The 144,179-nt window shown below is 44.6% G+C and overlaps 3 protein-coding genes across 6 annotated transcripts in view; all 3 read right to left on the reverse strand.

Moving 5' to 3' along the window:
• Positions 1–13,167: 13,167 nt before the first annotated feature.
• Positions 13,168–65,702, reverse strand: DPYSL2 (dihydropyrimidinase like 2). Of its 2 annotated transcripts, none has more exons than XM_039698321.1 (14): positions 65,334–65,702; positions 52,161–52,249; positions 50,738–50,922; positions 33,317–33,481; positions 32,472–32,533; positions 31,318–31,398; positions 30,380–30,448; positions 26,351–26,471; positions 23,104–23,260; positions 22,811–22,952; positions 22,451–22,621; positions 19,158–19,337; positions 16,982–17,147; positions 13,168–15,992 (listed from the first exon to the last, which is right to left on the reverse strand). In XM_039698321.1, the coding sequence occupies exons 1-14, from the start codon at positions 65,682–65,684 to the stop codon at positions 15,901–15,903; spliced, it is 2,031 nt and encodes a 676-aa protein (XP_039554255.1). In that variant the 5' UTR covers positions 65,685–65,702; the 3' UTR covers positions 13,168–15,900. The 2 variants fall into 2 exon arrangements, with proteins under 2 accessions (XP_039554255.1, XP_039554254.1); XM_039698320.1 differs by lacking the exon at positions 65,334–65,702 and adding an exon at positions 55,459–55,653.
• Positions 65,703–92,275: 26,573 nt separating this feature from the next.
• Positions 92,276–103,555, reverse strand: BNIP3L (BCL2 interacting protein 3 like). 2 transcript variants are annotated; one of them, XM_039698309.1, is made up of 7 exons: positions 103,361–103,555; positions 102,995–103,074; positions 98,878–99,064; positions 98,309–98,381; positions 96,934–97,037; positions 95,999–96,148; positions 92,276–95,527 (listed from the first exon to the last, which is right to left on the reverse strand). In XM_039698309.1, exons 3-7 carry the CDS (start codon positions 99,042–99,044, stop codon positions 95,479–95,481), a joined length of 543 nt encoding a protein of 180 aa, XP_039554243.1. In that variant the 5' UTR covers positions 99,045–99,064; positions 102,995–103,074; positions 103,361–103,555; the 3' UTR covers positions 92,276–95,478. The 2 variants fall into 2 exon arrangements, with proteins under 2 accessions (XP_039554243.1, XP_039554242.1); XM_039698308.1 differs by lacking the exon at positions 102,995–103,074 and having other exon boundaries at positions 103,361–103,549.
• Positions 103,556–108,819: 5,264 nt separating this feature from the next.
• The window catches only part of PPP2R2A (protein phosphatase 2 regulatory subunit Balpha), a 36,178-nt gene continuing 818 nt past the window's right edge, over positions 108,820–144,179 (reverse strand). Inside the window, exons 1-10 of one of the 2 annotated variants that reach the window (XM_039698328.1) lie at positions 143,112–143,221; positions 142,414–142,488; positions 116,839–116,936; positions 113,691–113,856; positions 113,115–113,227; positions 112,716–112,893; positions 111,940–112,104; positions 111,243–111,412; positions 110,649–110,740; positions 108,820–109,809 (exon numbers count right to left, since the gene is read on the reverse strand). In XM_039698328.1, the coding sequence (XP_039554262.1) occupies positions 109,530–109,809; positions 110,649–110,740; positions 111,243–111,412; positions 111,940–112,104; positions 112,716–112,893; positions 113,115–113,227; positions 113,691–113,856; positions 116,839–116,936; positions 142,414–142,488; positions 143,112–143,220 (1,446 nt within the window). In that variant the 5' untranslated portion in view covers position 143,221 and the 3' untranslated portion in view covers positions 108,820–109,529. Of the gene's footprint in view, positions 109,810–110,648; positions 110,741–111,242; positions 111,413–111,939; positions 112,105–112,715; positions 112,894–113,114; positions 113,228–113,690; positions 113,857–116,838; positions 116,937–142,413; positions 142,489–143,111; positions 143,222–144,179 lie in introns of those variants that run through there. The other variant, XM_039698330.1, reaches the window with a different exon arrangement.

Below are 144,179 nucleotides of genomic sequence, written 5' to 3' on the forward strand. Positions count from 1 at the left end.
CTTGGGAGATGCCAGAGCAGAGGCAGGGAGGGAGGCAGGTTTGGAGAGCTTCAGTCTCAGAAACATCAGCAGAAAACGCTCGAAATTAACTGAGGTGACCAAGGAAATGTTGAGACTGACACAGAAAATGAGCCCTTCCTGTGAAACTCTGATTACTGCAGTGAGTTAACAGTGTATCTTCTTCTCCCTGTTTTATATAACCAAGGTTCTGCAATTGTTTTGGGATTGATTTTGTTGATTCCAACAGAGGAAATTTTTTTGAGGGAGGGAAGATTAGCTTTGGAGAGACTTTTCAGTGGGGTTCAAGCTCAGTTGCTGTGAAGAGATAATGTGGACATGTGGAAATCAGGAAAGAAAAATGAAGCTGGGGTTGTTTTCCTGCTCTCTCTTCTAATTATTCTTAACCCAGCACTTCTTATGAAAGGGAATAACAGCCTGGTCTAAATTTAGAAGAGAGAACTCCTGGGTAAATGGGAAGGCTGGAATGATGCTAAGACAAAGGAATCAAGCTACAGGGGGGAAAAACATTAAAAAAACCCCCTAGAAATAATTTTTTAAAGATGACCAAAGTAAAAGGAATCTGCCTCTTTGGGATCTGTATTGGTGACGTGACTCAGCACCTTCCTGCAGGTTGAGACCAGCTCAGGACAAGCAGCAAACCACAGCAATAGGATTTCTATTCTCTTTGTAACCACTCAGATGTCTATAAAAAACAGAATATTTTTAAATTTTTGCTTCATTTTAGAAAAAGTCCATGTTTGAAAGGAAAATTAGAAATGAGAGGTGTTTTGTTTATTGGGGAGAGCAAAAGAGATTACCCAGAACCATGACAAATTCATCTTCATCTTGTCATTGTTTGACACTGGCCAAATGCCAGGCACCCATGAAAGTTGTTTGCTTACCTTCGTTTGACATAGTTGGCCGAGGAGAGGGGAAAAAAATTAACAACGGGCTCATGAGTTGAGATAAGGACTTCGACTCTAAGGGCAAAACAGGTCCAAATTTAAAGCTATAAGGTAAATTTATCGTTAACAGAGTAAGAGTAGAATAATCCTATTGATCCCATTGTTCCCATTGACACCATTGATACCATTGATCCCATCCTATCCCATTGATGACATTGATGCCATCCCATACCATCCACCCCATCCCACTGATCCCAATGTAAAATGAGCCTTTAAAACACTTCCCCCCCACACACCTCCCCAGCCCCTCCCTCTTTCCCACAGACAGTGCAGAGAGACAGGGCGTGGGAGTTTTGGTCAGTTCATCACTTGAGATCTTTTGTTTGCTCAGGGAGAGGAGTCTTGTCTCTGCTATGCTCTGGGATCCCTCCAGTGGGCAGTCTTCCCAAAACTGCTGTGGTGTGGGTCACTAGTCCATGGGGTGCAGTCCTCTAAGGATAGGCTGCTGCTCTAGTTTGAAAGCAAGGGTTCTCTTTCTCTATATGTGGAAGCAAGGGCCCTCTCTCCTATCTCTGGAAGCAGAGGCCCTCTCTCTCTATTTGGGTCTCCCACTTGATCACAGCTTTTTCTACTATCTATCTGCTCTAGTGTGAGCACTTTTCCCGTGGGCTGCAAGTGGTTCTTTGCATCCCCCATGGACTTCATTCATTACAGGGTGGCAGTTTGTTTCATTATAGTCCTCACCACAGCTTGCAGAGGAATCTCAGCTCTGACACTTGGAGCATCTCCTCCCCCTCTTTTTCTACTGACCTTGGGGCCACCACGTTGTTTTCCCTCACACTTCCTCCTCTTCTCCAACTGGAAGAAAAATTGCTGCTTGTAGGTACAAGTTCCACTAATGGAAAGATTCTTGCAAGATCTCACAGTGTTGAAAGTTTGATCTCCTCTAGGTTCTGCGCCAGGGAATTGCTCATCAGCCCTTCTGCTGCCGGCCAGGCAGCCCTGCTGCCATGGTGTGGGCAGTGGTGGCTGCCGTGGTGCTGGAGCTATTTAATGCCTCTCCTCATACAGGGCACCGGGAAGGAGAAGCTGCCCTGTTCTTCTGCCACCCTGCCCTTCTGCCCATGCCAGGCAAGGCTTGCTGCAGGCTGCACCGAGGTGGAGGTGGCCGTGGTGGTTCCAGGGATGGCCCTGGCAGCAGCACCTCACCAGCCCTGGAAAAAACTGCACGTGCGCTGTTTTGATTTTCCTCTGAACTATGTCATCACAGAGGCATTACCAACCTCTTCAATCAGCTAAGTAGCCTGTCCATCTTCAGAGTCATCAGAGACTGGTTCTGTTGGACATGATGGAAACTTCTAGCAGCTTCTCAGAAAAGCCGTTTATTTTGCCCTCTCCCCTGCCAAAAACCAGTCTGTGCCAAATCAACACAATCTCTAAAAGACTTTTAATGAAACTAGATGAATGTCTAAAGAATATGGCAGCTCAGGCTCAAAATCTTGGCCTGGTCTCAGAACAAATCGGGGAATTAACCAAAGAACCATAAATTATAAAAAACCACTAAACAGTTAGGAATCCAAACGTCTTTGACAGCTACAAAACTGGAAATATTTTTCTCCTTTTAAAGTGCACAAAGCACAGATCATTTTTTCAGACAGATATTTCATTATTTGAGGCTTTTTCTTCCAATGAGAAGAAGCATTTTGTTGCCACATGCTCCCTGCCGAGTAATAATTAGCATTGACTCCATGATTGCAGAAGGCTGATGAATTGCTTTATTATCTATCTCATACATATATTCTACTATATTTATTAAGAAGCTCGTAACACTTACAGACAGTCCAATACAGCTTTGGCTTAACTGGTCAATCAATCCAAACACCATCCAGTGTCCAATTAAGAAATCACCCACAAACAATCTCCATAACACACTCCATATGTGAACAACAACAGGTGCAGCAAGTGGAGATAAGAATAGTTTCTCATTCTTTTCTCTGAGCTTTTTCACAGCTTTCCCCAGGAAAATGCCTGGGAAGGTTGTCTGTTGCTCTCTGTGGCCAGAGCTGCTGCCACAGCATTTTGTATTTCTTTTTATCCTTAAACCACAGCTTATTCCAGAGAAAAGTGCAGCAATCAGCAGCAACAGGACTGGACATCGCCTGACAACTCATTACTGGTGCCTGATGAATTAAATGTCTTTGGAGAAGGAAGGCAACACAAGAAGGGAGCTTTCCTGGGAGTTCTCCCTGTGCCTTCAGCCTGACACTTCCATCCATGCTGCCTTCACTGAAGGTTGTCCATTCAAAATCCTGTCTATGCCATGTTATCTCAGTTCACTCTCATCTCCAAGCCAGAAAGGAAGAACTTCCCTTTTTCTCCCAGGGCTTTGGATTATTTTCTCCTTCCTTTGGATCTCAGGCTGGTTATTGTCACATTCTTCCCCCACGAGTGCTTGTCTCTGGGAATACTTTCACCCTGCACCAAGCCGGGGTAATTGATTTCCCTCCCAGAGTGCACACAGACCTGTGGCATATGCACTTCACCTGATTTCTAAACTCACGGACCAGGCCTGAAGGCAGGAGGTCTTTCTCAAAATAGGAGTTTCCCCTCTCCCATGATGGTGGAGAGCAAACTCCCGTTCCAAACTGGAATGTGTCCCAATATTATCTGCTCACATGTTCCTCAGCTTTTTCCCAAGCAATGGTGCCCAAGCAAAGTGGGTTTTGTGCAAGTTGTGGCAGCCCTAAAGACTGAAATAATCTCAACACAGAACTGAGGGTGCTCAGAGTAACCTGTGGTTTTTCCAGTTTTATGGAAAATAAAGGTTCTGGTGTGCTCAGTCGGAATGGTGTGTCCAGGATCATGTCCATCATTCCTTCTGCAGGTCTTTGGGGCTGGTGATGGGAGCTGGCAGGCAAACAGGGCTGGGGGTGGAATTTTCCCAGAGGAGGTCTGGCTGCTCCATGCCTGGAAGCGTCCAAGGCCAGGTTGGATGGACTTAGACTCTGGTCTAGTGAAGACTGTCCCTGTCCACGGCAGGGATGAGCTTTAAGGTCCTTTCCAACACAAACCATTCCATGTTCTGTGATCAGGAGTGGGGCTTTTCTTCTGGGATTTCAACCCTCAGGCTCCATCCTTTGCCACTGCAAGCAGGGAGCTGCATCCATGCCTAAAACCCAGCACAAGCCAACACATTCCACTAAATTATGTCCTAAAGCTGTCTTGCAGGCACTTGCATTTGGATGGGAGCATGAATGAGCTGTGCCAGCCCCATTACAGCACCAGGCTGACACAGCTCTTCAAAGAATATTTAAAACAAAAGTTGCAGGGGGTTGGATTATGTCCCCTCTGTTGCCATGGTTGGTTCATAACACGTTGGGTATTTAGAAAATAAATTTATTATAAATAAAATGGCCCATTGCATAGCCAAGTGAAGGTTACAGCAAAACCCAAAGCATATAAATGCCAGGGACTTTTTGCAGTTTATAAAACCTTGTTTCTAAGTTTATATAAAACATCTTGCTGGCTTTGCTTTGTGGTTTTTAAAGAACTCTAGGACCCAATCCAAAGAGCGCTGAAATGGATGAAAATCCTCTCATTGATATAGGTAGTTTGGGTGAGCATGTTTTCAGTCCAGGATGGATGCACAGGGAGATGTCTCCAGATGGGGATGAAGGATTCTTGCCCTCTGGTGGCTGTTGCAAAATCAAGTACCAAGAAAAACTGCTCTAGAGCTGGATTAGGAAAAAAACCCCACCAGCCAGCCTCAGTGTGCTGGGAAGGTGAGCCTGCAGTGATAGAGGGTTCCCCCGAAGCAAAAAGGGCAAGAAATTTTTCTTTTTTTTTTCCTACTTTTCCTCTTTGTTGTTCCCATATTCTGACCCATTCAGCTACACAAAGTGGGAGATTTTTCAGGGCTGCACTGATGAATCCTCTATTATTCACAAGCTCAGAAGACCCTGCTCAACACAACTCTGCAGCGCCACAAAAATGTTTAATAAGGACTGATTGCCTGGAGATCCCAAAAACTGCAAAAGGTCCGTGGAGGAGCTGGGCTCCTCCTGGGTTTGCTGGTCAGGGTGAAGAGAGCTTCTCTACTCCTTGATTTTTTTTAACTCTGGTGAAAGCCAGAGCAATTTGGCCATCAAAGACATGGTCTGTGTTGTCTAAATCACCACTAGGTTGTGAGAAGGGAGGTGAAAATGGATCTTATAATTTTCAGTCTCTTTTAAGCCTGTGATTTTTTAAAATTTCAAATTATTCATATTTATTTCTAATATTTATTTTATGCATTCTACAGTATATATAATATAGATACAATATATTTAAATGTAATATATTTAAATATATTTAGACTTAATCTATTTAACTATAATACATTTAAAAACAATATATATTTAGCTACAATATATATCACATAAAGTATTTTAAATAATTTAAAAATTAATAAATTTAAAGTTAATAAATTAAAATTTATCTTCTGTAAAAGATAACAAAAAACCTGAATTTTAACAATGGTTTTGTGAGGGACAGGTGGTATCTAGGGCAAGGCACTCTGTGTTTACCATTCCTATTGGTATTCCAGGTGCAAAATACTCATGGCAGGTGCTCTTCCTTAACCCAGACTTCCTGCTGGGAAAGGGGGACAGGGATTCCCATCCTAAATCGTTATTGTTAGGGTACCTGAGCCCAGCACCTTCTCATTCTCTTAGGAGCTGAACAGGAGCCTTGCAGCCCCTCTCCTTTCGAGGCTCTTGGCTCTTCAGCTCTGTTTTTGTCCCCTGGATTTTTCTTCCCCATCCCTCTCCACTTGAATTTCAGTCAGAGGCAACAGCTGCACAGAAGGTCTGTGGTAAACAGGCAAAAAGAAATTAAAGGAGGCTGATGATCTTGAAAAGAAAAAGTGCCTGTTTATTAAGTCCAAGAACAGCAGAGGACGAGGCCCCAAGGTAAGCTTAAGGGCTACGCAACAAGCCAGAAGTAACACTAATAATTTTTCTGCAAGAAGATATTTCTCTGGACCGAAGTACCCTAGAAAGACCTCCAAGTGCTCACCACCCGGGTTTTTAAAGTCTCTTAAAGGTGCAGGATTGGTGCACTTTCAATCCATGCGTTGATTGGTCCTTTTCCAGGTTGTTGGTTGGTCCATAAGATGGTGCATTTCTGGCCAATCATTCTGGAATTCTGAGGCTCCATTGGCTGGCTAGACTTCCAATCATAGTTCATATTAATGTTATCATCATATGAGGTAACCTTCTAGAACATTCCCTCACCAAGACTTCACCACCTCCCCCTCTAGTGGGAATACATTCATATTACAGTACATTCAACTCTACAACTCATTACTTCATAACTTATTACATTAATTAAGTATAACAATATATTACCGTAATTAGCAATTTAAAATAAAATTACATCATTAATAATTCATAAACTTGCCTACGAAAGCCAACTTTATTTATAACAGTCCCATTTCCAGAGGCATCGACATACAGTGGTGATGGAGATAATTTACCCAAATGCAGCATTATCATCATTCTCCATCAGAACCTGTCGTGCCATGGCAGTGGCCAGGCTGGGGCTGTAAATCCTAAAAAAAAGCCGGGCTGGGTGTCCTTAGGCAACTTTATGATGCTTGGATCTCCATTCACCTGTTTAGCCCAGAAATAAGTTTTGCACATTTAAAACTGGTTCTGAGAGTGAAGCGGGGGAGAGAAGAATCACATGGTTGGTTTTCAGAAACTGCACTCACTCCTCCACATTTCTGCTCCTGGACTGTGTTGTTTGCAGCACGGACAGAGCCCTCCTTTGCTTAGAGCTAGCTGAGGCAGAGAAGTTCCCTGGCCTGTGGTTTCTCTTTTAATTGGAGCTGCTTAAACCTGCTCTGGACTGAACACCCAGAGAGCCCTGACAGTTCACTCCTGTGGCCACCGGGCCAGGCTTGGGCCGTGGCATTTCCAGTGCCAGAGGGACTGATAGGAGACTGAGTGAGCTGAGCTACAGCCCACGGAGGGACTTTGTGAGTTTGTCATCTCTTCAGAGTGGCCAGAGGTTTTATTGTTTAATATTGTTCATTTTTTGTGCTGGTAAATGCTTTGCCTATTAAATAAACAGGGGTTTTAAATAAATAAACGTTAAAGGTTAAATAAACGTTTCTCCAAGGAAATATTTTCCCGATCCATGTGGGGGAGAGGCCACTTGAATCTGCTTTCTAGAGGAGCCCCTTCAAAGGTTTTTTCCTGAATTTGCCCTAAACCAGGCACTGGGGCCATAAATCCTCATCCAGGCTCACCTTTCTTTACACAGAACAATAAGTATCTGTTGGGGTCACATTTCTACTCTGCCAGTTCATCAGTTTTAGCCATGGCCATGTTTATACACAAGCAGAGGCCTCTCCAAGCCACACAGGGCCATGCCATTGGTTGCTTTGGCCGAGGCAGGGGTGGCCAAAATTTTAAGCTTTAATTTTTAAGGGGTGGCCAAATTTTTAAGCTTTACAAGAAGCCAAGTGTTCACACATGCACTGAGACCCACACAGCACCCACCATCTGAGTCCTGCTCTTCCTTTTGGGCTGGTCTGTTCCTCTTGAACCAACACTCTGTGACAAAGACAGTCCCTCTGTACTTCTGGTTGTCCCACAGTTATTTTGAGATGTCAGGAAGTAACTTTCCCCTCCATTGTCATGGTTTTGCTTGTCTTCAACCTTCTGTCCTTCTTAACAGCCTGAGTCAGAAACATCCTCTCCCTCCAGCATCTTCAAAAAAACCAATCCATCATTCAGGGGAGAAAAAGAACCTGGCCATAGGTTTCCTACACAGAGCATGGCTCAGGCCCATCATGGTTTGTGTTTTATTCCAGGTACAAAACCCAGCCAGTTAGTGGATTGAGAGGAATCTTGAGGGGATAGTCCAAGGGGAAGAGCTCTGGCATTAGTTTGGACATATCTCTGCAGCACTGGTTTGTGCCTGTTGTAAAACTTCCTTGCAGAGCGGCAGCCTTGTCCCTTCCTTGATTTCTACCCAAGATTCCCAGACAGCAGCACAGGCTGCAGAACCAGATGAGTAAAATTAAATTTGAACACAAAGGAGGGAGAACATAACCCTTGGAGTAATTTATGAGGCATGCTTACAGCTGTTCTTTATAGATCTCAGTGGGGGGTTCACACTGTCCTCCACCATCTGACATTATTTGGCATTTGAGTGGTACCTGAAAAAAATAAAATAAATATCCCAACCCCCAAAAAACCTTCTTCAAGACCCCATTTTTGAGTAATAATCCTGAAAACGCAGAATTTCTGTCAGCAAGTCCTCAGAAAGACTTCCTGCTCTGCTCCAAGAACTTATGGCTTGAAGGAAGAAGGGCTTGATTAAAACTCTCATTGCAGTAAATCAAGGGTAGCTCAGGGAAAAGAAGTCCCTTCCCTCCCCCTTCCAGAAAAACTTTGCTGCTGGCATTGATTGAGGATTTTTGCCGGAAAAACACAAGTGAATAAAGTTCTCACTGGGGTGCTGAGTCCTATTCATCACAAGCTGGAATATTTTTATTCACGTGCCTCCAATGTTATTTTGGGAGAGATTGATGAATTCAGGTGTTGTAAAAATAGTCTGTTGCAAACAAACAGATCCCTCCCTGGCACACTGGAGGGAGGAAGGATGTCACCTGCAGGGACACAACCTCGGGAACACTGGGAGGGTGAGGAGGGGCTGGGATGGAATTCCCAGAGAAGCTGTGGCTGCCCCTGGAAGTGTCCAGGGCTAGGTTGGATGGGGTTTGGAGCACCCTGGGATAGTGGAAGGTGTCCCTAATTAGAGGAAGGAGGTGGGAAAATTGGTGGTGATCCCTCCAAGCCTCCTGTGTTAGAGGGGCTCATCCCCTCCCCGTACCTGATTTGTGAGAGTTTTTTCACTCTGTTTCTTACACTATAAAATTCCCAGGAGATTTTGAATTGGCTGCTAAACCCTGGTCACATTCCCCATGGGGTCCCCCCTGCACCCAAGCAGTCAGGCTGCTCTGAGTTGTCAGAGGAAAAGACAAAATAAAACTGGATTAAAGCACACATGTGGGATATTATTTCATTACACCACTGGCCCAGAGCCTGGGAAAGCTTGATCCTACCGCCAGCCAGGCTTTAGGGAGGGCAGGGAATCAGAGAGGAGCAAACCACAGCAGTTTCTGGAGAGCTTTGGTCAATCCGTGGATAATTTTGGGCTTAGCCACACTGTGCCCCTGGGACCGTTTCCCTTAACCAAGGGGCAATGTGCAATGGCCTGGAAAGGGAGGACACATTACACCCAGTGATGTACCTGCCTTTTCAGGTATCACCCAAAACAAGCCATCCCTGGGAACTGCCAGGAATTCGGAGCTAGGAGCCTGAGTGCTGTCTAGAGCTGTGACAGTCACATGTCACTCAGTCCCAATCCAGCTCCCTGTTGCTGTTTGAGTTGGCACCTGGTCTGTCCTCCCTGTTTCAGAAACACCCAGGTGACATCCACCTCCTCTCTCTACCTCTCCCATTGTACATTTGTCTTTGTTCTGCAGGGAAAAAAAAAAAGAAAAAAGAAAAAAGAAAAAAGAAAACCACAGGAATATTTATAAACAAACCAGGACATTTTCCTACTTGCTTGATGTCATTAAGGGAGAGGGGTGCAGCTGATTTCACCTTTCTCAGACTGTTTTGTTAAAAAATCATGCAAAGAGTCTGTATAAAATCCTGTGGGGGTGGCTCTGATGGGGGCAATCACTTGCAAAACTTGCTGCGGAATTATGTGTGTAAATTTAAAAATGCTGTGAAAAATAGCATTTCCTATTATACTTACAGCCAGACTTGATGGGGGGGAGTGGGGAGCTGAGGGGAGGCGGGTGAAAGAAGTTGTTTCAGATGTGCATGAACCAGCATTTATCTAATCCAGGATAATGTGAAAATGTGAAATATGGCGGGTTTTGGTGTTGAAAAGCAACATATAAAAATGCCAAGGCCTCTGTGCTTTGGGAAGTAAGTGATGTGAACAGGAGGGAAAACGAGAGCCTCATGAAAGGAATAAAAACTCGATTTAAACACGGGTATCTGGTGCCCTCCTGTGGAAATGTGAGGAACAAATACCGGGTGGATTTAAAGAGCAGATCCTTCTCTGCTCTAGAGCCAGGCTGGGAGAGCTGGGGGTGTTTACCTGAAGAGGAGAAGGCTCCAGGGAGAGCTCAGAGCCCCTTCCAGTGCCTGAAGGGGCTCCAGGAGAGATGGAGAGAGACTTAGGGCAAGACATGGAGGGAAAGGATACAAAGAATGGCTTCCCAGAGGGCAGGGTTAGGTGGGATTTTAGGAAGAAGTTTTTCCCTGTGAGGATGGTGAGGGGCTAGGATGGATTTCCCAGAGAAGCTGTGGCTGCCCCTGGATCCCTGCAAGTGTCCAAGGCCAGGTTTAAGCAACCTGGGGTAGTGGTAGCTGTCCTTCCCCATGGCAGAGGGTGGGATTGGGTGAGTCTTGAGGTTCCTTCCAAACCAAACCAAATTCTTAGTTCTCTGATATTAGTTGTTCTCATCATTCCATGGAACACAGCCCCAGGAGGTGGGGGAAGGATGGCTCCAGACATGAGCCCCCAGGTTCCAACAGATCCCAGAGAACACACCCACACATCTCAGGGGTGTCTTCCTTTATTGTGAGAATGCAGAGCAAGAGCTGATGGTGAGAGATACAAAGCAGACCAGTTCAGATCAGAAGCAGAGAAAAATGAACCATGAAGATGATTAATCCGTGGAATAAATTACCAAGGGATTTCCTTCCATTTGAGGCTTCTCAAGTCAACACTGGAGGGCACTAGCCAAGTTTTAGTGGTTAATGGTCGAAAAAATGCTTATGGAAAGAACAACACATTCAAGCAGGTGGGTAAATCCACAGCCGGAGTGCCAGAGCTGGAAGTCACAGTTCACAGGAGTTAGCAGAGGGCACCTCCTCTGGCCTGAGTTATAGAAGAGAAAAAATAATTTCCTCTGATTGTTTACTTTATCTCTTTAATGAAGAGAACTTTGTCCCACCCCTTGCCATGGGCAAGGACACCTGCCCTTGCCCCAGGTTGCTCCAAGCCCTGTCCAGCCTGACCTTGGACACTTGCAGGGATGGGGCAACCACAGCTTTTCTAGGAATTCCATCCCAGCCCCTCACCACCCTCACAGGGAGGATTTGCTTCCCAATAGTCCATCTACCCTACCCTCTGGCAGTGGGAAGCCACTCCCCCTTGTCCTAGCACTCCAGGCCCTTGTCAAAAGTCCTTCTCCAGATCTTTTGAAAGTCTGGGGGGGTTCTTTGATGTAATAAATTGATGGATAAAGTTTATAACTTGCTCTCTGTCTGAGATAAGTGTCCTGTGAGGCTTTAACAAGAAGAGAACACATTCAGATGATTAATATCTCTATAACATTGAAATACCCTCCAATATATTAATATAACCGACAGGATGTATGTGTGTGTCACGTCACAGTAATCATAAGCCCTGTGCATGTTCCACATTTATTACATCCTAGATCATTCCCGAGATGATCCATATGCCTCGAGGGAGCTGGACCTTTACCTTTCCCCACGTCCTGCTGCCACCTGATGGCGCTGAGCAAAACGGATCCTAAAGCTTCTATAGTACAGTGACATTTATTGCTCTGCCACCAAGGGATAAATCAGGCTGCATTGTCTCCATCTCTGATAACTGACAGTTCCTGTTCCAGGTCAGAGTCACATTCATCACCTACGTTATTTCTTCTCCTTTGAGCCACAAAATACTCCACCGATGTTACGGTCAGATTAAATTAATTGGGCCTTACACAATGGGCCGACAGAGAACCAAATTAGCACCTATTAATGCGCTGTGGGCTGCCAGATCAGGAATTACTTGGATTAAGGGGCTGACCAAATACAGCTATTCCTGTGCTCCTGTGCAGCACCAAACCAGGGCTGCCCCACTGACCCGAATAGCCTCCTGAGCTTTCTCCCTGCCTCAGTCCCACAGCACACGTTGCATTTAGATCTGGCTGTTGGCACTTCTTCCTGACCTCAAAACCTTCTCTACACTACCAGGTCCAACAGCTTCCCTGAGTCCCTGACATTTATTTCCTCAGGAAGAGGTTTCTTCTGTTCCAATTCAGGTGCTGGAGGAAAAAATTAATGATAGAATAAAACCAAATGGATGCTCTGCAGGTGTGTGTTAACCAAGTATCAGAGCTCCAGGCTGAATGCACTTTCACTGGGATATTATGGTTGGGATTAGCTGATAAATCTTATACACAGCTACCCACCAACTCTGCTCCATGGGACCTGATTGCACAGATACTAATATTTATTATGCCAATAGCCAAATAACAGCATGTCACTGGTGCCAGAGCCAGGATCCTCATGTTAACCAGAGGTCTCTTTACCAGGGAATGACCATTGACCCCTTCAGAGAAGATAATAAGGAAAAACCACTCTGTGGGGTGCCAGGTTTAAAGTTGTGTGGAAGTTCAGTTCATTTCACAGAGCACCCCAGCATCTGGGTTTGTTCAGACGAGGAACAAGAGCTAAAACTCCTCACAAAGACAGTTGTGAACTTCAGCTGTGCTCAGATTTGGGGGAAGATCCCCCAGAGGGCTGAGTTGGTGGTTGTAGGAATGCAGCATCCAACATTCTGAGAGCTGACAGGGATGCTTGTCCCTGTGACATCCAACCACCACCACCCCAAGTTCCACTGGTGTTTTTCCTGTAAATTCCAACCATGACCAGCTGAAGTTCTTCTGGTGTTTTTCCTGTAAATCCCAAGCACCACCACCCCAAGTTACACTGGAGTTGTTCCCAGCTCCAACTCTCCCCACTCAGCTGCTGCCTGTGGCTCCTATTTACGACTGTGCTTTTTTCCCCATTCCTTGGGTGGCAGAGGGTCCAAGCAGATCCACACTGGGGGCTGAGAGCTATGCCAATACTTTTAGGGGCTTTTGCTCACATTCCATCAGTGATCCGTGCAATAAAGAGCCAGGATTTTTCAGGCAACTGTCTCTGCTTTGCCAAATGCTGTTTTAAACAAAGTGCCCTCAGTCACAGCTTGCTTTCTCCAGAGAAAATGACTCTGTGGCCCATCAATTCATCTTTACCATCACCACAGGAGTTCCTCTCCAGCTCTGCCCCTGCACATCTCCACATCAGCCCACCCCAGTCTGGTTTTCAGGGCTGTTTGTCCATGCTGAAGGCAACAGCCCAGAACGCAGTGACACACAACATGCAGCGCCTCAAGACACAGGTGCACCTACTGAAACAACAACATTTTGTCTTTATTAGGAGTTCCCATGGTAATATAACACAGAGTTCTTAAGGAATAAAACACAAGACTTGGGGTTGGGATTGGGGGGGGTGTTTTTGCCATTGAAACAATGGTCAAATATCAGTACTCCTCTTTGTCTACACACATGATCAGCTTTAGCACTTACAGCTCCTCCACTCATGGTTCACAATCACAAATCCAAGGGTTAAATCCAGCTAGTATTAAATCCTACTTTTTTCTTTTATTATTTTTAGAGCTTCAAGTCACTGCGGTTAATTAATTAATTCATTAAGTCGTCTTTTTTTTTTAGCATTTACATATGACATTCATTAAACAGACACAAAGCGGACGAGCTCTCACAGAAAAAACATGCTTACATAGCCTGCAAAAAACTTTTTTTTGTGATTTTTTTTCTTTCCTTTTCAAGAGCAAATTAAAATTTAACAAGTTATTATGAGTCAGTGAAGGAAAAAAAAAGGAAGACTTAAGTGAATACTGAAGAGCCGCAAGTGTTTCGTAGAATTGAAACGGATCTACAATTCTTTTTTTTTTCTCCCCAACTCGTTCAAATTGATTTTAACATACAGGTGACAAAGAAAAAGATTTAAAAATGAAAATAGCTGCAATATATATATTAAGTTCATGGATTACTTAACAAAAAAAGTGCAAACTCTTTATGCAAAACTAGAAGACCCAGGAGTTGAACCTAAATGCAAAATGTGTGGAGGAATATGGCAAAGTTTTTCTTAACTTTCGTGTTCAAAGGGGCCTAAAGAGTTTAGGTGCTGCAGCTGGGAGCTGTAGCTAAGTAGCTTCCAAAAACTTTGCAAATCCCAGCGTTGATACCTCATAACAACAAATTTGGTAGTCATTTCTTGAAAGCCTTCATATATATATATATATATATATATAGTTGGTTTTTTTTTTTTTCCCCTAAAAGAACCTGTAAACAGCATTTAAGAAAATACAGATATGGACAAACAAGGTTGATGGAGGTGGCAAAGCACAAAGAGAAGAGGGAGCAGAAGATGCAGCCAAGTCCCAGGGCAGGCAGACAGTGGAGGCAATGCTGTGGTAATAAAAGCTCTCTGCACTAAAACAAGTCCTTGGGACTGCTGAGCCCTCCAGCTATGCCTAAGTGGGGATCTCATGGCACAGGTTTATCCTCCAATGTCCCAAAACCAAGAAGCCTCCAGTCCCAGAGCTACCAGACCTTTAATCCCAGAGGGTGGTTAAACACCCAGACCCTGCTGGCTGCCCCAAAGCTGAGGCATTCCTTTAAGGACCACTGATGGTGTCTCAAATCCTAGGCATGTGAGGCAGGGTGGGGAACAGCCAGGCCCTCCCATGGGGATGTGCAGGACTTCTGCAGGGCTGGGTAGCTGTGACATTCGTACAAGAGATTCTCAGCTGCTGGGGACCAAGCCAGCTCCCAGTTACAGCAGCTGGGCCTGGAATGGAATTGCCACAGGTGCTCAGCACACACTCCCTGACTGCCCTTTGAGAGCTAAAGATAAGCCCTCAAAGCTTTAAATAACCTCTCTTTGATGGCCAGGGAGGGAGTTTCTGCTACAAAAACCTTTCAGGCAACGTGTTGCTCTTTGCCCACAGCTCTCTGCCTGTCCATATCCACCTGCAGGGACAGAAGAAAAACTAAGTGCTACAAACTCTTCCAGATACTCCATCCCAGCAGTTCATCCCAGATGGTGTCCAGCTCCTCTGTTTGCACCAGCTCAAGATCTGATGGACTGAAGAGCCTATGGACCTGCTCCATGCCCTTACTGCAGCTACGTGACAAGAAATGGCTGGAAAATGCAACTAAGGAACACCTGAAGTACCAGGGTGGCAGTGGCAGTAACACTGGTGGGAGTCTGTGACTTGGATGAGGTTTGGGAAGAACAGGGAGATTCCCAGCTCTCAGATAAGGCTTCGTAAACACAATGATACAAACATATTGAAAACACACGCACAAACATTAAAAAAAGTTTCCTCAAGGACCTAATTTGCAGCAAAATCCAGAAGAAAAAAGAAACCAAGGAAAAACCAATGGAACAGAACAGAAGTCCCCAAGGATTCTGGCTCACCCACTGGCTGGGGTGATGTTCTCTGCCATTGCTAGTGCTGGGTCCTGTTTCTCTCTCCTGGCAGCATCTAGTGACCTCAGCAGAGTGGAGAATGGCCATAGACAGGCTGGGATTCCTGTCCCTTCGTGATTACCTAGCTAATTCTGTTGGAACACAGAACCCTACAGAATATCCAGTTTAAAACCCTTGAACTACTCTTCTGCTTGACATTAAAAAAAAAAAAGCTTTTTTTATGCATTTATTTTTATTTCTTTCTTTTTTGTGTGTATGTGTGTGTGTCTTGAAGGCAGCTCCTGGGAAATTCACTTTATCCTTCCTTTACTAAAAGAAAGATGCTGAATAGGACAGAGACCACATATCTCAAATACCCTCTTTACATTTACTCTTTCATGTCAGAGGTGTCAAAACACGGTTTATTTCTTTAAATGTGTAAGGGGCTGGGGAGGGGGGGGGAAGTGCGAGGGGTTGGTGAAGATGAGGAAGGAACCTGAGGGGACTGAAAGAGGTGCTTTTACTTCAGCCCCTCCCCACACTGGGTGCCCGCAGTAACTGTCACAGGCTCTAAAAGAATCAAAAAGGGTCTCCAGGTGCCCCAGTCCCCCCAGGGTGTACCCGGTGGGCACAGGAGGGTTCGGTCCTTAGCCCAAGCTGGTGATGTTGGCACGGCCACCCGGCGGGGCCACAATGCGCTGGGTCGTGCGGCGTGGGATGTTGTCATCGATCTGTGCCCCTGCGGGAGAGAGAGGAGGAGTCACCAACTCTGCCAGTTTCAAATCCATGCGGGTGTGGCACTTTGATGCTGCCTTAATGGTTGGATTTGCTCTTAAGAGGGCTTTTCCAGCCTAAACCATTCTGTGATTCTGTCTTTGGAGGAAAAGCCTTCACTGGCCCACACTGCCTTAATTCTGCTGAAACCTGTTCTGCATTAATAATATCTCTGCCCTGAGCACCTCAAGCACCAGCCCTGCACAGGTAAGAGTTGGATGTATGATTATCCCTTAGCCAGCTTTCCTATCTCTTTCTATAGTCTCCCCTTCTTGCAACTGGAACATCAGCTGAGAAATCAAATCTTCCACATCCCAGATCCACAGCTGCTCTCAGCTGGCAAAGTTCTCTTGAAGTTTGTGTCATCTTAAAAAAAAAAGGTTTTTTTGCTACAGCCTCTTAAAACCAGAAAATTCCCATTTCTAAGCACAGTTGGAATGGTCTTAAGCTGAAGGAGGGCAGAGTTAGATGAGATATTGGGAAGAAATTCCTCCCTGGGGCTGGGGTGAAATTCACAGAGGAGCTGTGGCTGCTTCATCCCTGGGAGTGTCAAAGGCTAGGTTGGATGCAGCTTGGAGAAACCTGGGATAGTGGAAGATGTCCCTGCCCATGGCAGGGGGTGAGACTGAATGAGCTTTAAGGTCTCTTCCCACCCAAATTATTCCAGGATTCTATGATCTGCCCTCTCTAGACAGCCAGCCGAGGACTGAGCCCAGAACACATTGGAGTGCTCAGCATTCGTGTGACATCATAGGAAGAAGCAGGAATTTAGGACAGCTCCTGTACTACTCTTCTTCCTCCATAAAGGGAAAAGCTCCCAGCTAAAAGCCCCCCACAGCCTCTCTCATTCCATCCCTATTCCAGCAGAATGAACTCAGAGCATGGGAGCACAAACCAGCTGTGATTTCAGTGCAATAAATCACTCAGCAATAAATCATTCCCAAAATCACATACCAGACAAGCTGAACCCAGACTGGTGCAGGTTCCTCACGGGCGGTGCCTGCTGTTTGGCAGGAGAGGTCTTGGCTGAGGACGCTGGTGTGACCGTTTTGGGTGTCACCGACACCTCACAGACTGGGCCATCGTAGAGGCCTCGGGGCACCCCCCGCAGCTCAGCCAGCTGCAGGGAGAGAGGGCAACATGCCTTAAAACACAGCTACAACACAACCTTAAAACACAGCCACAACACAGCCCAACAGCTGCCCAGATGTGGCTCAGCCAGTGGCACACATTTCGGGATTGGTTGTTGGTAAGAGAATTTGAAAGCACACAGCATCTCCTTTGTACTGATCCCTGGGGAGCTGCTCTCTATCTATATTTACTTTGTATCTATATCTAGATTTTGTCTATATCTATTTTACATCTATATTATATCTATATCTATATCTATCTATATCTTTATATCTGTAACATATTTATATCTGGATGGATGTGTATTTCTATTTATGTATATCTGTATATGATGTGTATTTCTATTTAATACCTAGCTCTATATCTGTATTATACCAACATCTATATGATGTGTATTTCTATTTAATACCTAGCTCTATATCTGTATTATATCAATATCTATTTTATATCTCTATTATATCATATCTATATATCTATATGTTTCTATCTATATCTGTACTACATCTACATCTATTCCTATTTTATATCCATACCTATATAAATCTATCTATATAAAACATGTCTGTGTCTCTGTCCAACCCAAACAGTTTTGCAGCAAACAACTATTTTCCTACAACCTAAAACCAATGTTTGTGCAGCTCAACACCTTCCACGATGGAGAGCTGAGGTGCTCTGAGTCCACGAGCACCCCAAGGCCCCTTGGCAATATGCACTTGGCTGCTCTGCACTCCCAAAACCCCACTTTTGGATCATCCTTGCTGTGTGGTACTGTGAGTTGGGAACAGCATACATTCCTATTTTGGCTCTAGATTTTTGTGCAGGACAAGATGCCTACTAATTAGTATGTGACATGGAATGTGCTGTGGCTCCAGCCAGTCTGTCCCCTGCCCCAAAGGTGCTGTCATTTAATGATCCCAACCTACCTGCCACTGGATTAAAGGCTTCTGACAGGTCTCAAATGCACCTTATTACTCATTCCCAAAAAGCCAAGCAGTGCTGAGACCGGCAGGGCAGCCCAGAGGAGCCAGGCTGGCTTCAATGGCCAGCCCTGGAGCTGCAGATCGGGATAAATGCAATTATTCCAGTTGAGATGCTGCCCAATTGGATTTATAAGTCAGACATGTATTTCTGTGGGAGGACACAGCAGAAACCAGGGATCTGTTCTCCATGGGGCTAAATTATGCTAGGTTGCAATTTTGATAACTTGCAATGTCTTCAAAAGAAAATCAAAGAAAGATGATTTTCAAGGAGTGGGAGGATCACTTGCGGCCACCAGAACCAACACAGCTCAGGAGTTGTCCAGGAGAGGGCAACACTTCAAACAGCAAAATAATTTCTTCCTAGAAATTATTTCACCTATAACTAAACTCCTTCAATTCTCAGCAGCTGAGTTCAGTGCCATCTCCCGTGTCAGGCAAATTCAGGCATATCAAAAGACCTATTCAGTTTTGAATGGGTGCATTTTACAGAATCACTTTCCAACTATTTTAGCCTCTTAAAAATAGAACATTGTTCCTTTTAAGCAGTTTGTAGGCTGTGCCTGTGACTCACTAGTCACCAGACAAGAGCATCTGATCATATCTGCCAGAAGGGAAAGCAGCATAACATATCTGTAACAATAAATTAGAATCCTAAATTGCTGCTGAGAGCTTCGATATATAAATGCTAATGATAACTTCTCCTGGGACCTCTGTGACAGGAGAAACCTGGTCAGTTCTGGGTAGTTTGACTCATGGCCAAATTCAAGGGTTCCTGGACACATTTCCAGTTCGGCTGTCCTCAGACAGAGAAAAATTAAAACCTGCAGAAAACCCAAGCTCAACGCAAAGTATATGACTTGAGTGAACAGCAAAAATGAAAGAGGAACGAGACAAATGTGGCTCTCATCCAGGAAACAGCAGTGTGGCCTGAGCCAGGGGACAGCATCTGTTTTCCAGCCACTTTAACTCGGGGTTGTCAGAGGGAGAGAAAAAATGTGCAGCCAACCACTGACACTCACCCTGCTCCTGGCTTTGATGCGCTTGTAAACGAAGTCAGGGAAGGGTTTCCTGGGGATGTACCTCCCAGAGCCCTCAGTGACGTGGAGATTCCCATCCTCCAGCACAATCTTGCCCTGGCTGATCACCACCAGGGGAGATCCACGGCATTCCATGCCCTCGAAGATATTGTACTCCAGAGACTGCAATGAGCAAAAACAGCACATAAGGCAAACATACTCACTCAGCAGAGCCAGCTGGGCTTTAATTAGCAATCACCAGCCATGCTAATTGCCAAAATTTTAAGGGCAGATGGAAGCAAACTCAACAGTGTTTACCTGAGCTGTATTTGCCGTGATTTAATAAAGGCTACTCTTAATTATCAGTCTAAGTTTAGGGGTTTATTAATGCAACATTTCCATTGAAATAAGGTTTATAAAAAATTCCAGAATGGTTCGGGCTGTGAGGGACCTTGAAGTTCATCCCATTCCATCCCCTGCCATGGGTTGGGACACTTTCCACTAGATTCAGTTGCTCCAAGCCCTGTCCAACCTGGCCTTGGACACTTCCAGGGGTAGAGCAGCCACAGCTGCAGGAATATAAAAAACAGTCTCAAATGAGAGCCTCCCTGTTTAAATATATTTAGGCACCTATCTCTGTTGAGCTGGGGGCAGATTCAGGAGCCACAGAAAGCTTTATGTGAGTTTCCTACTAAAAAGAATAATTCTGAAAAATCTGTATTTCAAACCAGTGTTTCGGTTGATGGGTCAGGGACCAGGACAATCTTATTTTATTTTAATGGGATTACTCATCCTCAATTAACTGGATTGGAAACATCACACCATGGAAAAAAGGCATGTTTAAAAGAAATCACTGCAAATGTGAAACGTCCTGGAATGAGATGCACTGCAACCATGTAATTTGGGGACTGTTACTCTAGTGATCATCTCTGAGTCAAATGCAGGTCTTTTTTACTGAGTTAATGATGGAGTTTGCCCTTGAAGTGTGTTATAAGTATGGGCAGGCCTGAGTGCAGCTTTGCAATTAGCCAGACCAGTGGTTAAACTGAGTCTGAACCAGGTCCAGCCTGAAAAAAACTGGGGTGGTATAGAGGAGGAGGCTGGGTCAGGAGTTTATGGATTAGGCTGCTTCCAAGAACAACACCACCTCCCTCCCCAGCTCCTGATGTTTCCTTGCCAGAGAGTGGCAAGAGCAGTGCGAATTCTTGGAAAATATCTGTAAGTTGCTCGAACATTTCAAAAAGTAGCAATCGTCCAAGGCCACATAATCAGAGGGTGTCCCTGTGCCTGACTGTCAAGGGGCCTTTTGTTTTCTGCTTGGCCAAACCAGGATATTCGGACTCCAAGGGCATCACTTTATCAGTTTCTCCTCTAACACAAGGCATTGTGAGACCCAAAAAATTACAGAATTTCAGAATCATTAAGGTTGGAAAAGAGCTCCAAGGTCACTGAGTCTAAGCTGTGCCTGATTCCCACCTTGTCACTGGCCCAGAGCACTAAGTGCCATGTCCAGGCTGCCTTCCTTGGACACCTCCAGGGACAGGGACTCCAAACCTCCCTGGGCAGCCCCTTCCAATGTCTAATTACCCTTTCCATGGAGAAATTCCTCCTGATGTAGCTTCAGGTGTGACGCCAGGTACTACAACAGGCGAAGCAATGACAGGGGATGAGGTCAGAGATGTGTTTGTAAGCAAACAAGCTGTGATTGCTCAGCTTTTCAAACTCTTGGGAATGAGAGCCCTTCCTCCTCAATGCTCTTGGCACAGCTTAAGGGTGCAGCCTTTGGCCACAGCTGAGTGCTGTGGGTCTCTTACACACTTCTCTTACACACTTCAGGGTTTTGGGGGATCTGCAGCTCAGGGTCTCTTACACACTTCAGGGTTTTGGGGGATCTGCAGCTCTCAGCAGACAAAAGTACTTCTGAATGGAGCTGGTTCTCCTTTGCCTTCCCAGATCCATGGCAAAATCACAGAACCAATCCTGGCTGCACTTGGGCATATTCACAAAAGAGAATGTCTACGAGTTCTGTGTCGGGAAACTGAAAGAGCCCAGCTCATTTCCCAAAGACAACAGCCACTAAATAGAAATTACTTTCAAGCACTCCACCCAAACTACTTCCAGCTCTTTGAGCTATTCATAAGCGCAAGCCCAGGTTCAGACCATGAATTCTGGCACCTAAAAGCAGTGAGTCCCTGGGTTCCCTCTTCTTAAGTAATTTCTCTCCAGATTGGAAAAAGTCTGAAAGCACCTCTAAGGCGACTGAAGTGACCAGACTCCTGGAATTCCTCTGTCAGAAGCCTAAGCAGAGGCAATGAAGCAAAACCATCTGTGACCAATTCTAACAAAGAGTTAAGTCACAGGGAAGTGAACCAAACCTTTAAAAAAATTATGTTTCCTTGTGAATGTGCCCGGGGATCTAAGTGTGGAAGAAAATTTTGCTCCTTCAGCTCCAGAGTGAATGAAAGTATTCATAGGAAAAAAGAACAAGTAGGTTTTTTTTTCCAGGGAAAGATTCCATAGGTTCATGGTCAGCAGCAAAACAAGTTGTCAACAAATGCAAACAGTGGCTGCTTTCTCTGAGACAGGGCTTGAATGTCACAGGGAGACTCTAGCCAGGCCCCTGCACTGGCACCATTCTGCAGATTCCCACAGGCTGAGACAGCTTGATAACTGCAGGGGCCAGGTGTAAGGCATGGGATTCAGCAAAAGTGTCCCTAAGAGTGCCACCACGGCAGAAGCTGACAGCCACAAGCTGCAGAAGAGCTAAGGGGAAGGTCTGGGTGGTTTGGGTACTGCCCTTTGCCAACTAATTTGAGGGTGACCACCAGGAAAATCCTGACTCCACACACATGTGCCAGATCAGTGGGTGGTATAAATCCACTCAGACCCTGGATCTGGGCCAGATTTCCAGAAAAAGTGTCCATGAGCTGATAACATTTCAGTCAAAAGGGGCAGTTCCCATTCCCACCACTGGCAAGCCTGGATGTCATAAACAACGTGTTGTCCTAAGAGGCCTTTGCATAATTTAGAGGATTTAAAGCGCTTTCTGTGAGCTCAGATCTATGCACCCAACACTCAGGAAGAGCAGACCTGCTCCCTGCTCCAGAGGGAATCCATGTGATTTCAGATGGACTCCTCCTGCTCACACAAGTGAGCTCCAGAGTGAGACCAGAGAGGGCTTCAGGCACAGGGAAAATGAGCCCTAAGTTGTCACAAGCTCCCGTTGCTGACAGCATAGCCTGGCACTGAAGAAGAGAGGAGGAAAGGAAGCAGAGAATGATAGGAAACATCCTTACTATGTTGTGAGTCTTGGCAGAGATTGTCTTGACGCTGTCAGGATCCCAGATCACCAGGTCGGCATCAGAACCCACGGCGATGCGGCCCTTCCGCGGATACAGGTTGAAGATTTTGGCTGCGTTTGTGCTGGTCACAGCCACGAACTGGTTCTCATCCATCTTGCCAGTCACCTGGGGGGACACCACAGGAGTCACTGCATGAGCCAGCTAAGAGCTGACAGTGCAGCAGATTCCCAAGGATCTCCACAGGGGTAAAAACACCAAGTGGAAGGACCATGACAAGAAAGTAGCACATTCCTGCAGCTCCTTCTACTCTGAATGTCCAGCTGAAAACATAAACTCATGACAAGTGTGACCTACCACAGCCTTATCCCAGATGATGGACATCCTCTCCTCAGTGCCATTGGTTCCTTCAGGGATCAGGGTGAAGTTGTCCTTCCCAACAGCTTTCTGAGCAGTGTTGAAGGTGCAGTGGGCACTGCCAGTCACTTGGAGGTCACCACTGGAAGAAAAACAAAAGGTATTCAAGATATTTTACTGTCACAGGAATGCTACTGAAGGTAAAACAGATTTTTTCTTGCTGGCAGCAACATCCCTTATTTTATCACCCATTTCCTCATGGATGTTGTTTGAACACAGAAAGCTCTACTCACCAGGACAGTAGTGAGTTGAGAAAATCAGGAGTGGTCGGGTCAGGACTCAGTGGTGGGGATGTAACAAAAGCTGCTGCCTTTGCCCAGTTCTTGCTCCAGTAGTGGGATCCATCGGTGCCCAGGCTGGCTGTGATGGGCTCTCCATACACCACGGTGCCTGTGGGACAGGGACATACATAACTCTTCTGTGAACACCAAGGAATGTGCACATCCAGCCTGGTTCCTGGCAGAAAGCATCCTCCTGGGAAAGGACACGTGCTGCAGGGCTGCCTGGCACTTCCTCCAAAGCATTAAATAAAGATATTGCTACTGACCAGCGCTGAGAGCAGCAAAATGTGCACAATCCTTTACACAACTGCAGAGGTTGGCACCAATTAATTGTCCTTGAAATGGTTACTGTAAAGATTTGTTTTATTGTTTATATTCATTTTATTATTTATTTATCCTGAGCCAAGAACTTTATGGAAGAAGCTGAGAGCAACTGTAAGGGAGTGAGGAGATTCAGTCTGATCTAGAAGATATGTGCAAGAAAAGAATTTTTAAAATTTTTTATAAATTGTAGTATGAATTAAAGACCTTCTAACAAGGCCAGGTTTCTTGGAGTAGGGTCTGTGCACAGATCAGGTGGGAGAAAACTCCTTGCAGGAAAGTTTTTCTGCATACAAAGAAAACCCATCACAGGGGAAATATCAGAGTTCCTGGTTCACAAATGCAACGTAAAGGAACTCTGTGATCCCCCCAAGGCACACAGCAAATCTGTGGCAGAACTGGGAAATGGAACTGCATCTCCTGACTCTGTCCAGTGCGCTCACCACCAGTGCATCCTTCCTGCTCATTAACATTTTTGGAACCACATGAAGGAAGAGCAGATCCGTAAGGCCAGGATACTCTGCAAGCTGGAACGTACCAGCACCATCTGCACACCAAGCAGACGCTGCAACTTCAAAAGCAGCACGAGCTGGCAGTCATAGGAATCTGCTTACCAAATGCAACCTTGCCACAATCTGCTCAGTGCCCACCCACCTGCCTCCCCAAGCACTTCATCGGTTTGGATCTGCCTACCATGTGGGCAGCTGAGATGACAACCCTAAATACTTCAGTCAGGAAAGATGGGCAGAGGGGCAACCAGAGCTGGTCAGCAGGGTCTCACACCTCACCACGCAGAGTGAAAAGACAGAATATTTCTTTCACTATATTGCCAGAGCTACTGTTATGTCTCTGGGGTCTCAAGACAGCTGGGAAAGAGCCCACTAGCTGAGGCAGGATGATGATTAACCGGCTCCATGCTACTCCCAGGACCCTGCTGACACAGGAGGTCCAAGAGCAGACTTTGCTAGTTTCCAGGAGCAGATGAAGAAGCTTCCTGACATCACTGGCTACAAATAGGGTTCTGAAATCAAAACAAGGCCAAACACACGCTGTCTATTAATGGGAGGCCTCTTGTGGTCCAGCACATTGGGGATATTGTTCTGCAGGGAGTGATGTCTTTGGGTCCCAGATCTGCCAGCAACAGTCTGCAGGGAATCTCCTCCACACAAAAGCCACTGGGAACATCTGGCTTTAAATAACTTCTGTTCTTTGCCATTTAGCAAACCAATCCTTGGACTGATTGTTTTTGCCATGGATAGTCTTCAGTTACATTTTCTCTATTGTTTGGGAGGGTAAGACCAGTGCATGTGGCCCCTCTTGGTTACTGCACAGCATTTAACCTGAGTTATTTGAAAAACAGAACAGAGGATAGGGCACCATTTATACCCCAAATTCTCTTTATAAGGAGAAAATTCATATTGAATGAAAACTGTGTGTTTTGGCTCGCTCAGGAGGCTGAGTGAAGTGATCCCTCTGGATCATTCATCTGGGACAATCCCAGCACCTTTAACAGGCAGGGTAACATCCACGCAAGCCAAGCTGTGTTTTATGGCTTTCTGTCAGGATCCAGCTGTGTGCTCCCAAAGCCCAGTCCACTTGCAACTGGTGGTCTTAGGATACTGAGTGTAGCAAGAAGGTATTTCCATTGACGCTCCACCTTTGTGGAGCACATGCCTTCAATATTTTATCTAGAAAAGAGAGACTTCCCTGGCTCTCAGGATACAACTGCACTATGACATCAAGTCCCTTCCTGGGGGGGAATGCAGCATGCAGCCACATTACTCGGTCAATGCATCTTCCTTCAGGATGATTCTCTCTGATGGAGCTGGGAGTGAAAGATTTATTCCAAACAACTTGAGCAGCTTTCACAGACAGCCTTGAAAATCAGTCCTCCTCACCAATTCCTTTTACAGGAATCACGGGACCAAAATACTCCTGAGCTGATGCACAAACACCAGTCTGTTTGCTGGAAATCAGCTCCTCTCACATCAAACACCCAGATGGAAAGTGACGACATTTGTATACCCATCTAGGCTTATTTAGGCAGCAGAAAATTAAATCCAAGCCTTGTGAGGAAAGAAGGGGGTAAAACATCCCTCCTGGTTACTCACCCAACCTGAGCAGCTTTAAATAGAAGTGAAAGGTTCAGTCACAGGATAAAGCAGCAGACAGCCTCACTCAGCAGGCAATCCTGACTCCTTGAGGGCCAGGCAACAGGGGCAGGGCTTGGGGGAAGCTCCTGCATCCTTCAGAATAGTTCAGCTCCCTCACAAGCCTCAGTCAGAGAGGAGAGACACGAGCAGCAGCATCCACAGCAGGTCTGAGTCTTGCTTCTTGCAGCATCCCCAAGCAGAGTTATCAGAGGCTGTCACAATTCCCAAACCTAACCCAGCCTGCTGATTCCCATCCCTGCATGGATGTCAGGCTATGAGTTACACCATAAGGAAAGCATCTATTCCACAAGCAAGAAGCACAGCAGGCAGCTGGAACTGGTGGGCCTCTTTGGCTACTCCAGCTAAATACAACAGGGCTTGTGAGTCAAGAACTCTGCCAGGAATCACTGCTGACCCCAGAAGCATGGCAGAAAGCACCAAGGGAAAACCACAGCAGCTGGAAGGAGGACCCAGTTGCAATCTCCAGGGGAATCACTATATGGAGAGAGCATGGAATGACTCTGTGGTATCATGAAGGCACATGGCTTGGTGGGGGACGATGAGTGTGAATAGACAAGTTCAGGACTGAGCAGAACAAGCAGCTCCTGGCTGTGACCCAACCACTGAATCCTTGTGTATGGGAAAGTAAAAAGAAACTTTCCTGTAGGGATGAAGCTGATGTTGGCAGGAGCTGAAGTGCATGAGCTAAGGAGGAAATAACTTACCCTTTTTCCTGGCTTGAGCAATGACATCAGCAGCACTTTTGCTCATCACCTTGGTGATGTACAGGGGGCAGTTGGTCTGGTTGGCAATGGTTATTGCCCGGTTCACAGCCTCTGCCTCCACCTGAGGAACAGAGGCAGCAGCAGGTCAGGGATGCCCAACAGTACCCCACTCATCCTCAGAAGTCACAGACCCTGCTCTCCCAGAAAACAAGGAGTGACAAGGCATTTCCCACCTCTGAGCCTGAAAAGGCACAGCGTAATCACAGCAATCAAATGACATCAAGCTGCAGTCCCCTCTCATTAGCACTTTTTCTCCCAGGCTGCTTCAGAGCCTCTCTACCTGAACTAAAACAACACTCCAGGTGCTCAGGGTCAGAATGATTAAGCCCCTTCTTTAACCCAGACAAAAATAAGGAACTAAATGTTGACTCAACAGAACTGCTCCTGCTCCAGCCCACGCAGAAGGGAGATGCTGCACCACATACTCTGGTAAACCACGTTTGCAAACAAGCCTCCTAAATTGTACCCTCCACTACAATCTCTGGCTGGGGATCTGAGAAGAGTGTGAACCACCCCATAAATCAACTGCTTTTCCTTGTATGTGTACAGAGAATTAACCTCAGCCAAACTGAGGGTCACGTTGTAACTGCAGCCTCAGGATGGTGGGCATCACTCTGATTTTATGGATCACACGTCCTAATCAAAGGATCCAGATGACAGATTGAACAGCTGGGTGATGCTCACTGTGCCTGCTGCCAGCAACGCCACAGACATTTTCCAAGTGAACAACAGAGGAAACAAACCCAGAGCATCTGGAAATCCCACCAGATTTCCCAATGCAAGAGGCTCCCAGAACCCCTCCCATGGACTCGGGTTGCACTGGCACACACTCAACACTTGTGAAAATCTGCTCTGCAGTGTCTGATCACAGCCCAAGTGCCACAGATCACCATCACCTGTCCCAGAATACATTGCCCAGACAGGATGTGTCTTATTAGTGGAAGTGTCCAGGGCCAGGTCGGATGGGGCTTGGAGCATCCTGGAATAGTGGAAGGTGTCCTTGCCCATGGCAGGAGTGAGACTGAGTTGGCTTTGAGGTCCTTTCCGACTCAAACCACTCTGGGATTCTGTGATTGATGGCTCTAAACACTGCTTGGAGGAAAAGAACCACCAGCTTAGGGAACCATGGCCAGGATGATGTTCAAGTGTCCTGAACAGCTCTGCTCATGCCAGCAAAGCCACCACCTGCACCCATGCCCTGTTTGCAGCCAGAATGCTCCAGGAAAACAACAGCCAGGAGTTTTTACAGCAAACCAGCCCCCCAGAGTCAGCAGGGCACTCTCTGGGACCCAAAGGGTTACAGCCCCAGGCAGGGGATGCTCACGAGGGAGTATTTTCGACCGGATGCCCCAGGCATATGGCAAAGGCTGTGAGGGAGAGTTTTGTTCCAGGATGTTGGACCCGAAGTGTCACAGCCAGCAGCACTCACAAAGGATGAAAAGAAGATCCAAGAAAAGCCCAGTCGTCCCTTCTGAGAGACAAGGGGAGGACTCAGACAGGACAGAGCTTCCAGGCCATGGCCTCCCTTTGCAAACTCCCCACTAGAGTGGGTCTGTGCACGGCTCTGCCTCTGCAGCACTTGGGAACCACATTTCCACTCCGTGCCTCAGTTTCCCTGCAGGCAAAGCAGGGATAAAACAACACACACGCCCAGACTTTTGGGCAGAAGGCATTTGAGCAACTGTGAAGCAGCAGGAGAATATTTTCTGAACAAGGCTGCTGAATTCCTGCCTTGTGCCCAGATGCTATGGTGACAGGCATATAACAATAACCCAACAAGTAGTCCAAAGGGGAATGTTTGCAATTACCAGGATGCATTAGAAGCCCTAGCACAGCAGTTCTCTTGGGACATTTCCTGGAGCATTTCTACTGCTTGTGCTTCCAGCATTTTTGTGGCTGAAATAAAAACCAAAAAAATTATGGATTGCTCTGAAAAGTCATCACAGAATGAACTGAGCTGTGAGGGGGAGAGTTTTCCAGAAAGTGATGGGTGAGGCTGACTTGGGATGGTGCTGTCTTAATTCAGGCCCTGTTTTCTGGCTGGAATAACATGCTGAACACTGAGGTGAGCAAAGCGAAACCCCCGAGTCAGCAGTGAAATTTCAGCCTCAATTTGAGCCTCCTGCCAGCCTGGGAATTGAGATGTGTGCACTCCAAGACACAAGTGCATGTGGCCAGCTCCTGAATGCTTCACTCTGATGTATGCTACCTGAAATGAGTAGGAGTTCTGAGTTAATAAATGTTTTAGACTTGCTCAGCAACTCCTGCTGGTTTGCTGTAGATGGAGGTCTGAATGAAGGAGCTGTCCAGTCAGATGCCAACCATCCTTAGGACGGGCTTTGCATTCCCCAAAGGGCAGCAGGAAAAGCCAATTCTAGTGTCAAAAGCACCCCAGAGAGATACAACAAACATCCACTTCGCTGAAGTCAACAGGAATTAGGGATCTGCTGCCACCCCTGGAATCTGGCCTCTATCACCAGCCAGCCCAAGAGGAGCTGGATCTTTTTAAAAGCACAGAGTCACTCCCACGCTGCAGAAAGGGGGAGGAGGGAACCAGATGACATCGTTTCCTGCTCTGTTTCCTATGACTTTCAAGGCAGAGAATGTTGGACCAAATGCTTCCCAAGCCTGGGCAGGGCACAGCTGAGCTCAGCTGCACAGAGGCTGCCCCATGTGACATCAGGGAGAGGCTTCACTGAGCCTCATCTGCAGCAGCCACGTGTCCTCAGGCTGCCTTTTTCCTCCCTGCACCGAGGTAGAGCACAGTCCTGGACAGATTAATAATCCATCCACGCCTGGGAACCACACAACTCATACTTTAAAGTTCCTGCTCCATGAAGGATGAGCTCTTAAACAGCCAGACACAACTTGGCTGGTTTGATGTCCAGATCCTTTAAGGTAAGAGCAGCGTTTCTTTGAAAACAACACAAATGGAACTCACTGAAGTGTCACACCAGCATCTGTTCCCACTCCCCTGATGCAGGCCAAAAAATATGTTCAAAAACCACAAATTGGATAAGTGACTGGAAAGCTCAGTGCAAAGTGTTTGCTCACAATTTCAGGAAGCAAAACATTCCAGCTCTGGGAGCCATACACAGATTCTGTGTTCTGTGAGGATTCACTTACAAGTAGAGATTTTTTTTTTTTCCCCCAGGCAACAGAATGATTTATGTTCCTACTGAACTGCCTCTGGATGCTGCTTGTTGGAATCCAGGGGAGGAAATGGAGAGTGAGCATGAGGGGCATGTGTGGATGAGCTCACAGTCCCAGCTCCCAGCTGCCACATCTGGAAGGCAGAAAAGCCCCATAATCTTGAAGGAACAAAAAGAGCTGCTTGTACAGAACAGATGAACCCCACAAACCTGGAATGCCACGGTGAGGTGTCCGGCTTAGAGACAGTGAAACACTGTGAGTGAAGAATGCAATGGGAACCAACCTCAAAGGCAAAGTTTTAAGGCTCTTTAAAACTTCTGGGATTTATTTCAAAGACTTAGAGGGATTGGAGTGCTTGTCCCTGCAGAAATCCATGGAGAAATATGAAGGGTAACTATATTGAAGTGCTGTGCTAAGGCCTGAGCAGGACCTCCCCTCTCTGGTACATATTTTCTGTGCCGTCAGCAAACCACTTAATCCATTGCTGTAAAAACCACCACCCCATTGGTAAAATTTCATCAAAATATAAAATAGCACAGTAATGGAAGCTATGGAAGTACCAAAAACAATGTCAGGATTTAGGCATATATTAAAAAATTCTGCTAATTCACTGGAAGTCTGACAAAATAATGACCAAGAGGTAAGCCCAAGACACTACACCTAGAAAGGACAGTAGCAGAATTCCACCAACATAACCCCAAATGCAGAAAAATCCTGTTTCCAGCCATATTCATCCCAACATGAAGTACTTAATGGCAATGCAAAGATGTTACAAATTGGGGAGGGGGATAAATGCATAGGCAGGGGAGTTCTCACCTCTTCAGGTCTGCTCAACACATGCCCTTCAGGGCCTGTGATCCCCAGCTCCAGGATCCTTTGCTGCTCCTAAGGCAGAGAAGAAAAAAAAGAGCAGGGATGAGATTTAAAGCAAGAGGGAATTCTTCTTGCAGCACACACAGCTATTGGAAAGGGGTATAAGTGAGATCCTGAGCATCTGTGCTGCCTAAAAATCACATGGGGCTTTGCATAAGGGCCGTGCAAGAAAGTCCTGTCCAACTCCCCTTGCTGAGAATAGCCAGAGCTCACAAAACCTTGCTGATTTGTTCACAGGAGGTCAAGGAAACCTTTTATTTGGATTCACTCCACACTGGGTTCATAGCCCCTCGACTTTCAGCACTCATTTGCGTCTATAAAATCATCTTTAAGATGTGGCAAAATGGTAACTCATGGAAAAAATCATCCTGCAAGTGGGCTCAAGGACTGGGGTGGGCTCTTGCCCAGCCAAAGAACACAGAAATCCTCTGGGTGCTTGAGACACAGTGTACAAAGTGAGCTGGTGATAAGATTAAATTGAATACATTATTAACATTTCTCCCTTGCTGCTGTATCAAGGATAAACAGACCCCAAACATCAGCACCCCATGTACTGTACGAAGCTACATCTCTTCCCACTCCCCCTCTCCTTATTTCCTGCAGAACATTTTGTTGCACACAGTGACAGTCACACCCAGCTTTTCACTTTTGGGGAAAGAGGCAGAGATGCCCAATATCCACCCCAAACTGTAAGCTGCCACAAAAACCTATTCATTCAGCATCCAAGAGGTTAAACACTGCTGTACAGCCCCGCTCACACGCTTGATACAGCCATGCCATGCTCTCAAAAGCTTGGGTGGCTTCTCAGTTTGCAAAGGAGTCAGAATTTAAACCCTTCCCAGCATTTGAAGCCAATAACTCAGAGAACAAACAGGCCATACCTCAGCAATGATGTCACCGTTCTCAGCATGCACTTGGGCTGTGGCGCCAATGTCCCGGATCACACTTAGGACCTCGTAAATCTGGGGGACAGATAACACACATCACAACAGGAGCACACCTGTTGGGAAGGCCACGCCCCAGACCCCCACAGAAAACAGAATTTTGCAGAAGAGAAAAGAGAAACAGAAGCACTAAGCAATATAAGATGTGGTTTGCTGGAGAGATGCAAACCATTTTCATGCCTATCACCGAATCTCTCAATTCTACAGCTGGATGCTGCTGATGTGGCTAAGAGGAGTTCTCCAGTGGCAGCTTTGGAGTACGGGAGGAAGAAACAGCAACAACTCAAGCCCCACAGCTGGATGATTTTAAAGAACTTGCAGAGTTGTACCTGTTTGATGTCTCATTTACTGGTGCCTGGCATGAAAAACATCCCTTATATCTGAGTGGTGGGGGCACGTTCTCCATGGAAATCCAGTATCTGGAGGTAGGAGCAGTGTGATTTCCCACTCCAGCAACCAGTCTGAGAGGGCTCCAGTCCAGCAACCCCCAACTGGCGCCATCAATGTTCCCTCATCAAAATGTTTCCAGAGCCCTCAGAGATAACTCACACACCAACACTCCCAGGCATTCCTCTCCTTCCATACCTTCAGAAACATAAACTACCCCTCTGAACAGCTAAATGTGCCCAAATGTGCCCACCAGAACAGCAAACAGGAGGGCAATTAATTTCTTTCTAAGGTCCCAGTGATTCTACCACCAAAAAAACACCTCTGGACTAGGATCAGTTTTAGCTTCTAAACAGAATAATTATAATTAGCCCAGAGATCTCCCTGTTCTGCCCTGTGCAGAGGCATAAAGCAGCAATTCATAGAACTACTACTGCTTCTACCCCAAAGGAACTGGGAAAAAGCCTCTGACCTCTCAAAATGAGAGTTTTACCATTGCTTCCCTCAGCCAAGCCTTTCAGGGTTTGCTGTTGGTTGGGTTTTAATTAAAAAAATAATCTTCACACCAGAGCTATGGGTGCTGTTGGCAATCTTAGGTACTGTTACACACATAAAGATTGGAACCAGGAGAGAGTGTCAGATCCCAGGATACTGAATTTAAACACTAATTTGTTTCAAATTAAACACAAAGCCTTCCTTCCTACCTGAGAATCACTGAGCTGAAAGCGATCTTTGAAAGCCATGTACACCAAGAAGGAATTCACACCTGGGGGAAAGACAGCACACTGCAGGTAAAGCCATGGACTACAATCCCTAAATCAGCCCCCAGCAATAATTCCATGAATTCACTGTAGGAAGTTGAGTAACAAAATAAAAGCAAAAATGCATTTCACACAAAAGCAGAGACTGGGCCTGCATGGCTGATCGCCCTCACCCTCCAGGGAGAACAATGAGAAATCTGTGTCTGTGATGTGTCCAAACTGACCCTGACTGATCCTAAGCTGGCTTTTCCTCTCCAGCCTTTAGAACCAGTAACAGCTGTCACCCAGCACGTGTGGGAAGCTCCCATTACAGCATAAAATGCTGGGTTTTGAAACTACAAACAGGATGGAAAATTACTCCAGCCTGAGGATGAAATGCCAAAGAAATAAAGAGGGGGAAAACCTATGAGGTCTTTTTACTCAGCTCTTCACTTTTAGCATCCAGAGCTGGATTGGTCCTCCTGGGGCTCCTATTTCCCTTGTTTACAGCACTTTAATGGCTGCAAGTGTCATCAAGGGCACTGATGAACCCAAAGGACCTTCACGCAGGAGCTGCTCTGCATGGGAAAAGCAGGAGATTCACCTCTGGAAAATCAGTGCTGCTGCAACACCAGTGTGCCCCAACCCGCGAGCCCTCTGCAATCCCAGCTGCCCAAACCTTCTCAGGGAGCCAGAATGGTCCTAAAACAGCTTTATTGGGATATAAAAGTAAAATACTGCACGAGAGACAGCCTTAAATAATAGAGGATCCTGAAAAACAAGGAGAGACAAGGCTTCTCTGAGCTTACCATGATCTTTAACCAGAGCTTCCATCTCTTCCTGGACACCTTTATGCCACTCAGTGATATCCACGTGCAGGGAGTAGTCACAGCAGGATTTGCTGTCTGCCCACTCTCGCCACTGGTCGAACGCCGTCAGCAAACTGGTCCCAGGCTCAGGAACCACGTGGTCAACTGGGAATGACAACCAAAGCACCAGTAAATTGCTGGTGCAGAAGCTTTCCTGGGTGCCCAGGACAGCAAGCACAGCTGTGCAAAGGCTGCTGCAAAATCAAGGCATCCTCTTTCCCCTTAAAATATTTCTAAGTTTGCAATTTCTCAGTGGTTTTTAGAGAATGCAGCCACAGAAGTCGATTATGGAGCAGCAGCTGAAGAAAAATTAGTTGTTACTACAACCTGTTTACTACAACTGTTGGTGCTATATATCCCAACCAGGAGCACCTTCCAGAGCACTGGAGGAAGCAGGACCAACAGTTTGTGGTTGGAGAGATCTCTCTGACACTGAGAAGGTCCTGCTGCCTCTGGCACCTGCTCAGTTTGATCCTCACACCAAATCCAGCAGCAACTGGATTCACAGGCAGCTGCAGCTGCAGCACATCCTCAATGGGTGATGAAAGGGACCTGGATCTGAAGGTTCAGTGTTCCTGGTTTTTATTTGAGCACATGGAGTCTCTGAGATCTTCAAAAGACACAGTGAAATTAAAACAACAACAAAAAAAAAAGGCAAGTCAGCATCTCCAGTACAGAACTGAGAGAGTAGGAAAAGCCTGTAAGATTTCAGGGGTCACAAACTGGGAAGCACTGCTGGGGAGGAGGAGAGGGCCTGGCTTGATTCTAATACATTAAAACACACAGAAAAAAAAAAGTAGCTTCAATTATCAGCAGAGAAATCCCAGCACTATTTTTTTTTTATAAACTTTATGGTGATGATCAGGGTTGCTCTAAGTCACAGCTGGGATGACAGACAGAGCCCGTGGGTTCCACTCACCCTCAGGGCAGAACAAAGCTTTGCTTTACCCCCACACAGACACAGCAGCCAAGATTTACTGGTTTTGCACTGCCTGAAGAACCAGACTCACACTGGGAAAGGCAGCCCAGCTCTCTTGAGCAGCCATGAGCCTCAGTCACCGAAGCCAGCAGAGACCTGTCAGCTGCCTGAGCTGTGCACACACTGCAGAAAGCCAAGAGCTCACCCAGAACAACCATCCCTGCTGCAAAACTCTGCCCACCCTCTCCCGTTTGCAAAGGGAGACAGCTTAGAATATTTGCACTTTCCAAAAGGCTTTTCTCCTGGAAGCATCACACCAAGGCAAGGACATGATATGCACATCCTTACTGCCTTGGCTGCTGCAGCTTGGATCAGTTTGGCACTTCAGGAGTGGCTGGGGGTCTCTCTGTTCCCTCTGTCCCCGTCACAGAAATCCATGCTGAGTGAGAACTTGGAAATTTGCCTCCTATCTGGCACCACACCAAGGATGTGCTTTTCAGCACCATTGAGAAAAGCAGCCCAAATATAAGCAGACAATAAACTGACCTGTTTTTAAAAAATCATCCAATTTCTGTTCCATTATCTGCTCCACCCCAGTGGTCAGAAACCTTCCGCTAACTTCCAGCCTGAATTGTTTCTTGGCCAGTACAGAGCCCCTGTTGCTCTGTTAAAGTTAATCTTTAGATTAAGTAGAATGAGCAACAAGAAAAGTAACATTCCCTTTGCTTTTCCAACGGGATGTGGAGAAAGCCCAGGTTTACACAAGTGTCTAATTAAAAAGCAAAAAAAAAGTCCATTTAATCTCTAACATAGGAATAAATCCATCTCCACTTGAGACTAAAAGTGCCCTCAGAGCTCTGTCAGCCCCAAGATGATGGATGGCTTGTGGGCATTGGGAAATTGTGCCTGAAGGCACCAAGGGGTTAACACAGAGTCCTCAAAGCCCATCACTGAGCCCCTGGAAATGCTCTGGAGCATCCAGGAATGACTGTGTTGTCAGGGATCAGAGCTTTATTACCACCTCACTCCATGCACTGTCCAAGGACGACTAATGGGATTTTTTGGAGGCAGTGGAACCAGGGCTAAGGGAGCTCTATCAGCTCTCTGACAAAGCCAAACCACAGCTGGCTGCAATAAGAGTCAGGCATGGAAATGCTGGTGCAAGTGTGCAGGGAAGTCAGCTCCAGGGGTTGGCAGTATCTCCTGTGGCAGTTCCCCCGAGCTCCCTGCCAGCCAAATCATTCTCTAGCCCCTTCAAAACACAGCACACTTTTTCTCCACAGTAGCTCTGCCAAGTAACCACCAGCAAACAACTACTTCCCCACATCCACATGGAAGAACTCAGGAGGAAAGCAGCCTGAGAGTGCAAGGAAAGCAACAGCCTTTGCACCCTGGGACTGAACTGCTCTGAAGAGACTCAGGGAAAGGACCCAGCAAAGAGACAGTCATGGTGACAGGGACATCCCTGGAGAGGGACCCAAGAGCTGAGGTCCTGTACCTGACCCTGGGGCAGGATGGAAGCCATGCTGCCACAGCAGAGCAAGCAGGAGCAGTGGCTGCTGCACAAAAGGCATGGAGAAAGTGAATGGAATACCAAATCCTGGTCTGGAGGCAATTCAGACACAAATGGCAGTCTCCTTGATTCTTCCATCTTCTGTGCAATGGGAGGGACCAAACACGCTGCAAGATCATGGCCTACATCCCCCCACGCGAGGGCAGGGTTTTGGGGGAGGCCACAGAAGTAAAAATGAGCCTAGATCCAGGAAAGGAGAGTAGTCAAGGCTGACTCTTTATCTGCTCTTGAAAGGACTAAGCTCTGAAACTGCTTCTGCCTGCTGAGATAGCCAGGAAATGCAGCTCAGAGAAGCTTCTTCCAGCCCTCAGGCACAGCTCAAGAGGTCAGAGTGAAACAAAAAGCTTTTTCTTTCAGGTCCCTGTGCTCCAGAGCAGCACCAGAAGCTGATGGAGGCTCCATGCCACAATGTTCCCACAGCCCCAGGCTTCTAGGATGACCCCTGGGGATGATCTGTCCCAGGACCATGGACACAAGGGCTGACCTACCCCAGCTCACAGCAAATCTCCCTCCTGGAGAATTCCCAGGAGGCTTCCCATGGGAAAAGCAGTGCTGTCCTGACCCCACAGTCCTCCTTCTCCCTGGGAATCCCATCCCACTGCCCCATCTTTCCTTCCATCACCTCGGGAATGTTCAGTCCCTGGGTGGCCCCACACCTGCAGGGCACATTTAGGACAAACTGCTGTGACACAGACTGTTGTCACCCCTTTATTCCCTCCACCACCACAGCCTTGATCTGGTGTGCTTCCCAGCACAGATGTTTTCTTCCTGTTGTTGATTTTTTTTTTTTTTTGCTGTGCAAATGAATTCAGCTACTTGAGGTCTGAGAAGCAAGTTGCCAGCTCATTTTTAAAACTCAAAGCTTGTTCCAAAACCAGAAACCAAATGGAGAGGAAAAAAAAAGGAAAAGATAATGTAAGAATCACTTCATCGGTGCTGAACTCTTCAAAGAAGAAATTAAATAGCTTTGTGGGCCTTGTAGTGGCTCCCTGAATCTGAGTGAAATTCAGGCTAATCCTAATGTTTCTCTTTATTTAACACACTCTCAGCAAGGTACAGGGCAAAGCCAAGCTCGAGGTTACAATGGTTTCTCAGCTAAGAGCAGTAAACATTCTGTAGTTTATATTTTAACCTTTTGAGCTGCAGAACCCAAAATGCAGCAGCCCAGTGCTGAGAGCAAACAAGGCTGTTACACCAGCAAAGGAACTTCTTTAAAAAAATGAGAAAAACTTTTTTGTACATTACAAATATTCTAATTTTTTCCTTGATAAACACTGACATGATTCCAAAATCCCTGGACAGTCTGTCTTTCTCCCAGATAATCCAAGCTCTAACCTCCCTCTGAGGGCAGTGGGATTTGAGCACCTGTGGACACACATGCTCCAGCCCTAATCATCCAGACTTTTAATTACCCTTCCCATTCTACCTACCCTCTCTCTTCCAGGAAAGCCATACAGAGGTTTGGCTCTCCTGTCATTATACACAGGCTTACAGGGTGCATCTGCTCCTGCTTCCCAGTGCTCCAGCTCCCACCCACCACCAGCCAGGACTCTTCTCTTTCAGCTCAGGGTCCTCTGCTCCTCCTCCTCGGGCAGATTAATCGGCTCAGGATTCAAGGCAGACAATGAGCTGGAGTGAGACAACAACACTGAGTGATCCATGTGGCTCTTCTGCACCAAAGCTGGCACCCAGCCATGCTGGAATATTCTATCTCATGGGCCAAACTGGTTAGATGCTGGTGGGGAGGTGAAATGAAAGGGGTAGGCAAAAACTTAGGGGAATGGATGAAATGCTCCAAGGATGGGGAAAATAAAGCAGTGTTGTTTTAACATAAGCATGGGAAAATCTCCACAGGTCAGAACTGCTAGCAGCACTTTATATGGAGTGCTAGCATCACCCATTATTAACACATTCTTACTATGTATTAACATAAAACCTGTACTAAAATCAGATCCCAGCACAATCCCATACACACACAAGTAGTTTCGAAGTTCAGATCATTCCTACTGCTTTTTTGCACAAATCACAGAATGATAGAATACCCTGAGCTGGAAGGGACTCGCACAGATCAAGTCCAACAACTGATTCCAGAAAGGGCAGCCTAAAAGCTGAACCACAGTTAAGGCTGGCTTGAAACACCTCCTTGTCTTCATCCAGCTGCTCCCAGACTTTAAAACCACTTCCACAGCCCACTAAAAATGGTGCCAATCTCAGCTTTAAATGGTGGCTTTAGGAAATGTTGCTTCACTTCTTGGCTCCCTTTTCCAAACTCAGGGGCTTTCTGCTCCTGAAAAGCTTTCCTGGAGCAGGGTGGTACCTGCACCCTGAGCAAGAAGGAAGATGGGCAAGAGAGATCCAGCACAGAAGGCTGGGGAATTACTCAACAGCCTGCAGGATACTCTGAGACCAGAGCCAGAAAAATCCCATATGATCTCTTTCTGGCACTTGGAATCTCTCTCAAATTAAAAAAAAAAAATGCAGATGAAGAGCAATGCCTTTATATTTTTGACCCCTTGCTAAACTCCAGAGAAATTATTGCTTCAGGGAGAGAGCTGGATCCAGCTCTTTGCCTTGCCTTGAAAACAAAACCCTGCTTTTGGGATGGATGTGCTCATGGGTGGGGATTAATGGGTTTTATAGCTTCCTGGCATTGTGGCATGTGCATTTTTTTTCTTTTTTGCATCCTGCCTCAGTTGAGCAAGCCTTGGCTTGCAAACAACCCGTTCCTGGAGCTTCTATTAATAGCCCATGCTTCCACTGGAAAGGATTTTTTTCAACTGGTTTAATTAAGTGTCATCCAAAGCACGCATGAAATTTTCTGGGGCTTCAGCTCATGAATGCCTCTACCAGGAAGGAGAAAAACTCTTTGAAATGGACAATATAAACATGAATTAGGGTCAGATGTTACCAAAACTGTGTATGTAATAAAAACCATGTATTTAGGGTTCCAGTTGCTATTACAGACTGCAGTTTTGCACATTATTTCTTGCTTCTACCAGCATTCAGTGTGCCTATTGTTTAAGAGGGGTTTATAAGGTGAAAATCCTTAACATTTAAGCTTAACTGTTAGCAGGCAGATCTCCCCTACCCAAAACTTTAAATAGCAGCTTGATCACTATAAACACATCTGCCTTTTTAATACTACTTAATCCCCACAGCAACTGTGTGTGATGAAATCTGGTGAATTTATTGAGTTGTACATTCTGTCGGAAGCCTTTTTATTGAGAGGTTGTAATTAAATTCAGCCCTGGTAATTGCACAGGTCCCTACTTAGAAGTCTGGAGTTGTCAGGCTGTGGCTGCAGGAATATTCTCCTGGCACTGATGTGAAGTAGGAGTAATTCTGTGAAAGCAAGAGGAATAAAATCAATCTCTGTGAACTGAAAGTCAGGCCCTTGACTGACCCACAGATTATCCCATAATCACAGACCTTATTTCAACCAGAGGCTCCAAATTGTCAGCTGGTAAAATATCACAATTCCTTCTGCCTTTATACATCATGACCCTTTTATGTATCAAGGAATTGAGCTACCAAAAGCTGCCTCATGCAGTAACAAAGCTGTTTTCAGCAGCAAAAGTTCTGATTTAAGTATTAAACCCCAATTTCCAGCTCAGCAGCCTGGCACCCATCCAGAGACCACAGCCCTTCTCTGAGCTCAAAAATCCCAAATCAAGTGATCCAGAAGAGCCTCACATCTTTTTTTTCTGATTCCATCCCAATTCTTCCTCTAAACCACACTCTGGGTCATGGGTTTAGATCTGGGAAAAGGAAGGACAGTGACAAAATCACTTTGAAGGAAACTGCTCCATGGAGCTGATGCACCTCAGCTAAAGAGAAATCAAATGCAGGATTTTCCTCACATCCTGGATCCAGCAACCAGATTTTCAGCTGTGTATTTGTGGGGATTTATTCACACAGTATTTTATTCTTGTTCCCTCCCCCAAGAAAAGATACTGGAATAAAGAGATTATTCTGAAGAGTTACAGCCCTGCACAGAACAGCATTTATGGTGCTAATACAACCACCCAAGGACTTTTCTCCTGTACATGCCTGCCAAACTCATAGTAAAGGCAGCCTAAATGATATCACATGTTGTTTTCTGTCAGTTCAGATCCAGTTTATAAAATCTGATGCAGAGAAATCAGAAGCTGGACCAGGCTCAGAAGAATCAAGATACATCCGTGCTCCACTGATTACATTTTCAGACTGCAACATTCCCTTATTCCCTTACTGATGTCATACAGATATTTCACTTGCCCTTTTGGCTGATTACATCCAAAATACAATTAACAATTTGAGGCCAGCTGGACACAAACATTAAGAATTCACACAATAATTAATAACTCTCCCCAGCTGCTGGCATGGCAGCATATTAAGGTCAGATCAAAAAAAAAAAAGGCTCCATCTCTTCCCAGTACAGGTTTATTGTGCGTTTATTGTAGCTCAGAAGGTCACCATGGCAGAGAAGAAGGGGAACCAAGTTCAAAAGAGACATGTAAGTGGTTCCAAGATTTATTCTTTCTTTCAGGAATTACTCCACACTTGAAGGCCATGAAAAGAGCACACAGGACTTCAAAGGCTTCCATATGAACTGGTCTGTAAACCTTGAGGGACTGAGATGGAAAAAAACCCTCGGGTTGTAGCCATGACTTTCAAGCCAAGACAAAACACAAGAATTAATAACACATCCAAGAGGCAAGAGCTGATCAGAGGACAAAAGATCACGTGCCATGAGCCAGCTCAGTCCCTCTCAGGTCACTGGAGATGTGTCCTGCCCCTTAGGCTTTTTCCACTCGCTGGGAAGCTGGAACAGTTCTGGACTGGCATTGTTATCACCAAGATTTGGGTTCTCACCTTAATTTCATGGCCTGGGGTTATCTCAGGAGTGTTGGAGATGAAGAGGAACACGACTGCAGGATGCCAGGTTTTACAATGGAAATTTGTAGTGGTCCTGAGAGGGCTTTGTGTGTTTGGGATTAGAAAAGTTGTTTTCTTCCTCCCCAAACATAAACTAAATGTGAAGCGCTCTGATTCTATACAAGCACTTTTTATTAATAAGCTTGTGAGAGAAATGGGGAAAAGAAAAACCCTGTATTTGTCAAATAAACATCTCCCCTGCCTGGATGAGGACCAGACACTTCCTCTTCTCAAGACTGTCACAAGGTGACATCATGTTCTGAGGAGGAAGTTGTCACCCATCACCACCAAACCACGGCCACTTCTGCTACAATACTGGCGGTCCCCCTTCCCTGCATCCTGTTCCCACTCAAACCACTGGCAACTCTCACACACAACTGCAGGCAAGAAAGTGAGGGCTGAATCAGATCTAAATGTTCATGTGTTTATGAACCTAGAGAAAACCTGGTGGGAGGTGCAGCAGAACCTGGTTTCCACCAAAGGACAAGGATCAAGCAGCACATCCGCCCCTCACGCAGCCATTTCCTGACCACACCTGCCCATCTGCAGGTGTTCTTTCCACTCTGTGGCACTGATATTGCCTGTAAATTAGCTCTTGTGCTTGCTGAAATCATTAACCTGTGGGAGGTCCTAACTAGATTATCCCCAGTTTAAACAGAGACTCCTGTGGCATGCTCCCCAGCTGCTGAGCTTCCTCCTCCAGCTCCGAGCCAGCCCAGCCTGGCCTCACAAGCTGTCTGGTGTTTTCCTAGACCTGCAAAGAATCCAAGGTTTGGGGCACAATGCATCACTCCTGGGCAGCACCTGAGCTGCCCACACAAAGAGAGACACCCATACTGTGGCAAACTGGTCTGGGAAACTCCTACACACAAGATTTAACTTCTGTTTTTTCCATGCACCAAGTCTTTAGTGGTAACTGTTGCCTTCTACACAGTGGCTTAATTTCCTGTCTCAAATGTGGTATTAGAGGAAATTCTTTACTATAAGGGTGGGGAGGCCTGGGCACAGGCTGTCCAGAAAAGCTGTGGCCGCCCCATTCCTGTCCAAGGCCAGGCTGGACAGGGGTTGGAGCAACCTGGGATAGTGGGAGGTGTCTCTGCCCATGGCAGGAGGTGGGACTGGATGGACTTTAAAGTCCCTTCCAACCCAAGCTATTCTGGGATTCCATGAACAGCCGGAATTGCCCCTGGATCTGGGCAGGATGGCTCAGTGGGAGTTGCTCCATACAGCTGCCACCTTCCCCTTTATGAAAGTGTTTGCATTGCAGAAGGACTGACTGGTTCAGAGTCCTCAACTCCAGTCCTGGTTCCATGGCCTAATTCTACTTCTAAGAACGTGCTGCACACCTGCATTTTTCTCAGCTGCCCTACAAAGGCTTTCCAAAACTTTTTCCATTCACAATGAAAAGAGTCTCTGCCCATCAGGCTGAAAAGTCCTTTGTAGCCCATCAGTAGCCAAACTCTTCTCTAGGGACACTGATACTAATCCTCAGAAATCTTATCTCAAGTAAAGAAAAGCCTGCTGGAAAGTATCATTAACTGACAGCCACTCTGGAATGAGATTTTTTGAAGCAATATTGGAATACTTGAACAGAGAATCTTGTGACAGCCCCTGGCTGCTGAACCGGCCTTGCCTGGCTTTTCAAGGAGTCTGGAATCTTGCCAGGCCCATGAAGAGCCCCGGTTTGGAGGCACAAACCACTCAGGGTGTTGTAGTTCGGGAGCTTCCCCCCTTCCCTGCACCACCTCAGCGCTGTGCAATAATTTGGGAGGGTTCTCCAGGAACTCCTTCCCCAGCTCCTGGGAGGCTGTGCCAGAGAATTTCATTCATATGTAAAACACCACCATGGAGTCCCCCAGATCCCAAAATATCCACACTGTACATATGTAGTGCTTCTAGGGACAACAGCAATGTGGTGGAAACACACTCGGACAAGTGGCTGAAAGGGAAGCTTCCAAAAGCTGAGCCCTTTTTGGTGGGCTCTGAAAACCAAGCAAAGCATCTCCCAGTTAATATTTGTATGTGAAATCTACAAGTTCCTGCTTTTACCTACAATAGGAAGGCAAAAGCACTTTCCTCTGGATCTGCAGATGTCAAGTGGGAGGGACAGGGATTGTCTCCTTACTTCCAGTGCTGCCCATACCAGCTTCTCAGATAGCTCTTCATAAAAAATAATCACTTTTTACTTATGATATGAGGCTCTAGGTGAGCTTAATTAATTTGAATTAAAACCACAACCCCTCAGCAACAAAGCCACCTCCCATTACAGATAGCCAGCAACCAACATGGAGAAATGGAATGACATTCCCATTGTCACAGAGGAGGTCCCAACACCAACTGCATGGTACCAAGGGAAGAAAAGAGTTCTCCCAGAAGCCATAACTTGTAAATGTCCATCCCTGCATTCCTTGCAAATGCACAGGGCTTCCATGGGAGTGAGGGCTGTGAAAAGATGCAGGCACAGCCCCAAGCTGCTAACAACTGGCAGTTCCTGAGCACGATTAAAGTGTGCCAGACAGGAGGAGCTCATTTGTATTCCTCAAACAATTCTCCCTCTCACCAGAAAGATTAAAAAAAAATTCCAGTTTCTAAGAAACAGATGGGGTCTACAAACTCTAAAGGCAATGGGGCTGAAGGAAAGAGGGAAAAAAGGCTCCTCTGATCAAAGACATCAAATCCCACTCCACAGGCAGCACTCCAAATCCATCCCAAGTGGGGAATCCTGCAGTTGGTTACAGCCTTTACTTCTTTCAGGCTCCATTTGCTTCCCTCCCATGGCACACAGAGATAACGTCCAACATGGAGAGCTGAAAGGTCCTGCCTGACCAGGGCATTTTCTGCTGCGTCAAGCTCACAGGAAGGCAAAACATGCAAGGCGTTGAACACTGGTGGGGAGGCAAAAATTCCCTGCCCAGAAAAACAGGCCAAGAAAAGAGCTGGAGGCACCACTTCCTGCTGCTTCTTTGAAGACCTTGTCAAGACCTGAAGGTGATTAAGACACTTTATCCAGCAAGGTTTAACACACATGCTCTGAAAACCTATCACAAGCAGCAAATGATGTTACAAGAAGCGAGGTGGATAATTTAATTTTATTTTTTATGATTTTTTTTTCCATCCACAGCAGACCTGGAGGAGCCAACTTTTGCACCTGCCCCCATGAAAACATCATGTACATTTTCCATTGATGTAAGCACATCAGAGAGAACCACTGGCTCTTTACTTCTGTGTCATCTCTAAGGCCTGGAACTTGGGGATGAGAGCACTGAACAAAGAAAGCAAGAATTTGGGGATTTTTGGGACTTTTCACAAGGGCATGTAGTCATAGGACAAGGAAGGTGGCCTTAAGCAGAAGGAGGGCAGGTTTAAATGACATATTAGGAAAATTCTTTATTGTAAGGGTGGTGAGGCCCTGGCTCAGGTTCCCCATCTCTGGAAGTGTTTAAGGACAGGCTGCACAGGGCTTGGAACAACCTGGTAGTGGAAGGTACCATGCTCATGGCAGGGGGGTGGAACAAGATGATCTTTAAGGTCCCTTCCAACCCAAACCACTTTGTGATTCTCTAAGAAAAGCACTTCAAAGCAGCTCTTCAAGCAACAGAACTCTTCCCCACACATTGGGAAAGCAGCATCGTTGATCCCCAGCATTAAATGGAATAAGATGCATTAAGTGCTATTGCATCAACAGACAACACAGGTTAATTTCTCCTGAAATAAATCCCTCTTTTTGGATGCATGAAAAAATCTAGGTCAGTCACATCTGCACTGTCAGAACTGCTGCCACTCCAGCACTTCTGTGTTCAGAACTAAACCAAGCTCCAGCACACATGGAATTGATTCCATCCCCTCCTTCCTGCACAGGGAGGGGCTGGAGCAGAACGGGTCAAAACAGACAAAGGGACCCCTCACCTGCTCTTTAACAAAAATCAGTGCTACCAAGAGGCAGAAGGATGGGAGAGCAGGGAGAAGAATGAGAGAAGAGCAAGGGGCAGGATCCCCAGCAGCTCTGGGGAATGAAATGATGGTAAAATAGAGAAAAATATCCTGACTGACTCAAAAATAAGCCAGGCTAGACTGCAGAGGCTTCACAGGACTCCAGCCCAACACCAGGGCGAGTGATTTCATCTTTCAGCACTGAGGGGGGATGACAGCCCAGCTGAGTATGTGACACCAGTGTTAAACTCCTCACCACACCACACCACAGGTCTCCTGCATCACCCCAGGCACAGCCACGCAGCTCCTGAGTGCCTGTGTGCTCCTCACAGCACAGAGGTGGTAAACAATAGCTACAGCCCAAAGGGTCAAAAAATGCCCCCTCAGCACACACAGAAACACACAACACAGCTGAGGTCTGCACAGCTGTTTCCTCCTGTGCTCTCTGGCAAGGGACATCAAGGACTTGGCAGATGCCCATGAGCCCCCACTGGAATCCCCACCAGAACAATGGGGGATCCCATCCAGCACTGCTGGGATGCTGGGAGCAGAGCAAGCCCCAGACAGGCTGCACGATCTGCTGCAGGCAGAGCCTAATGGACTTAGAGGGGTTTAAAAGCTCGGCAAGGGAAGCTCACACCAGTGAACTGCCCAGCACTGCTTACAGCCCCACTTTCTCATTAAGGATTTTAAGCCTGCCCTGAATGAAAGGTACAAACACAGGAAGCAGCAGGAAGCTGGGAGCTGGTGAAGCAAAGAGATTTAGGGTGAATCAGGGCCAAGGCTGGTGTTGGGGGTGTAATAAGGACCAAGGGGAGCTGGAGAGAGGAGGGACAGGGCAGGAGGGACTCTGCACCTCTGTGTGGCAATGCCATGATTCCAGTCACAGAGAGCAAGGATTCCCACTCACAGAAATCCCCAGTAATGTGTGGACGTTTTCACTACGTTTCTAGAGAATCAAACATTTCTTTGGGGCAGAAGAACTGCTGCCAGAAAGAGAAATGAGTTCCAGAGCCAGGACAGCCCATCTGCAGGGCTGGTCCCAGCACACAGTTCCTCTTTCTTGTCTGGGTGCAAAGAGAAACAAAACTGGGGTTGGTGCCTGTGGAACAATGCAGTGCTGTGTACACACAGCCAGGGACCTGGGGAGACACTGCAGCTCTGGTCACTGCTCTTGGATGCAAAACACTTGGTTTTAAAATTCCAGCTTGGCCACAAGTCCCTGCCTGACCACTGCTGCCACCTCCTTCTGTCTCTGCTTCCCTCCTCTTACTCTCACCATTTGGACTCTAGACCAGCACAGGATTAACACTGATAATACAAAATAAATGCACCCAGTAAGGTAGAATAGGATTTCATCTCCACTGGTGGGTTTAAATACCACCCCAAACCCTCATCCTGTCTAAACCCCACTTTAAGCTGAGACCATCACAGTGTCTGATCTCCTTTGGGGCATTCTCTGTCACACTTAGATCAAAACCCAAGAGGTGAGAAATCATTCCTGACTAGAAACATCTCCTTCTAGGAAGGTGGTGATCTTCAGAATGACCTGGGAGACACGGTGTCACCTCGCTTTGAGTCTGATTGTGGCTGGGCAGCTCAAACCCCTGCCATGTGGCCCACAGGAGCTCTTTCATAGCAGCGTCAGGAATTAGGGAGCCAACAGCAGCCCATGTGAGGCTCCTCTTCATTTCCTGAACGTCCCAAGATACACAGGCTCCCCTCCCCAGCCTTCCCTCCCCATGTCATTAGGATAACTGCTGCTCGAGTTCAAAAGGCTGCTGGCTTCCAAGCCACCAGGCCAGAAAAAGCTATCATTTCTCTCACTGTAATTTCTCTCTATGATTATAACAGTGGTTGCCTGAGTCAAGAGAGGCAATGTCAGCAAGAGATTTCACCCAAGGACAGCAGATACCAGAGAAGAAGCAGAGTGTGGGAGGAGGGGCTCAAATGTGTGTGGGAGCTGGCCTGGATGGATGGAGCTCTCACTGGGACATTAAACAGGCTCAGGGATCAGAGAGCCAGTAAATATACAGAGCTTAACTTTTTCATCCCTTCTGCAGGGCTGGGAGCACAAGAGGCAATCGTGCCCCTGCTCAAATCAGGGGAAGTTTTTCCACTGCTTTTGATGGGGATTTCACCCATCACAGTTAATCAGCAACCAAACCATCAACAGGCTCCAAGAGGCCACCCTGCTCCTAGCAGGGATTCTTCCTCCTTCAGCAGCTCCAGAGACTGGGTTACATCCTGGGGTATTAACCTAGCTCAGGTTGGGAAAACAGGGGCTCAAAAATAGGTGTGCCTTGTGCAGAGCCAGGCATTGGGCTTTGGTGTTCCTTGGGGACCATCCCTTGCAATTCAGGATGGTTTGTGAGTCTATGAAAAATGCCATTTTTAGCTCATCAAAACTTTGTAAAGGGCAACTTCAGACAGAGTCCTTTTCCGAAATTCTGGAAGGACTGTTCTCTTTCCATGGAATACAGGGAAGTTTAGGGAAGCAACCAGAACAGGTTGGAGCATAACTAATACTCTTCTCTCCACCAAAATTCTCTGTCGAGCATTCTGGAATTCTCCTTTCAACTTAATGGCCAAAAAATGCATTCTGACATTTCAAAAGGGCGAGAATCCAAGTTCTTTTCCCAGAGCAATGTTATCCTAAAACCCAGAGGAGGGCTTTTCAGCTAACATACCCACACCAATATTTTTCTAAGGTGGGGACCAAGAAAAGAACTGTGCAAATTGTCACTGCAGAAAAACAAAGATATCACAATACGTCATTTCAGGCAAAACCAACTCTGTTTGTTCCTCTATTAGCAAAGTCAGCTGGAGCCTTGCCTTTGGCACTGCAGAGGGGAGAGACAGAAGGATCATAGCTGGAATTCCTGCTCAGATGGCCTCAGGGGAGCCAGCAGAAAAAGCAATCAGCCCTAACTCCTCGGTGGAGCAGCCTAGGGAGAGCTCAGGAAAGCAAGGGACAGAGAGACAAAGGGGCAGACTTGGATCCTCATCCCCAACCCCTTTTCCCTGATTGGCTGGGAAGTCCTGGACTGGAGCTCTATCTGCTTCCCACCTATGGATAAATGGTGCCACAAAAAACACACAATTGTTCCATTTGACACCAGGACCCATCTGATTCCCCCTCCCTGATGCTGCAGGGATGAACTTAGAGAGGAACAAGCAAATGAGGACAGAGCTTGGAAATAACAGGTTACATTCCCGTGCATTCCTTGGATGTGTCTGCCATGAGAATTAAAGGGGCAACATTGAATTTGATCTGAGCTGAAAATGAGGTTCACCAAAGCAGGTCCTCCAGATGAAGTCCTGGCACTGCAGATCAATGCCAAAACTCACCGAAGTCAGAATTTCACCCACAATTTTTACAAACCAATCATCAGTGGAAGCCTATCCAAGGTTCGTGGCTCAATTTCACTGAAAACTGCATGCAAAATAAATATTTCCCTAAAATGATTGTAAAGTAAGCAGCCTTAAAGTGCCCTCCAGCACAAAAATGTGAAATAAATTTAAGTATTAAGCTAAGGAAGCTGTTTGTGTGCCCAAAGTGAGGGTTATGCATAGAGCAGAAAAACAGAGTAAAGGTATTTGAAAATAAATCACACAAAGTTTGCTTAAAGCACTAAGGAGGAAATTGGTTGTTTTTTTCCACAAATCTCACATCCAAAAAGAGGTGTTTTTTCCTAAAAAAGACTGAAGGACAGAGACACAGCTGGATACAAGTCCATGGGAGGAGCAGATTCCCCTTCCAAAATCCCAGCATTTAAAACATACAATGAGATAAGAGTGTCATTTTCAGGCTGCAATTTGTGGTATTGTGAATCCAGTTCACTAAATATTGGCCTCTTAATCATAAGAGAAAAAAACATTGTCATCCACCACAACTCCCACCTGCTCTGGGGAAGCCCAAGGGCCACTCACCAAGAGAATGCTCACCACAGCTTCACTGTGGAAGATCTTTTTCCAAATGCTGTAATTTTGCTCAGAGAAACAGCTGAGCTGACACAGAGCAGAGGCTTCAAAGCTTTGAAGTCCACTTACTCTGGATCATTCATCCTGCTTTCCACTGCTCCAGTTGCTGATTCCCACCCATCAGGAACGCCTCTCCATCATCCTATTTAGTCCAATTAGTCTTTGCTGCAGTCTCAGGAAGATTTTTTTGTTGTTCAGAGCCGATTTTGTATTTTGGTGTCTTTATCTGAGATACTCAGGATGGTAAAGTTTAATCCCTAGCCTCCTCTAAATGGTTTGCTCATGGTCATAATCCAAATTATGCTTACTTCCACAGCTGTAAGAGGAGAAATTATAAAATGGGGTATTCTCCTCCCACCTTTCTAACTCAGAAAAGCGTTACATTAACATTAGTGAGGTATTCAGGTACTACAGCCGTAAAGGCAATAAATATTTACACACATAAAGGATTTCTGAAACAGAAGGCTCTGCAGAGGTAAAATTAGGCAGCCAAAGTAAAGGGCTACTCCATAAAAAAATTGCCAAACCAATTTCTACTTTCAAAAAGAGTCACTGAGGGGAACAGTGCTGCTGAAAGGTCACATGCAGATAACAGAGAATGTTATTTTGATCTAATTCAACTTAACAAGGAAGAACAAAATGGTAATTCAAGTGTGAACCAGGTACTCTTAACAAAGGAACACCCAATGAAACAAAGTCAATGAACTGAGGCCAAAAATAAAAAAACCATTTCAGTGCTATTAATTTAAATTGACATCAAGGATTTGAAGGAGAACTGGGTATTAGTGTGCACAAAGGGACCATCCACAGCCACATCCCCTGCGTGGGTGAGGTTATCTACAGACACAAACCTCACACTCTGAAGTGATAATGTTATGAACAATAATTTTCCAAGTTATTTTAAGATTATTTCTTTGAAACATCAGACTAAGACCTACTTCCAGCCTCCTGTCAGTCAATTCAAACCCACCCACCAGGCCAGGGATCAAGGACTGCTCACGATCACACTCTGGGAGGTGAAGGTGTTCCAGACCACGCAGAGCTTGGTTTGAACTGAGGAGAGTTAAACTGGCTCCTGGCTGTGCCTAAGATCTCTTTATACCCATGGACTGGACAATAGACACTAATACATGTTCTGAAACAGCTTCTTTTACTCCTCTGTACCTGAACTCCCCTCCTGTGGAATGGCAGCACCTGAGAGTACATGAAAGACTGTGAGATGCTCAGATTTTGGATCAATTCACACCTTAATCCCTCATTCCCACATGCAGCAACAGAGCCTGGGACACCATGGTAAATTTTTACACCTGATCAGCTGCCCTGCAACGGAGGGGTTTCTTTTTCCCTCTGGCTCAAAGAAAGTTACAAGGTTACAACTAGGACTTGTTTGTGGAGTTTTAAGATCCTGTGGCAAACAAAGCAGGGACAGGTAGCCTGGAAGTCATTCCTGAGGCATTTTAGAGGCAGAAGGGAACGTCAAAAGTATCTAATCCTGCTGCCAGCACAATAGTCAGTCTGCCTTTTTAATCTTGAGGTATTTTCACTTCACAATTCCTCTCCTCCTCCATTGGAGATGAGCCCAAGCAGAGCCACACTAACAAAAATCCTGGTGGCTAAAGCAGATCCTGAAATAAGTGGCCCAGTTTTCAAAGACACACTGAACACTGGCATCAGGCTTCTGGATGTGAGAAACACAATAGATATCTCTCCACAGACAGGGGACCAAGGCACAGGAATGTGGGGGATCTGCTCCTCACTCTGGAGCCAAAGGTCACAGAGACACTGGTTCCAGCAGGAGCAGACCCAAAAACCTGCTGAAGTCACACCACCAGCAAGGGCAGACAAATTAAATGAGTGACATCTGCAAGACAGGGAAATACTGGGGTCCTGCTTTTTCACTCCTATTCCCACAATCTTTTCCTGGCAACCTGGCCAGACATCACCCACTGGTTCAGAACAAGGTGACTCCCAAAGCTCCTGTTCTTATCTGGGAAAGAGAAAAGCCCAGCTTCGCTGGAAGAGGAAAGCAGGCACTTACTGATCATGGTGGTGCCCCCAGCCAGTGCAGCCTTGGTCCCTTGGAAGAAATCATCAGCAGATGTCATCCCCTGCTCTGGCATCTGGAACCGGGTGTGGACGTCGATCCCTCCAGGAATCACCATCCTGCCGTGGGCTTCAATAGTTTTCACTCCCCCTGGCACGATCAGGTTCTCCCCTATTTGCCTGGGGAAAGAGGTTTTGAGGAGCAGGTCAGGCACACCCAGGTGAGCAGCCTGTAAACAAACACCCCTGTGCTACTTAGCCTAGCTGCAGTTGACTTTTTCCATATAAAGCAGGGCACAGGATCAGCACACACAGAGCTGAGGGTGCTTCACTCTTCCTGTGGAAGCAGTTGCATAAAGGGGAGTTAAGTGTGCAATTCCTTCAGGACTTTGGGGCAACATTAAAGCAAGGAAAAGAAGGAGCCCCTCTGGAAGGGGCTGTGCAGGTCATGGATGATCACTGCACCCAACACAGCTTTCCTGGGGCTGGACTTTTTAAAGCAGCAGCTCAACACTTGATTCCAGCTCTCTTACAAGCAATTGGTTTGGGAACACTCAAAGAATTTTTGCTTCTTTATTTTCTACCTTCCTCTCACATGTAAGTATTACAGACTCCCTACACAAACATAAAGTGAAACAGATATTGGTTACCAAATTCCTGGTGAGACCCTCAGAGGTCTCTACAGTCCAGCTCTTCACAGACCTATTTTTAGCAGTGCAGTAGTGGATGCAATTAATTAGCTGGCTCTGGCTGGCTCCTTTAACTTTTAACCTTGATTTAAAAAGCACATGTGCTGGCTGTTTAGCCAGAACAGGAAAATTCCTTGTTTGTAACCTCTGGCTTGTCTGTTTTTTCCTAGGAGTAATTTTCCAAAGAAATCTGTAACACATTTAATGTGCCAGGAACACATGTTCCAGGCCTGAAAACACAGAAAGGGGCCTGAACCTCTTCCACTACAGGGTCCTTTTTTACTTGAAGGGGGCTTGGAGTGATCTCAGCATCACAGACCCAGAGAAGTCAGCACTGCAAGAGACTTCCAGAGGTCACCTAAGTCCAGCCTCCAAGTCTAAAAGAGAATTGTGTTAGGATGATGAACTCTGAATTCAAAATATCTGAAGTCATAACTCAGTGAAACTTTACAGCACAGATAACTTCAAACACATGTGTCATCTCAGCATGGGGCTGCTCTCATGGCTAAAATTAAGCACATGTAAGTACCTCCTTGGAGCCAGCAGGGTTTGGGCCCGGTTTATTTATTCAATACCCTGCTTTTAAAGCTCCTTCATTAAACAACAGGATAGATGTGGAAATATTCATTTTTCACTGTAATTTAATAGATCTCTCCAAAATTAAGCTATTCCAGCCAATCTGCAGTGCATTTCTGTACATACCAAATTCCACCATGAGGCTTCACTTACTTTATCAACCCATCCTCCATGTAAATGTCTGCATAGAAGGACTGGTCATCATTAACTATTTTGCCACCTTTGATCAAAAGACGATCGCTCTACAACAAAAGAAGCACAGCACAAGACACAATTATTCAATGGGAGAGCTGACAGTCTGCAGTGTCACTCCAGAGATGAAAGAGGAGGGAAGGCAACAACTTCTGCATTATTCACCAGCACACATCAAAACACGAGTCAACTGCTGCACTTTCAACTGGAAAGATAAAATACTTTATTTCATCTGCAAGGCCTTTCATCACTGATGATGCCAAAAAAAAAAAATCAGAATGAGGAAAGAGGTGGGTTCCAGTGATCTTATCTACTCTGGCAGCTTCAGTCCTATCTGAAGCCTGCCACCATCACCTGCAGCAGCAGGACTAAATCACATTTGGAAGGATGTGTTGAACCACATCTCTTATTTCTTTCAGCCTTGGTCGTACGCAAAATTTCCTATATGCACCCACACAGTGGAGTCACTGCTTGGCTCAGTGTGAGTCAACTGCTGTCAGGGAAATGGCCCAAAAGTCTGTTGCCAGGGGTTACACAACACAAACAAACTCCTTTGGTCCACTTCAGTGATGTTTTGATGCAGTGGATCCAGAGCACCACTGCAGAACCAGATGGAAATATACACATATTTAGCAAATTAGGGTTAAGGGAAGGATATGCAAAACAGTTATTAAAATTTCCTCAAATTAGAAGACAGTTTGGCAGGAACAGAAAGGTAATTATAAAAAGGCAGCTATCAGGCAGCGCGATTTTATCCCAGCCAGGGTTACAGCTTGCTTCTGCAAGATTTTAGGTCAAAAACAAATGTTGGCTTTTGTTTTGTTTTCTTCGTTTTTTGTTTTGGTTGGGTTTTTGGGGTTTTTTTGCAGTAGTCATAAACAAGAGTGAAACCCACTGCAGATGGGGAAGAGAGTTAAAAGTGGCTGCTACATCCCCTGGTTCCTTCATTCCCCACATCGCAGATGCATTTTTATAGCAGATGAATATTTAAAGCAAAGCACATACAGGGTGTGAATCTTTGGTTTAAACCACACCTTTGGCCCTCAGATCTGCGCTTGTACTTACTCCGATTCTTTTTTCCTTTCTCACAGAAACACCTTTGTAAGAGAACAAAGCAATACCAGCACAGCCAAAGGCTGGGGAAATCAAAAGCTGGACTTTTAACTCAGAGGTGCCATGGACTTATAGAAAAAGTATGTAAGAATTTATAGATAAATACATATAAAATAGTGACAGAGTGCTCAGGGCCCTGATTTTGAGGTGTCAGCTCCACTCATTGAACAGAAGGAACAATCAGGCATTTTCCCAAATTCCTCATAATAAAGCTGAAGAGTTGGAGCACCCAATTCTCAACTGACACAGCTCTTTTAGCACCAAAAGGGCTCCAAGAATTGTATCAGATACTGATTTATCTGATACTGATCCATCTTTTGTATCACTGCTTAACATCTAGGAGATGTTAAGCCCATCTCCCTCCTTTTCTGCTTCTCCTTCCTCCTCCTGCTGCAATGAAGAGTTCCCCTGGATAATGCTACTGATTTCAAATACAAAGAAACCCTCAAATTTTAAATTTAGGAGCTGCTGCAAATGCCAATAAGCCTGAGTGAAATAATGTAGGGTGTGAAAAACCCACTTGTCTTTCAATACCAGCCTCTCCAGCAAACTGTCTACATGTTTACCACTTCCAGAAATACTGCAGTGTTGATGCCCACCTCCACTGCAGGCTCCTCGTGCCATTAAAATGGGAGAGCCCTGCCATGGATGTCACCAACATCCCAAGTCTTCACACACTGGGCATCAATTAGGGAAGAAGAAGGGAAAAAAAATGTATGTAAAGTGGCCACAAAAACACAGCCTGGAGCATTTTAATGATGCTTCTGGCAGTAACCAGGGCTGTGCTGCTACTGGACTCTTGAGAGGGCTCTGAGATCAGGATGAAGCCTCCTGCTCATCTCAACCACCTTGGAGACAAAAGCACACGCAGCTCACATCCCTGCGAGGGCCTGCCACCAAATCTGTGTCTATTCAGCAGCAAAATCAGGGCAGCCACACATCCATTATCCTCCTTTTTCCAGTGTTAGCCTCGGTGGATAATCCCAGGTTCGCACAACAGCAGAAGCAGAATCTGATTTTTCCTACTCCTTTGCAGGAGGATTGGGTGCACAGAACATAAATCAGAGCATTCAGCCAGAAGAAAAATGCGTCATGCTACTCCTGGCCCGTGACAGGGATTCAGCAGGAACCTCCATCACCCTTTAAACAGAGGCAGCTTTTTTAACTCTTTACCATTGGACTCTTGGAGGGAAACTGACTCCCCTTTCCAGAGAAAAAATAATTTTAAAAAAGAAGGATGCACCATTTATCAATAACCATTATGCACATCCCCTGCCTCCCTTAAGCATTGCAATTGTACAATCCCGCGATTCCTGCCCAAACCCGACACGTCAAAGCCCCGTTTCAGAGCTCCTTTTCCTGCCCCCGAGGAGGAGGAAGGAGGACGGGGAAGGGTGTGTCCGTGGGGAAGGTGAGGAACCGCTGCCAAGGATGAAAAACTCCCGTGTCCAAAAAAACAAGCGGCTCCAGCAGCCCGTTAGTCGAGGATATCTTACGTAACCAAAAGTTGGTACCCTTGGATCTGCAATACCTGCCCTAAATCGGCTCCCACAACAAGGAGACCGAGGGAGGGGTTTATATAACGGCTCCTTCCCTGCTCCCCCAGGACCGCACCGAAACCTGCGCCTTGCCAGAAGCTTCCTGGCGAAGAAAAGGCTATCCTGGAAAATGCCCAGCGCCAGCCCGGCGGGGATTGGGGTCTCGAGCTGATGCCCTCGCCCGGAGCCGCCCTGCGCCGGGCTGGGGCGGGCGGGGATGGAGCCCCCGGGAAAGCAGCGAGCCCCTCCTCGGCACAGCCCCAGCGCTTGGAGAGCCCCTCCGGGCACGGCCCGAGGGCAGGGACCCCTCCCCGGGCACGGCCCGAGGGCAGGGACCCCTCCCCGGGCACGGCCCGAGGGCGCCGAGCGGGGTCCCCGATGTCCTCCCGGGGCCGGCGCTGCGCTGCCCGGGGCGATGCCGCCGAACCCGCCCCCGGCCGGGCTCAGCCCCGCCGGCCCCAGCCCCGCCGCGCTGCAGCGCAGGAAGCGCCGCATTATCCCTGATCCCATTATCCTGCCCCAGCCCCGCATCGCTCCGGCACACAAAGGGCTCCATCCCCGCGCACCCCTCCCCCTTCCCCGCCGCTATTCCCCTGCGCTCCACTCACCGTGATCCGCGGAATATTTTTCTTCCCCTGATAAGACATCTTGGGAAATCAGCCCCCGATGTATTTATTCAATAATGTTATATGTTTTTTAAAGAGAAGCGCGGCGGCTGCTACACCGCTATTGTCTCCCGCGCAGCAACTGCTCCGCAACCTCCCCTCCACCAGTGTGTAGATCAAGAGGAAAAAAAAAAAAAAAAAAAAAAAACAAAAAAAAAAACCCCTACACAAACAAACAAAAAAACACACCAAAAAAAACAGAACAAAAATTAATCCCCCGAGACCAAATCACTGCGATCCCAGGGAAGGGGAGCGGGGGAGGGGGGGGCGCGGCGCAAGAGGTGATCGGTGCTCTCCGCAATGGCAGGAACGGGAGAGGCAGCCAACCCTGCGCGTCTCCCTTTCTTCCCTGCGCCCGGAGCCCGGCCCAGCCCAGCCCGGCCCAGCCCAGCCAAGCCCGGCCCAGCCCAGCCCAGCCAAGCCCGGCCCAGCCCCGACCGGCGGCGGGGCGGCAACTGCGCATGCGGCCCCGCCGCTCCAGGGCCCGTCCGCCCGGCGCGCCGCGCCATTGGCTGAGCGCCCGCGGGGATGCAAATCAACGGCGGCCTCTGCCCAATGGGAGAGCGGGGGACGCGCCGGAATGCAAATGAGCGGTGGGAGGGGCTGCGCGGGAGCCGGGAAGCGGGCCGGGAAGGCGTCGGGATATCTCGGGATATATCGGGATATCTCGGGGTACACGGACCGGAATCCATCGGGACACGCCAGGCACCGCCCGCCCGGCCCCCGCTCCCACCGAAACGCTTCCTGGGGGCCCCGGGTTAGTGAAGCTGCAGCGCTGGGCGGGGCTCCGCGAAACGACTCCTTGGGGGACGCCAGCAGCCCGCTGTATTCCCCGCCGGGGCCGCGGCATCCCCCGGGGGAGCGGAACGACCCCACTGTTCCCGGGGGTGTCGACAGCGGCACGCCTCCCCCGCTGAGGCTGTACCCCATCCCGGGCGGAGCGGGAGCCATGCCCCGTTCCCGGGGCTGCCCCGCACGGACAGAGCCGAGGATGCCCGCTGGGGAACTCGCTGCTTTCCATCGTCTTTGTCCTACCCCACCCTTCCTGGCGCTCCCAGTTACCAAATGGTGGAGGGGGGGAATGAAGATTTGAAGCCACTCCCGACGCTTTGTTTTCCCAGTCTGCCTTCTCCCACACCTCGTCCAGAAAATCCAGCCCGGATCCAACCCCCCACAGACACCTGTGGTCACTAACCTGAAACCTTAGTGCCAGGGAAATGTGGGCTCAGAGCTACGCACCCGGGCGTGGGGGTCCTCTCCATGGTCCCTCGGGCCATTCCTTACTACTCCAGTGCTGCCAACTCCGTGTTCCATGTTTCAGTCACACTTGGAGTCAAATTTCTCAGTCCCTGAACTCCATAAGCTGGTACTTCAAGGAAAGAAATGCATTAAATGGCATAAATATCTCCTCATTGTTTGCAATGCACTTGTCCCAGTGCAGGGAATGGAGGTGGGATCCGTAGCCAAGCAGGTTCCTCTGACATCAGCTGTGCTGGGGTAAGGTACAACACAATTTTTGGAGAACTCAATGCCACAAATTCACTTCTGCTTGAAGATTATAAATAATAATTAATGATCAAAAACTTACCTTCTTCCCTCACCCATGATGAATTTCACATCACACAAACTGCATCTTTGCCTGCCACAAAATTGTGATCTCTACATACCCAAACACACCGTGCACAGCCAGTAAGAAATTAAACCTTTGGTCTAGGAGAGCAATAAATCATTATAAAGACAACAGCTGCTCAAACAGACTCCTGTCAGGATCTTTTGTGTTAATTTCTTCACAGGAAGCTCTAAGGAATATAGGGAAGCAGTTTTTCCTGGGTATAGGTAGGATATCATACAACACTTAAGGACCTGATATGACAATCAGTTAATATCCAATTAGCAACAAATGAAAAAGTGGCTCATTATGACAGTGACAAAATTATTAATTTGTCAGCCTGTAGGATTTATTTTGATTTAATGCTTAGAATTGACAACCCTGAATGAGTTATCCTGAGCCTCTGATGTGTGCTTGAAGAAGTTTTGAAACCTTAGCATATTTTTGCTCAGAACATGACACCAGAAATCTACATCAGGTCTCTAAATTTAGACAGTGCAACTGTTCCTTTTTTTTTTCTCTTTGATGCTTATTTTCCTCCTCAGTTTAATATCTGAATGGTTCCATGCCTTTTATTTGCAGGTAGGAGAGTACCAGAGAGGAATCACAGACTGCCCAAGGTTGGGAGCTGGCACCCAGGCCTTGGGCAGTGGATCACAACACACCTAGAGCCCATCTTAGCTTCCCAAACACACCTCTTTCAATTTTCCTTTTTTTATTTAAAAAAGGCTTCTACTGCACATGGGCTTCATTCAGAGCAGCAGTTCTTGAACTTATTGTATTCCATAATCATATATTCCATAACTTGGACCCAGCAGTGACTAGAGTCAGAAAGCAATAACCAATCTTCAGGTGACACTTAGCTTGTCTTTCTCATCACCTTGTTGCAAGAATCTCAGTAATACAGAATGAAATAAATTCAGAGATTAAAGGGTTGGAAAATCACAGTTGTTGAAAATGCAACGTCTACACAGCACCAAATTTTTAAAACTTCCATAATTCAGGACTAGAATTGAGCTCCCAAGTGTCTCTTTTAGCTCCATTACAGCACACCAATATGCCCCAATTTTATTTGCTTTTACTAATGAGCTAAAATGCTGTCAAAATACATAATTTTAAAATTATTGTAGTTGCAAACTCGCTTATTTAGCCTTGCTAAAAAAAAGGTGAGGAATGGAAATTGCCTATTGTATAATCTCACATGAGGGGAGAGGAGGAGAAGGGCTAATGGACAATGTTGGGATGAGAACAAGTGGGGAACAGCCTGGAATTACTGAAGTGCATCTTTTTGGTTGGTTCTGATAGAGTTTGGAGCAATCTGGTCCAGTGGAAGATGTCCCTGGCCATGGCATGGGGTTGGAACTGGATGAGATTTAAGGTTCTTTCCAACACAAACCATTCCATGATTCTCTGATAAATTCCTCTGGTAAATCTCTAGTTTCTGCATAAATTCTCCTACAAGTACAATGAAGAAAAGTAATTATGAAACGTCAGAGGCAGGAGTTGGGTCCTTTGTTAAAAGGAGAGAATTTAACTTCCTCATTAAATCCTGGCAGGGCTGGATCCAGCCCTGCTGCTCTGCAGCAGTGCTAGGATATTTTGAGAAGTGATGGGATAGCTGGATAATGCTGATGCACTTTGTCTACCACAGGTCTCTTGATGCACACAGGGGGCTGAACAGGATAAAATTAAAGGTGTCACATTCATGAGCACTGTCTAAACAATGCTAATCAAGGGAAGGACAAGAGTGTCCCTGACCCATCCTCAGGCTTCAGGTATTTGGGGGAATATTGGCCAGGATCATCAGCAGCCCTTCCTGCCCAGCTGCTGCAGCACTTCTTTTGAGGCTCTTGGCAGCGAAAACTTATTTCATGTTAAAGGAGCATATATATGTCTAAATTTATATCCTGCAAAGGTCTAGAGGGAAAATGGCACAGGAATATGAGAATCTCTGTGCAGTGATAATCTATGCTAAAATCATCAAAATAAATCTATGCTGAAATAAATCACCACAGGCATCAGAGGAAATCAATTTACATCAGCTCTGAATCTTAACTCATAGATTCTGTGAACTACCATAAAGCACTTGGAAAAGAATTTTATTCCCACTGTGGAGTTACTGGATGGTTGGGAAAAGAAGTATTAAAAAGAATTTCTTCCTCTGTGGAATTTTAGTGTAATGGTAACAAAGCCCACAGAATTTCAGCAACACCCAAATTGCTTCTACTCCTGCTGAATACTTAAAGGTGTGTCCACAATGGCATTTTGCCATGAAATTAAAAAACCTGCAAATGGAAATATCCATTTTAAAACCTAATGAAAAGAGGAATCAGAGATGAATTTAAATAAACTGGGCCAAAAGTGTTTTCAGAAGTTCACCCATTAGGCCCTAATTTTCTGTCATGATCCTGCCAATGCCAATTGTTGCATCAGCTCCAACTCTGAATGATTTTAAAGGAGTTTTCCATGGATCCAGGAACGTCCTGCATCCTAGGAAGTGTAGGGAGAATTAAATCCAGGCTGATACATGGTAGGAGAAGTTACATCTGTCCTTCTCAAAGGATTATGAAAGAACTGTCCTTTACTAATCACTGTAGATTAAATTACTGAGAGGAGTTGTACTTGACAATGAGCATCTCTTGCTTTATTATCTTAAAGGAGAAAATTAAAATTAAGAGTCATAGTGTAGAAACGACCATGGGGGTCAAACATGTTACTATGAGGAGGTAAAAATCATACATCTTCTCAGAGAAACAGTCGGATTTTTTTTTTTGCATACAAAAAAAATTTTGAGGGTAAGATTCACTTTCTAGCCACACAAAGAGGTCAATCAAAATGTATATTTGATCTGCAAATTAAAATGAACTTTCCAATTGATTTTCTTTCTTTTAATATCCAGAGAACCCTTCAGGAGGCCCAAAAATAGCATTTTAAGAAGGCTGTTAGTGTTGGAGTGTGTTTCTTAGAGGAAACGTCCTGAGTACCGTGATGTGAATTATCCTTAAGCAATACCAGCAATTAAACAATTCCCCATCATGTACCAGGGAATGAGCCAGGCTCTCTTCAGGGTTCTAGACAGGGATTGCTCTGTCAGGGGTTATACAATCCACAAAAAAAATGTGCTATTCTCTCCAAACCGCTCACAGCCACATCCTGCCCTGACCTGCACCACAGCTAAATGCAGAATTTCTGGAACAAAGGCATGGGACATTCAGGCCTCACTGTCAGTGCCTCTCCCTTTCATCCTCTCGCATCCACAGGCCCATGGGAAGCGTGGGCAGGTGCTAAGAAATGGCTGTTTTCAGTGATGGTACAGTTTTTTAACATTATAATCCCTTCTCCTTCCCCAAAAACATACAGGGCAAAGCATCAGGCTCTCAACCACTGCTGTCCCTGCTTGTGCCAGCCAGCTTTGCCTTCCTCTGAGGTGCAGGATGATCATGACTCAGGGAAAAATGGAATTTTGACCTTTATTTTCCCATGCTGAGAGTCATTCCTGCTCCTTGGGAGGGGATTACAGAACAGGACATTGATAATCACACACGAGTGCCAAGAAGTTTGGATTCTGGTAGTTTTCTGCTCCCAAATGCTGTTGTTTTATAAGCTAAGGGAGTTCATGAAGACACATGCCCCCAGCCCCAATTGAATTTTGTTGACATCATTTTCCAATTTTACAACAACTTCCCAGGAGATACACCCAGATTTGATGTGCCACAAGACAGACGTGTGATACAGGGAGTCAGACACAGTCCTGCAGGTAAAAAAACCTCAGGCAGACCCTAAATGACTGCTCAGCACCTACTAAAACCAGATGGAGCCTGTTAAATGGTGTCTAGGGAGGTGGCATAAGGGTGGCACACCAAACTGCCACTCCCATGTGCCAGTAACTGCATTTATCCCTTGGGATGCAGCCTGTGTCAGCTCCAAGCTAAGCAGGAAGATCTGGCTCCAAGAGTTTAAATTTTCCCATCAAATCTTTAACCAAAATCATCCATTGGCTGTGTATCAAAACCCCTTGTTCATTCCTGCATGGAGGTGTGGTATTAGTAAATTCTACACATAAAACCACTCCACATGACACCCATTGGATGTATAGAACAGCAGCTGTGCAGAATGATGACTTTCAGAAAAAGTTAAGAGGATTTTGGCATTTTTGCTCCTCACTGTTGGTTTTGGTTATTTTTTTTCCCCACAAACCATCCTGACCTATTGGAAGAACATGCAAGTCATCCTCCCTTATGATTATTTTGCAAGCAATGATTGTCGAAACAAGGCTAGAAAAATTGCAGGCATTGTAACAAATTAAACTCAGGACTGCATTTCCAGCTGTCTGGAACAGCTCCTTTGTTTTAGACAACAGTTCCATTAATGTTCCAGAGTCTGTGATTATTTGAGCTCTCAACAACATCCTGTTATTCATTATTTCTCTCCAGGAATGAACAACCATGATCCTGAGAGCTTTGAGGTTTTAGGAAAAAGTCCAGTCATGTTGCAAGCTTCATGACAGTGTTTTGCAAGTGAGTCCTCTCCTATCAATTCTAAACTAAAAACATTTTCCTACTGTCTGTTTATTCATTGTTGTTATTTGTTACAATAGGCTTTATTGGTTTAGTCTAGCAGTTTACACACAGTGCTCTGTGCTTCCCAAATGGCCAGGAACTGTTTTAAGGGAGGCAAAAAAAAGAATGCAAAGGTGCACAGGGGAAACACCTAAACCACTGGAGTAACAACAAGATGGCAAATGAAGGACAGATGCAGGATCCCAGGTCTTGTACTGGTGTTGTAGGGTCTGAGCAGCTACTCAGGCTCTCTGCAAACCAGATTAAAGCCCTTGTGATCTCTCTTGCATTTTAAACCTTGCTTTTCTCTATAGATGTTCCCTAAAACACTGTCTCTCTTCCAAAAATGTCAGTAGGTGAATAGCAATTACAGATATGTGAAATCCAAGAAATACACTAGGAGAAATTGTCTGGCTCAAGCAATCAATGGCCAAAGTTTTTCAAAGCCCAGATAAATGCCCCTCTCTCAAGACTTGTCATGTAAGAAAAAGGGAAATATTGCCCTGGCATGCCATTCCAGCAGTCCCTGCTCTGGGACCAGGAACCTTCCAGCTTCTGCACTGACTACAATACAGAGGTGATGGACAACAGAGCTGGAAGGGGCTGTAAAAGGCTGAAAAGGAGGCTCAGGGGGGACCTTGTGGCTCTGCACAGCTCCTGCCAGGAGGGGACAACTGGGGGGGTCAGGCTCTGCTCCAGGGAACAGGGACAGGAAGAGAGGGAATGGCCTCGGGCTGGTGGATTCAGGCTCAGGGTGGATTCAGCAGGAATTTCTGCATGGAAAGGATGCTAAGGAACTGCCCAGGGAGGTATGGAGTGCCCATCCCTGGAGGGGTCCCAGGAAGGCCTGGATGGGGCACTCAGAGCTCTGGGCTGGGGACAGGGTGGGCATTGGGCAAGGTCAGACCTGATGATCTTGGACGGCTTTTCCAACCGGGATTATCCTGTGGGTAAATCCCACTGCAGAAATTGATCTTGGAGGTGCACAGCAGCACCTGAGAGCCAGGCCAAGAACCTCTTGCCTCATTTAAGGAATCGCACATCTGAAGATTAGGTTCTTGGCACATCCCAGTGTTGGGGTCAGGGAGCACTGAGCACTGAGCAGGGCCCAGACACTACACCAGCAACTCCAGGAACAGGAACAGCTCAGACAGGGAAGATGAGAAAGTTCAGATGGGAAACAGAAGCACAGTCAGTTCTCCAAGGCCTGGCAGCTGGGAGCAGCAGAGCTTGGCTCTGAGCTGAGCTGCAGACCTGTTGAATTGGCCACCAGAGACGGAGCTGCAAACACTGCTGGAAATGAGGCTGAGCCTTCCTGGTGCCTCCAGAGATGATCTTAACCCTGAATTATGAGGCAGCACAGCCCAGGGGCAACACATGATGGCTGCAGAATGTCCCAGGCAAGACAGACACAGAGGGATTTGATTGCCCTTATCTTGCCCCACAAAACAATATATTGCAATTTAATGTGGAATAATTACACCCCCTTTTTTATCCTCTTGACAGTTGAGACCTCAGACAAAAATATTAAAAATATCTTGTCCATATTGCTTTGTTAACTATTTCAAAGGGGATTGTTAACTATTGTCCATATTGCTTTGTTAACTATTTCAAAGACAAGATCTTTCTATATGTGACAGAAAGGATGACTGAGTTTTAAACCCATAAAGCCAATTTTACTTTCTGAAGATTTAACCATTGATTCAAGCTATGGGTGCAGTCAGCTGGAAAACCAAAGCTAAAACATTCCTGCAATAAATTCCCCATCCATAGCATGACATTTATCCCAAGAGACTTCACTTACCACCAGTGCTCACCACCCCTCACATCACGATCCATTGGCATCAGTGTTAAGTAAAGCTAATGAAAAACAACTCAAATGTTTTGTATCATTCCATTATTTCATCCCCTCAGTTAACATTTAGACAATAATCTTTAAAATAGAACCAAAACCACACTTTAAAAAATAGTATTAATATTCTCAGTGGATTCTGATTTTGAACAATGTTGTGCTTAAATTTTTATTATACTGGTACCATTTAATCAGAAAATAATTTATCTTTTCAGAGTTGATGTATATCCTGCTTATATTCATGCCCCACAGGACATTAGATTGTCCAAAATTAGCTCTTAAAATGTCATGAATAGCAGAGTCTTTGACTCCCCAAGATGAAAAAGCCCTTTATTCTTGAAATGCACCTTGATTGGTCCAACAAGACTAATTAATCATGGAAAGTTACTCCATTAGTAGACACTCCAGCATGATCAGAGCAAACTTCAGGCATCTGTAGTGGCATATTTTTGTTTGGGTTTGGGAAACCAGGTTTGGAGCAGTGTGGAGTACATCCTCCTCCTCACTGGGGCTGGTGTGTGGGAATTCTGAAAATCTGTGCCTGCCTTTGTGAACTCTTTGTGACAGCAGTGGTTCTACATGTGGAAATATGGCTGGATGGAGCCCTTAGGTCACTGCAGCAGGGGCTAATTTGGGGAGGATGAGCCTCTAGTTTATATTTTATAACTAATACATTTGATTAATTTATATTTTTATATGACCTCCAGTAATACTTCACGTTTCTGAAAGCAGGGTAAAGTGGTGAACAAGCCCATATTCTGAATTCCAGGCAGACTTCTGCCCAGCATACACAATCCATATTGGAATCAAAAACCAGAAGGCACATCCTAGGAGCAGCTTCCAGAGGAAAGGGCTACTCTATACCCACTGGGAGACAACTCAGAGAAACTCCTGCCTTATGCCAGGAGTTTAGCAGGCTGCTGGTGGGTACTTCATTCATTCATTTCTGCTCTTCAAGCCTCTGCCAGCACTGTCAGAGGTGTGCACTGAGTATTTCCTGGCTCACAGCTGAGTAAAGCTGGTTTAAATCGATCTATTGAGGAAAGCAGATGGGCATGGTCAGGCAGATCTATGGGTTCAGTGGGTTTTGCCTCTGGAAGAAGATGGGCTTTATTACACCCTGACAAATCCAGAGAATGAGAAGTATCTGCAGCAGTCTTAAAATCCTGGGAGGAGTTCTGGGTTGCTACGAGGATGCCACATTCCTGTGAAAGTCCCAGATCTTCCCGAGTCAAAAATTCCCACTGTAGCCAGCAGCCCTCCTGAAAATTGGCATTGAAATGCAGCTCGCAGGGGTCGCTCCGGCGCCTGTCCTCCCCCGGGAGCAGGGGTAGGAGTCCCCCCTGGAAGAAGCCTGCAGGGATTTGATCCCGGTAGGTGGAGGCTCATTGATGTTCTTTTGCTCACAATCGCGTTTGTGTTCCGTAAGCTGCATTCCCTGCCTGGGTGGGGCATTTCCCTACCTTCGTGCTGGGGAATCGCCTAAGGAACAAAAAAGTCGCTGTTTCTCCCCAGACTGGAGGGCAGGGCGGGGTGGGGATGGGGAGGTCTTCTTTCTTCTTGTGCCCCCCTCTCGTACACCTGCAGAGAACACGCGGACAGCGTTCGAGCTCTGGGGGGAAGCTCTGCGAGAGATGCTGCTGCCCAGGGGAAGGCACGGGCTGCCACACGGATGCAGGGGACATAAAAGCCAGCGGCTGCAGGTGGAGAGGATCCGTCCTCTCTGCAGCCTGTCGCGTGCCCGACTTCACATCACACAATATATATATAAATATATTCTCCATATATATGCACCCACCTTGTCATTCAGGTTCTGCAGCGCCTCCTTCCCCGTGGCACTCCTGATCTCCACCTTTCTCCCGAATTCAACAGATGGTTCCCCTCCCTTCCCGCTCTGCTTGGAATAGACGGACTGAGCATCCGGACCCAGGTGGGCAACATCCTTCTGCTTTGCCACGACTTTGTTACATCCCCGGCCCACCGAGAGAGAGTCGAAGTCGATGGTCTTGTTCTCCAGGGAGCCTTCCACCGGGCAGAACATGCCACAGAATTTCTGCCGGGGCTTGGGACTGCCCGAGCCCAGGTTTTTGAAGAAGGCTGGCACTTCTTCTTCCTCGCACTGCCGCCCGTTCTGCTTCTTCTCAGCCATGGCTGGGGTGGTCTCCCTGCTGAGGGGGAATACAACAGCAGTAACCAGGAGGATCCTGCGCACACACACACACACACACACACACACACACGGAGAGAAGAGGTGGGGAGGGGGAAAAAGGAAAGCGATAGGGAAGAGACAGATCTGGGTCCTAGAGATACGGCAACATCAGCTGCAAAGGGCTGTGCCCGGCAGGTCCCCTGCCCCCATCGGCACCAGCCAGGCTGTGGCTCGCTCTCTCTCTTTGATGCAGCGCAAAGTTGAGGCAAGGATGGGGCAGATCCTGCTGCAATAAAGGGAGGAGGCTTCAAGTTCCCAGCATCCAGATGAGGAGGGAGGGAAAAGGAGGGAGAGAGAGAAGGGAAAAAAAAAAAAAAAAAAAAAAAAAGCTCACTCTGCAGCAGAAACTGAGGACTGCTCCGGAAGTGATGCGAATGGTGAACTGGCAAATGGACTCGATCAGGTTGGAGCAACAGCCCCCTTCACACCCACCCTCTCCCCCTCCCCTTCCCCGGCGTGCAGATCTCGCTGTTCCGGGAGGCTGATGGGGACCGGGTACCTCCTCCCCTCCTGCTCCCCTCGCACAGGCAGGGCAAAAAGGGGCTCTGCCTCTGTCCCTCCCTTCCTCCCACCAGCCTGTTCCCTGCCTCCCCAGCCCAGCAATGGTGGAGTGCTCCGGGAATCCCATTGTTCCTCACTTTTCCCAGCGCCGCGGAGCCGGAGGGCGGGAGCAGCTGCGATCGCAGCTGGGTCAGTGGGGCTCAGGAGCAGAACGCTGACTCAGCTGCTTGGGGTTTCGAGCGTCGCTGGTGCGGAGCCTCCTCAGGGAGGAAAGGGCTGATGGGTGGCACTGAAGAGAGGGTGAAAAAGAGACACATATGGGAGAGGAATATGGGAACCGGGGAACAGAGGAAAACGAGCTGGCAACAGGGACTTACCTCCAGGAGCCAAAATTACTGACCTTGCCAGTCAGTTAAGCCTCTGCAGAGCCAGGAGACCCTGGTTCCTCCCTGCGGGAGACCAGGGGAGGCAGCCAAAGGCAGGTTTCGAGAGAAGGAGACAGAGCAACCCCGTGGTGACAGTGACCCTGCCACGGGGGCGAGGGGAGGTGGGGGAGATGGGGACAAAGGGGACATGGGGGCAAAGGGCAGGAAGGCAAAGGGGAGATGGGGGCAGAGGAACGATGGGGAGGGAAGGAGAGATGAGGTAGAGAGAAGATGGGGGCAGGGTGGAGATGGGCAAAGGGGAGATGGGGGCGAGGAGAGGTGAGGGCAGAGAGGAGATGGGGGACAAAGGGGAAATGGGGGCTGGAGAGCAGGTGAGGGCAGAGCGAGGGTAGGGAGCAGAGCGGAGATAGAGGGCGAGGAGAGATGCAGCGCAGAGGAGATGGGGAAGAGGGAAGATGGGGACAAGGGAGAGGGGATGAGGTCCAGGCAGAGGCAGGGGCCCGGCTGGTTCCGGCTCGGCCCCCGGCGCTGTCCCTTCAGCACCACCCGCGCCCGGCGCGGTGCGGGTCAGAGCCCGCCGGACTCTCACTGCCCGGCTGGGCTCCAACCCAGCGCCTGCCACGCTTGTCGGGCATCATCTGGGACTCATTCCCCGGGGTTTGTACCTAAACGAGCCGCTCCAGGGCCGGCGAGGTGGAGGGAGGGCTGGGGTCATTCCCGGGGGGCTGGTTCGGGCAGAGTCCACGAGAACCTGTGAGCCTGGGAGACCCTGGGGACGTGGGAGCAGAGCCAGTCTGGTCACAAAGGTAAGAAGTGCAGCACACAATAGGTTGAACGTGACCGTCTCCACCTGATAATACGTTTTTCATGTGTGATTTGGGACCCTCTGGATAATCCATATGCAATATTTGTGCAGGCCAAAGCCAATGGTCAGGCTACTCATTCCCATGCATTATTCATTGATAGGCATCTTTGCACATGCATGCATTAACTGTTAATTGAGAGGCATCTGTGTCCAAACGGCTACCAAGCACCTCTGCAAGATTAAAAAAAAAAAATAAAAAACAAACCAAACCAAAAAACACTAGAAGAAATAAATCAAGGTGTATTTAAAAAATAATAATCCCAGAGCCATCTCTCCCTGCAAACCACACCTAAATCAAGGCATTTGTATCCAAAAGGTGGAAAACTACCAAAGCCAAGGTCGCAGCTGAGCAAAGCCCAGTAATAAATGCACAGTGCAGTGATAAAAGACTCCAGACTAAATGGAAAAAAAAATAAGCCTGGAGCTTGGCCCTGAAGGATGATGATGATGTGCTCTGCTAACTAATGAAGGAGGGAGGAATCCAAAGACAGGGGCTCTCCAGGGAAACAGCCCCACCTCCCTCCCTTCCTGAGATCATCCCCGAGCACCCAGGAGGGTTACAGCCATGCTGATCTCAGGTGCTTGGTTGGGGACTGGAGCCCAACAGATGGTCTCTCAGGTACACACAAGTGCTGTTTTATTTAAGGTTTATAAATATTAATTGCCACAGCACTGCTGATCAGGCAGCACTGGAGCTATGGCGAGTGTTGGTGGAGGCTCCAGCAAGACGGAAGCTTTGGAGTGATTGTGTTGACACGTTCTGCAGTTTGCTGAGATGAAGGCAGTGGCTTTCAGGGACAGCCTGGAATCCAGCTCATTCATCCCTTGGCACAGCCCTGGAAGATGCTCAGATGGCCACAGGCACAGGCTCTGTGGAGGGGTGGGAAGGATCTGTCAGGAAAGCCAGAGGCTGTGCAGGGAGTGAAATCCTGCAGAGAGGACTAAACCTCCAAATGTCTCAGAGCTGGTAAAGGTCACTCCCAAAGGCTGAGTTTTCCTGCTGTACAGACCTGACTCTTTTACAATAACCCCACAGCATACAGATAACCTTACACTGAATATCCATCTTCCTTTTCCACAGGCACTTGAGGACACACTCAGCAGTATTTCAGTTATTTGGGGTTTGTATTTCCAGTTGGGTTTATGACAACTCTGTCAAAGACCTCACCTGTGTCTGCTGTCTGCTGAGACTCTGGCTGGTCTCTTGTATCAAACCAAAGATGATTTCAATCACCCAGAGGAAACTCAGGCATTCCAAAAAATGACTGAACTGCTAAAAGACATCCTCCTTTGGCTTTATTCTCCTTTTTGGGTATTTCACAGTATCTGTCTACTAATTCTGGTTTTATGGTCCTTTCATGGACACCTAAAAAAAAGGAGGCAATTTTAAAAAGTATCACAGTCTGGCTTATTGTGATAAACCATAATCTGGTTTGGCCAGGGAGAGCATGGCATGAAATAGAGGAATGGGTATGATGAATGTGCCCCAAAATAAAGATCTTTAATGGCAAAATAAAAAATGCAGAAACTGCATCATCTGAGGGGCAAGACCAAAGACCTGGGGGCATGGGATCTTTGAGAGCAACTCAGAACCCTACCTTATATTTACCAGAACCAAGTGAGAACAAGAACCAGAAGCCTGACCAAATACAGGATAGTTCTATCAGCATACTGGCTCCCATGACCCCACTCTTCTCACTGTGACCTGGCTAGGGGTCCCCCCTCAGTATCCTGTTTCCCATGGCCTCAGATTGATGCTTTCTGTAAATGCTGCTGAGGCAAAAGTCCCAGCTGGACACAATTCCATAAAAAAGTTTTTATTTCCACCTATGAAACCCAAGTATCAGATCTTGCAAAACTCCCAACTGTAGCAAATTCTATTTATTCTGTTACACTTGAACTGAAACACTTAAATGTGTCAACATCATTCCACAGCTTTATTCCTCAAATATTTCTTCCTCCAGGAAAAGCCTTAGCATGAGTAAAGATGCACTAGCCAGTGCAGTGAGAACTCAGACCCCCAAAATCACTCTGGGTTTGGGACCAGACATAGAAATTATTGCCTACATGAGTCCCTTTAAACCTCTGTAATGCCTGACACACAAACCTTGTTTAAGATTCCAGAATTCCCAGTCAGATATTATCAGATTTCCATCAACTTTGTTATCATAAAGAGAATATGGGACGATGGAATTTTTATTTCAATTTGAGTTCATAGCTACATAACACAGAACAATTTCTGAGTAGTAACATATTAAACCAGCAACTGGATATGCCCACACTCTAAACATGGAAATAACATTTTACTGAAAAAATACTGGTAGCTGATAATCCATGTGTTTAATAATCTCATAGGGTTTGTATTTTCACTGAGAACCACATAAATAACTTTGAGAATGACACTGACCCTCATTTGAATTTCATAAACCCGGTGTCAATATGAAAATTCCTCAGAAAACTGCTCATACTTGGCCCTACAAAGGTGGGGAAACACTGGAGAAACCTAAACACAACTGTAGAAACTAATCAGGGCAGTTGGAATCACACTGACAGCTTCAGTCTCAATGCAGCAGCTTTTTATTCTGTTCCTGTAATGAGCAATAATTAGTTCTTGCTATACCAGTTATAGGGGTCTACAGAGCAGAATAAGCTGAATGCTTATTTGCAGAGAAACCATTTAGCAACATGTGAAAATGGGTTAAATTTATAATATGGTATGTGGATATATTAATTGATAAAAGGAACAAAAGAGGGAAACTAAATAGAAACACATCTTCAGATTTTCTTAACATCCTAAAACTGGACACCTTGGAGGAAGTGACTTCCATCAGGAAGTCACTTCCACCCCAGAAAAGAGATGAATAAAGTGCTTACCTGAAACTGCAGAGGAGAGTGGCAGAATTGGCCTAATTTAGGATCCTTTTATGCTCCTGCACAAAAGTCCTGAGTGCCAGAAGTACTCCCTGCCTTCAGCACTCAGCACCCCATGAAAGGAGACAATCCCTGTCTGGGATTTGCCTTGGCAGAGACAAGGAGAAGGACGGTGTGAAAAGCCTGTATTGCACAATTTTCTTTTGCAAAAATAACTTTACACTGAGAGAAAGGAAATGTGAGCACAAAGATAGGCAGTGGGCTGGCTCCTTGTCAAACGAGGAGAAAATTGTCTCTTTACTCTCATACTGAGATGTGTGTGCACAGGGCCCTGGAATCTGACTGGAAAAACTCAGGAGCACAGGACTGATTCCTGTGTCACACCAATGGTGATCAGTGATTTCTGATCTCCTGTTCCATCTGGCCAAGAAATCCCTGCCTTTACAAGAGCCTGGAGTGACAGGACTAGGGGGAATGGCTTTAAACTGAAAGACATCAGTTTTAGATTGGATATTAGGAAAAAATTATTTTCTGTGAGAGTGGTGAGGGATTGAACAGAATTCCTGTGGAGCTGTGGATGGCCCTGGATCCCTGGAAGTGTCCAAGGCCTGGCTGGACAGGGCCTGGAGCAACCTGGGATAGAGGAAGGTGTCCCTGCCCATGGCAGGGGGTGGGATTGGGTGGAATTTAATGTCCCTTCCCACCTAAACTGTTCTGGGATTCTGATTCCACTCCTCATGAATGAAATGTCTAATGGTGCTTTATTCCATTTCATTCTCACAGTTACTTCCAAGGCTGAACAATCAAACTTGATTTGAATTAGAAACAAGGCAATATAAACTCTATGTTGCTTTATTTGTCTTCCATCCTTAGGTGAGATAATTGCTGCAAATCCAGAATTTTTTTAATTCTTTAACAATTAAGAACCCAGACAAAAATTACAGCACTATATTCCATCATTAAATTGCCATTATTAAACTACATGACAGCAACTACTTCCAAATCTGGGGCTTTTTCTATTGCAAATAATGAATTATTAATATTTCCAGTGGGTGCCAGATTTGTCATGCAAGACAGGATCCCAGTGAAATTTGGGTATTTGCAGAAGCAGAACTCCACTGAGTCGATGCTCCGGTGAAAATGTGCAAAGAAAGCCTGGCACAAGCCACTGTGGCAATTTAAGGGATGGCTTAGAGAGCTGCAGCCTGGATCTCTGTAGGGGATGATCTGTAAGGTCTCTTCCAACCCAAACCACTCTCAAAGAGAAGCTCAACAAAGCTTGAATAAAAATCAACAACATTTTAGGGATGCTCAGAGCTTACAAAATTACGCAGCGCTTAAAAGCATCAACCTGTGGCATGTGCCATTGCAATAATGATTCCCCTGCCTGGCAGAAGCTGGGAAAGCCACCTTCCCTCTTTCTGCGTGTTGCCTCACCCATTGCCACTCCCCACATCCCACCCTGGCATTTGAATTTCCTAAGGCACAGGCTCATGGTCAAGAGGTGGCACTGAATAACTGCCATTTCCAGAATATTCCTGAAGTACTAAAAATCCAACCAAATCCTAAAACGCTTCATTGGATTGGAACTTGTTCTGGCAGAGCACAAAATATGAAAGACCAAGTTGTCCACAGAGAAATCATTAACCAACTTCCCTTTGGGATATGATAATTGCTGGAGTGGCTGACAGCTTTTCTTGGCAGTGAGCACTCAAAGACGAGACACATTATTTCAGGAACATTAAAGACCAGCAGAAAGTCTTTTGATAAATGAATACAGTCCATTCAAATGCTGAGACAAAGATCTTTTTTTTTCCCGTGGTCCATTTTATTTCTGTTTATCCTATGACTCACTTTTCCTTTATGTTTTTTTCCTCAGTGACCTCAGCTAACATAAAGTAGCCCTAGCAAATTTCTGCCACTCAGATTTTGTTGCCAGTGGGTTTTAGTCCATGCAAACAGTTTTGGTCCATGCAATAGTACAAACATTGAGTCAAGTACCAGAAGATTTTCCAAAGGCCCAAATGGAAATGAGGCCCACAATTCTCAGCGACTTCCAGAGGAAGTAGAGAGCCTTGCTATCAAAATCTCTCCTCACTAATCCATCATGTGAAAGGCACCAGCCCACCCTAAAATCAGATTGTTCTCAGCTATTCCCAGGATGATCATGGACAGAAGCAAGAGGAATCTCTCAGAAGTGTTCAGTATTTAAGACAGAATTTCCAAAATTGTTGATTTCCTTGAGATCCATAAGTATCCCGTGACATTTGGAAGCCCCACCACAGCTGAATTACAGCTGATGACTGAGATATGCTCCTTCCAGACAGTGTCATTAAGAGAACTCACCCATCTAACCACAAAAAGGCAGCATTAAATATTAACATTTCCTCTGAACTCCTCTCTCAGAATATTACAGCTTCTGGCTCACCATCACTGACATTCATGTGGAGCTGGTACTGGGCAGGAAATAGCCATTGATTTGGGGACTGGAAATTACCTGAAGTTTTTCCAGCATTGTCTCAAATAATGGCAACCTTTACTGTTGGAACATGGCTTAAAATCTGGCCTTCCAAGGCAGGGAGCTCTGACAAAAAAGCAAAGAGGAGTGAGTGAATATCAGTTTATGTCCTGTAACTGGGATCTCCTGACTGCTCCTCACCTCTCCAGATAAGGTCTTCCCATTGCAGACATGCCAGAGCTGTGATCCATGCGACTTCACACACCTTCCAAGTGCTACATTAATAAATAATGATGTCAAAAATAATAGCAAGAGTCATAAGGCACAGCTTGGCCTGTGAGTGATTCACCTGCTTGACTTTGAGTGCTGGCAGCTCCCTGGGTACAACAGCACTAAAGATAAAAATCAGATGTAAATTCAACAGGAGAAGGAGCCCAGGCTCATGAGAAACAATTTCTTCTTGGATTAACATACTGCAGCTGCAGGAAGGGGTGAAGCTCACCTTCACCCCTTCAGCTGCTCTAGAATTGCCCTCTCCTGTCCCTGCTCTTCCCTAGCAATTCTAGAGCAGCACTTCCCATTCAGTGAAAGCGCCTTGCTTTTTATTGGAATAAAAATGCTTAAATATAACATAATGATGTCCTGGGCATCACCTGCCATGTGATACTAATATCACAGGATGCATGGCTCAGGGAAGGCTTCCTTGAGCACTGGAGCCAGTTTTGAGCACCCAGAGGCAGCAACAGAATCCACACTTGGTTCAGAGCTGAGAATGTTCACCACACATTCACACAGGCACAGCCCACCAGCACAGAAATCCTTCCCCTCTCCCTTGTAAGAAATTCACTGTGGATATCTAAGCTCCACAAGTTGAAAGAAAAGAGGGGGAGGGCTCATCAGGCCCCAGGGGAGGAAGGGATGCTGGATGAAAATGCCGTGAGTTCAGAAGGTGTTGCTTGCGCTGATGGTTCTGTTTATCAGCTTCACTGGCTGGAATCTCTACCAGCTCATAGTGAAAGAGCATCTTACCATTAAGCTGCATTAAGCAGCTTCACTTCATGTTTGGGGATGGCTTTAGAGCCTATTTTAAACACAGGGCACCTGTCTGTACAGGTAGGCTCTGAAAACAGCTCTGAGTGCCCTGCTGGTTTACATGCACACAATCACTGACCTGGTGAACCCAGGGGAAGGAGAGGAAAAATGTCTTGAGTCCATTGATAGAAGTAAACAGACTGTTCTGCTTTATTCTGCAATAAAAATGCCAACCAGAGGCAGTAATAGAAAAGAAAGAACTGCTGCACTGGAAATCCAATGGCTGTGGCTAAACTGGGCCATAGTGCCAGATTGGTACCAATCCCAACTGGAAAAAATGGGAAATAACTGCACAAAACAGATTTTCAAGCAGTGCAACACTTTCAAGTGAAACAGAAAGAACTAAAGCTTCATATATCCTTCACATTATTATTGCAGCAGGTCATGAGATGTATAATATTATAAACATACACAGAAGCAGCGGCCCTTTCCAAAGTTCTCAATCAAAGATTTTCTTGTTGATCAGTGTTCCCAGGGAAATGGGATTTGGCACAATATCAGGAACACTTAGACAAAAACTTCATGCTGAAAATTTCGTGTTGTAAATATCAAAGCAAAAATCAAACCAAGTTATGAAATCCCATAAAAGGAAAACTTCCCGTTTCTCTCTTGTTTTCACAAAGATTTCTCTCCTCTCCCCATATGTTGTCTGGGAGAGCCAGTGCTAACTCGAAAGGCACCTTAGTGTTGCTGAATTTTAATATGAAGCTAAGGAGAAGCTTCAAGCTTCAGTTTCAAGCAGTGATGTGCCCTGGGCTGTCTCTGCACTGCTCAGGTTCTTCATTTTGCTGACACAGCTTGAAAACCCAATCAGGCCACGCTGCCCAGCAGGAGAGCCCAGGCCCCTCTGAAAAGCCTTCATCCCAGCACTCACACACAGCCCCGAAAACCATTTGTCATTTCTGAAAATCTCATCTCATTACATTTTAAACAGTCCCACAGACAAAGGCAGCATTATTGGCCTCACTGTACACATGGGAAATGAGGCATAGAAATTCAAATTCACCTCCAACCACAGCAACAGCCTGGGACAGAGCAAGACACTGGGCCAGGCTCCTGTTGTGTGAAGCCAGCCCTGTTTGGGGATCCTCCTCCACCACTGCTCTGCCCTCACAGTTTCCAGCCCCTATTTCCAGGCACAAACAGCATCAGTGGTAAGAAAAGGGACTAAACAGACTAACAGCCCTGAAGCCTCAGATCTCTTTGTGCTGCTCTGCACAAAGTCTGGGGCGTTGCTGCTGCTGCTGCAATGAACCAATGTCCTCATGTTGCACTTATTAAATAAATTTAATCTTATTAAACTGCATTACAAGCTTTTATTTCATAAATCTGTTTGCCTCCCAGATCACCCAGAGAGTTAACTCCTGCCTGGGCTCTGCTTTTCCTCTTCATAACCTTGCAGATGGCACTCCTGACAAACCAGACATCCTTGTGATTCCACTGCTGCCAAGCTGGAGTACTTGGAATGGGCCACAGAGAGGATGGGAGCATACAGGATGCTGCTTTAGCATCCCATAAACTTGGTACCAGTGTTTCAAAAAGAGTACAAGTTGCATTCCCTTCAATATGTGCTTTGTACATGGAAATATTTGTTTAAAATAATCCAAAACTCCTGTTGAAATGAAAACAAAGGATATCACTAACTCTTGGAGGCGACCAGTACCAGGAGGTGCAGAATTTCTGCTGCATTTTGGGGTGAACAGCCTTTCCTGACCTGGTTTGCTGGGATTTTGTTTTAAAGATCTGAGGTCAACTCTAAACAATTTGTTAAATAAAATTGAGTGAATCAAAATGTAAAGTTTCAGGTTTCCATCTGATAGGGAACATCTCCTCTGGAGGCCAAACAGGTTGAATTGTACTTTTGTAGGATCAAAGAAAATGTTTGCAGAGAAAGTTCTTACTTCAAAATTAAGAACTGCAGTTTTAGAATCACTTAATTACATGCAAAAATAATTTGAATAAATATTTTGTAAATATTTTGATAACTTGAGTAAATTGTTACATTGATCTTTTAATTCATTAATTATCTAGTGTTAGAAAATTAGGTGTGGGGATTAAAGACAAAAAGACATAATAACAAAATTAATTACTTAAGATGTCTACTGCATTAGGCACTAATTAATCAGCATCTCAAAAAATCAGATTTAAGAAATATTAGTGCTAAGGCAAGCAGTAATTTACTAATAAAGACATGTACACAACTCAGCACCAACAGAATTACCTGAAATATCATCAACATCAGAAAATCCATGGAAGTCCAGTCAATTTGCTGGAGCAGGATTTTAAAGCAAACCATTTTTCAGTATATCTCTCTCGTTCAACTCAAGGCAGGGCACATTCCCTGAGCCCAAAATATATTTCCACTCTCTAACTTTAACAAATAGCAGCAGAAACTAAGTTAAGGCAAATACTGAAGAATGTCTCACCAGTACCTGGGGGGAATAAATGATCAGGTCTGATAGAAAAGATGCTCTGACTGAGGATAAATTGCAGGGTGCTGAGAGGAAATAGTCACCACTATCTCTAGGAATAATTAAGTTGGGAAGCTGGGTTTGATTCCTTACAAGAACACAAGGAATGTGGTCACTGGAAACCTGTCCCCTCCTTGGAGGTGAATCAGTCTCTCTCACCTGTGACTTTCTCTCCCATCACTGTTCTTGTGGGAGTCCCTGTGTGTGTGGCCCCATTTAGCACTGGGTCATTTTCAAGGTTATTTGAGTTCTGTCCTAAACAAAGATCATTAATGTGACAGCAAGAGCCAATGTCTGAGCTCCTTCCCCAGTTCTGGAGGAGTCTCTCCTCCTTTAACTTGAACAAGCCTCGTCCTTTCAGCGGGACACGTCTGTTAAATGGCACGGAGAACATCGACCCTCTGCTCCCACCGGCTACAGGGCAGACCATCCCTGATCTCTGATGTTTTCCATGGCAGCAGCAGCTCCCACAGGGAGAGCAGTGCTGGCAGAGGGAAGAGAGCTGCATTGTGTCTGGAGAGGGGACGTCTGCACAGTGATAAAGGAGCACAAAGTCAGTCTTCAGAGCACTGGCAGCTGCTGAACCTACCGGCTCTAGTTCAGCCTAAAAAAAACACCACTGTAAGCTGCTACCTCCCCAGAATGCCCACCAGCATTCCCTCCTGCAAAGATCCGACTGTACAAAGCTCCCAAATTTCCCCTCTTTGTGTGTTGTGGACATACGGTTCATTGTGGAGCGTGCAGAGACAAAGAAAGCACAAGCTCACAAAGGAACCTCGGGCTAAAAAGTGCTGTGCACTCAGGGGTTAAAAAGGAAAGCGAGCTGTGAGGATGTTTGGAACAGTAGGGCATCAGCTGGAGCCCGCACGGAGGCTTTCCCACTGCCATTCATAACAAAATCAGGAGGCAGAAAGTTACTATAGCAATGGCAGCAGAATGCAGCTCTTCAGAGGCTAGAGAGCTCCTGCAGACATCGTGGCTCTGTGTGCCCGTCCTGCAGGGCTGCGAACTCCCATCAGCTCCACTGCACCTACAAACCCTCCTCTCCATGCAATTCTCACTGTAGATCACTGAGTTCTAACTTAAAGCTCGCTGAAACGAGGCCCAGCTAAAGACAAAGCACAACTATCCACCCCCTCACTATCCAGGTGCTAAAGCAGCCAAAAAGTCACCCATTCCTGCACAACAAAAAGATTGGGTTCACTTTATATGACAAAAAGCACTGGGCAATAAAACCATCCATGGGTACAGACCCCTCCCCTAATGCCTTTTTCCAGGCAGTTTATCCGTTGTGGATTTATCCACTTCCAGCAGGTTAAAGCTGTGCTGCTGGTGGCATGTTATCTCACTGGCCAGCAGTGTGACAAAGGTGTAACAAGGGATTCTCAGGTGTCTAGGACCAGCTCCAAACCTGGCCATGAGGTTCCTGCAGAGCTGTACTCGGTCTCTGACACAGCCCCTGGGTCTGTGTTTGACACAACTTCAGCAGCACCTGGATGGGGCTCGTGTGAAATGAATTCAGAGCTATTGGGTCAGCTCCAGGGGTCACAGTTTCCATATGGGCTGGCACAAAACTGAGCCCATCTCCCAGCAGATCTGATTGTCCCCACATAAACATGGGAAAGCCCTAGGAATGCTGATCCAGAAGGACTGGCTGGGACACAGAGCAGCCCCCTGCAATTGTAAGAAACACCAAAGCTAAGGTCTGGTTCAGATACATCCATACAAGATAATCTCCCTACTCCACAGATCATTCCCTAAAAGCCTAAAATCACAACTTCTGTATTGACCAGGAGAGATGCTGAAGGGATATTCAGTGAAAAGAAAGACATGATCAGCCAAAGAATATCACAGTGTGAATTTAAATTAAAGCAGCCACAATACCTGTTTACCCCTGGGGCTTTTAACAGATGACGGGAACACAAAAATGGCTTAAAACACTCCTTGTGTCTCCCTCCCGTTTGTCCCCATGTCCAATTGAGCGATTCAAATCAGACACAGAGGAATTTTCCCATTCAGGGAAGGCTTTGGGCTACATTTCCCCCCTCTATTAATAAACAGTTGCTCTCTGAGTTCTGCCAAAGATTCACAGTGTAAAAACGGAGCAGACTGGGACCACTTTAGCCAAAAATCTTGCAATCTCTATTTTCATTTCCAGATTAGCAGAACCAGATTCTTTCATCATTTGTGAAGCAATGACCCCACCAGCAATGACCATCTATCCCCACCTTGTCCAGCTTCCACACAGCACCACTGACACCCTGCCTGATGATTTTGTCTGCCTCAGATGTCTCACCTTGTCTTCCCTAATTTTTAAAGCTGACCATTCTGCACACAAAATGGGGGGCTGCTGCAAGCGCTGATTTCCAAACAGGCCACGTTGCCTTGGTTACCCATTGCCAAGCTTCTCCTGAAATCGGCCTTCGCCTTGGATTGGTTCTGTTTTCTGTGTTACTGAGGAATTTCTGCTCTCAGACAGCTGGACTTACATAAATCAATTAAATAAATAAAAAATCTGAGGGAAATCCCCTTGGATGTGCATAATTTGTGATGTCTTGTACAAATCCCCATCAGAAACAACAAAACCAGCATCAGAGGATGCACTGCTGTATCCGCACGGCCACAAAATTGGTTTCAGAGCACTCAAGGCTCAGCCTTTGTCCTCCTCCCCAGGAGCTGGAGCTGACACAACTCTGCTGTCCATTAGTGGTGAGACAGAGCTAAAACTCGGGCATCACTGGTGCTGCCTGTGCCCACAGCCCTTGGCTGCCCCTGCTCCAAAGCCCAAACCTCCACAGTCCAAAGAAGGCAAGGGAGGAAAGAAATCCCCTTGTGCTGATTTTACAGAGGGAGAACAGCAGGATTTTCAGGATTGTCAGATTTTAGGGTTACAAGCAGGTCTCTGGAAAGGGGTGGGGGGTGTTTGGCACAGAGACTCACACCAAGGTGGGTTCAGGGTGCTGAGCACTCATCAACACAGCACAGACCAAAATTACTCACAGAGATTCATCACAGGCTGTTTTTGATAAACAGACACATTGAGAAAAACTTGAATGTGTCAGTGGGTAAATCCAAAGAAGAAGACAAATCCAAATCCAACAAAAGCAGAGCTCACAGTTTCTGTACACTATCCTCCTGTTCCTAGAAATTAGCTATTTTCTGTAGCCACAGTTAAAAATAACACCTGATTAGAATTTTCAACACTGTCTGGGAGAATTGAATCAGAGCTCACTAAAACGTTAATATTTACTGAGAAAGGTCTCTGCATTCTTCTGTGTAGAGAGCAAGTTATATTTGGTTAATCCCATTTTTGGAAAGTACAGCCAACATTTTCAGCACTGAAATATCATAAACTGCTTATGATATTTCTCATCAAGTGAAAATTATTTAAGAATGTGAAATAAATAAGATATCCTGCAGCACTCCTGCTCCACCTATACTGAGTTGTAAAGGCCACCTCTAAGGCTTTCAGTGTTGAATCTTAATTGGATCTTCCAAACAGAAACAATCCACTCGTCACACAGGAGTTCCAGTAAGGAGAAAGAAAAAAGAACAAGGAATTTTAATTGCACTGTAATCCTTCCTTCTTGCAAACGCCACATTGCAGGGACCTAACAGACTAGAACCAAACACAAAATTCACTGGGAACCTCTCAAAATAAAGCACATTAAAATCCATTCATAGATGGATCTTCAGGCAGTCAGCCATGCTGTTGTTTAATGTAGGAAGTAATATAAATTAAACCATTTGTCATTCCTAACTGAAAGGAAAAAGGGGAACCAGCCAATTTTTCAGCAGATTTTGCCTTCATCATAAGTGCTGTATCCATCTTTGCTGCCTCTCCATGCCCCACCACAGGCCTTGCTCCAATCTGTCAGCAGTTCTCACACTCAGCTTTGTTGCTGGGAAAACATTTCATTCTATAGTTCATATATCTTGATGAAAGGCCTATAAATATACACCATTTTCTACCCTTGCTCCTGAGCTGTATCCATCACTCTGAACAGCAAAATTACCTTTCAGCACTGCATTAAGTCAATGGTTCTCCACTGCAGAGCACGGATGTTGATGGGAGAAGAGCCCACTGAGCCACCCTGCTCATCAGCTCCAGCAGGAATGGTCCCAATCTCTACAGAATATTCAAGGTTGACAACAGGCTGCCAATCCCAATTCTGGATGATCCAGACAAAGATTTGCCAAGAGGATTTGAGATCCAGCTCCCATTCGGTCATCAGGCAGTGCTCTGCTGGGCATGAAGATGAGTTGGGAGGATGGGGATTAGGGTGGCTTTCTTAGGGAGTTACTGGACTCTGGTATTACCCATTGCCCAGACCCTGTCAGAACCTCCCACCCAAATTAAGTTTGGCAGAACTATATTCCAAGCCTGGGCTATGGACTGTGTCCATTCACATAATGGAGTCACAGAACAGATTGGAAAGGACATTAAAGATCAACCAGTTTCACCCCCTACCATGGGCAAGGACACCTTCCACTATCCCAGGATGCTCCAAGTCTCTGGCCTTGGACACTTTCAGGGATCCAGAGACAACCACAGCTTCTCTGGGAATTCCATCCCTGCTCCTCCTTACCCTCACAGGGAGAAATTGTTTCCCAATATCCCACCCAACCCTTCTCTCTGGCAGTTTGAAGCCGTTCCCCCTTGTCCTGGCACTCCAGGCCTTTGGAAAGTCTCTCTCCATCTTTCTTTTAGGTTCCTTCAGTCACTGGAAGGCCACAATGAGGTCAACCCAAAGCTTCTTTTCTCCAGGCTGAACAATCCCAACTCTCCCAGCCTTTCCTTCTAGCAGAGCTGCTCCATCCTTCTGATCATCCTGGGGCCTCCTCTGGACTCTCTACAACATCTGCTCATTCATGGGGCTGTGGAAAGGACTCCCAACTCTGCCCACAGCTTTAAAGCAAACTTTACAAGCATCTTTTGTTTATGACTCTCACAATGTCAAAGTCCCAATAATTCCCAAGGCAGGGTCCTGACAGCCCTTCTGCAGGGCAGCCAGGCCTAGGTGGAGCAGTTTAGCTGTGCTGCTCCTCCAGGTTGCAGGATAGGATGCCTTGGGACTTCAAAGGGGTTTTGTGTGTATGTGAGGGCGTTTCGCAACCCTTGTGAAAATCAAATTGCATGTGTTCCTTGTGCTTGTCCCTGATTGCCCCAGTTAATGAGTTTTTAGTGCACTGAACCCTACTTAATACATTGCCTAATAAAATGAGAGTAATTAATCAATTATCCAAAAGGGCCCAGCTTTTGATCATTCTTACGTACTTATCACAGCAGCCAGGGTCCTTTCCCCACCCTCCTCAGCATCACAAACCTCCCCTTTTTGATGATGTCCTGGACACAATGAGGGGCCCCTCTGGTGGGGTAACATGGCTGCTGGCCACGTTTTGTCCCTGCTGTGTGGGCAAACACTTGGCCTTGCTGCCACTTGTCCCTTGCCAAGCTGGTCTCAAGTCTCCAGCCAGGACCACGCTGGAGAATGCAGTTATCATGGAGTCACAGACATGTTTGGGTGGGAAGAGACCTTAAAGATCATCCAGTTCCACCCCCTGCCATGGGCAGGGACACCTTCCATTATCCCAGGTTGCTCCAATCCCCATCCAACCTGGCCTTGGACACTGCCAGGGATCCAGGGGCAGCCACAGCTTCCCTGGGCACCCTGTGCCAGGGCCTCCCCACAATTATTCATCTACACTGACTGAGGACATATCTTCGCCACCAAAACTAAGCTCTGCTGAGCTCTCTGTGCTACCTCCAGTGTGATATTCACACTTTCATTGCAGCTGTTTGTACTCTCCATGGGAAGTGCAAACCCATGGCACGGGGGCTGACAGTCCCCACAGTCAGGCTGAGCCTGCTCCAAACGCACCCTCCAAACACCATTTGCTCCAATTCATGGAACAGCCATTGCTGACAGAGCTCTAGCAGTGTCTGCTGTCCCCACATGCTGCTTTCCTCAGACTGTCTCCTGCTGCTGTGCTGACCTTGACAGATGCCAAGTCTCTCCTCCTATTTTAGTCCTGAAGCTTCTGACCTTCTTTTATGTTCCCTCCTTAACTTAGGCTGCTCCTCTCTCATGGCAGCACAGCAGTAAAACCCTTGGAAGTCATCCCAAAAGAGGAACTACTGCAAACAGCCATACTTCGCTATTTGCTCCTCACAGCTGAGGAAAAAAAATTTTCCTTTATTGTAAAACTGAAAAAAAGAACTAATGCTCCTGCAGGAGCCTATCTGTGAGGAAAGGATTTCTTCCACCTTAGTGACAAATTTTGTTTCATTTCTAGCGGAGAAAGAAAAGGAGAAATCCTAAGCAACCTCCAAAATCATCTTCCCAAGGCTTCTATACACCTCACAACATATTTATTTCCAAAACACTTTGGGGATTGGTGCTCTCTACTGAACTCCACAGTGAACAGCTGAAGGTACACATGTTTTGCCTGGGATCTTTGTGCATGGTGAAAATATGCAGGTTTCTTCTATGTTTTTTGGTTTGTTTTTTTGTTTGTTTGTTTGTTTGGGGTTGGTTTTTTTTTGTTTGTTTGTTTGTTTGTTTTGTTTGGTTGGGTTTTTTGTTTATTTGTTTGGGTTTTTTTGTGGAAAGATAAAGCAGTACCTGCATGGCCCTCCGACCTTAAAAATTGAGAGGAAGGAAGGGAATAAGCCTTGGATAAAGTAAAGGAATAGAAAGGACTTAAATATCGGACTTCCTCTGAAAGAAACCTCACTGTAATTTAGGCAAAGATCATCATTCCATTTCATTCAGCTATGCCTGGATAAACCTGAATACATCAGGGTCAGGCCCTGCCAGAACAATTCATCCAGACTCTGAGTCATTCTGCAGTGCCCTCCTTCCACTTGCTCACAGACACAGAGCAGAGGCTCCGAGCTGGACCAGTCCTGTCAGCTCAGCCCCATCAGGAGATTGGGAGGCTCTGAAACCTTCAGATCTCGATAATTCCATTGGATTCTGAACAAAATAATCCTTCACCCCTGAATTAACACCTAAGCACAGATAAACTCAAGAGGAGCCCAGCCCCAGACACAAGTCTGGTCAGAGAGCAGCAAGCCAGTGCAAACAGCCTCACATTCCAGACTGGGTGGATCCCCCTGACGTTTGGAAATACTGGGTCTGATAGCCCGGCTGCAGTGCTGGAGGGCAGCACCTTCCTGCCAGCCTGCTTGTTTATCTTGGGGTTATTGGACCAGCAAACCCAGGCAGCTGATCCTAGAAATAACAGCTGAGAGCAGCCCAGCACTCACCACCACTGTCAGAAAGGGCTCTTCTGAAGATCCTGATGTTAAAGGGAGGGGACACAGCAGAAATCCACTGGCCAGATGCCCATCCTGACAGGAAAAACCCTGAAGTGTTTACAGCAAGGGTTTCAAAAGGGCTTAGCAATTAAGATTCTCAACTTGAGACGTCTTACAGAGGCCCAAACTCTTGGTGTGCCTGCCTCCAGCTGGCTGTGCATCCAATTTCCTGGCACATATGAACAGAGACTTGTTCCATGGCAAGGAAATAGAGGTGTGATCCAGGGAAGGAAGAAGGTTTTGCTTTTTAGTTTTTCTTTGTGTCCTCCTCCTCCTATTGGAGGGATGGAGCAGCTCTGCTGGGAGGAAAGGTTGAGAGAATTGGGATTGTCCAGCCTAGAGAGGAGAAGCTTCAGGGTGACCTAACTGGGGCATTCCAGTACCTAAAGGGGCTGACAAGAAAATGGAGAGAGACAATTTACAACGGATGGAGTGCAAGGACAAGGAGGAATGGCTTCAAACTGCCAGAGGGAAGGGTTAGATAGGATATTGGGAAGAAATTCTTCCCTGTGAGGGTGATGAGGCCCTGGCACAAGTTGCCCAGAGAAGCTGTGGCTGTCTCTGGATCCCTGGCAGTGCCCGAGGTCAGGCTGGATGGGGCTTGGAACACCCTGGGATAGTCCTTGCTCATGGCAGGGGGTGGCACTGGATGATCTTTAAGGTCTCTTCCAACCTAAAATATTCTACAATTTGTCAGACAGAGACCCTGAAAGAGGGAAGAAGAAGCTACTAAAGAGGAGGCTCAGCTGCAGGAACTTTAAAGCCCTGAGAGACCCTCAGGTGTGGGGGGGGTAAAGCCTGGATTGCTCTGCTGAAACTGAGAGCTGAGAAGCTCAAGTGCTGGCACGGCTCTGGTACAGCCACCTCAAGGAGTTCACCTTCCTCAGCAAACCCAGGGGCATAACAGGTTCTAATCTATCAAAATCCATCTGCAATTTTCCCTGTAAATTCTTGGAAATGACCTTTCTGAGGCAGAGCTGTTTTAGCAGTCAGCCAGTGAAAGAACAGCCCACGGCAAGCTCAGGGCAGTAGTCGACTCTGAGGAGCTGGGAGATGCTGCTGAGGCTGGAGCTGTTTGAAAGCACCTGGGAAAGCACAAACACGAGAAGCTGCTCATTGGTTAAAGCCAGGGGACTCCACATACATCCCTCTTGGAACAAAGCTTGGAGTGAAGGAGGTGGGAAGATAAATACAGCTGCAACCAGGGAAAGAAACAGTGATACCTTTGGCAATACAAACACTTTGGGTGATTGCTCCCTGGCCAGGGAAAATCAAAGGGAGGCAGAAGCAACATAGGTCAGAATATTTAAGCACCCTGCAAGAGACTAAAGCTCAGCACAGACAGCTGGGACAAAGTTTATATTCAATTTATGTATAAATGGCCTTATAAAAGTCTGTCTTATCCCCCCTACAGTGTTTATAGAGGAAAAATACAGCTAGAAAAAACAGGGTCTAATGAGTAACACACAAGGCTGTCCAGGCTGCTGTGATTAAATGCTTTACAGAAGCATCTTTAGGCCAAATCCTATTCCTTATTTCTCTGTCTGAGCCTAATGCTACAAATGTGTATCACACCTTCTTCTTTGCGCCAACAACCATGCAAAGAGATACAGATTTTACTCATTTTATGCCCCTTCATTTTGAGCCAAATTTCCTTGTTCTTATCCTCAAAGTGAAACACAATATAGTCTATCCATTGAGGGAAATTTTCTTTTATCTCAAAGTATCCCCCATCTCAGGAAAAGGAAAAAAATCACCACTAGAATTGCAGACTTCCCTGGAAACATTGCAAATAGGAACACTAAAATATCTCCACAGCTCAGAAAAAATACAGTGTCAGTTGTACCTCAGTTATAGGTGATTTAAAAAAAAAAAGGCAATAAATTGCCACTAGTCACAAGCCAAATGTTGTCTTTTCTTCATGTTACCCAAAACCAACACACGCAAAGGTCATATGATGAGGAATCAGTGTTGATTGATTGACTTTTTCTTTTAAAAATCAAGCTGGGATGAGAGAAAGTGTGGTTTTCCAGGGAAGTTGCTGCTTTATCAGGAAGGGCTGCAGCAGCTCCTTGTTAATCAAGCTGCTGAAAGGTTAATTATCTGTCAGAACACACATGGGGTGGGGGAAAATCCCTGTGAGCAGCTGCTAGGGAGTAGAGGTTCCAGGAACAAAAGGCAAATGTGTGCTTGGGGCAGGAAATGTCCATCCCTGGATTAGGGCTGGCCAGGGATGCACTTGCAGGGTTGGGAACCAGCAAGGCCATGACCCCTGAGCACATGTAGGGCCAGGACTGGGCTCGATGATCTCTGTGGGTCCTTCCAGCTGAGGATATTCCACGGTTTTGAGATGACCTGCAGGCAGAGCTGGACTGAGAGCTCCCTGTGCCAGAGCCAGCAAATCCCACACCAGGCTGGAACTGCAGAGCACAAACAAGACACTGGAGGAACAATAGCTGCCAGTTCAGCCTCCACAGCTCTGTCCCTCCCTGTGACTGCTCTGTCCCTCACCCCAACGCCTGCACCGGGACAGTGGGAGCTCACCCAGGCCCTGCAGCAGGCTCTGTGCATGGCCATTGCAACCCCGAGGTCACAGGGGATGGAGGAGAGCTCGGTGTGTAGGTCCAGAGAGCTGGCCTGGGCAGCATCAGGTTCCACAAAGGACAGACTGTGCACAGGGAACCTGAGCCATGCCTTATCAGTCCAGCTGCTGCTATTTCACACACACCTCCTGCAGAAAGAAGCCTTTGCTTGGTGTTGCTGAATTTGCAACTCCCAGTGAAGGGTGAGGTGTAGCACAAACTGGACTTACTGGGACTCTAACCCAGCCTGTCCAGAAGCCTAAGCTTCTCTTCCTCATGCTTTAAATCAGTTGTGTTCTGACAGATGCTGATGCTGGAAAGCATCCACTGCTCCTTCAGGACCTTAGAGGAGCCTGTTGTGCGACCCAGCTCAAGGACATTGTCACAGGGGGCCCTCTGCCAGCACAGTGATGTCACAGCCAACACATGGGAAAGTTCAGCTCTCCTGCATGAGGCAACTCATCCATCCAAAAGCTGGTGTGCCAGGCTGTCAGCAAATCCAGGCAGAGATGGGAAAAGCAAATATTTAGGCAGATTTTAACAGGTTGACCGAAAACTCATAGAAACTCCTTTCAGGAAAAAGGAAAAGCCACTGCTGGTTGAATATAATGGAAGCTCTAAGGAAGAAAGCATCCCAGTGCATGTAAATGTTAATCAAGCCCATTTCTCTTCAAGTCAAAACATGAAGGTATTTACTGGTGTGTTGGAGAAAAGCCTTTAGGAGGTTTAAATTATCCTGTCCAACCCATATTCTAACGGCTTTGCCTGACCTCCAGAGATCATCACTGAATTTCTGGCTCACTGCCCCGCTGCATGTGATAAAAGCATTTGGGGCTTACCAGCGAGGTTTTCATTGCTCTCCATGGGAGGCCTGGGAAGGCCAAGGGATTGTGCCTGGAAAACAATGTACATCTCCTTGCTGATAAGAATGTTGAGGGACAGATTTTATACCAGGCTCTCTGTGTGCACTGAGAAAGCATCAGAACATGGCAGCATCACTCATCCTGCTTGGAAACATTCACACCCCGTGCACAGAGATGTCCAAGGCTCCATCTCTCCTGCGCAGCAGAATTTGGCACAATCCCAGTTTGGTTCACACCAACAAGTTGATATCACAGACCCACTGCTCTCCAGTGAGGCTCCACAATATCAACTCTGCAGAAATGACACAATGGATTTTCAGATCCTGACCCTCACAGCACAGCTCATGCAGCATTCCAGTGCCTGATCCCACTGAATAAACGTAGTGTTGTACTAGAGATAAATGTGAAATACTAACTTTACCAAAAACAGATATTAAAAATATGCTCACTGATTCAGTATGCTGACACATCTGGTTCAGTAATTTAAGACTAAAGACCATCACCTCATTATCTCCATAAGATATGGCCCAGAAAACCAACCCATCAGAAATCATGGAACTCCACACAAATTTGAGTCTCATAGGAATATTCTATAGGAATATAAATTCAGTAATTGCTTCATGGGTCATTAAATCTGGTTTTATAAACTAAAACAGACATAGCATGTAATCCAAAACAAATCACACCAGAACAGATCAGAGAGCACACATTAGCATGCAATTGGCTGACACTAAAATTATCTACACTGGCTGAGAATTTGGAAAAAATATCCTTGGTATTTGGGATCATTACATGAAAAGATTATAGAAATCCTTTGCTTTTAACTGAGGTTATTAACATCTTCCCACAAAATGTTAATATTTCCATTTTACAGACGACTGAGTCACAAAGACTTTCCTACAGCCAGTATAAAATCAGTGGCATAAAGGCACCTGCTGCTTCAAGTACTCATCCTGAAAAACAGACACACAATTCCTACTTCTAACACAACTGAAAAATAAAATCCTGAACACTTGGAGATCAAATTCAGCAGAAATGGGTGAAGAGCAAAATAAACTGGTAAGAGAAAGGGGAAGTTCTGCAGCTTGTGTGGATTTCGCTGGCAGTGGCTGTGCCAATTATACAAATTATGCAAATGTGATGCTCAGCTAGGTGTGTAAAGAAGCAACAACATACAAGTACTTTGGGGCAAAAAACACATGTTCCCATGTTTCGAGAATTCAGTATAACAAATCCCAGTCAGAGGGTTCTGACAGACACGGGCTGGGAGGAAATCGTTTCTGCCTTTTCTCCTTCTTTTCTTACATTTATCCTATGATTTATTGCCAAATGCTCCCGACTGACCCAATCCTTCCCGTTCCACTGCATCGCATTCAGCAGCGCAAGGATTTCCGGCAGCTCTCCAGCTTCTCTTCACAAACCCATAACTCTCGTGCACAAGCGCTGAAATCTAATTCACCCCCACCCCTAATTTCACATTAACTTCGCTCCGACTGCACTGCTGGGAGGAGCACTGGGGATTTATCAGCGGCTCTCACAGAAGGGGATGGAAGGCAGCACTTTCAGCATCACTCTTTTCTCTTTTCCTCTCTCAGACCGTTCTGCCGGGAAAGAAAAGCCCCCAAAGAGAGTCTGGTGTGGAGGCTGCCAGGGTGACATCACCGATGGTGCCACCGCAGGAGCAGCCAATTGGGGAGGGCTCTCTCGCTGCCGTCCCTCTCACCTAGTACAGGAGCCTATAGGAGAGACTGTTCCACACGGGAAAGACTCAATCCCGTTCTGTCAATGCTTATCTCGCCACTCCTCCCCTCTCTCCCCCTCTCCTCCAGCGTGAGTGCACGGAGCACAGCCGAGGCGAGAGAACCCTGCACAGCAGCAATCCGTGTCTGGGTATCAGCCTGCAGGAAGTGATTCACATCAGAGCTTCCTGCTGCTCTTGGAGAGCCGTACTTTTGTTCAGCGATTTCAGTGGGAGGCAGAACCTTCCTCCTCCTAGTCACTGGTGCTTTTAATTCGTTGTTATAACAATGCAGACTTTGGGTTTCTCTCCCAAATGCGGTAAAAGCAATTCAGCTCCAGCCAGAGAGCTCAAGCAGGCCTGCAACGCTGTGAAGACAGCAGAGAATTTAAAGGTGGGGCTCGATAGCCTTGAGCTGCACCAGGGGAGGGTCAGGTTGGACATCAGCACGAATTTCCTCCTGGAAAGGGTGGGCAGGGGCTGCCCAGGGAGCTTTGGAGCCCCCAGCCCTGAGGTGTCCCAGGAAGGCCTGGATGTGGCACTCGGTGCTCTGAGCTGGGGACAAGGCGGGCATCGGGCACAGCTGGGACTTGATACTCTTGGAGGGCTTTTCCAACCTCAGTGATTCTGTGTTCTGCCTTTCCCTGGATACCTGTGAACTTAACTATACAAGACCTAATTTTTAGCACACAGAAACAAATGCCAGCATCAGACTGGTCAAACTGCAGGGCTTGCAAGTGCATCCTATTTACAGCAGAGATCCTCACTGCAGCTGCTGTCTACAAGGAAATGGGCACATAAAGCTTTATGAGCTGAAGCTATTAAAGCAATTTGTTGAAACCCCAGAGATCTCTTCTACCTGTCAGACAGTGCTCTTAAAGCAGCAGCTGTCATTGTCTGCTGCTTCTCACTATGAAATGAAAATTGGCACACTATGGGAGCAAGTCTGGGGTGTCTCCTGGTAGTGGTGCAGCCTTCTCATGAGGCGAGCAGCCAGGCTCTCTGGGAGAATCCTTAAGGAGACTGCTGTACTCCAGGCACACAGCTTCAAACCCAACTAACTCGCAGCACCTAGAAGTCTTGCGAGTACAAAGAGATTTTTATGTCCCATTCTTTGAAAAAAATATCTGAGCACTGCTTCAGCTCTGGCCGGCCCTCACACACTACAAGGCTTTAATTCTGACTTTGCAAAGATGAAGCTGAAAAACTCAGCTCTGTGTATCCATTTCTGACTCTGACAGGAACTTTGTTCCCATCTTACCAGTATTTATAAAAGTAGCTCTATTTTCACAAAAAATCCTGTAACTGGAGCTGGCTTGATGAGCCCAGGAGCAGAAATGCTCTGACCTTGCCAGCCCTGGGCAGCACAGACAGACCCTGCCCAGCCCCGCAGGGCAGAGTCTGCAGCTCCTTCTGACCTCCCATCTGAAGGAAACTGTGCTGAAAGGAATTCTATCTTATCCAGCACCACTGGGTGTAAACACTGGTCACAAAGCATCCTCCAGACCTTCAGCAGGAATTGTCAGACAGAAAAATCCAGAACAGTTCCAAATTTGGAATACTGATTTAGTGTACATCCTCCTCTTCATAGAATCCTGGAATGGTTTGGGTTGGAAGGGACATTAAAGACCATGCCATTCCACCCCCTGCCATGGGCAGGGACATCTTCCACTATCCCAGGGTGCTCCAGGCACATCCATCCTGACCTTGGACACTCACAGCTTCTTTTGGCAACCTATGCCAGGGCTTCCTCACCCTCCCAGGGAAGAATTTCCTCTGTATATCTCACCTAAATTTCCCCTCTTTCAGTCTGGACCCATTAGTCCTTGTCCTGGCACTGCAGTTCCTGATGAAACTGTAAATTTCCTTTACATCCTCCTTCCCTGGAGGTGAAAACAAAGCAGTGGCCCCTGAACAGCCCCGTCCTAAGTCGTGCCAGCTCCAGTTACACACATCAACCATTAAGAGTCAGAGGCTCCTTGATCTACCACAGAAAGGCCTTCCAGGATCCAGGGGCTGAAATTTAATTTCAAAGTAAGGTGGAAGTTAAAGACTGGAACAGCTCAAGGTGTAGGTTCTGCACAACTCCACACACTGACAGCTTTGCAAGGATGTGTCCTTCATCAGCTGTAGGACTATTCTCTTTTTTATAAACACCAGAATAAGGCATTTTCTCACCTTAAAATTCACTGATTTGTCTTCAGATAACAAACAGCAAGTTATGCAAACTGCATCACTAAAAAAAAAATCTCTAAACAAACTTCCCAGTCTTATCAGAAAAGCGTTAGGAAACAGTTTAAAATAGAAAAAATGCATGTTTCCATACTCTAAATTCTCTGGCAGCAGTTCAGAAAGTTAAGTAATGTTTACTTTCCTTCCTGGAAAAACACCCCTCGCTCTCCCCCTAATGCAGCACTGCCTGTACTGGGAGCACAGCCTGGCTGAGTCAGCTCAGCTCACATCGGGCAGGGCACAAAGAGGGACCTAATGAAGTGGAAACTAATTGAGCTTTCTTTTTCACGGGGATGCTGTATCCAGCACCAGGTTTTTCAGGAGTACCTCCAGGTTTTTGTTTTGAAAGTGCTGGTTGAACTACAGGGCACAGTTCAGGAACTCTGGAGGTTTATTTTGGTTTTCAAGGCCCAAAACACAAAGGAATCCTCATAAATCACAGACACAAGGCAAAGATCCTACAAACGCTTGCAGGGAATCAGGGTTTCACTTCCAGATGGTGAAATGCATACTTTACAGGATGCATACACACAAAGTGTAGATAAAGTTTTGATAGTGAACTTTGCCATTAAACAATTCAAATTCTAAGCTTTTCATATGTGTACAGTGAAGCCTGAATCCAGGGTAAGGAAGACTCAACATCCCGCCACTGAACTCAGTCCCAGAGCACCTGGAGATTCCCTCAGGTCACAGCAGAAGGGAAATTCCCCAGAAACTGAAATTGCTGGACAAGAATGAAAATAAATTGAAGACAGTCCTCAACTTCTTCAAAATGTGATTTACACCAGAATAATCCCAGAGCAAAGAAAGTGCTGCCTTATGCAAGATGATATTGTATTTATTCTTGCATTATAACTAAAAAGGTTTTGAAGCAATTTAAAGGCTCAGGCCCAAGTTTCACTGTGAGACCCAGAGAGAGAAACTTTCTGAAAGTAGCATTTATAATTTTCTGTTATTCCTCTAGAAAAAGAAAATCCCATTTACACAAAGTTCTGGATTTACATATTAAAAATATAGAAAAGAATAACTAAAATGGGTGGTACCAGTAATCAGAATTATGCCATTTCCACCTACAATGAACAACTCTCCTCTTGATAAACAGAAATAACCTGTGCTCTTGAACCAAGAATATGGAGGCAGATTAACAATTAGGGTTTATGTCCCTTACTCTTTAATCTGCAAATTAAACCCAATTAGGAAACAGAAGAGAAATACAAGGAATACAACAGTTGACCAAAAAATCATACAAAATCTCAGCAATTCTACTTTACATTCAATATGCCACCACATTATTTTCCTTACAGAGTTTTTCCTGGACAAGGTGCTGGAGAACTTGGAGAAGGTACACAAGGCCAACCAGGGGGAATATTTTTATTAAGTGCTTCAGGAAATGAAGCAGATGATTCCATGTCACTAAAAAAACAAAACAAAAACAAACCCAAGCAATCTTTCAAAAAAACTATTCCAGTCTATAAACAGCAGCTTCAATGTTCGTGTCACCCAGAACAAAACAGTTCCATAAAACATCTTAAAAAGCAGACCTGTAAAAAAAGGGAAAGAGAAGAAAGACAAAAGAAAGGCGCAGCATGAAGTAATTTCAGACAACCAGTTTTGTGAGAGCTTTAATGGCACAAAATGTTTATAAGCTACAACTTATACATGTAAACTGTATATAATGTTACAAAGTGCTAACTAATTTATGAAGAATGCATAATCACTTTGGCTCAGTTAACTCCAATATTTCAACAAATGTCAATTAAAAATTTGAATTTCTAACAATCTTCAGCTTTCACTTTTGAAAACAGTAAGTAAATATGCATTTGCTGCAGTTAGGTCAGCCTGCATCTTTAATGTGCGAGTTTATGCATTTTTTTCTTGATCCTATTTACAAGTCTAGGCCAGTTTTCACTGAATGTAAGAAAAATGAAGCCTACACTTTTTTTTTTCCAAAACTGTAAACAGGTATAAAGCTTTTTAAACAACATTTATCTTAACAAAACTTCAACTCTCAATAATTGAAACCCCTTTGTGAATGATACAACACTCTGTTCCTGTTCATTGTAAAAGTGGAAGTTGCAGATTTTCCTCCAAAGCTTAGAATAGGGTCTCAATAAATACTGCATTATATCCCAGCCAGTGTTACAATGACCACGGGGCATTCCTCAGCTCTGGGTTTCACAGGTTTTACTCCAAATGTCATTAGTGGTCTTGATACTCCAGCCACAAGTTTGCACTGTTATTTATCAGATACTCTAAAGAATGACCTTTCAATTTAGAAAGGTGTAATTTACTGGGTTTTCCTCTTTAAAAAGTACTCCCTACTTAGTAAAAATCTCTTTTTCCACTACTCCAATTTCATACAAAACAAGGTGCTGTGTTAGAAGTGAAAGTGGTCCAGCCTTTCTCCTGTCCCCTCAGATTTTAGGGCTGTAAAATTAAGTATTTGATGCTTTCTAAAATGCCCTCCACCAGGTTCCCCTGCCCGCCCCCACCTTTGGGTGAAACCCAACATCCACACCCAAAACAAACTTGCACTTAGTGGGCAGCTCAAGTGCCACTAAGCATTCACAATTAATAGAAAAAAAAAAAGCAGATTATTCAAAAGGATTTGTTGTTCACCCTGAAAGCATTCTCTGACGGCATTCAGAAGTAGAGAATGAAAATAAATACAGTTTAGCAGTGGATTCATACTTAACTTTTTCACCTCCTGGGAGCTAACTAAAGTTTTTTTTAATCCAAATCTCAGCTAGGATTTAGCTTCTATGCATCAATTGGTTCATGCAATCACTGCTCTACCAAATAATCAACTTTATAAGGTCTGATGCAAGCCAACAATTATAGGTAGCTGTTTTCTCCAAATGGCTGACTAGATTTTCTTATTTTCTACAAGCCAGCCAACTAAAGTTTTTATTTAAATGAGATTTTTGCTAGTCTAAAAATTAGCATTGGTTCCCTAAATACTTAGTATTAAAGTCTATATCATATTTATATATATATATACACATATATATATATATATATAGATATAAAGGAGTATTCTATCTTTCAGAGTTCATGCTACATGTTCTGAAATCCAATAAAATCTATTTAGGGACAAGACTGTCCCGATGCTTTGTAACAATTTGGTACTAAAGCTTCACATTTTGAAAAGAAGTGTCACTGAAGGAGGACAAGGCTTAATGTTCCCCAAGATAAAAGTTCAACATCAGTGAGAAATCTACCCTAACATGAGACATCACAAGTGACTTTCAGGTTCCAAGTATCCCCAAAAAGGAGATTGTACAGTAAACAATGAGAGAGAGGAATATTGAAAATTCATTTGCAGAAGACATTTCAGAGCTTTTACAACTTCTGAACCTTTATGCACCTGCAAGATTGTCCCCCTTAAGGATGAGTCAAAGGCTTTTCCTGCTGAAATTGCCGGATCTTCAGAGATGCAAATGGGTCCACAACAAACAGAAGAATTTCCTTTTACACAGAGCCTACCTACACTACAGCTGCTGGGCTTTTCCTTAATTTAGAACTACTGTGAAAAGGAAATTTTCACATTGAAAATTTTCCCTTAAGAAAACAGGTAAAGAAAAAAAAAAGCTTCTTCACATGCAAACAATGCAATTTTTCTAATATTTCCTAGGTATCAGACAGGTTTTCCTACAAGGAATAAGGAGCTGACTTCATAGAAAAGACAAGATTACAACAATTACCTAGTATTAAAATATGCTGATGGATTTAGTTATCCTACTTTAAAATTTATGCAGTCTTTGCCTCCTGCAATTCAGATGGTGTTTGTTAGCCAATACAAGGGGCTGAGTAAATTCCCCTCAAAAGCTGATTTAAACTGGATCTTTATTGCCAGTGATTTCTTAGTTTATTCCATAACCAGCTTCTTTTTCACAAAAGAAAAACTCTCCCGCTTCAATCAGTAATTTCCTTCCAAAGAGATTGTTTTATCACCACCATGCAGTCAACACTTAGACCATGCACAACTGCAACTGAAGTCAGGTTGCACTAAGGAGGCAACAGCATCACTGATAAAATTAAACTTGCTGGTGGCATTTTGCATTGAGAGAAGCCCTTGCAACATAGAGACAGTTGTAAACTCCATCCAGCAACTCTGACGTGTCTTGCAGGCCAAGAGGCAGGGGAATGGGAGAGAGGGAAAGAATGTGGATAGCCAAACACCTCAACAGAGTTCCAACACAATACTGAATTCCAGAGTTAGCAAAAACCTGGATATGGAAGGAAAGGGTGGAGTCAGGGTCATGCTTAAAATGGTCTCAAGTCAAATGTACTAAATGAGACAGTAACACCTTCACAGGTCACATGGGGTCCAGGTTTGCACTCCATGGGTTCAATAAGTGCTGGCTGAAGGTGTGGTCAGGCGTTTCCCAATGTAGATGCTGAAATAAAAAGTATAAGGATATCGTATTGCACAGGAATATTCCCTGCCTTCCCGCAGTAAACTGGAAATTACAGAGTTTGTGCTACGCACACCACCTCAGCATCATTATTTGTACAGTGGAGTTTCATACTGGTCAGCAGAAGTTATTCTTCATCTATTGTAATTTTCCCCCTTATAACCTCAAGCATTTAAATAGAAGGCACATAATCAAATGGCACGTTACAACTGCAAAGGTTATTTGCGAACTCATCCATGCATATTCTATGTAACTTTGATTTATTCTAGAAATAAAGTGCATTAAAGCCTGTAAAGTTCTAATCATTGCTAAGTTTTCCTGCTTTTGTAAAAGTACAGCAAGTTTGAGTGACAGGCAAAAATTATTACTCTAGAAAAAGTCCTTTTCAGCAGGACCTGACATTCAAGCAAAGTGGAAAGGCAAAGCTGAAGTGAGAATTAGGTTAATACTTACCCTAGTCCCAGAGCCAAAACATGAGATATGAACAGAGATGGAATGAAAACCTTAAGAAATTCTGCAGAGAAAATGCCACCTTTTTTCATCGCTCCACTTTTTCTCATACTTAGAGACACTGAACGTTTAGGATGTCTGAAATGGAATTCCCTGGAAGAAGAGGGGGAGGGGGAAAAATTCAACAATACTTTTTTGTTTCTTTCCCTTTTTTTTTCTTTCTTTTTGCACACAAATGCACAGATCTCTGTAGGAACTTTTTTTTTTTAAGTACAAAGAGCTAGAGATCAAAGCCCGAGATCCCTTACACAGAGTAAGGAATCAAAGATAATAAGAGGGGGGATTGTGCAGAGACCACTTACACAGACAGTATAGACACAAAGGGAGCAGGAGCTGCAGAGAGAGGTAGGTCCGAGAGAGGGAATTTCAGGATGTGATTTGTTAGCAAGAGGCCTCATTTTTGGTTCCAAACACAGATACAGAAGTCTGCCAGATTTAGACAGCATCCTCTATTTTAATAAAAATGCTTTGCATTCAAGGATCTCAAGGTTTCCCCTTCCGTGGATGAACATTACATATTTTACAAAGAAAGAAAAAAAGGGACAGAGAATTTAGGAGTCTTGCTCAACACTCTTCCATTCAATAAGCCAAGACTAAATCCCATGAATCCCAGCTCCAAGTACCCAGCTCTCCCACTAATTACAATTTTGTCAAGAAACCTTGCAATCAGCTTGCTGTTGCTTTGTATTACCTTCAAGTCATTCTGTTGCTATTTTTGATTTTCATACTTCATTGTTTTGACCTTTTTAGCCTCCCCACAGAGAAATCAATCTCTTCCTAAGATGAACTTATTTTGAGTGTGAGACTGTGACAATCCTTTCCTTCATCTATTCATTAAAATATATTAATATTCATTAAAAATGTGAAGCTGAACTCACTTGGGAGGAATGTTTTCAGGCCTACTTGACCAGTCTGACACCCAGTCTGCACTTTTCTTCAAAACTTCCAATTCTTTCTCTCCTTCTACTGCTTCTTCTTCGGACTGAAACACACAGGGGACAAGCCTTGTAACACACAATTAGCTCCTCCTCAGGGTGTTAAACTGAGAGTGACAACAACAGTGGTGACATGATAAGCACAAATGGTGGCACCTGATAAACGAGTAAGTGTTCTTGGACTGCTGATTATTTCAAAGAGATTTGATTTTGCCAGCAGAAGTCAGAAAACCACAAATTCTATTAATATAGCCAGGATTTCCACATTATTGCAAGCTGTTTGGTTTTTTTTAACTAACTAAAACAAATTATTATTTTAATCCTGAATGCAATAAACCAGAACTGTGCAAAAAATATTTACAAATGGAAAAAAACATTAGGTTGATGGCATGCCATTTAAAGCCCACAGAACATGACTAAAAGCATGGCAAGTCAAATGAAAAGGTTTCAAAACCAGTATTTTGACTTTTTAAAGGTGTTATTAGTCATTTAAAATTTACATTACTTGCAACGAGTAGCTTCTACTGGATGAATCCCAGATGCAAGAGGGAAAAGCAAGCACTCACTCTAATTGTATATAAAGATTTAACTTCACATCAATAGATGCAAATGTTACCACACAAGAAAATAAATAAATTAGAAAGAGTAGAGAACACCACTGACTTTAACTCCTACCTAGTGTTAAAACAATCTCCTGAGTGACTCTTATTAAAATAAGATAAGCCACTTACAACATTAAGTGAGAACCACAGCAAACCCAAAGGTAATCAAATAGCACAGTCCAAGTGAGATGCAGAGCTCACCAACACCTTCGTTCAGACCCTTTTGGTTCTCAGGGCAGAACTGCAACAGTCCCAGGTCTTTGACAAAATTAAATGCAAGGTTTCATTCTTCCAGGAACGCTTTTTATTTGTACTGCTGAAGACAGCAAATTTTATGAAATTATCAAACTAAGAGTTCAGCGTTAGTCTCCTCTCAGTTTGTGTCATGGAGATTACTCACTGTCATGTGAGTGTCTGCACAGCAATCAGTGAGCACCCTGAAATCTTCTGCAGAAATATGAACATTTGAAACGAGCTTTAACACCCAGTGCCAGCAGGGTTACACAGTAACATGACTGCTAGGAAAGTAGCATTTCTCAGCTGTACAGATGGAGACTCATTTTTCCCTCACTCCAACACTATTAATCTCCAAGTCAAATTTCAATTAAAACAGAATATGTCTTTTGACATCACAAAGAGCATGTTCTACCCCTCAAGCCTAGATCAAATATCCATAACTTACAAATGTATATTTTAAAAGTTAAGAAAGAAAATACCTGAGAACTACTGTCTTTACTTGTGTGCATTTCCACATCAAAAGTTATCTGTCCATCATCTTGAGGTGACGGGCTAAAGAAAAATTGAAATCATAATGTCATTTTGTCAACTAAAGAATCATCAGTGTAGGTAAATCTCAGCTGAATCATTTCCTCATTCACTTCTGGACATTATTCAGCTGAGTTACAGACTGCACCACCCTTCAGATCCCAAACAGCAGCATTAGAAAGTCTTCCCAACCCCCCGCACCTTTTCAAATTTTTTAAGTTTATAATCCTACCTTTCTCAACAGAGTTCACAGTAGCTCCCTAAAGCAAAGAAAGCACTGCCCAAAAGTTCAGCTGTTACAGAAAAGATACATCTCCCTTTGTTCTTGCAGGGAATGCTACCAGTACTCTGAATTACATGTGCTTTTGTGTCATTACCAGTGGAAGCATCACAGTTACCATGAGCCAGCAGCTATTCCAAATACCGGAGCACAGCAGACTGCCCCCTGACCAAAAGCTTTACCCATCCACAGGACAAAAAGGGCAATAAATCACAGGCAGAGTAGCCAACACTCCTTTACCTGTCACAGTGGGAACTACCTCTTGAACTGCTCTGTCCTGACTCGTGCTGTGCATCCAGGAGGATTTTCTCCATGTCTCCATTGTGGATGGAGGAGGAGGATGGGACGTGCTCCAGGCCCCCGTTCTTGCCGTTGCTGTTGTCGTTGCTGTTGCCGTTGCCGTTCATCTGCAGCTCCACCCAGGAACCTGTAGGGTAGCCACACGTCACCCCATGGACACCCCAGCACTGAACACACCTTCAGTTTATCAACTGCACCCAGAGGGAAACACCAGCATGCTGGCTTCAGATAACACACACTGACCTGAGAGAGCTCATAAACACGGGATAGACAACAGCAACAGGGTTCTTCTTCTTTCATCAACACAAACACCCCGAAAAGCTGCGTTGTTGCTCCCTAATTCTGGAGCTGGTCATCAAGCTGTCTCTTTCTCCCCAGCTATTAACACTTTAATCAGCCACATCTCTCTGCAGTTTGGAGCTTCCATTAACTACAGATCACTCCATTACACCTCACCCTGATCTACATTCCTTTCTCAAACAGAATTTTCATTCCTATGCCCCTACTACAAAACTCCCCCCTGTGCAGCTTTATATTCTCCTTTCCTTTACTTCCAAAGGCCTTGGATCAATCCCAGATTTTTCTACACAACAGGCAGGCTGCCATTCTCAGGTCCCATTCAGCTTGCTTTGCCCTGGCACAAACACCTCCCATAAATCTCTGATTGACTGTTTTTCCCCCATTTTTTGGTAGTTTTGCCTATGGGACATCTACACGTGCACTAAGATTCAACAAAGAGCAAGAGTGTACTCTGGATGACAAGAGCAGCTGCTAAAAAGTTCATGCAGTGTGTAGATAAAATGTATTTCACTTATGTTTTATGTGCAGATTAACTAAACATGAGAGTGTATGTTCTGATACATTCTTTAGTGCTATGTTTCAACTGGTGACATGTAGAGATACATGTCACCACAACTCCTGTGTAATTTAGTTTATTACACCTGATGGTGCTTTCAAGAGTTCTTTTTCTATTTGGTTAACTATTTTTTAAAGTCTGAACATCTTCCCCAAGAGGTAAAAATATCCAAGTAAGAAAAGTAAGCCTGAAGCTACAAATACAACATTCTGAGCATTATTTGTACAAGTCCTACATTTTAATACTGACTTTTGATTTCTGAAATGTACTTGGGAGTGCCTGCACTTATTTTTTGTAGCATGGTTTTGTCTCTGGGAGCTTCATCAGTGACACAGGAAGGGATGTTTAATAACGAGCCTGTTTTCAACTTGATTTGGTGAAGAATTCTCCTTTAGTGCCAATTATTCATGATGCCATTACAGTGATGTCCATGGAAGCATCATGCTCTGGTGGTTCCTGCCTAGTTTCCCCAGGCTGGATTCACAAACAGGGGATTTTGGGAGTGCACAGGCACTAGCTCAGCACAGCACATTAGGCTTTTCAGACAATCAGGTGTTAATTGGGAAGAGGCAGCTTTGCTCAGTCAGCATCAGACAGAGACTGTGCTGTTCCAGATTGGTGATGATTGCTGGTGTCTGAATTCCTAAATAAAATGGCCAAACTCTAAGGGCTTCATCAGGAAGGTTGTTCTGCCTTGCAGCAGCAAGAGACCACACCTGCAAAAAAGCAGGTGGCAAATGCAGTTAGCAAGTGGTCAAAAATTAGGTAAAAAAGCTTTATATTCCCCAACAACCACTTCTGGCTATTGGAAAAATCAGGATCTGCAAAGCCATCTAGGATCAAAAAAACTCAGCAGAGGGCAAAAGCGTGAGGGGATGTGTTCCTCTGACACTAGAACACCCAGAGGATGGTGATCAGATCTGCTTACTCTGACACACAGCTCTAAATCCACTGTCACAAATAAAGTTTTTACTCATTTACCTTTGGCTGACAAATTCTGTATGTATCTAAAACACTCTGTGGCCATAGTAGGAAGAAATCCCAAATTCTACTGTGAGTAAAGAGTCCCTGGGCTGAGCAGGAGTTGACATGAGGAGCAGCACGTTCCCAGCTGACCTCACCGGGAATGACTCAAAATACATTCAAGGAAGCATAATCTGCCATCAAGCTCCAGCACGCTGCCCTCTCCCACTGGCACTCACAACCGGTTTGGGACAGGGAGCAGGCAACATGACTGGGTTCAAACACTGATTAGAGGGATAAAAATCTCTGTTTCTTCAAAGAGACGGACAGGAACGTATTGGAGAATAAACTGCCCAAATAACAGAGAATGGGGTTTGCCTCCAGCTTTTCTGTACATTAATCACCTACCTGAGAACTTTTAATTTCACCATATTTCTACTTGACAGTAAAATAGGAAATGTGGCAGAATGAAGAGTGGTAGAATTAAGAGTAACAGAATTAAGAAATGTGGCAGCACCTCCTCCCTTCACAAATCACATAACACACACTCTTTGGAGAAAAAAAAAAATTCAAACAACTGTTCACACGAATGGTATTTTTCTCCAAAAATTGTTTGAATTTTGTCTTTGCTCTGTGGCTAATTATTTCACAATTAATTTATATACACTGACTTTAATCCTATGTTTTTCCATAACTTGGTGGACTGTTTAAACAGCAGGAGTTAAACATGTTGCGGAAGACTGGTCTCAAAATTTTGTTTATTCCCTCTGATTTCAGCTCGGTGAATGAAGTGGAGATATCAAAGGCAATATATAAATTAAATATCTGTATACATTTTACAGATATAAAAATACTCCAAGCTACTACCAACTCAGTAGCTCACAAGTAGTCTGACACATGATCAACCTAAATAAACTAATAGATATCACTTTTGCAATGAAGTACAACATTAAAAAAAAAAGAGGGAAAGGAAAAGAAAGCCAACCAGACTCCCACAACGGTAATTATTAAGCAGATTTTCCATGACAGAGCTAGATGGGCTCTTGCCTAAGGTGGGATTTTTTCTTGTCAATATGTAACAGAGCTTTATAATAATTAAAATATAGGAAGCATCTAGAATTCCCAAAGCAAGCACCTTGGGTTTTTTATCTCTATGGACCCAACAAAGTACAGGTTACCAGTTTTATTCCCAGCTCTTCTGCCTTCCAAGTGCTAAGGGATCTTTGAATAAAAGGCCCTAAAAACACGCACAAATGACACACAGAGCACCATGAATACATGTCCCAGCTCGTTAGCCTGAAAAGCTCACTGAAAAGCTGAATGGCACAAAATGCACCTCTCCCACCAAAGCACTGTGCAGGGGCTGAACATCTGAAAGCAGCCCTAAGCTGTGGGGAGCTGACTGGGTGCATTTGTTTCGTTGCTGGAGCACAGAGTGCCAAACATTTCCTCTCCCACCTTGTGCTCGGCTCCTCCAGCAATCACTGAGCTGGGTGAGCCTCTACTGCTGGCCCAGCAGCAAGACCTCCGTGGGCAGATCCATCCCTGGCTCACAGAGCTCTCAGCTCTTGTCGCTCCTATCACCCAGCAGATTAACGAGTCCCACAGCTACCATATCACCAGAAATCAAAAATAAAATATACAGGCATCAAATATGGCAATTTCTGAAGTAAGCATCGAGTCAGGCACCCAGCATGTCGCAACTTTGACAGCCTAATTGTTATTTAAGTATAACAGGCCTGAATAATTTGCCAAGATTACTGACTCAGGTAACATTGTTTAAGGTGCCACGGTTATCACACGATGCAGTGTTACCACAATACAGTAGCAGCGCCATGAAAAGGGCACAGTTTATTCTTCCTTTCCTACAATTTCCACTGAGTTATGGAAAAGAAACCAACGAGTTTATTTTGTGGTCAGCTAAACTGCATCGTAAACCACGGAGGTTACATTAATCATTAATGCAATTTATTCACCTCTTCTATCCTTAAAATTTAGAGATGAAAAGACACCCTGAAGGAGCTGTTTATAACGAAAGGAAAGCATTTGCCAAGTAAGTACCAGAGCCTACATGATGTGCCTTACTAGGGTTATCCCAGGAACAAAAGGATGCAGCAAAGCAGCTGACAGAGATGCCGGATATAGAGGGAAATAGCTCACGTCAGTGCTATTGACTCAGCCACTGAATAAATTCATTCCCACAGCCACGCTCCTCCCCCTACCCCGCTGTATCCCCACCGTCGCTGCTCGGGTAAACTCCGTGTAACCACGCAACGAGCTCGGGCCGTTCCTCGGGGGACTCGATCGCCCTCAGCGCCCTGCGAAAGGAGGCGGCTCAGGTCCCGCCAGGCGCAGCACTCCCACAGCACCCGAGCCCGTTTTATCCACCCGGCAGTGCCGCGCGGCCCCTCGGCTCTCCCCGCCGCCCCCGCTGCCGGGGCTCCCCGGTGCCAGCCGGCCCATGTACACCCGCAGCGCCCCGGCCACTGGCCCCGGCGGCTGGCGCGGCGCGTCCTACACCAATGGCGGCCGGAGCGGAGCGAGGGGCTCGCGGCCCTCACGGCCCCCTCAGGGCCCCCCGCGCCATTCCCCGCCCGCACTCACTGTTGAGGCCGGGCTCGCCGTGCGTCCCGTCCGCCGGCGGGTTGTTGTTGTTGTTGTGCTGCGCCTGTTCCTGAGGGCTGGACATGGCGGCGGCGCGGCTGAAGCGACCGAGGAGCCGCTGGGGCAAAAACAACAAACCCGCACTCCGTTCCGGGCCCGGCCGCCCCGCCCCGCCGCGCCGCGCTGCGCAGGCGCGGCCGTGCGCAGGGCTGAGGGAGCGGGAGCGGGGGAGGCTCGGTGGGGCTGGGACAGCGCCCCGCAACGCCGAGCCCGCGTGCCCGATCGCCGCCCTGTCCCAGCCCAGAGTGCCACGGTCCGGCTGGAACAGCGCCCCGCACCGCCGAGCCCAGGCCGAGCCCGATCAGTGCCGCCCTGTGCCAGCCCAGAGCGCCCGTCCAGGCCTTCCTGGGACCCCTCCAGGGATGGGCACTCCAGCCCTCCCTGGGCAGTTCCTGAGCCCCTTTCCATGCAGAAATTCCTGCTGTGCCCACCCTGAGCTGCCCTGGCCCAGCCTGAGCTGTTCCCTCTGCTCCTGTCCCTGTTCCCTGAGCACAGCCCGACCCCCCGGCTGTCCCCTCCTGGCAGGAGCTGTGCAGAGCCACAAGGGCCCCCCACAGCCCACCTGCTTTTAATCTTGTTCTCGTCTTTCTGTTTTAACGCCACTTCAAGGTTTATTTGGAGGCCTAAGTCAAAACTACACCTCTTTTTGGTGTAATTTTGTGACTTCAGTCTTATCTCTCTCATACGTATATCTATATTTATCAGCACTTTGCTTACCAAAAGTTGTAAATGAGCCTTTTACACCATGAAGTCCTCCCATCAACAGCCATAAGAGTATAAATCGTGGGTTTTTATTACTGTACTCACTGAAGGAGTTCAATAACAGAAACACCATCAGAGTGAAGCCACGCAGATACAACTCCAGTAGTGTTCTTTGTTTGCTTCCCATTACAAATGTGAAGAAATCACTTATTTCTGTGTCAGAACTCTTTAAAGCTAGAGAAAAAACTTGTATGCACAAGTGTTACAATCATCCTGTACTACAATACCTGTCATAAGAATTTTTGCCTTCTATTCATGTACACTAATGTTTGGAGATTTGAAATCTGCCTTTTGTAACACCAACACTTCTCCTGAATTTGACGGCAGGCCTTGCATGACTGTACCAAATATCTGACCCTGTGGAAAATCTGGATGTCTCTGGGACAGCACTGGGAGAGAATTTGTAGTAAAAAGAAAGCACCAATTGCATTAATTTGATAATTAATTTGATAAAACATCTGTTTACAGGTGGAGGGGCTGCAGAAACCTTTGAGATTGAAATCAGAACAATGAGCTACTTGTGATTCTGAATAAAAACCTGCCCAGGTAACCCCATCCTATTTGCAAGCCTCAAATCACAGGCTAACATGAGCATTTGTCACCACCCTCATTCAGGAAGCATTTGCCACAACACTTGTGTCATTAATATTTATCAGTCAAGTGGGACTATTAAAATTTCTGAGTCAGAAATAAATTGATCAAGATTATAGAGTGAGTCAATGCAGAGCCAGAAATAGCATTCACAAGGCCTGACTTTCAGCCGTGTGCTTGAACCACTACACAGGTTCCTTGAGGCACTTGAATCTAATTAATGCTTGTCATTTGAATCCTTGGATGGAAAATGCTGTGACAATGGCAGTGTTGGATGGACACAAAACCACACATTAATAGAAGAGAAACAATGGCCACAGATTCCTGGGAAAAGGAATTTTTGTACTGGGGTGCAATACAAACGTTTTTCTTCCAGGAAAAAAAAAAAAGCAAAAAAAAAGTGCAATACAAACGTTTTTCTTCCAGGGGAAAAAAAAAAGCAAAAAAACCCCCAAACTTTAAGTCAATTGAAATCAAACAATTAACAAGACCTGTGCCAAGATAACCCCACTGGTTTATCTCGTGGTTCCAAGGTATTCTAAATGTTGGAAACAAGTAAAAAGGAGAGTTCTGTCTGCCCCTGGATCCCTGGCAGTGCCCAAGGCCAGGCTGGACAGGGCTTGGAGCACCCTGGGACAGTGAAAGGTGTCCCTGCCCCTGGCAGGGGTAGCACTGGATGGGATTTATGGTCCTTTCCAACCCAAAACATTGCATTGTTCTCAAGTCTAAAACATGCCAGGATTATTTTTATATTCTTTATTTGGTATTTCTGTTCCCCAAATGTGAAAAAGCGCCCTTTCCTGAGCTGGACACACCCAGCATCCTCCCAGCACAAGGGCTCTTCACCCTGCACGCCTCGGCTGAGCTCTTTGTTTTGTGTAATCCACTCTGGAAACGCTTTTATGGTGTTTCATATTTAGCAACAACTGATCACTGTTGATTCCGGAGGTGACTTCGAGGGACAGTGACCACACCTCGCCGTGATCGCTTGCGGTTCCAAAGCTTCCATCTCTTTACAGTAACGTTTGCCTCCTAGTGGAGAGCCCAGGCTCAGAAAAGCATCATTCAAACCAACCAGGGCTGTTTTCCTGTTTGCAAAGGTTGAGACTGTTAAAATTGGAGGGTAAAATTCACGGTGTAGAGAAATTGTATTCACAGTTTTTATTCTCTCAGCTGTGAAACAAACACTGGTTTTAGTCCACCGCTTATCTTTACAAGCCCAAACCAAGTTAAATAAGATGTTTGCTGCAGGCAAACAAACAGCTGCAGACACCCACAGTCATTACGCAGCAGCCCCACTCCCAGCACACCTCGATCCAAGACACTAGTCCTTCCCTTTACAACAGCCAATTCCATGGGAAAGTGTAAAAGTAGGCACCTTTTATTCAATAAAAGGAGTGTTTGATGGGAGCCAGGATGTTTTACACCTCTACAGCCCGAGGGGAAGAGCAGAAGAGCAGCACACAGGAAATTGCTTCCCAGCTCTGCTGTGCCTAAGAGGTTGACAATAAAAATCTCTATTAAAATATTGGTATTCCATCATCCACAGCCCCTCTCCAGGAGGGGAAATCCCACAGGTTTCTGCTTGTCAGCACTACCTGACCTTTTCCCATCAGGCTGATAATAAAAGGATCTGTAGTTAAGCAATAAATGATCCTGTCCTCCCTGAACACAGCAGTAGGGGAACAGGTGCTGCTGCATATCCAGCGTGTTTTCCAGGCAGCAGCCATGTCCTAGCAGGGAAGTGACAAAGGACTTGAGGCACAGGGCTCTCCTGCACCTCGGCACTGTGTCAGCTGGATAAACACCTCAGTCTGCAGTAACTGGTGGCACGAATGACACTGCAGTTGTCACATTGTAGATACAAACCACCTAAGTGGTGCTTGTGGCATTTCAGCACCATCAGTGGCACCAGGACAAGAGTGCAGGGAGGAGAATGCCTTCCCCGTGTCTACTCTGGCGCTCAGGGGCTGGGAATTGCAGCTGGCACTGGTTTTATTGGGCACTGAGGATGCTGTGTGGCTGGAGCAGCTGAAGGCAGTGACCAGCACCACTCAGCCTAGGACAGGAATGGGAACACAGTTCCCCAGGCACAAGGTAGCGACCACTCATTCAAAAATACCTGCGAACGCAGAAGAGGGTAGGGGCAGGAAAGAGCATAAAAAGCATCCTGACAAAGTGTATTCTCTGTGTACTTTTATTAATAAAATATATGATTTACAGCATGTATCAGTGGACAGTGTGCTTAGAGAATTCTCTATGGGATATTGTGACAGCACAGGCAGGAGCTGGGTTTGGTGAGGACAGTTAAACCTCAGATGAATGACATCTCACAGATCACCATTACCAGCAAACCCAAACCCTTTCCCAAGGGGAGCTCTAACCCATCCCAGCAGGCCCAGCTGTGGTCCAAGAGTATTGTACTGGAGTATTGCTCTAGGTGACTGCACCCGGTCACTCTGTGCCACCTTCACACGCTCAGCTCCGTGTGGGGCTGTGCCAAGCACCTTCAGTGCATCCCTGGGGCTACGGGTGGCACAGGAACAGCAGCCTCAATACCATGGCCCTCATCTTCCCAATCCAGCACGGTTAAACCTTCACAAAACATTATTTTACCAGCTCCATAGCAAAAGCATCTCATCACCTCAGTGCCCTCACACTAAGATAAAGAGTGAGCTTTGGCCCTGGAAACAGCTACACATGTGATTAACGTTACTCAAGTTGTTTCTTGAACTGTTGGAAGGTCTGGTTGCTGGAGTAAAATTAGTCACGTGCTACTAAACAGGAGTAGGGCCCACTCGTTTATTCACCCACTGGAAAACAGCTGCTGTCCCTGGGGCAGTTCATTTGTTTTACAAGGCTAACAGGTGAAAAAAAAGGTAAAATCCTTACAAAGGCTCATGGTCACGCATGCATGGTACAAGACAAATACTGTATTTAAGAGAACTGGATTAATAAATATTAGAATTTTTACATTTTCACACCACTGCAGAAGGACTTAAAAAAACTGAAGGGTGATTGCAATAGTAGTCTGGTTCATAACCTCTAACCCAGCCAAAATTTTACAGCAGAAACAGTATCTTAGTTGATCAAATCATAACGTCATTTTAATAACTACCTCTAAGCCACAGAAATAAATACAGGTAACTCAAAAGCAAAAATTCTCCCAGTCAAGGTAAATTCACCATGAATTCAAACTTCACTGAACATTTCCATGAAGGAGGAACAAAACCTAAAAGCACATTTAGCAAAAATACTGGAAGTAAAAACGCATGAGCCTTATAAAGCATCAATATCTAGTTAATCTTTGGATAAGCCTTATGTGCTGAGGAGTTGAAATCTCTCACATCACTATGAACACTTATTTCATGCAGCTTCTGTACTCCACGTTTGGCTCCTTGCACCAGTGAACATTTCTAGAAGTGCAGGAACTTTGCAAAGCCAAAAGCCAGAAGAAAACATTTGCGTGGTTAAAACTACATTTCCAGTTAGCAATAAATACAGAAAATAGAGCAGCAGAATGCAGTGCAGTCATTAGCTATGGAACCATGGTGCTGGCTGGTACTACGGAACACCACACAGGAGCTCGGACAACTTCTCACAAAGCCACAGGGGACTTGGTGCTCTAAACAAGGCATTAAAGGTATTTTATCCTAAAACAAGGCATTGAAGAAACCAGGACAAAACTAAACATTAAGACATCAGTCCCAAAAAATGGAATTTAAAACCTGAAGATTCTATTCCTTTTCTGATTAAAGCAACAGGTTAAAAAGAGGAGCATTCAAGGGCACAGGAAGTGACTGCTCAGATCAAAACCTTAAAGCAGTTGTGATGCCAAGATGGAAGTGGTCATACATTGGCTGGTGCCCAGGTTACTGAGGAGTAAATGCAGGTACCTGTGAAATCCCTCCCTCTCTTCATTCCCATGAAAAATAATTAATACTGGTTAAAATCATTACAAAAAACATAATTTTATTTTCATGCATCTAAGGTAAAACAGAGTATTTGTATAAAGAGGTAGATTAAAAAAAAAAAAAGAAAACAGATTCTCCATTCTTTGTCACTTTTATTCAGTAGTTTGTTTTTTTCCTTATTTTCTCTTTTTTTTGGTGCCAGACATGGCAAGGAGTGATTACAGTCAACTGTTTATTAAAACATTTGTTGCAACACAGACCCCCTTTACCACTGACCCCAAACGGACCCATTTTATGTGCTTTATTTTGTTTATTTTTTTCTCCATACACCACCACCGAGGCGAGGTGGAGGGGGGACGAAGGGGGAAGGGGGAGTCCAGGAGGCCAGAAGGAGGAGGAATGCTACAAGCCACAGCAAGAATGAGCTGTATTTAATAAAAAAAGGGGGCCACGAATGATACAGTAATGAGGTTACACAATTAAATCCCATAGCATGATTGAAGGCTTTCCCTGTGTCTGACGTCATCACAATGGAAGGCATAAAAAGTGGAGTAAACCGATGTTGAGACAGTCCAGTCTAGTCCATTAGGCAAGATGGTGCAAGTAGTCATTTAAATTAAAAAGTGCCCTATCCTCACCTAAATGGCTAGCAGGTACGGAGACAACAGAGCCACAGAGCCTTCTCCATGGAGCTATAAAAGTGTGTTGTCATATGGCACATTTTTAAACACTGGAAAGGGGTGCCATAATGGACCTCTCACTTGCTTTTGTTACAGGTACAAATGCTAGATTCAACTATTTCAACTATGCAGGAAGTGACTCTTCAGTTAGGAATGCCAACCCTAATTCATCTTGTCTTGAAATATATACAAGTTGTTTGTGGTAGCTACAGCAATGATGTTCTCCTTGGGGTGCCAGGCTGTGTGCAGGATCTTCTTGTTGAAGTCTAAGCTGTCGACACTGATCTCGTCCTTCTTTCTCTTGCCGCTGGCGCACACCTTCCGCGGCTTCAGCACCGTGCGGGGTTTGTTGTTCTCCCGCGACGCCTCCAAGGTGATGTCTCGCTTTGTGTTTCTGTCAAACATCCTGAAGAAGTTGTTGTAAGACCCTGTCATGACAATGCTGCACAGAGGGGGAAGGAAGAAAGATGTCAGTTAGGAATTCCTCCTCCTTTTAGCAAGCCAGAGGGTCTCAAGGGGGGTCTCAACTCAGATGATGCAAATGGAAGGGAGGTGCCACAGCCACACCTGCTACAGCTAAAGGGAAGCAGGTACTGCAATGTTTTACAAACTTAAAACCTCCCAAAAATACCCTTTTTCCTTCCCTGGGCCCTTTGACATATTTTGTTATCGAAGCACCTCGAATGTCATTATTTAACTTGCTTTTCACACACACGGGAGAGATCCAACAAACCCCAAACATGTCGCATTTTCAGCGACACACAAGTTGTGGAAATTTAGGTACTAAGCAGCACATCTACTTTGTGAAAATCCCCTATAGCTCCTCATTCTGCATCAGCTGTTCAGTAAGAAAAATACAAGTTTCCCTGTCCTTCTTTTGCCTCAAAACATATTTGAGCAGACAGATGCCAGATTTAAAAAAAAAAAAAAGGTGCACTATGTCTGACAGTACTGACAGGGAACCAATGAGCTGCTTTAAATGCACAAATAAGCAGTTAATGGCATGATTAGCACAGAATCAAGAGCTGTCCTAAGTGGTGTTATTGACAGGTCACTACCATGGCAAATCACTGTAAAAAGGAACATTCCTGGAAGGTTTTCCCACTGCTTCCCCTAGAGGTCTGGTGCAATTCTTACAGTTAATAATACACATGTTACAGTCTACTGAAGTACTGCAGTGTTGTCCAAAACCAAGTATTTGAGGTCCACTGCCCATTTTAAGAATAATTTGGAAAGATCCAAAAAGATCCTGAAGTGCACAGGGATAAGAATTCCACTTGCCTGTCTGATCCATTCCAACAGCATTCAAACTTGTCAAAAATGCAATCATTCTCATACAGTGAGCAGAGTTTACTTCTGAGGTATTCATGCACCTGGAAAGGAGAGATCAGAGAAACTGAGTGAGCATTAGACTCATACACCTGTAAAACAGCCTTCCCAGACTGTTCCAAAAGCAAGGAACCTGAGACTGCTCCCTAGAGCTCTTTCTTATAACAAAACCAGCAATTCTCAGTGGCAGCTAAAAACACTTTATGAAAAGGAAATGTTTTATCTCCTGTTTTCTTCAGGATATAACACAGAACATAAAGACAACCAAAGACTTGTCATGGTTCTCATGGCTGCAGATCACCTCTCCACCTCGCAGATTCCCACTGGGTAAGAGGGAGACTTTTTCACCCCCAAACACGGGTTTGGGTTCTGCCACCACCCTGCAAATACCACGATCTTTCAGCAGGAGTGTGAAATCCCCAAACCTCAGGGATGCTCTACCAGAATCTACAGACAAAACTGTAACTGCCACATCAAGACTATCAGTAAGATTCGGCCTCTGTCCAGGTTTTTAAATTTCCAACCCACATGATTTTCACCCAATACCTGGTATGTTTCCACAGGTCTATTTTCCATATTTAAATCCCAGATCTTCACTGACAGATAATCTCTAGTCATCATATATCGACCACTGTGGCTAAATTTGACATCAGATATGGAAGAGATGATTTCAGAGAAAAATGATCTGTTGCTAGGATCTTCTGGTTCTTCAAACACTGCCAGAAAATAAGACAGGCATTTCAAGAGGTCAGTTTGTGTCTCTTGATACAAGACACACCTGAATTACTTTAACATTGTCTCAATAAGCTTTCTACCTTGTGTTACTCTGTGTTGTATAAAATAACTGTTAAGGAGAAACAGTTGTTATACAGTTGCCATACTCTGTTATTGTAGCAAGCCAAGGCCAGCTTCTTATAAAAGCAATTCTTTGGTAATATGAAGTCTTGATTCACACATGCACCAGATTTCCAGCAACAAGTACAGACCAAATGGCCTTTAACCACCTGAAGTCTGCAAAAAGCCATTCCTGGTGTCCAAACAGAAGCTGCTACTCATTTTATTCACTATTTTGACTCCAGAAAAACATAAATGTAAGTTTAAGATTTATTTAGATTTTAGGCTTTAGATCTGTTCAATATACTACAGGAATCCTACACAAATCCACACAGAGAATTCAGTGTTTGATAAACTCTTAAGAGCAAATGTTCTCTGGCACAGGGAGACACTAAACTGCAGCACTCACACTTTGAATGTCTGTCACAGAGGGCTGATGCCCTCATGTCACACAGGCGAATTGTGCCTTTGCTGCTGCTGTAGACAAACGTGCTGCAGCTGTTGGGGTGGAACTCTGCAGCTGTGATCACCTCCGTCAGCTCCTCCATGTTGGCAGGCTTGATATCTACAATATCTGCAGCAGCTCTTTAAGGAATTGCCTCCAGCAAAATGGGTTTTTCCCAAGTTAATTTTCAGTTTTAGGTGCTTTCAGAAATGCTACTTCAGGCTTGTGGGACCCAGGCATAATCCAGGTAAGAGTTAAAATCAAGCCACACAATTTGTCTACAAAGCAAAGTGGTAACAATCACATTCTGAATCAGTTTCAGGATAATTACAGCAGCAAAAACTTGCTTCAGTTTTGCTCCACACTCCAGTAGTAATTAATTCTATACTACAAATTATCTCCCAAGTATTTAATACAGAACTTTATTTTGCTTAAATTCTAATTATTCCGCTATGTTACAAAATGCTACTTTGTATTAAAAACTTCACACAGCTGTGGCTGCTTCGTCTCTGGAAGTGTCCAAGGCCAGGCTGGAGCAAGCTGGTCCTGCTCACCTGGATGAGCTTTAATGTCCCTTCCAAACCAAACCATTTCTTCTCCAGAAGTAAAAGCCCTTACAATTACCAGGGGGAAATAACCAGGATTAATTCTCTGTATATACACTAAACACTTCTCATGAGAGGAAATAAAACCCAACAGTCTTCCTGTTCCCATCCCACAGACCAAAGGCAAAAGGATACTAAAACTTCTGTCTGTGATTTCTAGGTGCCACAGGTTGATCCGCAGGTCGTCTGCAGACAGGTACGTTTCGTAGTCACTATTGATGGAGATGGAATTGATGTGATATGTGTGGGCATTGGCAAATATCCTTCGTGGGCTGGCTTCCACCATGAGGTCCATAGGCCTGAACACTGGCACCTAAAACACAGAGCAGGGCAAGAGTGAGATCCAAAGCTACCACAGACATCAGCACTGCTCAGCACAGTCCTTCAACATCCCGAGCTGGATGAAAGATCTTAAAAATCAGTATTTCTGCCAAGTGACATCAAAGCAAAGATTAAGTTACTGATGTGATAGCGCACTTCCTCCCAGAGCCATGGGCTGGGAGAGGAGGAATTAGCTGATTGTGAGCTACTCACCCGTAGTGTTGTAACTGTAGTAGGATCCCTATACCGTCCATCCTCCTCCTTTAAATTATAACCCTCAGGTCTTTTGTCCCTTTCACTGATTTTCCATAACTTTATTGTTTTATCTGCAATGAAACAGCCACAGTTTAAAATGAGAGCTGTGGAGAGACACCAGTCATCACTGTTGATGCCTTCAAACAAGACAAGGCCGCCCACGTGCACCAAAAAAAGACAAAAATGCTGCTTGGGGAAAACAAGACAAGATAAAATGCATTAAAAAACCTCCTCCACAATTTGTTCTTTTATAAGAGTTAGAGCAAGTTTCAGTCAGGACAGGGATTGCTATGAATGATTAATGGAAGCTCTGACACAGGGACTGACATACACATGAAGGTTTCACATAGACTGTAAAGCAACTAAATCCCAAATACCCAACCCTGTTCTGGGGACACCTGTGCCCAGGAAGACAGAACCACATCCCCAGATCCCTGTAGTTAAACCCTGCTTCATTCCAGCCTTTTGGAGAGGATTACATCAAATCCTAATAGTAAACCTACACAATAACATTTTATGGTGCAAAATACTTACCATTTGTAGACAATAAAAACTGAGCAGCATTTTTCTGGGGTAACCACCTAATTTTGTTGATCTTCTCTTCAATTTCTAAACTTTTCAAGTAGTCAAACTCTGGTTCATGGCTTTGAAAGGTACTGTAAACATTGTATTCTCCCCTACTGTGAGACTGGGTTTTGTTCTAAAAAGAGAATTAAATGATCAAGACATGTATACAGTGTACATTGGGGTACAACCTGCTTGATTTTCATGATCCTGTCAACCAAATAAAATGAGCATCATCTCTGTTGCAAGAAATTTATTAAAGTTTCTACTATTTTGGCTAAGAAAACATCAGAGAAGACACAGTTTATGCAGCAGCTGAAGTTTCCAGAAACTCGCCACAGAATGTGAATAACATCTCCAAGAAGTTTTCATGCTAATGTTGAGCAGCTGAACAAACATTTCACCTGAACATTTTATTTAAAAAAAAAACAACTACAACTTCTTTAATTTTTCCACCTTTGCTGTTTAAAGGGAATATTCCTTCACTAATGTTGAGCAGCTGAACAAACAAACATTTCACCTGAACATTTCATAAAAAAAAAAAAAAACCAAAAACCAAACTACAACTTCTTTAATTTTTCCACCTTTGCTGTTTAAAGGGAATATTCCTTCCCCTGCAACACAGACACACAAATGGCAAATCTACTCTGTGAGTACATTCAGCTTTCCAGGCACACTATGGAATCCCACATGGCACCTCTAAATTTATACCAGCAGCTTCACTATTCTGGTTTATAATGTCCAAGTCCCCTGAGAGCTTCTGAACTGCTTAAGCAGCTTTTTATTCCTCATTCTAGAAGGGCAAAAAGCTCATCACCTCTGCTCTGGCATTAGAGTCACTCCTGCAGTTACCTGTCCAGGTGGATGTGTTTGCAAAACTGAAAAATTTGCACAATTCCTCTTTCCAAAAGCTACGTCTTAGGCACCAAAATATTGTACTGCATGGACTGAACCTTGAATTTCATCCAATGGTGCAGAAAATTAGATCCATTTCTGGTGTAGTACTCCCCATGCTCACCTGTAGTTGTTTCAAGCTGAATTTTGTGATTTATTCCTGTCCCACCCACTCCAGAGATTGCACCATCAGATGCCTTTGCTGTGATATGTTCCTGGCTGGGGACTTCACTCCTTCCTTCTCTGGTGTCTCATGTCCATGGGCTCATTTAATCCCTCAGTACCTCACCAAAACACATCTGATACAGCCCTTGCTGGCCCACATTTGTCACATTCCTTACATCATTTTCTCATGCTTCATACCATGAGAACTGGCAGGAATTCTTACACTTCAAAATAAGCTGGGGTTGGGGAAGGGACAAGGGGGCAAAATGCTTAGAAATCACATTTAGCACCAGAGTTCTGTACCACACCTGTCCCTTACACTGCTTTTCCCACCTTGGAGAAGGGAAGGGACTTGGTTCTAAGCCTCAGTCAGAACTAACAAGTGAAGCTGGGTCACTGCATGCAACAACTTGGAAAGGAAATCTATTGTGCTGTAGGGATGCCTTAGGAAGTCCAGGGAACTTTTCTTCAATTCCAGACTTACCATAACAACTGAGGCTTAAATATTCTATGTGTGTATTCTAGTAAAAGTTTACAGGACCAGAATAATACATAAACCAAGTAATATGTGAAATCCATCCTTGGGATAAAATCAAGGTCTGTCTCATGGTGCTCAAAGGAAAACAAAAAATTCCAAACTAGGAGAGGTGTTGGCCCAAGTGCCTGATGTTAAATTCCAATTTAGGTAATTGCACTGTGCCTACGCAAATTCCTGCTCAGTTTCTGTGAGATGCAGGATTCACTTCCTGCCTGGCACTGAGCTGATGTCACCGGCTGCCACATTCCAGCCCGGAGGTGGCAGCAGTTTGGCAGTGGGTGAAGGCACACAGGTTTGCACAGCTCTTCACACAGCCCTTGTCAGTGCTTCTCTTCCTGCAGGCGTGGCCTGCAAAGCTCTCCAGTGCAGTGTGGCAGAAAGGGGCACAGAATTCCAAATAAAACACTTATATTTTACACACTTTCATGTATAAAATCTGCTCTAGACAGTTTGTTGGAACAACCAACTACCAATGCATCAGGGAACTAAGTCCCTAAACACAAATCATTCCCTAAATACAGAGAAATCAAAAAATGCCCAAAACAATTCTGTGGAATTTCTGACAGCCCAGGTTCTTCCAACCCCTGGATCCCAGCTCCTAAGGATGTGAGCATGGATTATGCTCCAAAAACCAAGGAGTCATTTAAATACAGCTCACCTGAGAGCTGGCAAGGAACTTCTGCATTTTTAAGCTACACAAGAGGATTGTTAAAAGCATCAAGCTACAACTCAAGAATTAAAAGTAACAAAGAAATAAAAGGAATACGATAAAAGGCCACAAAATGCCCCAAGAGCTGGTGCCACGCAGCCCCACTAGATGTCCCCACTGACCGAGGGGAGCTGCTGGCACAGGGACCGTGCCTCGCCCACGGATCGGCCCCCTGCTCGGGAGCCGGAAATCCCAAGCTTTGGGAGTTGTAAAACAGCAATTGAAGGAAAAACTAAACAAAAACTAACAGTGGCATCTCCAGGCAGTGAGGTGACACCTCCCTGAAATCCATTCTAACCACAGCAACTTCCAACTACAGCCTCAGTTAAAATCAGGCACTGCAGCTCAGCTGATGTGCAGGTAGAGCCGACAGACCAAGAAGAAGGATAAAGGGAGAAAAGACACCTCTGCTGCGGGGATTTGTGGTTTTACTCGACTGATACCAGAGTGGAAAAGGACATCGGAGGCCACAGTCACACACTTACTTAAGGCAACTTTTAATATCCCCAGTTACAGTGAAATCTGAAATCATCATCACAGCCAGGAAGAGTCATTGGATAAGAACCAACTTCAGCTCCTTCAAGTGTCTTTTGTGTCCTACCCCTTTTTGGTTTTCACTTCCAACACTCTTTAGACCACAACCAAAGCGCGTTTAAAATAACTTCTATCACAAAGTTCTCATTAAATTTCAATATTGTAATCACTTATCACGTAGGCATGCACTTTGTGTAAGGGGTTTTATAAAAACATGCTCCTTGTCTTTAAAAACAGAATAGAAAGAACATGTAACACTGTAATTAGACAGCACTCACCTCCTGCTCCTGTTGAAAGATGACAACTCTCCCTCCCTTGTCTCCTGTTGCTAACAACTCTCCAGAATGGTTGAATTCTACTGTAGAAATTATATCCGCTGCAGAACAACAAAAATAAATGCCACAGATTAATCATTCTTCTAAATACCAATGACCAAGAAAGCCACGATTAAAAAAAAACCCAAACCATTTAAAAAAATCATACTTAAGTTAAAGGACATCTATAAAATGCAAGTACAAGTTTCTTCCAAAAAATAGCAGTAGTTTTTTAAGCTGTACATTTGAGAAGCTTTTATAGATCACCACACCAGAGCTACAAGCACGGTGTTGTGCATTACTTTTTTCTTAAAGGTTTAATATCCTCAACCTCTTAAAACTGATTTTTCTACTCTGACTCTACTTTAGATCATACAGACTGTACCTTCCTAGAGCAACTGTAAATAAACTTTAGCAACTGTAAATAACCTTTATTTTCTCAGTTTTTCCTAATGTATGATTTAGATACAATCATTATCCATATGACCTCAAAGCACCTTCTTTTTTTTTTTTAAGGACTCAGTACACATTTGATAACTTAAAGGCAAAAGGTATCAGGGGAGAAAAGCACAGATATCCATGTTTAAGGAATGCAAGGAATAAACAGCTGCAAAAAACCTCAACAGTCTCCAAAACACCTGAGTACCTCTTCTGGATGAAGAAGGTTTACATTATCACTAGTGTTTTTATAGGGAGTGCTAAAATTAAACTGTGAAGATCCACTGACAAGAATAGTAATCCCTAGTATCAAACTGAGCTGTTCATGCATCAGATAGGACAAATTAGAACTTAGGTTCAAACACACCCATTCAAATTTCCAAAGGGACAAATGCTCCCTGGACTCCCAAATAGTTGAATCAGAAGTCAAACCATTTTTGAAACACCAAACTGAAACACAACTCTATAAATCTAATTTTCTGCTGGAGAAACTACTTCAGAGTTTTACATACGCAAGTCTTAAAGCCATTTCACTTTCATGCAAGTCAGCTGTAGATAAACAGTATTTTCTGTGGGATGGTTTCTTTTTCTCCATTGCATTCATAACATTTTAGACTTAAACAAGATCAATACCTGCTTGACTCAGAGCCAAACACCAGCTCCACAGAGTTTTGCATTCTGTAGCACAAGCTGCCCTAGAGATCCCCCCACCAACCTCCCTGCCACTGTCACCTGGCACTGCTTATACTGGCTGGAATGTCTCCAAATAGAGTTAAGGACAGAAATACAACCTCAGCCTGCACCTCACTGAGCCAGGATCCAGATCACGCACAAAAAAACTCCTTTCATTCCAGTGCTCATCATTTTTTATCCCAGACAGCAGTTACTTCAGCCAGTCATTCTTCTACTTCTGACCACGTTTAAGTGATTTATCTCACATCCATAAGGCTTAAGATGCAAACCACTGAGCTGCAGATGTGGTATTTAATGGGTACCTCTCCCAGGTGAACGGGGCACAGAGATAAGAACCAATTCATTAACGTGCAGAAAGAGAGGTGCAAACCAAGCAGTCCAACTTTGGACTTTTTCACACAATGCAAAAGCACATGGTTGTACTCCTCCACTAGGAAAAGACCTTAAAAAGTTATCAATTAATTGAAGAAAAACACACTAATATATCTCAGCAGTGAGAAGTACACAGAATAATTACTATTGAGAAAAGCAAAGACTTAACACGACAAGCTCTGACAGTCTTGAAACTGGTAAGACAATACAGTGAGTTATTAGCAAATCAAATGTGTCCATGTATGTGGAAAGAGAAGAGCGGGGAAAAATTTGCCTTAGAAGTCTCATATCTATCTAAGAACAGATGGATAAATTAATCAAAGTACTTATTTGGTGGAAGTTGCTGGAAAGTTTAGAACAGGCAGCAAGCGCAGCCAGAAAAACTTTTGTTTAAGGACAATAATCTCTATTTTCCTAGGTCTAATGATGCTGTATGTCATATTTAATAATAACACAAATCTCACACAACAGAAAGACAACCACTTTTCTGGAGATCCCAGACATTCTCGCTTTTTTAAATTTTTTTTTTAATTTTAATTTACAGGAGAATCCAAGCATTTCCCCAGTGATTTCCAAGCTGATACAGACCCTGCTTTATCACAGTCTCAAGCGCACAAACTTTCAGCACCCATACCCCACACCTCCAAGGAGTCCAGCAGGCTCAGGCAATGGTGAGAAGGTACTGAAAACTCTCCAGTGCCTGACGGACACCACGCAGATCATTCCAAGTACTGGATCAGTTTTAAATTAAAACCAAATACATTCCCTAGCAGAAATGACAGAGGGAGCTTTTCAACCTCCCCAGTGCCCGATTTGCTTGTGGATTCTCATCTGTGTTAACATCCTCATTGCCCAAAACATGTACCCATCTTGTCCTTCTTTTTTCCAATGACAATTGTAATTCCTCGATGATTTTAGCCCTTCAGCACCACAAGAAAGTATCCCCAAACTGTGGTGTTTCCCCTCCTGTCCCTAGGGGTGAGCCTGCAAACACAGAGCTGCTCCTGCTGGCCACACGCTGGGAAATGATCCCTTCCCAGTGCCAGGAGCACTTGGAAGGGAGATTTAAGGGAGAAGCAGATGTGCAGTGCCCTACTGTCACCACACTGATGACTGCTGGAAATAGGATGCATTCCAGTGCCCTTTCCTTCCAGCACAATGTCAGAGATAAATAACCACTGACCCCTTATCTGATACCCCAACCCCTCCTAGGCCACAGTGTTATCTGTCACACCATAAGCTGGAGATCAGATTTGTCTTCTCCTCCCCTCAAGCATCTCAGGACATCTCTGACACCAAGCTGCAGCGTGACTTCCCAGAGCTGAGGGTCTGAAACACTACATGGCAGCATCAATCACAAGAGATAAAGACACGATTGTGACAAAGACAAAAATCAGGACAGCAAGGTACACCCGCATTCCTGCAGGGCACCTGCAATACCAGTACCAAGTGAACCAGGTTTCTCCTTCTTGCATAACTGGGAACAAAGAATTCAGAGATTATTACATATTTGGAAGTATTTCTCTGCACAGATCTATACACTTGTCCTTTAGTTCCATTCAATATCCCTTCACAGATACTTACTGTTGTAGAAACACTTCTGAGACAGCTAAATGCTTTCAAATAATGGTTTTTAGTGACCTGAAAGCAAAGGGGTCGTGGGGTGGGAATCACCTACATGACCTGTAATCTATTTATGAATGAAAATGTTCTGCAACAGTTGAGAAAAACACTATGGAAACACAGAGCTGCTGCACAGCTGTATCTCCACCTCAGAGATAGAAAACCCTATAGTCAAACCAAGCCACTGATCACAGAAATGTCAAACTAAAGAGAGGTTTTGGTCCCTGATCCATCAGCACATGGAGACAGGGCAGAGTCTGCTTCCCCCAGAGCCATCCAAAGCTTCCTACAGCTCTCCCAGATCCAGCAGCTACAATCTGGCAAAGCTTTCCTCTCCTTCTGCACATCATCTTTATTTCCACAACCTGCTTTAAGCTTTTTAAGCCTCAATGAGACATCCTCACTTTTCAAGTGCTCGAACAAAAATCAAAACCACCAGCAAGATATGGATTCAAGCAGGACTAAATTCTTCCACAGCAGATATGGAGACAGAAACTGGAGGAGCAATTAAAAAAACCCCAAAATATGGTGTTTGACTTTGACAGGGAATAGGAGGAAGATAAAACACATCTCAGAGCTTCAGGTAAGGCTCCGAGGCCACTGGGCCAGTGCACTGGAAAGAGAACCAATTCAAATTAAAAAAGAAGAATAACGGAATCCAACAGATCTCAAATGCCTTTCCCCTTGTTAAAAGCAGTGTTTGGAACAAGAAAAACTCAGTGACAAATACTTAAGCACACTTTCACACTGAGGGCCCTCCACATGCTGCAGTGAATGCAGAACACGTGCACTGTCACCATCAAGTTTTCTAAAACTTTATAGAAAGGATTGTGATGAAGTTTTACCAACGTCCAAATGTCTATGGAAAAAGGGAATAAACCAGCTTCATCAATCCAAGCCAGCAAAAGAAAACCATAATCCAATGACTTCATTCCAGAAGGCCCATCACAAACCTGAAAAGCAATTCTGTATTAACTTTGTTTCCAATAATATAATAAAGAGGATTTTATTAGTAGAGAAGAGGCTATCTGTTTTAATGTTCCATGAACTTTATATAAACTCTGCTTAGAAAACATGCTTGGTAGGCAAAACATGTCACCTACTCTGCAGCAGCGAGTCAATCACAGCAGGAACAAAGAGAGCCTTTATTTCACCAGACCCAAAAGGTTTCTGTGCAAGTTTTTGGTATCACGTTGATCTGCTGCCTAAGCAGAGAGCAAGTAAATCAGAGTGTTTACACAAGTGGAGCAATCTCTTGATGTTTCCAAGGACTGAACAAAGAATTGTAACATTTAAAAAGCATTTTTAAATTATTTAGAAAGCATTGTTTATATACCTTCCCAGTGGCTCAAGACACCGTTTTGGAATTTTCCAAAGGAGCAACTCAAAATAATCTTTTTAAAGATTATAAAAATCCATATAGCAGAGCAGATTATTTACAGGTTGGTAATTCTGTCCTGGCAAGTGAAAACTGAATTTGCTGACCTAATGTGGAGGTCCTCAGTTTATCAGCCTGGAAAAGCTATTTGCATGAAACTAAACATCAATCATTCCAAGGATACTTCAGAAACTGTCTCAAAAGAAAAACATTAAGAAACCAACTTTTAGGATTAATATTAAAATCCATGGAAGCTCAAACACCCTCAAACTGAGGAAGCAGCAGAGGAGTGGATAAACATCATGAGAGATAAAGACAGTGAAATATTTGAATTTGATGCACAATTGCTGAATATACCTGAGCCATTCCTCCTAGAGAGAGCAAGAGTATCTGTCCAGGAAAACCTGCAGACATTAAGTGTCTGGAAATCCCTTGTGGGGTGTTTGGTCCTTTCAATCCAGGGTGAGGCAAAACCTCCCTGTTTCAAACTACTGAATAGATGGAACTTCCAGAAACTCCAGCTCAAGTCACAGCTAATGACAGAAATGTATGGCTTTTGACTGGACTTTCTTGTCTCCAATAATGGTTTTGTTTTGGAATTATATACTTCATCATTGGGAAAATACCCCAATTAAACAATGAAAGACACTGGAGAGGAAACAAAAGTTCTTCCAAGGCTTCAAATATTTTAAGCAGCTGCACAATATACTGAGTCATCCCACCAACATCCCACTGTTTGTGATTTGGATTTACTCCTTTATCCACAGTCCTGATATACTGTGTATTTATTTCTGAAGGTAGATGGTGAGGTGTTAATCCCACAGTGAACAGGAAGGCTGTTAAGGCAGGGTGACCAACCACATGTCTGTGTGTAGAGGAGACTCCCAACACAGGGTACCACAACTTCACACCCCAGGAAAACAGTGAGAGCAAAATGCCATACACCGTTTAGTGCTGGTGGTGTAAAAGAAAACACCCTCTGCATTCCAGCCTCATCCCTAATTTAAGTCTGTGGAGAGGGGGAGGGGAACACAAGGATTGTATGCTCTAAAGTTACCACAACCAGTTTTACTATTGACTTCATTTCCCTCTTCTTCATTCACTTGCCTGAAGGATTCCCTGCATTCATTCCGGCTCCCTGAAGTGCCTAGGTAACAAATCCAAAGGCAGTTGGGAGAAGGCATTCTTACTGTTCAATTTACTACTTGACACTCATTCCAAAAGTCCGTTAAACAGATGTCTTCTCTACTAGAGAGGGCATTAAAAATATATTAATTCCTTAAAACACAGGGACAGGAAGAAATGCACATAGAAATAGAAAAGCCAGAAAGGGGTTATTGCCCTTGTGGCAAAAAATCCTCCCTCTGTGCCATGCATCTCTGCCAAAGCCAGCTGGTTCCTCACTCTCTCCCAAGCACCAGTTCTGGAATTTGGCAGCACAAAGCTGCCCTCCTTCCCAGGGAGGGGAATTTGTCTGATGGCCAACTCGCTTCTCAGTGCTGTTGGCCCTGCCGGAGCACACACAAACACACAGGAGCCCAGGGTGCAGCTCCAGCAGACAGTAATTAGGCTGGGTTTGCTGGGTTTTGCTTTGCAAACCTGGGAGCTGTACAGAGAGGAGGAAGATTTACAGAGTGCTCCCTGGCCTGCACATTCACTCCAAGTGAGTGAACTCACTTGAACAGGCCTGGGAGGCTGAAAATTAAAAACGTGACCATTTTCCTGCTGATGCTGAAAACATGTAGTGCTGTTTGGTGAAGATGCACTTCAGCACTGAGACTCACCCAGTCCTATTTACATCCCTACCCACCTGTAGCATACACAAGATACCAGTGGCCAAACAGGGAACACACATAGTATTGCACAGCACTAGTTACTCACCTAAGTAAAATAATCAAATAGAAACCTTGTCAAGTAGGCCTAAGCCACCATAACTTCACTCTAATTTCCTGGACTCCTCTAGATTCCTATTTATTAGCACACACAAACACACAGCAGCCCAGGGTGCAGCTCCAGCAGACAGTAATTAGGCTGGGTTTGCTGGGTTTTGCTTTGCAAACCTGGGAGCTGTACAGAGAGGAGGAAGATTTACAGAGTGCTCCCTGGCCTGCACATTCACTCCAAGTGAGTGAACTCACTTGAACAGGCCTGGGAGGCTGAAAATTAAAAACGTGACCATTTTCCTGCTGATGCTGAAAACATGTAGTGCTGTTTGGTGAAGATGCACTTCAGCACTGAGACTCACCCAGTCCTATTTACATCCCTACCCACCTGTAGCATACACAAGATACCAGTGGCCAAACAGGGAATACACATAGTATTGCACAGCACAAGTTACTCACCTAAGTAAAATAATCAAATAGAAACCTTGTCAAGTAGGCCTAAGCCACCATAACTTCACTCTAATTTCCTGGACTCCTCTAGATTCCTATTTATTTTCTTTTATTCACCATTTCTTCTCCCTTTCCTTCTCCAGCTTTGCCAGTCCTTTGAGGAAAGATACACTAGGGAAGTTCTAGTTCAACAATGAGTTCAACTTTGGATTAGAAAGCCATTATTATTATTACTCATTATTATTGCTACTACACATTTAATTTTTAACTTTGTATTTAGCTCCCTAAAATAGAAGTTTGATACTGCCCGATTAAGCTTTTGCTGTTACTTCCTAAGTCACCCCATGCCCCATGCCTGCCCTGCTCACTGAGGGATCCCAGGTAAGCAGGACTCTACTCTTGCACAGCAAAGCACAGCTCAGTGTGGCACATCCTCCTGAGATCACTCTTTGTGCTGTCAAATCCATGTACCAGCAATGACAGCAAGAACACTCTGTTATCACCAGCCTTCAGAAGCAGGAGCTGGAATTAGTCACTTTTTTAATGGGAGGTGGAACTGGAGGCAAGGGAAGGAATCAGTACCCCAAGACTCCACAGGATTTGTGTGTATTAGGACAGCTTAGAACTTACAGCTGCATTTGTAACACTTAGATAGTCTAGAGATAATACTCAAGTACAAAACAATGTTATTTTGGTGGTTTTGCAAATTCATGCAAATAACTTTTGTTAAGCCTCACGGCTTCCTAGAAAACACAACAGCAAACTTCCATCCTGTCCCACAGCAGGCAGGAACAGTGGCACCAGCCCCAATCTTGTTGCCATTAGTTTTGTTATCTAAAAGCTTTACTGGGCTCAGCACTCAGAGCAGAACAACTCCAAATGCATCTGTCCCATGCACCAGAAGCTGCTCCTCTCTGCAAAGCCAAAGTGAGAGGATGGCATCGGAACTGCAGAGAACAGGATTATCACAGAAGTGACTCAAAAGCTTCTGCAAGTTGGGACAGGAACAAATATGTAGATCAAGTGTTTTACAAGGCAAGAGTAAAGCAGAGAACAGAATCACCGTCTGCTAATCTCTCATCTGGAACAGCAGCTTCTTATGCATCCAGAAATCTTTATGGGATCTTGAGTTAACTGTGGCATCAAAGTAATAGCCTCATTTAAAGAGAATTCACAGAAAGCACAATCTATAGTCATCATTACAATCCAGGTCAGATAGGCAGCAGTACACTAGGTGTTTTAACTCTTGTGTTTGTCACACATTTGTGCCTCACTTGGGCAACTGCTTCAACATCTCCACTCAGGGCAAGTTTCTGCCACTAAAATTACCATTATTTTCCCCCACAGTCCATTCCTGGACCAAGGCAAGAGACCAACAAAGAATTGCACAAACCCAGCATCTCTCAGAAGGAGCAGAAATCACTACAGGGAACACTTATCTACAGGCACTGCCACCACCTCAAACTTCTGTGAACAACGGTAACACATTTCATTTCTGTTAAACAATTTGTATTTTTCCAAGCTAACAGAGTTCACTGAGACTGAGCTGAAGGCAACAGATGAGCAAATTTGCTGTGGGGGAAAGCAAGGAACACACTCAGGAGCAACCACATCTCCAGCTAGTACAGCTGGATTTCCAAAGGCCATTGAGCCCACACCCAAAATGCCAATTAACTGCATTTCTGTCTGCAGTCCCCATGAGGTTCCATCTACAACAAGGCCAGAATCTAGCTTTGCTAGAACAGAAAGAAAACTTATTTAAAGCTCAGACCCCTGGCTTCCTGTCTCCATCTATAGTAGGAAACTCAAGTCTCCAGTACATAGGACTCCAAGACACCTGTGGTGGCAGGGAAGAAAAAACAGAGATGACAAACAGCAGCACATCAAAGCACTCTGAAAACAGATGTGTCAGATACTGATGTGTCCCTGCTTCCTACCACTGAAAATGACATAAAATTGCTCTTAAATTTTATCTTTGTGAAAAGAAAGCATTCACACTGAAAAAGAATACCATGAGCTTTAGGAAGGAGCTTTTACACCTTAAATTGATTTAGAACTGTGATCCACTGTGCAACACCTGTACCACACTCACTGCAGCCACTGGGCTGTGGGTTTTATTTCTGCTCACCAAGTCTGGCACTGCTGTAACTCCTTTCAAGGCAGCTTCACGACAAACCTACAGAAGAAAGAAACCCTAGGGGGTTAGGATTTCTCAGCAGGAAACAGTCCTGAACTGGCCTCTTAAAACCATTTCATCTGACGAGAGTTTAATAGTTTTGGGGTTTTTAACCCCAAACAAGTTTTTCTTAGTAAGTGTTTCAAAAATTAATGTGAAAAATCCTCTCCTGTTACAACAACAGCAGACAGAAGAATGTTCTCTCTATACCAACAAATGCAAAGCCGTTTGGTTTCTGGATAGAAACCATTAACCCTTATCATGCTGATTAATTGCTTTCTATTTTTAAACTTTAAGACATGACTGCAGTTCCCTTCAGAACACATGCACGGGTCAAGAGGAAAATTCCCTCCTTCCACCAAGCAAAAAAGTATCAACTGAATGAATTTAGTTCAAACGATGCTGCAAACCAGAGTTCCCAGTACTTGCATTGCCCCTTGGCTGGACATGATCTAGTTGGGAGAACAGAAGGCACAAGCAGCCTGAGCCCATGCAGAGAAGCAGGAAAATGAATACATTTACAACAGACCAGACAAATAAACACCCCAAAAAACTCCTGCTAACTGGGCTGCCCAGACACTGCATATTTAACAGGTAAAGGTTAACCTGGCTCCAGCAGTAGTTGATGTGAAAAACTTAACACCTTGGAATCAGCAAAACAGGAGCGTAGCCCTCACTGCAGCTCCCAAGTCCTTGGGAGCTGCCTCCACCTCTGAGGATGTATTTTACAGGTACACCCAAGGTACACCCTACAGTCCTTCCCATCCTGGAATCGAGGGGGTGTGTGTCTGAAGCTTCTTCCAGAGCCCCACAACTCTGGGAGATTGCTGCTGTCCCAGTAACTCCATGTGAACACTACTGCAAAATGGGGACCTTACCAGTTCAAGACAGAGCCATTTTTCAACTCAACATGTGCTACATCAGCTTGAAAATACTCCAAACTCAATAATAAAGGATTATTTAATACCTGACAAGAATTCCCTGGAGGCTCTAAAGGCATCTTCTGCCCAGAAGCCACACAGAGCAGTTACAGCACTCTGTGAAAGGCACCTCAACCTCAAGATGAGCTGAGGCATCACTCCATTATTTCACTTTATCCTAATAGTTTCTAGTCTTTGCAAGAGGCCTCCAAGTTTTCATTCCAGGAATAAATGTGACTAGGAAAACAACAACTAAGTCAATTCCCCCTTTTAAATCTTCATTACACAGGGGCTGAGTTTTTCCCCCAAAGAATATCCTAAATAATGTATTCAAACAGGAGATTCCACCTTACATCATTAGCACTGCAAACATATTTAGAAAGGTAACAGAAATACACATAGACATGGAGCATTTTGCTGGGGACAAAGTGCAAGTGATGAGCATTTAGTTCAAATGTCTTAATAAACATGCTTCCCAAACTCAAATATTCCCTCAAATATGGCAGGAAGTGCCTATTTGCTTTTCCTATTCATACTAATTCAGGTCTATTGTTGGCTGAAACAAAGGTCTTTCAACCTGCATAAACTGTTCCCAGGACATTTGACACCAGTTTATTAATATCATAAACAGGAGAGGCTGGAGTGGCAGAAATCCAGCCCCACTCCTGGTACCCAGCTGAAATCACCTCAGAAAGGAGAGTGTTTCACAGTTTGTGGAACTACAACATTTATCCAGGACCAGGAACGAGCAGTTGAAGGTCACAGGGTCTTCTTGAGCCTCTTCTTTGCAGCTACTGCAATACTAAAGAATAATAATACATTTTTTTAAAAGGGCTCAATCTGTCCACAAGCTTTCCTCCTTCCAAGCAGAATTGTTCTGCTTTTAAACAAAAAAGTAATCAGCAGTAAATCCAGTGTTTCAGCATTTTTAAATACCAGGCACCTGTTTGATGGAAAAGCTACTGTGGGGTTCAGTTTCCCAATATCACAAAATTCAGCTGCTGAGAGCATCCAGCTCCTGAAGCTTAAATCTATTTTCAGGCAGGGAAGAGGAAAAGAAGAGTGGCCCTCCTACTGAGGATGTGTCACACTCAGTGTTGCATCAATTCCCTTTCAATTACAGTGAAAACTCCTCTTCAGTCACAGTCTAGGATTACCAAAAAAAGACTGGGAACAGCAGTTATCCAGAGGTTAGATAACAGCACAATCGGAGGCTATGCACCCCTCAGCATTCCATGAGAAATTATGAGTTTGATAGGAAAAAAATAACAGACACACAAAATATAAAAAATACCCTACCTAAGCAACATCTGTGTTAAAACCCTAAATGCATTATAATGCTTAAGTCACTTTGTTTCATAACATCATCTGCCATAAAATCCATCTGACATCCTGTGTACCTGGCCAAGGTTTGCTTGTGCCCTGCTGCTACCACAGGCCACATCAATTACACTTAATCTGGAGAGACTGTGTCCCTGTTTTGATGCAAAGCAGCCCAGAACCTCAAGCTTCCATCAAGTGCCACAGAATTCTGGGAACCAACAAAGTTTTTAAGAGCCAAACCTTCCTGAAATGCACTGAAAAAAATGAGCATGCATGTGTTCTTTGGTGCTGCAGCAATAAAACTCTACCTAAAAGCAAATTTATTTTATCCCCAAGTGAAATATTTCCTAAAAGGTAAGAATAGGAAATTTATGGTTTGTTTGAAGGAGGACTGGCAGTCTCAGGGTACTCTGCTTCTACAGTTTTGAATAGAGATAAAACATTAGGTATTACTGCAACATAGAAATAATTTGGCTAAGTTACACAAGAAACAGCTTCCTTTCCTTGGAATTTTCCTGTTTCAACCACACCTTAAACCTTTAAACAAAGTAGCTGCACTAAAGTGCTACACACAATCCATACCAGCTCGAGTTCTTTCAGAAACACTTTCAGCTACCAAAACCTACACTGATTTCTGAGGCAAAGATGACAGAATGGTTTAGTTCTATTTGTATTGTGCAGAATTTCGTTTGGGAGTTACTCATAATTTCTGTCCTTTGTACAACTGCATACAGATCATACATATCTAATTATAGTGGAACAAAATTAACTCCAGCAGGAACCAACTTCATGCCCACAATTGCTTCATCTGAGATCCCCTCAGGTGCCTGAATGTTCTATCACTATCACTCACAAAACTGGGACTTGCTGAGCAAGAGAAGGAGAATTGAGACAAAAAAACTTTTAAATGACAGATTTGATTATTCATCCTCTAACACAGCATTTGCCTGGTTTTAATACTGTGGTACATTACTTGTTCCAACATCTTTTCTGCCTGCAGAGCTTTAACTTACAACCCATCATTAATAAAGTTGCAGCAAAACTGCATATCTATTTCCAAGAGGGCAACAATTCAATTTTAGCACTGCTGAAGAGAAAAATTCATGTTTACTGATTTTCCAGAATAAACTTCATGCTGAAACAAAGAAATTAAATGTCTATTTACGACATTTGTGAGCTGTAGAAAACACCCTTGCAGACCTGGAAGATAAAGTGCATCCTAGGAATCTATAAAGATTCAGGAGACCCCAACTCCATCTCAAGGCACTACTCCCTGGAAAACCTGTATGCACAGAGCTAAGTCACAGTTCATTCTCTCAAGGCTCATCAGGGTTTATCCACAATGCTCACACAAGTGCTCCATAATTGTCTTAAGACATGCTTTGTAATGCAAGTTATACAGAGTATAGGGATTCCCCAAAACACATCAGAACTATTTGACTGAGTCTTATTGAAGCTTTAAAGCTTTATTTCTTCTCTCTGTGATAAATATGTTGGCAATGTATCTGTTTTGCAAACCCAGGCTAATTACCCCTTGGTAGCAGAAGGGCTTTGCTGGACTGCAGAGCTGCTTTATTTATACTTCCCAGTTTCTCAGGGAGCTGCTCTCAATGTGCCTACAAAGAATGAAAAAGAATGTTCATGAAACAAAGAAATGTGAACCAAGCTCAGAAATACCACCTAGGCCTTCAAAAAGAAAAAGGTGTCAGCAGTTCAGCTGCTCTTCCCACCAAGAAAGATGGAGAGGGACTATTTACAAGGGCCTGGAGAGACAGGACAAGAAGGAATGGGTTCAAACTGAAAGAGGGTAGGTCAAGATGGGATATTGGCAAGAAATTCCTCCCTGTGAGGGTGGTGAGGGGCTGAGATTGAATTCCCAAGGAAGCTGTGGCTGCCCCATCTGTGGAAGTGTCCGAGGCCAGGCTGGACAGGGCTTGGAGCACCCTGGGATAGGGGAAGATGTCCCTGCCCATGGCAGGGGTGGCACTGGATGGGCTTTAAGACGCCTTCCAATCCAAACCATTCCAGGATTCTGTGACTCCAAGTTACCCCCAGTTATCAGCACCAAGTCAGTGCCTCAGAGCAGATTTCCATTCCAGCCTTGTGTGCAGCCCCCAGCCACAGGGCAGGTGCTCCTTCAGCAGAGGCAACTTCAGACACAGCCAAGGCTCTGCATGGTGAAGATGTCAGAGATCCTTCTGAGACTGCTCAGTGGCCACAGGCACAGGTTTTTAATAAACATCCAGGGGGAGCAGTAGGTACAGCTGAGAGATCTGCATTGGGACAGTGTCCTAAAGCTCTCCTGTGGGGTGCTCTCAGTGACCCATCCTCACTCTGACACCTGATAAAACACATTTCCTATGATAACCAGGGCTTGAGGACACTCCAGAGTCCCCACTCGGAGCAGCAAAGTGAGAAATGCCAAAGTTATTTTTATACTCTTTGATTGCTTTTAAAAGGGGATTTATTCTTTCTTAGGAACAAACTTTATGAGCAACAGGACCAGCAGAGAATCAGCCCTGTGACCCAGGCAAAACATGGAAGTATTTATTCAACTCTTTCCTAATTCACAGAATGTTTGCAAGTTTCTCCTCAAGCCTACAAATTACTCAAGACAGCTTACACCAATTATAATGGAATATTCTATAAAATACTACTGTATTACTTATTCAAGTGGATGTTTACCTGCACAGCACTGGAAAATACAGCCCATTTCCTAGGGCAGGTATTCATTCACATAACAAACATCCTATCAGCACAAATTTCGATGTCTGTTCATGGAAAGAATATATAATTTTAATTTCAAGTTGTATTTACTTGAACCCTAAACTATGTTTAGTTATTACCTAATAGCTTTTATTTTAAAAAATCCAAAAAGAGAATCAACTTGCTTCTGATCACATTTATTAATTTTTATTATCCTTTTTCCCCCCTATGCTCAAGACAGGTGATTTGTGAGTTCTTGGATCTAATTTGATTGGTAATTATTTACTTTTTAATTTCTGCTGACAGCCCCTACCTAACCCTACAGAAAAATTCCTCACATCCATAATAATATCTACCCTGAAGTACACACTAATAACAGGCTAAACAGTCCCTAGCAGACCTTACTTCAGATCTTTCCAGGGTTTGTTTGTGTTCCCAAGTAGTACAGAGCTATTTATGGAAAAATCTCTGCTGGAATCACAGCCAGAATTTCAATAGGCTGCACAGCACAGTCAGTCAGGAGCTGCTGGTCTGTTTGCAAATAACAATATATTTGGAAATAACATACTGGGCCATTGTTCTGCACATAGAGAAAAGAAGCCTTCAGGCAATGCCTTCCTTGTCACTGAGAAAGCTACAGACAGAGCTCTGCAATAGCTTCATTTTCTCTTTTTGCTGAAGCCAATCCAGAACACATACTGCAGGTTAAAATTCAGCAATAGTATTATTACAGAAAAATAACACTTTAGCAATGCCTTTCAAAATTAGAACTCTGTGACTTGGTGTGCATTCCTGTTGTAGAGATTAAAAAAAACAACTCTTCAAGACTACCCTGCTGTTTCAGACTCTTCTAACACATTCTTTGACCAAAGGATTTATTTCAGGTGCAAAGCTCAGGCCAAACATTCGGAGGCTTTTAATCTTGGTGTGTAGAATGCAGGAGGCTGTTGTGGCTCAGACAATGCATGAAGTGCCTCCTTCTAAGCAAGAAAAATGAAGTCAGAAATTCCTCTTGCCTACCAGAAAGGCAGGGAGGGAGGGCAGGAGAAAGGGCTGCTCTCCAGCTGAATTTCAGGCAGCCTGCCGGGGAGCACAGGGCCTGTGAAGGTCACAAGTACAACTGAAGTTTCCAGCTGAGATAAATACACAGCTCTATGAAGTGACTGGAAAATCAGAATTTCTGATTACTTCCCTCACTCTGGTCACTCATTCAGCTATCAGTTCCTTTTAATACCTAATGCCTCTTTAGTGGCACTTGGAGCCTTACAGAACAGTCTTCCTTTGCCCAGCTGCCTTTTCTTCCCCTGCCCCACCTCCCCCCAACCCCCAACCTGGCAAGTGTTTTCCTGTGCTTCTATTCTGGCCCAAGCATACATGCCTCAGCCTCTTTTAAAAAATCATTATTAAACAGAAGCCAATTCCAATTTCTGGCCTGGACTTTGAGAACCCTAACACATGGAATCTTGACAACTCCAAGGCATATTTATAACACCTCTTAAAATTATATATATAGTCTACTAATCAAAGCAAAATACCAACCTTTATTTTTAAGTGTTTGTTTCAAACATGACTCTTTATAGATCAGGACCTTTTCTGTGGGTTTTGGAAGAGTTGTATAACAGATTATATATATATACATACATTAAAAAATTGTTTATATATTTTGTACGTATGTTTTATATATAAAAAGGAGAGAGTATTTTGGCAGTGTTACTGTCCTGCAAGGATGTCAAAGATCATTACAAAAAAAATATCAAAGGCTTTGGAACCTTATTTTGGGGAACACCACACAGGTCTCACAAGTAAGGAAAATAAAGCATGGAAGGGTCAGAATTACTCCAAAGAAAACAACTGCAGATAATTACTTCCAGTTATCTCCATTTCTAGTCTTCCATCAGTCTCCCCACTATGCCCTGGGATAATGACATTTAAATTTAAACTTTTAAGTTGGCAAAAAGTAAAAGAGTAGTAAGAGCTCTGTAAGAAAATGGACCTCAGACCAAATACCCTGGTTAGAACAAACATGAATTGGAAGATGCCAAACAACTTCCAGCTGAATGCAACGTAAAACCCCTGGAAAAAGAATTTCAGTATACACATTAAAAAGTTTATGGGCACGAAGAAAAGCTTATCTTGACAATTCCTTCAGAAGGACAGTGAGCAAGCGGCAGGAAGGAAATGCAGGATACAACCCTACCAAGGCATTTTTCTAACACAGACATGCTCCTAACCAGGGTGGAGAAACACCTTGCCCCAGTGCTGCACCATGGCCTGGTTGCACAGTTGTTGATGCCAATTCAGAACCAGCAGAATGATGAGCATCCTCAGAAACAGATGCTTGGTACTCCCAGGCTTGGGATGAGCTTCCTCAGGTCACACCAAGCAAAAGCACCCCAAGCTCCAGGGAGCCAACAACCTCATGTGCAGACTATCCAAGGGATTTTGTTTTGTTCCAAATGTTCTTTGTCTTCCTCCTGCCCTTTCCTCTGAGGCATCTCATTACTGCGAGACACAAATGAGCTGGGTTAAGCACAGCACGTGTCCTGCTGCAGGAACACAACCCTGCTGTCAGCTCCTGCTGCTTTCCAGAGCAGGTTACCACTTCCAGAAGGGTCTGGAATAAAATTAAAGACCCTAGATACTTCTTTAACACCCCCCCACCCCCCCAAAAAAAAGGAGTGTAAGATTTTGCTTAAACAAACAAAGAAATAAAACTATACCAAAACAATGACACAAGGCTGTGAGGAGAACTGACTGAAAAAAGGCAGAAAGATTATACAGAAAGTTTTAAACTTCTGGGCAAAAAGCCATTCCTGCCAGTTCCACATTCCAGTGAAACAGCTTATGAATGTTTGACTATTACCTCTACAAACAGTGACATTTTCTCACTGCTGGGCTATATAATGAACACTGCAGGCTTCAACTTCAACTGCTGTTTGTTCATACTGATCTATGAGAAGAAATGTCCTCAAATACAAATCTCAGTGCACTGAAAGTTGAGTTTTCATGTGCAAGGCAGACTATGAACAAGCAGGGATCAACTGTGCATGTGAAAAGGCTGAGAAGGAGGCTGAACTGTTCCCAATTCCACAGTTTCCCATGTTGCCTTAGAACCATTATCAACTCTCCAAGAGAAGCAATCCATCCTTTCACCTCATCCCATTCCTGTAGAACTACCACCTATCCCACCACAAACATTTGCTAAAAGTTGGACAAATTAAGTCTGAAGAAGCTGATGTGGAATAAAAGTAATCCAAGAGATGTAATTTTCATTTGGGTTGGTTTCCCCAAGTGACCACCCTGGAACTCAGGGATCACCTGGCCCAGCTCAAGGCAGTGACCAGCAGAGGCACCAGGAAGGACCATTTTTCTTAGGAGCAGTAGCTACGTGAAGTGACAACAAACCTACAGGCAGGCTGGGGTGTCATTTGAATTCTAATTCCTCTTCCCACATCAAGGTCACACTTCAAAACAAGCCAAACTGGGTAATTATTAAACAATAATCTAAATTTTTCTTTCTTATTGCCAATATTTCTATATATTATTCCCAACTCAATGCACAAGAGTGGTACCAGAAAAGTCAGGGGTTTGTTAGGCAATTCCACTGGAAAATAGCCCAAGAACTCTCAAACAACTGTCTTTGAGAGTCATTACAATTTTATGAAAGCCAAAGCTTTATTTCTGTATGTAGTTCTTGTCCACTGGACCAATTCACTTCCAAGTTATTTGAAAATAAAGCAAGACCTTCAGTCTACATTTATAAGCACTGTACACAAACATAGCTCATGAGTTCTCAAATCATCATTTAACAATAGTACAAACGACAGTTGAAATAACTGCTTTTAAGGAGCAAAGAATGGCCACTGAAATACTTTTTATAGTCAGTGAAAAAAAAAAGGGGGGGAAATACAATTACTGGCATTCAACAAACAAGAATATATTAAAAATGACATTGTACTTACCATATTTTAAATAAGCAACTATAATATGAAGTGTCAATTACGTTAACTGTTCCTTAATTATCTTTTCTCAGGTTCTCAAAACCAGAGTGCCAACTGTGTATGTTTGGAGCTCTCATTATTCCCAGAGTATTGATTTGAGAACTACAATTGAAAAAGCAAAGGGAAACAAAACAAAATTTCCACACAAAATGTCTTCTACGTATTTGCAAAAAATCAATCTTTCTTACAATGCAACTCTTTTAAACCCTTTTTTCCTGACCCTAAAATTTTCTTCCAAAATTAGATGCAAACAGAACTGCCTCAGGGGCTTCACATGTGACCTAAATATGCTGGTTCCCTTCATGGTGCTATCACTTGTGGATCGCTGAGAGGAAAATACATTTTGATAAAGAATGGCTGACCAAATTAATAGCTTCTCCTCCAGTGCCTAACAAAAGAGTGGTAAGTTAGGAGAGGAAAGAGAGAAGCTTCCAGCCACTTCTGTTTCTCTCACTGGATTACAAGCATGCAGAGAAGCCTCAAATAATTGTTTTCAGTAATATCAGCTCGCAGCAGCAGAACCTGATGGTGGTACTTCATTTCAAAGAAAATTAACAACCCAAAACCTTCCAGTCACTAAAGACCCAGGCAAGAGCACCCTCATGGAACACTGCTGGCTGCCCAGAGCTGAGTTCCACAGCAGGCCTGCGTGGGAAGCCAGAAAGTGAGCAACACTATAATCCATGAAGGAAATCCTGCTACATAAAATTATTAATAAGTGCACACACACAAGGTATCAATATTTTACCTCTTAAGGCCCCTTTTTATGCTTTCCCCATTTTCAAAGCACAGAAGAAGGCAATGTCCCATCTATTTCCAGTTTACTGACACACTGACCTCACAAAAAGCACCATGTAGCTGGTGCATGTTGCAAGAGCATAACTGAGCTGTGGGAATATAACAAAGCTATAATTACATGTGTTCCACTCAAGTTTAAAGCCTAGAAAAATGTTCCTGCATTGTTACTTTGACTACAAGACCTACCACTGCTTCTTGAAAGAGATTACTCCAAATTGGTTTGGATTAATAAATACTTCCTGTATTTATCTGCTTTCATCTTCATTGGAACAGGGTAACTGTTCACATTCACAACCTAAACAGCAACCCAAGCCAAGGCTTTTTACTCCTTTCAATAACTTCTTTGAGTGCAAACCTCAGTTTCACGTGATTACTGAACACTCATTGGTTCTGCTAAACTTTTCACTCCATACTAAAAATACTGCAGACACAGTTATGGTGCTGCATACTACAGAGCATTGAAGACAGGAAAAAAGGCCTGAAAAATACCCTTAAGGCAGTTATTAAAACATCTTCTATAATGAAATTACTGTGGGAGTACAGTGTTTCCTACAGATGAAAGGACAAACTGCAGCCTTAACTCGGTACCATCAGTAATTGATGTTTTTGCTCCATGAGGCACACACAGAGCAGATTTAATTGCATACACACTTTAACAGCAGCTAAAACAAAAGCAGACTAATTCTGCAGCATTTAATGCAAGACAATACATCAATTTAGGTGAAGATGAAACCCCTAAGAAGAGATCCATTTTTGGAATCATATTAAGACTGATAAGACACACAAGAGAAGATTATCATTTGTCAGATTATCTTTTTAAAGTGCTTTACAATAAAGCAATCAGTAATAACCCACCTCCCATTCAATTGGTATTATTTCCTACAACAACTTCAAAGAAACTAACTGCACTGATATTAACAAGCTCATTTTGCTAACAGAGCTTGAAACAACACTGAACAAATCCCATTTCCACAGACTGCTTGTGTGGACACAGCAGAAAACCCACTCCATGTGTACTATAAAAAATCCATCACAAAATAATTTTGGTACTCTAACAGTGATTTTACTGCTGGCCTGCAGATAGCACATGTTCAAAGTATGGATCTTGAACTGCAAAGGTTTAAAGTCCTTTTTAGCAGCTGATTTTACCCTTTATAGCAGCACAGCAGTCAGGGATCAAACGGGGTCTTGCACTGCCTTTATGTGAAGTCCTACAAAGAGACCAATCTTCTTCCAGAGGTCCTCCTGCTCCTCTGAGCCACTTGGATCACTCTCCACACTGCTGTAAGCACATGCACAGCTCTGAGAATCACATCAGGGTTCAATTCAGCCGAAAAATAATCCAGTGAAAAACCATGATTTTACCAATTTTTCAGCTGGATCAGCTTCCCCAACAAGTTCACTGTCCTCTTAGGTGAACACCCATGCCAGCGAGTGGGAAGGAGTGCCTCTTTAAGCAGAAATGCTGCCAAACATGCAGCTGTGGCCTAAATAGGCAAGTCAGGGAGAACAGAAAAAAGGGAGGGGGGGAAACCCAGACAGTACAGCTTGGAACACCCAGCTTTTAACTCTTCCTTCAGCTCTGCATCCACTGGGAGCTTTAGTCTTCATTTTAGCTCTTCAAAAATACATTCTGTGAAGCTACAGCTACCACAGAATCCCCCTCCTACAGCAGAAATAGCCAAACCAGAAGCACTTAGCACTATAAAATGAAAAACTAAGAAGTTTCACAAAGCTGATCCAGAGCTGTAATCCACCTAGACTGCTGCTGATAGCCTAGCTTGCACTCATGTTTGCTGTGGAGTCGGATGGCTTGATCACTCCAGCACTGCATTTCCAACAAAAAAGCCTTTTTTATAACGAATTTTTAATTTAAGAAAGATTCCAAGAACAGCAATGCCCCACAGAAAGGACAGAAAAATCCCTGACTGACAAGCTGAAGTGCCCCAGCTTCCAAACCCATGCAAGAAAGAGGACTGAATTACTTCTGGGGAGCTGAACAGTCACTGCCTATTTTATCTGTCTGCTAAAAGCTCTTTGTTTTGGGGGACTGCACACTCTAAATGTGCACTCTAGTCCATCCAGAGCAGCAGTTCCTAGAACACAGTAGCCTATTTCTCTCTCCAGATACAGACATTCTCTGAACAGCTGAAGAGCTCAAATACAGAAGCAGACTCAGGAATACAGAACAGGACTATAACCTTGGCTCTTTTCTTTTCCCATCTACAGCATATTTGAAACTACCTCTTAAAAACACACCTATTACTAGGCCTTGCTCCTTGGAAATGATGTTACCTCATGAGCATAGAGAACATAACCACAGCCCTCAAAAGCCAAAATTAGCTTCCCTCCCACAACTATATCCCAATCTTTCCTCAGCAATATTATTGCAACCTCACTGTCACTCTAAGTTTTTTCTCCTCTCCAATTCCATCAATCCTCAAAAAAAAACCCAAAAACCCCCTAACTAAAAAAAACAACAAAAAACAAAACAAAACAAAAAAACCAAACCCAAAACCACAACCAAACCAGCCTTCACTTCTCTTTATTCAGAAATAACACTTTTCATGCATTCACAACAAACTACCATTGCTGAAGCAACATCAGTCCCCATTGCTGCTCTGCAATTCTGAAACCTGTCAAAAGTAAGTATCAAACTACATTTGACAGACATAACACACCTAGAACCAAACACATTCCCGAACCAGGGAAATGTCCAATTTTGTTTCAATCTTTTAGCACACACAAGCCATGGACAAAAACTTATCTGTTCATCATCTTCAGTCTAAAACAGACACAGCCATGTTTGGCTTTAGGAGGAGACATGAAGCAAATCATAGATAATTAACAAAGTATCACAGAAAGATTAAGCATTAAGTATTAAGCATAAATAAAGTCAGTAATTAGCAATCGCAGCAGATATTCAGATGCTTCCTTCAGACACAATTTAAGCATGAAACAGTTAAAAAACTTGTCCACGATGAGCAGTAATCACTCAGGGTTAAAGCTTAGGGCATAAGTTCCTGGCTCCCAGCCTTGGACCTGGACTATCAGACTTTCACATATCTTTGAATTACACCTGAAAGAACATTGAGATAGAGCCGCTTGACTCTTCTCCTTCTGCTGAGCAATTAAACAAGTTGACTAAATTTGTTCTGAAGTACAAACTCACTCCATTAAGCAAGTGTGTAGTTTTCAGAGGCAGTTTAAACTCACAACTCTCAGCTGCTCCCAACTGCAGCTGCTATTATGCCACATTCTGAAAAACAGCAAAAGAGCATAACCAACAAAACTGCTGCTGAAAATCTTTGTAATCCTTTTCTATAATCATTCCCATAAAGGAAACTTCCACTAAGAAAACACCAGAGTATTTCTGGACAATAAAGTTTCACTTGTACCGAAACTGTGATGGCACAACAGAAAGGAATCTGTGCATTACAGACACTTTTGATAACCTGATCACTGAACTTATCACAAACAAGCACTCTGTATTCTCCACCCCAGAAGACCTGTCTATGAAACTATGAACATCCAAAACTAAGTAGGGAGGAAAGCTGTTTCAGAAAGAGGGAGCACAAACTACAACAACCTTTGTCCTCATAAAACAGACTGATAAATCACTGGAAGGCAAACTTCTGCCATCTATTAAAATTAAGGAGCAGAGTTATAATGAAGCTGACACCGAGATTTCAATTTATAACCCGATTTCTGTGCTTAACTGTGATCTGACACAGCCAGGCCACAGCTTACAAGGAAGGGTAAATTCCATACATACCAAGGGAAGAGAGGCTACTTCTGCTCCTAACATTCACATTTTCAGCACAAAAGCTTTGCCAAAGCGGTGACCCAGGCAGGCCCCACATACAAGTTCAGTGCCATCTTTCCCCAGGCTTTAGTGACACAATTCCCCCCCTTCCCTTACATGCCACATCCATCCATCACACAGTGGTTGGAAAGGCAGAAAATTAAAAACTGTGTCTCAGAGTTCATGTTTCAGCCACCAAAGCCACCAAATATCGACTTCGTAACAATCAGCCAGCCTAGTCCAAGTAGCTAAAGAATTATAGGTTATACATGTGATGGGGAGGCTGGAGGTCAGGTCTGACCTTAAATATACTGGAAGTTACATAATAGCATTCTTGACAGGCTTTTTAAAGTTGTTACAATTACTACTGTATTAAAAGTGTTACTGTCCAAAATGTAATTCTCCATGGGCTTATTTTATATACAAAAAACACTGTAGGGAGACCACTGGGTTCATATCCATTGATTAATGCAGTTAAATGATGTTTTCCCGGTTATCAATGTTTTATCTTAGCTCAAGACAGCTTTCCAATGTAAATATTGCAACACTAAGTTACCAACAGGAGGAAAACAGAAAGTAAAACTCCCAATTCTTCACATTTGTTTTCAGTGAAATTTCAGCATTCCACAACCAACTGCTATTTAGATTTTGAGCTCCGCAGCCATTCAAGAAACAGATCTTCACAGCCTTGTACTCCTTGTACACAAATTGGTACTGTGCTCACCACAGGCATGGCTGGAGTGCAGACCTGTTCTCTGGCAGACCACAGTGGTTAGAGAGTCATTAAAGCTTGAGACAGTAAGATTTCCTTGAGTTCTCACCGCGGGCCTGCCCCAAAAAAAGCAGAAGGAAAGGCAGGGAATAAAAAAGATCCTCAGACTGCACTTGGACCCACTGTCAGTTTGTCACTGGGTATTCCAAAAGACCAGAGCTGCTGTTCCAGTTGATGCCAAGAACCACACAAGGCTCCATGTCTGTGTGAAGTGAACCTTAAAGCCAGAAATATTGCTAGGAAATGGAAAAATGCAACCATCCTGATACATAACGCTTCCAACAGAATTACAGTGAAACACTGTGATGTATAACAAGAAATCAATATAAACAACTGCTTTCACCAACTTCCAGTACGGATTGTGGGAGCCAAATACATGGGAATAGGAGAGAATTTCAGCTCAACACATTAATTACAACCAAGCATAACATCAATAATACTTGGGATCTCTCCCCAGGGAGCTCAGTTTCACAACATCTTGAAGTATAATACACTCTGGACCTCAAGACTCAGGATCCTAAGTCAGGTATAGCTGACAGTGAAACAAAATTTCATTCTTTGGGTCACAGAATCAGAAAGCTACACTGTCTATAAAACCCAAAAATGGACATTCTTACAATGTTTTGGAAACCAAGCTGCCTGGCTTGCTGAAACTGAAGCCAGTTAATTCCCTCAAAGGCTTCCCTGAAGTCCACCCCAGGATTCCAGCAGTGCTCAGTGCAGCTCCCAGCCTGGCAGAGGAGGCACAAGGCTGGCAAGGCACCTTTAGTAACACTAAGTGCAACACTTAGAACAGCTCACTCTGTCCTTCCTTCCTATTTCCTCACTTCTGCATTTCCAGATCCCTGTAAAGGCTATTTTTCTATACCTATATACAAGTTCATTGCTACTAGATACAAGCATATCAACATCTATTTTAATGAAAAATTATTCGCAAGCACAACTTCACCACAACCACAACTTTTTCAAAACTTGCACTTATTAAGGATTTAGTTTGATATGTAAATGAAACAAAGGTTACAGAATTTTAAATCTGTCAGGGAAAAAAATTATACCACACTTAACAGCACTTTTGAGTTCAAGTTTTAAAATCTACTTCCTGAGGAATTTAAAATTAAACTTGAAATTGTTACAGCTTTTTCATTTCCAAAAGACATATTTCAACTTGCAAACAACAGAAGCCTCAGTGCATTGTTTGCCACATGCTGCAGCTAATAAATAACAACAACTCAGTTATGTTTATACTGATCTTTTCTTTTGGCCTTTGGAAGCTAATCTGAACCACATGTCAAGCAGGGAAATAATGGAAACTGTAGTTACTGCTTTTCTAAATATAACATTAATCTCACTTGTATGTCAGAGCATTCAAGATATGCAAGAAAAAGAAAAAAAAACCCCAGGAATTACATAAGTGACAAGGCCAACTGCTAGCAAAAGAAAACTTTTAACTCATGATCTTAAAGGCAGCTTTGTGCAAACAGGACTTTATGGCAACAGAAATTCCTAAGTCAGGGGACCTTTCCTTGAGAACAATCACAGAAGAGACTCTGCTCTCCAGCACAAAGCACCATTTCTCCAATGATCCAAAATCCAAGGAAAAGAAAACCAAAACAAACAGTGCAGTTTTTGCAGTGAAATTCAGAGGCAGCCATCTTGGTGTAACACAACACTTGTCACTGCCAGCTTGGAAAAGTTTCAGACAATTCCCAGTATTATTTCAAACCCAAACCTGCTCCTTACATACTAAGTAGGCACGCACAAATATTCATATTTCTTCTGCCTCTTGTTAATAGGAGCTAGAAAGATTGGGACAATTACTTCATCTAGTACTTAGATCTTCAAAGAATACAAATATTAATTCTAACAACACCTCCTTGTGGAATTTAAGTATCACATTCCCCATTTTGCAGGTTAAGAAAAAACACAAATCAAAAGCCAAAAAATCAGAAAAATCTTACTCTTAGAAAACAATTCCAGCAAAAAAAAAGTTAGGAAGCCTGAACTTTTTCACAAGAGTGCTGAATGCTACTTTCAAACCACAGTTTAAACCTGAATCTGGATATGGGAATGCACATGAAATGTGCATTTGCTTTGCTCAACATGCACTCAGCAGCACTGGGATATTTCACTGACTGCATCCACATCTCCCTACCTAAGGAATGGGTAAAAAGTTAGAAAACAGTAAAAAATATTACTCTTACCTTCTGCTACATCATCATCTACAGCGCCTTTCACCTGAGAAAAACACCACTGAATGTCATTTCCTCCTCCAGCTCCTAAAAAAATGAAAACAATTCAATAAAAACAAGCCCCCCCAAGAGCAGCAGCACAAGCACACAATGGTTCCAGATTGCACATTTCAGAGCCTGTGCACGCCCACTTCCTCAGCAGTGCTGAGGCACAATCACACACCACCCTCCCCACCTTTTTCCTTTGGATATTGTTCTTGTCAGCCTTCAATGCAGTGTTTGTCAAAAACAGGGAAGCACAAGCAGTGTAAAAGCTTCACTCACCCAAAGCTTACTGGACTAAGCAACATTATCTATGAATTTAAAATTCAAGTGCACGAACGGCTGTTTCACACAAAGCTTTTTCCTACTTGAGCACTCAGAACCCCCTAAACACATACACACACAAACAGCTTAAATATAAGCTATCACAGCTGTGCTTTTTTGGAAAATTTCAATCTCCCATCCAATACAAACCAACACAATTCATTTCCTCCTTTCACAAACCCACTTCACCGACCCTATGCACTCAAGGCTAAAGAAAAAGAATTTTACCACAATTTTAGAGTCTCTTCGCAGAAGTAATGAAAGCAATTATCAGCCTAAAAAAAAAAGCAGCAAATCCAAGCAGCAAAGCAAACAAGCAATCGGAGGGGGACAAGTTCTACTACCATAGAAAACGGATCGGAGAGAAAACTTCAGGAACATTACTGCCTCGGCTGAAGGCAGTGATTCATTTGAACCGTGCCACCAAAACACACACCAAAAATCACCACCCATTTCTTTTGCATTTCATTCTGAGCAAATCACTGCAGGGCTGAGGACATACAGGAAGAGCCAGAAATGGGCTTGCCTCGGTTGGTTGGTTTGTTTTTTTTTCCCTAAAAGCCACTGTCAAAATGGAACTTTTCCTCCACACAACTCAAACCGGCTGAGCAACAGATGGCATTTACACATTAATCCCGAGCTCTGGTAGGGCTTTGGAGATAACAAAGAATACAGGAGGAGACTCTTCCAAAGTTAAGGGAGTCAAAAAAAACTCAAAGAGAAGGAAATCAGAAGCCTGAAAATAATCTTTCCAGAAAAGATTAAGCGCCTCAGAATAAGAAGTCCTGGAATAGAGTACAGTTTGCATTTTTTGCTTGCTTTAAATTCTTCCCTGAAGGATTACATCCAGCTGCATAACCTGAGGAGGTGAAGGCAAGCAAGAGAACCGATTTATGCAGGAGATGGCAAAACACTTTCCCTCCCCCCACCATTCCCCCAAAATGCTACAAAACCCATTTTCTTCTCTTCAACTTCATTTGTCATTTAGCACCATAGCAGACTTAAAGGGAACAGCTTGGAGAGAATCACTGCTCCTGCTTCTTCGAGCTGAAGTCCTCTTTTTCCATACAATTTACTTGAACCAAGTTGGCACTTTTTTCCCCCCACGACTAAAACGGCAAGAGGAGGGTGGAGCATGTGCATATGGTGTAGGGGGGAAAGGCAAAGCACAAGCCTCACAAAGCCTCCCATGCTTTGCTCCTCCACATGCAAAGCACTGAAAAGACAATTCATGTGCAGAGGAGGGGGATGAATAAATTTCCAAATGAAGAAATTGCAAGGAAAAGTAAGAGGGAAGAGATCCGTTCTGCACACACACTCCCAAGCCTACCAACAGTACTTCGAGATGTGGAATGGGGAGCAAGCAGTGGAAAGAATGGGAAAGAAAACACAGCGAGACCTGTGCTGTTTAA

The sequence above is a fragment of the Passer montanus genome, unplaced genomic scaffold, assembly GCF_014805655.1.
Source record: "Passer montanus isolate IOZ18808 unplaced genomic scaffold, ASM1480565v1 scaffold123, whole genome shotgun sequence".
Classification (NCBI taxonomy): domain Eukaryota; kingdom Metazoa; phylum Chordata; class Aves; order Passeriformes; family Passeridae; genus Passer; species Passer montanus.

What these genes read in the sequence shown, in the direction of transcription:
- BNIP3L (XM_039698308.1), bottom strand. Translation starts at nt 103,445, where the DNA reads ATGTCCAGCCCTCAGGAACAGGCGCAGCACAACAACAACAACAACCCG. An exon ending in GGTAGTTCCCACTGTGACAG is followed by an intron (nt 98,382 to 98,877) that starts GTAAAGGAGTGT and finishes ATTTTTCTTTAG; the next exon opens with CCCGTCACCTCAAGATGATG. An exon ending in GTAAAGACAGTAGTTCTCAG is followed by an intron (nt 97,038 to 98,308) that starts GTATTTTCTTTC and finishes TGTGTGTTTCAG; the next exon opens with TCCGAAGAAGAAGCAGTAGA.
- DPYSL2 (XM_039698321.1), bottom strand. Translation starts at nt 65,684, where the DNA reads ATGGCTGAGAAGAAGCAGAACGGGCGGCAGTGCGAGGAAGAAGAAGTG. An exon ending in ACGGTGACATCATTGCTGAG is followed by an intron (nt 30,449 to 31,317) that starts GTATGGCCTGTT and finishes TCTCTGCCTTAG; the next exon opens with GAGCAGCAAAGGATCCTGGA. An exon ending in CTGCCAAGACTCACAACATA is followed by an intron (nt 19,338 to 22,450) that starts GTAAGGATGTTT and finishes TGCTCATTGCAG; the next exon opens with TCTCTGGAGTACAATATCTT.